Source organism: Barbus barbus, assembly GCF_936440315.1.
Source record: "Barbus barbus genome assembly, chromosome: 5".
Lineage (NCBI taxonomy): Eukaryota > Metazoa > Chordata > Actinopteri > Cypriniformes > Cyprinidae > Barbus > Barbus barbus.
In genome coordinates, this window is record NC_136733.1 from 14,973,234 (window position 1) to 15,095,129 (window position 121,896).

The 121,896-nt window shown below is 37.0% G+C and overlaps 8 protein-coding genes across 12 annotated transcripts; all 8 read left to right on the forward strand.

The window, feature by feature from the left end:
* The first annotated feature begins 11,766 nt into the window (after positions 1–11,766).
* nrgna (neurogranin (protein kinase C substrate, RC3) a) lies at positions 11,767–16,800 on the forward strand. The gene is made up of 3 exons (XM_079416773.1): positions 11,767–11,933; positions 14,913–15,059; positions 15,763–16,800. The coding sequence occupies exons 1-3, from the start codon at positions 11,919–11,921 to the stop codon at positions 15,781–15,783; spliced, it is 183 nt and encodes a 60-aa protein (XP_079272899.1). The 5' UTR covers positions 11,767–11,918; the 3' UTR covers positions 15,784–16,800.
* A 7,021-nt stretch (positions 16,801–23,821) lies between these two features.
* LOC306869445 (hepatic and glial cell adhesion molecule-like) lies at positions 23,822–30,439 on the forward strand (the record flags this gene model as incomplete). The annotated part of the gene is made up of 7 exons (XM_079416224.1): positions 23,822–23,909; positions 27,622–27,963; positions 28,058–28,339; positions 28,462–28,552; positions 28,645–28,730; positions 29,696–29,766; positions 30,110–30,439. 7 exons carry the CDS (start codon positions 23,822–23,824, stop codon positions 30,437–30,439), a joined length of 1,290 nt encoding a protein of 429 aa, XP_079272350.1.
* A 3,056-nt stretch (positions 30,440–33,495) lies between these two features.
* Positions 33,496–44,094, forward strand: LOC306869842 (uncharacterized protein). The gene is made up of 10 exons (XM_079416769.1): positions 33,496–33,975; positions 35,666–35,815; positions 35,977–36,159; positions 36,261–36,377; positions 36,467–36,643; positions 38,862–38,957; positions 39,403–39,506; positions 41,708–41,902; positions 42,570–42,718; positions 43,792–44,094. The coding sequence occupies exons 1-10, from the start codon at positions 33,778–33,780 to the stop codon at positions 43,908–43,910; spliced, it is 1,488 nt and encodes a 495-aa protein (XP_079272895.1). The 5' UTR covers positions 33,496–33,777; the 3' UTR covers positions 43,911–44,094.
* Positions 44,095–46,323: 2,229 nt separating this feature from the next.
* Positions 46,324–61,528, forward strand: LOC306869228 (glucose-6-phosphate exchanger SLC37A2). Of its 2 annotated transcripts, none has more exons than XM_079415902.1 (18): positions 46,324–47,366; positions 50,496–50,577; positions 50,742–50,832; positions 51,274–51,352; positions 51,441–51,576; positions 51,999–52,075; positions 53,109–53,275; positions 53,565–53,602; positions 54,617–54,754; positions 55,370–55,460; positions 55,551–55,613; positions 55,709–55,794; positions 56,278–56,326; positions 56,893–56,966; positions 57,155–57,233; positions 57,488–57,585; positions 58,195–58,259; positions 60,757–61,291. In XM_079415902.1, the coding sequence occupies exons 1-18, from the start codon at positions 47,311–47,313 to the stop codon at positions 60,770–60,772; spliced, it is 1,485 nt and encodes a 494-aa protein (XP_079272028.1). In that variant the 5' UTR covers positions 46,324–47,310; the 3' UTR covers positions 60,773–61,291. The 2 variants fall into 2 exon arrangements, 1 of the variants encoding a protein (XP_079272028.1); XR_013784153.1 differs by having other exon boundaries at positions 46,753–47,366; positions 58,195–58,315; positions 60,757–61,528.
* A 5,907-nt stretch (positions 61,529–67,435) lies between these two features.
* On the forward strand, positions 67,436–72,638 carry LOC306869555 (high affinity cGMP-specific 3',5'-cyclic phosphodiesterase 9A-like; the record flags this gene model as incomplete). The annotated part of the gene is made up of 16 exons (XM_079416311.1): positions 67,436–67,512; positions 67,627–67,670; positions 67,811–67,865; positions 67,955–68,025; positions 68,105–68,192; positions 68,299–68,380; positions 68,511–68,585; positions 69,210–69,296; positions 69,377–69,481; positions 69,557–69,639; positions 69,780–69,936; positions 71,369–71,482; positions 71,566–71,670; positions 71,969–72,097; positions 72,187–72,282; positions 72,588–72,638. The coding sequence occupies exons 1-16, from the start codon at positions 67,472–67,474 to the stop codon at positions 72,636–72,638; spliced, it is 1,383 nt and encodes a 460-aa protein (XP_079272437.1). The 5' UTR covers positions 67,436–67,471.
* Positions 72,639–76,348: 3,710 nt separating this feature from the next.
* LOC306869846 (out at first protein homolog) lies at positions 76,349–82,575 on the forward strand (the record flags this gene model as incomplete). 2 transcript variants are annotated; one of them, XR_013784207.1, is made up of 5 exons in its annotated part: positions 76,349–76,957; positions 79,536–79,670; positions 80,103–80,283; positions 80,510–81,277; positions 81,647–82,566. XR_013784207.1 is itself a non-coding variant. In XM_079416772.1 (4 exons), the coding sequence occupies 4 exons, from the start codon at positions 76,742–76,744 to the stop codon at positions 80,770–80,772; spliced, it is 795 nt and encodes a 264-aa protein (XP_079272898.1). In that variant the 3' UTR covers positions 80,773–82,575. The 2 variants fall into 2 exon arrangements, 1 of the variants encoding a protein (XP_079272898.1); XM_079416772.1 differs by having other exon boundaries at positions 76,742–76,957; positions 80,510–82,575.
* An 11,832-nt stretch (positions 82,576–94,407) lies between these two features.
* Positions 94,408–111,297, forward strand: LOC306869798 (POU domain, class 2, transcription factor 3L-like). Of its 3 annotated transcripts, XM_079416712.1 has the most exons (13): positions 94,408–94,737; positions 95,129–95,185; positions 97,106–97,140; positions 97,632–97,733; positions 102,898–103,003; positions 103,132–103,220; positions 106,039–106,212; positions 107,993–108,134; positions 108,255–108,388; positions 109,237–109,401; positions 109,710–109,752; positions 109,946–110,060; positions 110,145–111,297. In XM_079416712.1, exons 2-13 carry the CDS (start codon positions 95,137–95,139, stop codon positions 110,182–110,184), a joined length of 1,194 nt encoding a protein of 397 aa, XP_079272838.1. In that variant the 5' UTR covers positions 94,408–94,737; positions 95,129–95,136; the 3' UTR covers positions 110,185–111,297. The 3 variants fall into 3 exon arrangements, with proteins under 3 accessions (XP_079272838.1, XP_079272839.1, XP_079272840.1); XM_079416713.1 differs by lacking the exon at positions 94,408–94,737 and having other exon boundaries at positions 95,018–95,185; XM_079416714.1 differs by lacking the exons at positions 94,408–94,737; positions 95,129–95,185; positions 97,106–97,140; positions 97,632–97,733 and adding an exon at positions 99,296–99,396.
* Positions 111,298–118,438: 7,141 nt separating this feature from the next.
* foxr1 (forkhead box R1) lies at positions 118,439–121,361 on the forward strand (the record flags this gene model as incomplete). The annotated part of the gene is made up of 6 exons (XM_079416225.1): positions 118,439–118,559; positions 118,649–118,777; positions 119,960–120,183; positions 120,335–120,603; positions 121,014–121,246; positions 121,333–121,361. 6 exons carry the CDS (start codon positions 118,439–118,441, stop codon positions 121,359–121,361), a joined length of 1,005 nt encoding a protein of 334 aa, XP_079272351.1.
* Between the last annotated feature and the right edge of the window lie 535 nt (positions 121,362–121,896).

The following is a 121,896-nucleotide window of genomic DNA, read 5'->3' on the forward strand; positions in this document are numbered from 1 at the left end:
AACTCGTCACATATTGAAGCTTGGTCAGGACCACTTGGCATCTCTTTTTGACGCTCAAGGTACCCCTTTAGCGTCATTTTTCGACTTGCAGGGTCCTCCGTTGCTTTAAATAAGAAACCCCCTTAGCGTCAATATGCCGACGCGAAAGGTACTGAGAATTTTCTTGTTATAATTAAATTATATATTGGGTAATAATATTGCCATTATTGCATATATGTTGGGGTGTGATTTTTCCATGTAAACAGTCACAACTGTTTTATTTATATTATATTATTTACACATTTATGAGCACGTAACCCAACCCCTGCCCCTAAACCTACCATTTGACAATAGAACACAAGATATAACAGGCAGATACTACTACTGTCATAATTTATTCAAAAAGTATTTATATTCCAAGTCTTCCGAGGCAAAACGATTGATTTGTGAAAGGATATTGTTCAGAAAAGGGTAGGTTTAGGGTAGGGGTGTGGTTAGGTGCTCCAGTGAAAGTATACATTTATATAAAATTATTTCTATTTTTTACAATTGCATGCAAACCATTAAATTAAGACAAACAATTTAAAACAACTCAAGTGGAAAAATGATGCTAAAAGGGTACCTTGAGGGTCAAAAAGCTATGCCAAGTGGTCCTGACCAAGCTTATATGTGACGAGTTGGGAGTGAGAACGTGTTGCCGACTAAATCTAATTTGTTTTCTCTTCTTCTCCTTTGGGATACCCATCCCACATTATCTGTGTTGCTGAGCAATGCTTACTGCCAACTGCAGTCTATGCGAGACAGACAGCAAAGGATCCTTCAGTAACCACTGCCTGCATCTCTACCAGTCATTTTAGGATTGGATTCAAAGACTACAATGTGCCAACACTTCTGACACTAGCCAGACACAAACGGATGTTTCACAGACCACTGTTTGTATCTTTACCAGTCATTCTAGGATGGGCAAAGACAATAATGTGTCAGCCAGCCAATGCTGGTAGCCAAACAGCAAGGGGCACTTCACTGATTGCATCTCTACCAGTTGTTTTAAGCTGGACCACAAAGTCATTAAAGAAATTAATCAATATATGATTTTTACAGATTGTATTGTGTATTGTGTTATTCAATAAATAGAAGATGTTATGTTTATGCTTTGCATTATATATAGCATGATAAATGACTGGAGCATGTTATTTTTGAGAAAAAAAAGCATTGACAATTTTCTTGTCTGTAGACTCTCCAACTGTAATACAGCATTACTCTCTCATTTGTGACTAAAACTAATCTATGAAGTGTATTTAGATAATGTGAAAAAAAAAATACAATAAAAACAAAGGTTTTAGAATGTCTAAATTCAGCTGTATTTAAGGTCATAAAAAGTCATAAACACCCTAAATGGCAGACTATAACAAAAGGCGCAATAACCATTTTAGAAGGCCTTAAATTAGGGAATGGAAAAAGGGAATAGTGATATGGGGTACAGTGATTATTGAACTTTAAAAGGCTATGATTAAATGTGAGCTCTAAATATTTCAAAGTAAAAACGCAGCACTGTGCACTTTTTTGTGGTTCCAGAGCAGTTTACAAACAATGAATTGTACATTTATGCCAGGCAATTGTTTATGATCCGCTGATGAATTTTGACTGTTTACTATATTTACTTAATGTATTTCAGACTTGCTTATAATTACCAGTATAGCATTATGCATAAAATCAGTTCCCCTTTAGGAACTCGAGCTCCAGCAACCTCTCTCAGGGATCGAAAGCCCGTACCGCAGTTTCCTCCCCCAGGGTAGAGGGCTCGACACTCCGCCTCTCTTCCTACGAGGAGGTTGCTGTGGAGACTGTCAATGAGGCGGGGGACTTGCCTTTGTCTCCCCAGTATTAGGAGTTGTTGGAGGTAGCTACTCGCGCTGTGGCTAAGTTAAACATCGATTGGCCCACCAATAAACAGGCTGCAGAAAATCAAGCTGGATGAATGCTTTCAGCATACTAAGCCAATACCTCCACGCCCGTTTTCTCCCGATCTCCACACTGAGGTGTCGAAATCGTGGTCTAAGCCATTCTCGGCCCGCATCTTCAGCCCCGCTTCTAGCCACTATGCTAATGTGTTGGGGCTGAATGAGAGCGGTTACAGAGCGATGACTCGGGTCGGACAGACGCTCGCGAGCTATCTGTCGCCCAGTTCGGCATCGTCCCTGAAGACCCCGGCACTGCCCTCAAAGCCGCTGCGTACTACATCTAGATTGGTAAGCAAAGGGTACATGGCAGCGAATGAGGCTGGTGCATGTTTGCACACCATGGCGGTGTTACAAGCCTACCAAGCCGACCTGCAGAAGGAGCTAGATGAGGGCGAGGAGATTAAGTCGGAGGATATCACTGAGCTCCGCAAAACTGCTGACTTGTATCTCCGTGCCGCCAAAGAGACTGCCCGCACCATCGGCAAGTCTATGGCAGCACTGGTGGCCACAGAGAGGCATTTGTGGTTGACCCTGTCTGACATAAAAGAGAAGAACAGGATCTTCCTCATGGACGCCCCACTTGCACCCTCTGGCCTGTCCTTCAGGCTAAAAAGTCCTGACGCTTCTGGCTCAGGACTTCTGAGGGCAAGTCCCTCTGGGGAAGAAGGGTGTACACCTCATCATATGGTGCCCGTCTCTCCTCAGTGCCCTCAGGAGATCGGTCTGTCAACCCTGCCACCTCCAAAGCTTCAGGGCACAGCAGTCTCCAGCGAGTGCTTCCCTCAGCCTCCGCCTGGAAACGTAGAGGACCTGCGTGGCTCGCCACCTCCACGGAGGTCTCTGGAGCAGCTAGATCGGCCATCCCCTGCCGGTCCTCCGCTTCAGGGCACCGAGCTAGCAGCTCTAAGTACACCAGAGGTCAGTCTCGAGAGACTGCTTCCCTTAGTAGACTATTTGGCAGCATGGAAACTTCTAAATGTGAAGAACATTTGTTCCAAATGTGTCTCAATGGGTCCTGCACACTGTAGAAAGAGACTACCGAATACAGTTCGGCTCTGCCTCCACCTCGTTTCAACGGGGTCATTCACACCCTGGTGGGCCCCGAGCAGGCTCTGGTAATGGAACAAGAGGTAAACACTCCATCGAGGTGGTCCCTCCTCTCGACAGAGAGTTCGGGTTCTACAGCCGTTACTTCATTGTTCGAAAGAAGGATGGGGAGTTGCGACCCATTTTAGATCTGCTCCAATTGAACCGTTCAGTCATGCGATGCTCACTATCAAATAGATTGTGTCTCAGATCAGGTCCAAGGACGATAGATCTAAAAGACACATACTTCCATGTCTCTATCCTTCCCCAACACAGGAAATTCCAGAGGTTTGCTTTCGAGGGCGAAGCTTACCAATATCAGGTTCTTCCGTTCGGCCTTGCACTCTCACCCCGCACTTTCACGAAGTGTGTGGATGCTGCTCTGGCTCCGCTGCGAATCCAGGGCATCCGCATAATCAATTATATCGACGATTGGTTGATATTAGCTCAAGACTAAAGGCCAAGAAAAGTGTGCCTTCTCCACTACAGAGAACCACTTATCTGGGCGTGGTGTGGGATTCGATCCTCACTGCAGTCGTGAGAGTGATAGAAGGTCGGTCACTCTCTGTCAAGCAGTTTCAAAATCTGCTGGGGCTGATGGCAGCTGCATCCAACGTGATACCTTTTGGCCTGCTGTACATGAGACCCCTACAGTGGTGGCTCAAGACCAAGGGGTTTTCCCCAAGGGGCAACCCACTTCGCATGCTCAAGGTCACGCCGCAATGCCTACGTGTCTTAGACATGTGGAGCAAACCCTGGTTCTTGTCTCAGGGCCCAGTACTATGAGCTCCTTGCCATTGCATAATGCTAACGACGGATGCGTCCCTCACTGGTTGAGGAGCGGTCATGAGTGGCCGCTTGGCCCGTGGTCTGTGGATTGGTTGCCATCTCTTGTGGCACATCACCTGAAGATGCTGGCGATGTTTCTAGCTTTGAAACACTTCCTCCCAGACCTAAGAGGCCACCATGTGTTGGTGCGCACTGACAACACAGCGGTGGTCTCTTACATCAATCACCAGGGAGGTCTGCGTTCGCTCCCCCTTTACAGGCTGGCACAACAGATCCTTGTGTGGGCCCAAGGGAAACTCCTCTTGCTGAGAGCAGTTCACATCTCAATCAGGGATCAGACATCCTGTCGAGGCAGGGGCCGAGGCCCGGGGAATGGAGACTCCACCTAGATGTTGTGGGTCAGATTTGGAGAGTGTTTGGCCAGACTGAGGTGGATCTGTTTGCGACTCAGGAGACATCGCACTGTCCCCTCTGGTTCTCTCTGACTCATCTCAGCTCGGACTGGACGCCATATGGTACAGACTTGGCCGAGGCTTCGTCTGTACGCCTTTCCCCCGAGGGGTCCCTCTGCTGCTAGTAGCCCCATTCTGACTGGGCCGAGCATGGTTCTCGGACCTGACTTCCCTTCTCGACAACTCTCCATGGGAGATTCCCATCAGGAGGGATCTCCTCTCACAGGGCACCATCTTCCACCCCCACCTGGAGTTGTGGAAGCTGTGGGTGTGGCCCATGAGGGGGCACAGCTCATAGCCTCCGGTCTCTCAACTGAGGTTGTTGAGACCATTCTCCAGTCCAGAGCTCCCTCCATGAGGAAACTGTACGGAAGCTTTTCACTTCTTGGTGGGGAGACCGCCAGCTCGACCCAGTTAACTGCCTGGCTGATTCAGTGCTGGAGTTCCTGCTGGCCAGATTCTCCGCAGGGTTGAAAGGAAGTCGAACCAGCTATTAGTGTGCTATGGTCCTCCTAAGAAGGGTCTTCCTGCCTCTAAATAGACCCTCAATCAGTGGATTGTGGATGCCATTTCCCTCGTTTACGAGTCCTTTTAGAATAACACTACTTTATCTTATGCAGGAATTTTGGACACATTTGAGAGACTATAATTCATTATTGAGTCATCTGTGATTAATGCTGACATCAGACGTGAGCTATTTTAAAACTGTTTAATCTGATTTGGTGTACTGATTCAACTGGTTAAATAAAAAGAATGGGTTCAAAAGAATGATCAGCTAAGAACCAGAAAACAGCATGCTTGCTTTATGCTGCCTCAATGTGCTATCTGATTTATTGTAAATACAAGTTTCTTAGTCCTAGAAATTGGACATGAATGGCGTCTCAAGGTAGATCATTTTTATACCAGAGTTTCCGAGTCGGCCATAAGCTAAAACATGGCGGAGGGGACAGACATAGCCCTGGCTGTAGAGCTGTAAAGTTTTATTCATTTTTTTCCCACAATGTATACTTTGCTTTCTCTTGCTATTACAGTCATGTATATTTACATATATGAATGACCATTATGTGCATATTACAAGCAGAATATAGTGCAGTGAAAGGATGCTACATTTTATTCAAAACCTGTAGGACATTGGCTAAATATCCTCTATACAATTTGGCTTTATTCTGCAAGAAATAGTCAAGCATGAACTGATAAATGGGCCGTTCATTATGACTCCTGTTCTTTCTGACAACAAACCACTTGAACTTGAAAAACTCATAATTACAACTTCAAAAGTAGGGAAATATGGAAGTAGGAAATGTCGGATTTATACAGGAAAACTCTTTATATTTGAGCAGATGTTTGCACATCTGTGCATCTTTCTATATCATTTATTGCCTCATTGGGTTTGTTAAATACTTTGTAACTGTCCCTGCTCTATTGTGTTTGTGGAGAGTGAAATCAGAGTCTCCAGAAGAACAAATGCTAGAGTACAAACTGAAAATAGTTAGTCAGCAGCACAATCTTTAGATGCACAGAAGTGACTCTTTCTGTATTTTTGCATGTATGTGTGTCTACAAATGGAAAAGAGGTCTGTGTGTGTGCCTCAAAGTGAGATTGTTTATGTCAAGTGTTTTCACATGACAAAATATATTTGCATACCATGTATTTAATGGCAAAACCCCCTCAAATTAATGAGGTCATTTAATATCTTGCATCATTATGCACAGACACATTGATATCCATTTGGAAGAACCCTGGATCAAATTATACAACATAGAAATAGCCGTGTAAGGGCAGGCTTTAGAAAACAAAAGTGACTCCAGTTTCAATCAGTTTAGAGCTGGAGAGTGAAAATTTGAAAGAAATTCAAACTGAAAAATATTTTATTTTAAACATTTGAACGTGCTGATATCCTTTATGAGTCTTTGAAGGAACAAGTAAAAATGGCTTACCAAACGCTGAGATTTTTGTTGCTCTACTTCATACTAAAAGGTGAGTTTAAAATCTTATATTAAAGATCTTTGTTTTATACACACTATTATTGCTTTGTTTTAACAAAATGTTACTTTATTTGCACTGTTTTGTCTTACATGTTTGCCTTCTCTCATTCAGTTTTGTCTTTTTAACCCATTAATTTTTGACTAAATTATGAATTTCATTGAATATGTGGGCTTATCTATTCCCCATGACCCACAGTAACTGCCATAAAGCTCTGGTCTCCTCCCGGATGGATGATTAACATGCCGTGTCAATATGAATATGAGGCTCGAGGAAGTATCCAGCAGTTGTCCCTACAGTGGAGAAGCCCCAGGAACCAGCTGCTCTGTCACCTGATCAAGCACAAAACGTACAGCAACTGCACAGCTGGATATTCAGTGCACTACAACCCAGGGAATATTACTCTCATCATCGCTGAGGTGAGGCAGGAGGATTTTGGGAGGCACGTGTGTTCTGTGAGCAAGCTTCATGAATTCTCAGACTTCAGCATTGAATTATACCAGAAGGAAGGTGAGGATGGTGCATTAAATTAAGTCGCATTAATATTTTTTTTTTTAACAGTGATACAACAGTTATGAATGCATGAACTGTATCAAGTTCTGTAGCCTATAGCTCACAGTGTGAAATCTTGTAATATGTTTAGATCTCTCTGCTGTATTACCAAAAGGCAAGGTAGATCAGCCAGGTACAGTATGTAATTGTGTTCAATTAATTGAGAATTAAAATTTAAAGACCACTCATAAAATTTCATGGGTACAGTTGTTGAGGTGATATTTGTTTATTCATTGAGTGCCTAACTCTTACCCACAGGTTCTGCAAAGGATCATTTCTTCCTTCTAGGCTGCAGTCTTTTTGTGTCCATTTTTGGGTAATAAAACAACAATAATGTTCATCATCAGAATAATGTTCATCACAAGACGAATGTTTTACACTTTTTCTGAGATAGGGGGATGCTTGGGATTTATCCAGAATAAGAAGTCAGTGTTTTATTATTGTTTTTTTGTTTTTATATATATATATATATATATATATATATAAATACCACTGGATGGCAGTATACTCATAAATATCACAAAACACCGTTTTTAAGCTATGAGGTCTACAGTAATTGAGGATTGATGTTTAAATAACATTAATTAAATTTCTTTGTTTTGTTAAAAAATACAATAAAAGTGCAATATTTAGAAAAAAAATCTGCATATTAATTTGTGCAATTTTGTGTAAGTTAAAATATATAACACATAATGCATTAAAATAAAATCGATAGGATGGATGGATGGATGGATGGATGGATGGATAGATTAGATAGACAACACAAATCACATAATTCATAATTCAAATATGGGCAAAACAACTGTGGAAAATCAATACTATCACATTAACATAGCACGTTTGTCCCTATTTTATGGTCTTTTCTTAGAGTGTAATTTATTTATTTCATTATTAGTGCTGGTGTAAGCTAGATATTTATTTCTTTCAGGCCTATAAAACAAGCTGCTTTGCACATCATTTTTGTCACTAATTCAGAATGCAGTGTATTTATGCATGTGCATGTAAATGTGTTAATAGTGGGGGAGTGTTACGCCAAATCAGCATGTCAAATAAATGACAAAATAAATACAACAACACAAAGGTTTTAAAATACAGTGACATGTTGTTTACCAAGTTATTTGTCTTTCTGATGCTTGATTGATGCTTCTTTAATCAGAATTAATCTAGGATGTGATGAAATGACACTGCCAGAATGAACAGCGCTCATCTTTACAGACACATTGGCTTGTATCCATTATATGGGTCTGTGACATGAGCGCGCATGAAACAGTTTCAGCACATAAACACGTATGTGTGCCTGAAGGATTCTGGCCTGACATGCTTGCATCCTTTTCAAAGACAATTCAGCCTTAGAGCATTTAATGTTCGACTTGCTATTTTAGTCAAAGTTATACAACATATCACAAGGACACTAATAGCTGGAAACAATGGCACATGTTAGTACATAAAGATGCTGTGATAACAAATAATATTTTCATTGTTATAAATTCATTGTGGCTAATGCAAACACATTAAGTTCTTGGTTAATACGTGTCTTGAATTATATATTATATTTATAAATGCATAAAGTTGTAAATATGCTTGTATAACAAGAATGAAGAAGAAAAAGATAAGGCTTCCATTTAAACAAGATGCTCCAATAGTTGTACATGTGTAACTGGAATTAAGCATGTCATTTGAGATACTAGCGCTCTAAAGTACTGCACCATGCATAAGACATTAGCTTTGTTCATTTTAACCTGTCAGCACAGAATAATACATTGGGCCTTGACCTACAAATTAAGGGTAGTACATTTTTTTAAACTGTAGTGGTGCCATGGCACACTGATGGAATAAAATTACTACTGTGTGGTATATTTTACCATAGTATTTACACTATATTGATCAAAAGTTTGGAGTGAGTAAGATTTTTACTACTTCTTTTCTTCTTACTGTTCAGCGAAGACACACTGAATTGATCAACAGTGGCAGTAAATACATTTATAATGTTAAAATATTTATATTTCAAATAAATGCTGTTCTTTTGAACTTTCTAATTGCCAAAGAATACAACATGTATTATGGTTTCTACACAATAGTAGCAAAATCAGTATATTATTTCTGAAGTACCATGTGAAACTGGAGTAGCAGCCTAATAGCTGCTAAAAAATTCAGCATTGCCATCACATAAATAAATTACATTTTAAAATATAGTAAAAATATATAAAATATATTTCACAGTATTACTGTTTTTGTTGTATGTTGATCAAAAAATGCAGTCTTGGTGAGCACAAGAGACGTCTTTCGAACTTTCGAACAGTAGTGGATAGTGTTCATGGTACTTCAAGGTACTTCCAAGAATACCATGGTATTATCATGACAACTTGTCTAATTACCATAATGTTTTTATGTTTTACAGTTTTTTCATTTTTGCACTAATAATGGAACCTTGATGTCATTTTTCAAAACTCTAGACACAAAACTCAAAACAGTCATTATTTGTATCACAGGCTATCCAATATTCAAAACTTTGCATATTGCGTTCATATCTTTAAAGAAGCCTTGCATTTGCAGAAGCATTGGTTCAAAATACTAATTTATTATGAATTATCATAGGAACATTACTTTAGATCACCCACACACAAGATACCCATAGTTTCACTGTTTAGTTTTTAGTACAATCATTAAATATAGTTGTTCAAAACACATTAGGCAGCTTTCATTATGGTTCTACACATTCATGCATCATTGTAATAGACTAGAGAGAAAAGTACAGACACTGGAATCATTAAACTAATTTTTTAAATTATTTATGACAATCAACACAACAGGTTTTTCAAAAACTACATTTGGCCTACAGTAAAATGTCAACTGCAGTGTCCCTCACTGCATGTTTTTATCAACCCTGTCTTGTGGATTTGGCCACAGGTTCTCATCCACATCATAATGGATGTTTTCATTAGTTACGTAAACATCTTGAAAAAAATGATTGCATACATCATTGCATACATCATCTATTGCCTGGGGAAGAGGGACTTGTTTGTGAGGAGCCTATTGAAAACTTCCCAACTCCATGTGGAGAAAAACTCTATAGTCGGGTTACAGTAAGAAAAGGGGAGTATGGGGGTAAATACAAACTGTGGATGGGCCTGAAACCATGATTGCACTCAGTGCTGTCGCTAGGAATTCTGGGCCCATTGCACTGATTTTGCTATGGAGCCCCCCAAAATAACATTCAGTGGGGGGGTGGTCAGACCCCACAGAGAACATCGTTCTGGGCCCCGGTGCTCTCAAACTCTCCTCCATGTCATGGCCAGGTTACAGTAAAGCCTGCCTTATCCAAAAATATGAATGGTTTTCATAAGCTTCCAGCTCTATCACCCTCTAAAAAGACATTTACAGTAGGAAAAACAATTACTGATAACTATGATATAGATTTTTATTTTCTCCCAACAACAGGCATCTTGAAACTGATCATACCTGAACATACTCGGTCCTCTGTTGCTTCACTTTCATAATCTAAACATTTAATATTGTTCATCATTTTCCATAAAAAAAAACTATGCTTCAAGAGTAATGCAACTGTTACATAGCATTTTGAGCAGTTGTATCAATTGATAGTTAGATCATTGTAATGAAATGAATAGACACTCAATTCAGATGTAATATGGGAGGTGCATTTTGAAATAGTAATACTTTGTTGTTAAGTTGTGTCATTTTGAACCAGTGATTTTAGCTCAATGAACAAAAGATCTTTGGTTTATGTGTATTGAATCCAAGCATTTGAAAAAAGTGTTAAATAATTTGAAAAATTTGCATTTTGATCATCAGTTGTGAATTATGTGTGTAGAGTTTTAAAAAATGACATTAAGGTTCTGTTAACAGTGCAAAAATGATTGTAAAAAAACTGTAATAACCAACACACACGCACATGTGTGTGTGTGTGTGTGTGTGTTAGTGGAATATAGGAAAACAATCCACTGTAGTGCATGATATTCAGAGACTTACCATGGTAGCCATAGGAGACACCTTGTTGAGGGTGCTGTTGGGCCCTAGTAATTATCTGAAGAATCTAGGGTTTATGAGATTCTGGGGTAAGGAAGTATAATTTCATTTCAGAATTATGATTTGCACTCATTGTATTGGATGTTAAATGATAGAGCTGATAACATATGAATCATCAGATTCTCTCATTCAATTTGTTATATAACATCCACACAAGCTGTTCATTTACATCCCAACACAACTAGAAATATCTTACTTGACCAGACAGGGAGGGTGGTAACACTTTTCAGTGTATCTGCTGGATCCACAAAGGGTTCACAGATTAGGACAGTGTATTCGATTTCACACAACTGTTAGACTGACTAACACACACCCACGCTGTCTGTTGTGTTTTTAGAGTTGTTAGTCTATGTTTTATGTATTTCTTTCCCAATTTAATTTGCTCTTTTTATTTTAAATGTTTCATATGTGTTAACCTTTTTAGAATAAAATGAAATAGCATGGAGGGTGGTGAGTAAGGATAGCATAATAATGATTTTTAAGCAAATTTGATTACCTCAATACATGCACATCTTATAAAATATTCTAAATAGTTGTTTGTTTTGCTTTTTCAACCCATCTGATAGTGGTTAAGGTTGTAACATCAGACGATTTTTATTTACAAGGTTTGGAAGTTGTAGATTTCGAAATCTATGTGTTATGGACATTACGAAAACAAAAGATGTATTATAATATCTGCCTGGCGAGAAAAATAAATTGGCACTAAATAGCACAAATCTGGTCAAATAAGCTTCTTACAGCGATTGCCTGTTGGTTTTGTCAGACGGTTAAAACTTTTTTAAGTGTTGTTGAAAAATAAAAAAATCATCGAAACATAGAGTGTTTGCACCTTCCTACTTAATATTTAATCGTTAATAATCCGTAGGAAAGCCCATATGTGTGATGTGGAGAGTGTCGCGCACTCTGATTGGTCCATTCATCTGAAGCGCACATCATCTACAGACAGGCAGAGCGCATTCAGAGAGCTCAACACCCTGAAAGAGAGAGAGAGGGGCAACATCTTTACCGATATATTCATAGTTTTACTGGACAACAAATCTTAAACTTCACAAACCTGTCAGCTCAAATCGCTATGGATTGTCGAAACGTAAGTGAAGTCCGTGTTTATGTTTGAACAGCTTCAAAAAGAAACTTATGAATTGTGCAGATTTGTGGCAACAGACCAAATGTATGTTATATTACAGTGTTTGCGATATTCTATACATTTTCAAAAAGTCTGTTGTTTAAAAATATCATCAATTTCTGATTTCTAAACAGTTAAGGTAAAACTGAATTGTAAATGCCGTTGTTAGCCTAAATAATCCAGCAAGAACAACAATTTAGTTGAGTTAATATTTTAGGATTTACGGAACTGCTGGACACCAGTTATATTAAAATATTAAACTTACAAAATTAATTAAAAATTGAGAGAGAATCTGCATTATGATTATAGAGCCAGATTAATCAGCTAAAACCAACCATTATCTAAGTGACTGTTTACAACAAGAGGATTTAAGAGAACCTGCTGTACTCAATTGTATCAATGTCCTGGCAGAGGAATCACAGCTTGCACATAATATTTGAGGAATATTAAAAGTTTGACTGTTTATGGAAACATGATTATGGTCTTTTTTTCTTTTTTTTATCTGTTTATATTGATAGTGCAAAGAATGACACTTGGTAGTCTTAATTCTCAGAGAAATATTTCTCCACAGCTTACTGTATGAAATGATTGATATGCCTTAAAGGTGATGTGCTGTGTTGTGTGTGGTGAGAAGGGTCACTGGTTTGACGTCTGGTCTTGTACATTGTACATTGATAAGTGTTGATGTTCAGAATTGACATGTCTGTGTCTAGAAATACAATTTTTGAATGACTGATCATTTTATCACAGCTCAAACACAAGATTTGTGCTACTATTTCCACATTACATACTGATTAAAATGATTTGAAATAAACTAGAGATGTGAACTAAAGCTGTGAATAAACTAAAGCTGTGACTGGTTAATGTCAAGTTGGCAAAATTGTTCATTCCCATTTGTTTTACCCTCTCTGTACAGCAGGACGACAAGCAGTCGGTTGATTACACAAGTCATCCATTGCGTGGGCTTGGAATTGTGTGTTTGTGGGAGGGTTCAGAACTTTCTAGAAACAGCAATTATCTGTGTATAATTTGAAGATGTGGCTGTGACTGATGAGACAGATGGTCATTTGCATGTTCCAAACTGACGGGAGATCTTTCGGATGAGACATACAAGTAAAGTTCACACAAGATGTTCCTTGATTGATGATTGGATCAGCTCCCGTCATGCTTGAGAAAGCTCTGTTGCTGGGAAAATCAACAGATCTTTGATGTTGGATGCATATTTAAGAGCATGTAGGTAAAATATCAAAGGGGGTTTTTGAGACGAGGGGCTTTATGGTGAATGATCACAGAATAGGAGCCCTCATGTCCTTGTTTGTTGTGTAATAGATCATTGTTTATCCCTGCATAATAGTGCAGAAACCTCAGAGGAGCGTCAGGCTTCCACCTCACTCAGCTGGATCTTCACACTGTTAGTCTGCGAAGCTCCGAATGCTTCCAGCTTCAGTCCCTTGACTGTGATGCACCCCCAGCAGGCAGGGAAAATTATTCGAGCTGTCGGAAACTCGAGGCTCGCTAGGGACCGCTGACAGCTTGGATCCCACTGGATGAGGAGAATAAAAGAATCAAAGAAATCAAAAAAAAGAAATGTGCATTCCCCAAAACATAATTATTTACCTTTGAGATGCCGTGTATTTTAATGATTTTGATTCTGAGAGAAAGGGAAACTCTTTTAGTGAGAGAAACATAAAAGTTAATGGAATAGTATTAAAGGAATAGTTCACCAAAATAAGAAAATTCTGTTGCAAACATAAAGAAGATATGTTGACAATTGTTGGAAAAAAACCCCGATATGGTGACCATGACATTTAATAAAATATCTTCTTTTACGTTCCACAGAAGAATAAAAGGTTTGGAATGAAATGAGGGTGATGACAAAATTTTATCCCTTGAATGTTAGAATTTTATTTGTAGCAATTTACACCTGCTGGATGTTTTCATAAAAATGAAGCAGTAATATGAACAGTAATAGCAAAAGATTAAGTCTAAAAGGAATCATATGATGGATATATCATGCATTATAATAATACTATAAATGCTGAAAAGCTCACACATCCAAAAGCAACTCATACCTGTGCATGAAAACACATTTACTAAACCTAAACCCAGTGCACGGTTGCTCCCAAAGGCATTTTCTAATGGGACTGTCACCAAAAACTGGGCTGGTGAGAGTACCATTAAACAATTCCTTTGGGAGCAACGGAGTGTCGACTTTAGGTTTTGATATGACTGTAACAATACTTTAATACAATACCATTACCCACTCCAACAAACCACGCTGTAAAAGTGAAAAGATTCCACTACAATCTTTAGAAGAACCAACATATACTCTAATCGCAATTTCATAACTATTTTACATTTTAGTAAGCTGGTGGCTAATTCATTCATACAATTTAATACATTTTTGTCTGATCTGCTTACACCCCACTGGCAGTTAGGTTTAGAGGTGGGATTATGTTTAATTCTTTTTTCTTTTTTTTAACATATGTTTCAGTACAAATCACATCAAACAAATCCACCTCATAAAATAGTTAAGTTTTTTCATCAGATCAGAGATCAGTTTGAAAGAACCTCTATAGACACCTTCTGAAGGTACTTCAAATATCCTATTGTGTATTCAAGATCAATTTAGAATTTCAGTTTTATTATTTATAACCTTCCTCAAAGCCTTTCCATTGTGACAGGGTTAAAGAGGAACAAAGAGGATCTTTGGAGTTCTTGCAGGAACTTACTGGGTTCCTTTTTGTAAGTTCCTCAGAGACTTGCTCTGCAGTCTGCAATCATTTTACACTTGGTGTTCTTGATAAAGATTGGTCTCATGTGGTATTACATAGTGTGAAAGTTCGTTGACACTTCAGTGCAGATCTTGACAAGGAGCTGTAAGTGTTCTTCTGCCATGTAGTCATAGCTAAAATGGCTGACTGTGTTTTATCTGAACTGCAGGAAGGATGCACTCAGCCGCAAGATGAGGACATCATGGACATTCCCCTTGATGACCCAGCTGCAAACAAGGCTGCTGCTAAGATTCAAGCTGGTTTTCGAGGTCACATGACCAGGAAGAAAATGAAGGATGACAAGCCTAGAGATGAGGTTAGCAGCATGGGCACTATGTCAAAATACATTTGCAAAATACATTTGCAAAGGGACACACACACACACACACACAAAGAAAAACACAAAACCACACACACACAAAAAAACCAATTACACAATTCAATTAGTGTGATTTTTAAATCCATCAGCCAGTCTTGTAAGTCATTATCCAGTTAGTTGAATATGTGTGTGATTTTCTTTTCTTTTTTTTTCACTCCTGGAAAATCAAGGCCGATTGAAATACTAATCAATCTTAGATTATCTTTTAATCCATCTTGTACTGAAAGAATAATAACTATTAAAGCCATAAAGGTTCTTTGGAACTATTGTTATCACAAACTCTACACAATCATTTCTGTCGGGAATCAGAATTTCTCCAGCAGACGTCAGTATGGTTAAAATGGTATCCTAGCAATTCTGCCTTAATTGCTTGTTGCTAAGCAATAATACAGATGGTACCCAGTTAATGTCATGTGTGCACCCTTCTCAGTTGTATTGGCTATGTATGGTAATGCTTTAGACGAAAAGAAAGCTATTTTATAGAATTTCGATGAAATGCCTTTTGACAAATTTCTTGTTTTGAATGCAGCTGGTCTATTTCATGCATAGGAACACGACACAATCATTTGTAAATGCCAGCCTTTCATAAACATCTTTCAGGAGTTTTGTGCAAAACAAAAACATGTGTCATCTGTTTCAGAAACAACGAGAGCAGAAGTAGCTAAGAGGACCACCATCACCACCGCCCGATAGCACATCACTGCAATAACCAGAGCTCTTTTGTTTAAAAAGAACCCTTCAGCGTATGATATGAAAGCATCGACATCCAAACAACATGCAGAGTTTGCCACCTGACTAGCAGACTCTCTCAAACTTTCCTCTTCTTCCTTTAGCATTTGAGTGGCTGTTTCTGACTTGAAACAGGTTCACAGCATGACATTTTAAATTCGATTCATTTTAAGTTTGTTTGTGATCTGTCAGCTTTCAAATCTGAAGCGTTTTTCTTGTTGCTTCAAGCAAGGCAAGCCAAATACTCTGTCTGGAGATTTGTTGATTTGTTTGAAGTTGTGCTTTACTTCTTTGGCTGTACTGAATCTTACAATATACAAGTATGCATTGAGTCAGTGTTTTTTCTAGCATAAATTTTGTTTATGCCTGTTTAATAAAGCAAATTAAGTTCCTCATATAAGCTTTCTGTGTTCATTGGACCTGTTACTATTGGAATTTTTGTGTTGATGATAATAAATATGTTAATTAATGATCAGATATCTTTTTAATTAGTCAAAAAATGTGGTTTACATGACAAATATATGCAAGCTGTGTGATACACTGAGAATATTGTTCGTATTTCCAGACAGTGTGTGTCAGATCCATGTGATTCAGTGAAGTATTCCCACAGCTTAATCAATCTTTCAAACAGTGAGACTGTATCCTTCAAATAGCACAGATGTTCATTAAAAATGGATTTGCTCAAATGCACTCCTTGCGTGCTCCCCTGCCTGTGTGAATGTTTTTTTGGTGTGTGTGCATTTGTGTTTCTGTACCTGTCTATTTGTATCAGATCATCTCCTGGTAAAATACAGCATTTTTATCTTGTGTTCTTGTAGCTCAACTAGTTGAGCATGACATAGCGGTGCCAAGGTCACATACTGATAAAATGTATAGTGCATATGTGCTGTAAGTCACTTAAAATAAAAGCATCTGCGAAATGCATACAGATAAATGTAATGTAAATGTCACTGGACTGTATTCTTGAACTTATCGCTGAGGGTTTTAAAAGAGGTCTGTAATACCTGTAGAAAGCTCTGTTAGCATCCCCATTAATTTCAATGGCAGTTGCTTGGCTGGTGCATGAAGCACACAATTTGAAATGTGCTATCTTTAAAAAATATATTTTTTTAAAGAATATAAAACTGCGAACTGAATGTAATGCTTTTTGGACACTTAACTGCATTTTAATTAAATGAAAATGTGTTATAGTTTAAATGTATTTTAAATGCAATAAGCTAAATTTTAGAGTGTTTTTGACTTGCTCAAATAGAGGATATGTAATTTCATAATTGATTTTATTGTCTTTGAAATATGGTTAAAGTGTGCTGCAGACTGCTATACTGACAAACATGTATTTAAATATATTTGTATTTACTTGTAATGTTAAGAAATATTTGTAATGAAGTTGTAATTTAGTACATCTAAAATATGAACTTAAATGTACAGTACTATTGAATAAGTTATAATTATTATCAAGCACTTTACATATTACTTAGTCCATTAGTTGACACATCAAAATAAGTGTACTTTAAAGCAAAACAAAAGATTATTAAAACAATTATTTAAAATGTACTTTAAACTTTTAATTATTTAATTATTATTGTTACAAAGGTAACTTAAAAAGGCTTTTTAATAGTGTGCTGAAGTGTGTTAAAAACACAGTCATGAAAGTGTTCTTTCTTTAAGTTTCTTTAATGATTTTGAAGGTTAAATTAGGGGTCTCCTGGAAAAAAGGTTGGGAACCTCTGAACTGGACCATCAGCCAAAACCCTGACTCTTGTTGGTTTTAACATGCCTTGGTTAAACAAACATTTTACCAGTAGGTTATTTAGCTGACATCCCATTCTTCCCACAGAGTGCTCTTAGTTGGCAGTGAAAGAGTGCCTCTAGAACTCACGTTTTAATTACAGTACACAAGTCACAATGGGCAGGAGAAAGTAGAGCGTGTTGTAATTATCTCTTCCTGCCCTGTCCCCTTACAGAGGTTTTATTACATCTACTTGGCCTCCTCAGTGATATCAAGCAGTTAAAATAGAGCAGTGGCACAAGACTGCTGCAAGCTATGTGAGTGTAAAAGCTATATTATATGTGGTTAAAAATCATGGCGCACATGTGGATAGATTCTGGGCCCATTGCACAGAATTTGCTATGGGGCCCCCTCAAATTCACATTCAGTGTAGGAGTTGGCCCCAGTCAGTCAGGCCCCTCAAAAGGCCACTCTGGGCCACTCTCAGCATCTGATTGTGATGCCCCTGCCCATGAGTTTAAAAAGGAACCTGCAATACACATCATCAACTCTTTTGTATGAGATGTGCAGGCAAGCCCTAGGCATGGCAACGAGATGTGTAGTGTCTCATTCTCCTTCTCAGAGAACCAGGATGCATACATAATCCGAGATGTTCACTTTCAAACTGGAACTTGGATGCTGCGTCATAGAGTTGAGGCTATGGGAACCAATACCCACTACCCCAGGGGTTCTCAACTCTGGCCCTCGAGGTGCACTTTCCTGCAGGGTTTACCTACAACCTTTATCAAACTCACCTGCCAGTAACTTTCCAGTAATCCTGAAGAACTTGAATAGCTTTTTGAGGTGTGTTTGATTAGGATTGACGCTAAACTCTGCAGGAAGGTAGACATTGAGGGCCAGAGTTGTGAACCCCTGCTCTACGCCATGCTGAGAGAATGCATGCCTCACTAAGCTGTGAATATGCACAAACATTGTGGGCATAGCATAAATTGACTCAACGCCAATTCAATGGGTGCATCCTATGTGAGACATAGTGGTGATACTCCCTATGTTAATATTTCTGCAAGAAAAATTCCCAATCTTTGCAAAATTAGCACTTCATTCTTAAACCTTTAATGTTGCCATTCCTCCAAGGGGTAGCATATATCCTAAACCTTACTCAGGAAAAGGAGGCAAACGAGAGCAAGAGCATAATGCAGTTTGCCCAGTAACTCTTATCACCCAGGCTCTAAACCCCAAGGGAGCAAGGAAGTAAAGGCATACTACCTAAGACCCACTATAACTAATGCTTTGTATTTTCCTTTAAGCACTAAAACAAAACCTACTCAATCCCTGTGATTGAGAGAGTCTGTGTTTATTACTGCTGGACCTGTGTACCATCTAACTGCCCACTCTCATAACCTCTCAGCTATATGCTGGACAAGAACTGATGGAATACTTGACATCAGTCCCAGAGGCTCTGAAGGAGCTCAAGAGAAAATATTATTTTTTCTTCCTTCAATCTCAAGACTCTGCTCCAGTTGAAGAAGGTACCTGGAAACAGAAGGGATATGCAACCAACCTTCTTATCCATTACCACAGCAGTGCTTTAACATGAAGCATTGTACTGAATTTACCAGATGACTGTCAGGAGTAGTGCAATATCCATTATTGCGACACGCATTTCTTACATCATTAATCCAGTCTCAAAGCCTGATGTAAGCACTTAACCACTTGTGCCCCCAGCACCCTCCTCTGAGAGCATGTCCTCACCTCTCTGAACTCTCCCATGACTGTCTCAACGGGAGTGCCAAAAAGTCCAGAGGGAGAGACCGGGGTATCAAGAAGGACGGACAAGTCTGTGGTGTGGCACAGTTTAACAACTGTTCAGGGGACAATCCCTGCCCCTGATCCATGTCAGCAGATCTGGGGCTGGTTGCACCAGCTAAACGTAAAAATGTTGGGTGTAAATCCTACTCTGGGCTTTGCAACGTCACGGTGTGTGTGTAAAAAACTTTAGAAACTTTGTGTAGAAACTTTATTTCTGATTAAAAGTAACAAAGCACAAAACTTACTGCGATTATTGGATGGCACGCTAAATATAATGGACTTAAAGACGTTAAATATTTCCAAGCATTTATAAGAAGCAAGATGATGAATGGTACAGTTTGTTTTTGTTTTTTATAATCCCAGTTCATAATATTTCTCTGCATAATTACATACAGAACATTTTGTGTTAGGTCATTTAGGCAGTACACCGAGCTTCGTGATTGATATTGCATATCCTGCCTGAAAAGACCATAAACATTACTACAGTTCATGTCTGCAGTAATAATTAACAGACATGAATACTAAAAATTAATAATGTATGAGCAAATCATGACTTTTCACCTTACACCTACCTTTGACCAGGCATAAGATTTAGTCCAGCCTTGTATTATAACCGGGTGTACGTCCAGCTGGTGCAACTGGCCCCAGGTATGCCTGCAACACAGCCATCTAGTGCAAGGCATCCCCAGCCTGACCTGCTGCTCCATATGGCCTGCAAATCGACCACAAGGTGGTCTGTAACCATTCGGACGGCAAGACCAGAGCCTTCAATAATAAGGATGCCTCACCCTGTGAGAGATAGCTAGCCAGTGTCTCCTCAACATCTTCACAAATCCCAACTCGCTCAATCCCTACAATCGGAATGCTGAAAGGGAAATAAAAAAGATGAATATGTTTTTGTTTTTTTTCCATGATCTCTCCACCTCAGTGTGAGCACCTGGAAGGAAGAAACAGCAGGTTTATGGAGGGGGGATCCAATCTGTGGCATGGGCCATGACATCCAACAGTTTCCCACATGTGAGGCTGAGAGAAGGAGAGGGCTTGCTGCATACAGTTTCTTTGCCCTCTTCAACCACATCGAGCACTTCAGAGATAGATGGCACCAGCAACATGCTTTCTGCTGCATCGGAAAAGAGACCAGAGACTGGGCATCCTGATCCACCAGATCATTCAAGCCAGCAATCAAGGATTCAGAAAAAGTGACCACTGTCAAGTCTTCAAGCTGCCTCGGCAGACATTTGTCCCTGATCCTTCAAGAAGAGGGACAAGTGGGATGATCGTAGCTTCCTCAATGTGAGCTTGTCTCAGTAAGTTCATCCAGCAACCTCGAGTGCTGTATGTGTGTACGCCACTCCCAAGCAAACAACATGCAGATCATAGGTTTCCTGAGGTGTCAAATAACAATGAAGGCACACACATTCTGAAACACTTGCTGATTGAATTCTCCATTGTCTTCAATAACATGTGCTACAAACAAATGTCTCTTAAAATGCTAATGTTGTGTATTGTAGGCACCCTTTTATACTCACAGGCACTCCGCTTTTAATGTTATGAACCATCATCACCAATGAATATTGGCGTGAGGTTACACCTCACATGCTACAGACACCGGTTACGAAGTGAAGTGAATGTGGCCAAGTATGGTAACCCATACTCGGAATTTGTGCTCTGCATACAACCCATCCAAATGCACACACACAGCAGTGAACACACACACACTGTGAACACACAGAAACACGCAGTGGGCAGCCAATGCTGCGGCGCCCAGGGAGCAGTTGGGGGTTCGGTGCCTTGCTCAAGGGTCTCACCTCAGTCATAGTATTGAAGGAGGAGAGAGTGCTGATTATTCACTCCCCCACACCGACAATTCCTGCCGGACCTGAGACTCAAACCCGTGACCTTTGGGTTACAAGTCCAACTCTCTATCCTTTAGGCCACGACTGCCCCCTTTTCTTTGCTTTTTTACATGAATGGTGTTCCCCGGAGCATCAACTCCATGACACACTGCCAAAGTTCTGCTTCAAAAGGGAACCAGTTAATTTAGATACTACAACATTAGGCACATATTTAGGATACATGACATTTTTTTAAAGAGCTGAGAAATTTGTCTCTGTTTGATGAGTTCATCTTTATATGAAATGAACAAAATTTACTTGTACATATCACAGTGTATGTGTGTGTGTTTATCATGAAATTGTCTTTCCTTTTCTTTCACATATTAACACACCTCTAAAAAAATACAATTTTCTGATCTAAAAATACTCTTTTAAGAGCCATTCTCAAAAATAGGTGCTTAAGGGCACATAGTTCAAATCAAAGCAAATCACAACTCAAGGAATTCATCACAGCAACAACCCAAGCATGTCTGAATCCATGAGTAGTAACTGAATATCCTGCTCTGTGTTGCGCTGTGGGAGGAGAGCCTTAAGTTGCTTTGGAGCCTCTGAGCCCACTTTACACCCACGCTGGCTCCCACTCGCTCTGACACGTCCAGGGACTCAGCCGGGGGTGGTAGAGTTATAAAATATGAATTTCACTCAGGTTTCCAATGGCAACACAGACAAAATCTGCTATAGTGTTGCCTCCTGCTTCTGTAGGCTCATATGTTCGCCTTTCATCTCTCTTTTTTATTGGTAAATATGCCTTTTGTTTAGAACAGAAAGCATGTTCATGCTGACATATGCAAGCTTGTTAATGACACGAGGTCATTACACCTACGCTGACTTACAGTATGAGTAAAATGAATTAGTCACTGGCTTAATTAATCCCTGTACTGTATGTGTATTTGTTAAAGGGAAATGTGAACATACATATTAATGTGAATTTGGATAAGGTTCACTTTGCTTTAAGGCTATTAGCTCCTAGCCTGTAGTGTATGTACAGGAAATATTTTTTGTCTTTCTTTCTTTCTTTCTTTCTTTCTTTCTTTCTTTTCTTGTTTGCCCCAGTTTAATGAATGACTGTTATTCATTAAGAGTTAGTCAACCCGGACACCTTGAAGAAACACTGTCCATTTTATAGTGGGACAGAGAAGGAAGGGTCAATTTGGTGCTTTCAAACCAGTGGAGGGCAGCATTGTATAAACGTGCCCCATGAAACCCCAGCTGCATATCTAAACTGTTTAAAAGGTTCCTGGCATTGCAAGAATCTTTAAAGTTGTGGGGTATTTTGCAGACCAAAATCTTTACTACAGTTTTGCTACAGCATGTTTTAATTGATGAAAACAAGCACAGAGATTAATGCAGCTTATAACTTAAACAAGGTTCAAAAGAGACAGATGGACAGATGTATCAGTCTCCTACAAAGGTTTCAATACTGTATGTAGAAAATGACTAATAACCAACAAAAGTTGGACAGACTGTGTAATTGTTGTGTTTGTCAAATTCCTTGGGGAAAAAAATACATATAAAATAAATCCAAATAACGTTACTGGAAATAAATGACAAATCACTGACAAAAGAGATTTTAATTGAAATTCTGTTTTTGTATTGACTGAGTTTAATTTATACATTATATGACATCATAACTCTAAAACTATTTTTAACCACTAATAAAATATATTTCACCCTAAAATCTTGAACAAATTTGTCCATGCTATTTTGTCAGTTGCCCATTTGCACAGTCTAAAATCAGCTGGTTCTTGTTCTTGTGGTCAGGTTTATGATGGCGAGTCATCTCCCAGATCAGCTTAAATAGGAATTTCTTCTCTTTTCTTATTTATGCCTGCTCTCCCCTGCTAATTGTTTAAGCTTATCAGGAGAGGAAGGTATTTGTGCAAGTAAAGAGATAGTTTATCCAAAAATATGGGCAAAAATACAATGGAAGTCAATGGGAACTGCTACAAAACTGTTTGTTGTCCTGCAGAAGAAACAAAGTCTTACAGGTTTGAGGGCACATACATGATGACAGAATTTTCATTTTTGTTTGAATTATCCCTTTAAAATACTGTCAATGCTTCTTTGTCATTGTTTTAATTTTATTTATTTTTTTACCACAATTATTTTCATTGCTGTCATTTTTATTCACTTAACATGAAATGTTCTGTTGCACGATTATCTTTTTTTTTATGAATCCTGTTATTTCATTATATTATTATTTGAATTACTCAAAGAAAAATTAATTTGTGAAATACAATAAACAGTCAGGCCATGAAGCAACAACAACCTCACAACACATATATTAGCACCCCCCCCCCCCCCCCCCCTTACACAAACAGACCCATTCAGCGATTCACAAACATGCCATAATAGTGCACTGGTTGTGAGAATGCATGCACACATGCACATCCGTGTGTGTTTATGTGTGTGTGTTTGTCAGCAGCATGGCATAGCCCAGCCTCGGAAGGAATGGCAAAACTCTGGGTTGAGGGACGTGCTCAGAGTGAACAAATCATGCTAATTGTTTTGGGAAGACTGTGAAAGTTAGACCCAAGATGAAGGCAAAGAAGGAGGCTTTCTCTTGGGCATCAGCTGCTTTTGCTGCTCCTCTCCTCCTGATCCTTGCAGTTCTGATTCACTCAGGTAAGAGAGACAAAAATTTATTTTTTTATCGAATGACAATGCTGCACTGTTGGCCTTGACCAAGAGCTTATGGCGTAGTTATGGCTGGAAGTTAACAAAAAAAATGTCCTTTTATATTGTATTTATGTCATTGCAAGTCATTGTCTAGTTCGGACTGATTTATTAATGAATAGTAGCCAGAACATAACTATATTATCTATTGATGTTGAGTAATTAATACTGTGTTTAGACCCTTTTGGGCTCTTCTATCACATGATGTATGAATTTCATAGCACAAGGTAAAAAATATCAAATCAAGTGGCAAACAAAAAACTGCTAAAGCTTTCTTCTAAACTAGTGTTACTTTTGAGCTTTTCTGGAATCTTTTAATCAGTTAACTGGTGTCAGTGTGATGTTTTTGTGGATGTTTGGCAGCCAAAAAGTGTCACAATACTTTTTATCTTAATAACAAAATATCTGTTTTTATCATTTGAAACCAAATGTCTTTTTATGAAATGCTGTGCTTGAAAATGTACTATTGCACTTTCTTTAACCCTATAAAGCCTACTGTATCATATTTGTACCCTAAATGACCATCATGATCAAAACTTTGTTGAAAAACCTGTTTTTGTCATCTAAATTATGTTTCATACATTTTTAGCATGTAAAAGGCCTTTTAGTATAATTCTAAAATTGGTACGTCTTTTGATTTGAAAATCGTTTTAAGTCTTTTTTTTTGAATAGCAAACTTAAGCCTACAAATATTAACTATTAAGAGTTTTCCCTCAATAAACTCCTAATTAGCTGCTTATTAATAGTTAGTAAGTTAGTTGTTAAATTTTGGTGCGGGGTTGGATTAAGGGATCTACGTAGAATATGCAGGATAAGGCATTGTGACCCTGGATCACAAAACCAGTCAAAAGGGTCATTTTCTATATTGAATTTAATTGATTTATACATCATGCTGAATAAATAAGTTTACATTGATGTATGGTTTGTTGTTCTATAAGTTTTGTAGTCTAGTGTTACAGTGTAATGCTGTGCCTGTCTGCAGCAGTGTTAGAGAAGATAGCAGCATTAGATTGCAGAGACAATAAGTAACTAGAAGGACAAAGACGACTTTCAGTGTACTTTATATGCTATTAACAACATCATGAAAACCCATTCCTATCCTCGCATCCTGACTATTTTAGAAGCTGTTTGTGTTGTACAACTGGCCAATGTTGTCCTCAACAGAGTCACAGGAGCCCCGTGTGCCACTTTTCATCTAATCACACTGATTGTTTGTCGCTCTGTAGGTCCTTTTTATGCCAGGAAATTGGACCAAACAATTCAAGCTTTTGTGTGCTCATCTCTTGTAGGCCTTTCGCACTGTAAGCAGTTACCAAGGAGATGGGCTGTTTCCACACAGGCTTTATTCTGCTGGTTATCAGACAGAGAGTGAGAATCTTTGATGCTTTAGAATACTTACAGCTTTAAAGGGTGACACACTAAAATACAGTACAAAAGTAAAACAAATCTTCTTTAAAATTAAGCATTGGCATTTATAAATACCACGTATGGCATTAACGAGTCAAGCCAATAAGGGAAATTTACAGTGTGAACCTATATTTAACATATAGTCTGGGTTGTTGTTGTTGTTGTTTTTAATACTGTAGCGTGTGATTAAAAATATTAAGCAGCACAACTGTTTTTAACATTTATAATAATAATAAATGTTTCTTGAGCAGAAAATAGATTTATTAGAGTGATTTCTAAAGGATCATGTGACACTGAGGACTGGAGTAATGATGCTGAAAATTCAGCTTTGCCCTCACAGGCATAAATTACATTTTAAAACAGAAAAAAAAAAAATTTTTGCAAAAATACTTGACAATATTACTGTTGTTATTGTCTTTTTAATCAAATAAATGCTACCACAGCATAAAACACTCCTTCCAAAAACAGTAAAGAAATCTCACAGACCCCAAACTTTTAAATTGTAGTGCATATTGCTATAGTTACTATGCTTGATTTATAGTTAGTTTTATTTTATTATTTGTCATTCCTGCTGTTCCTGAGAGTGTCATAACAGAGTTGTGACCCATTTTTGGCTTGAATGTGCTCAAATGTGAGTCATCGATATCTTAAGAGCTCGATTGTAAAAGGTGTCTTGGAATGTGCAAGTGTACTTTATGTAAGTTATGTTGTTGCCCTCTCTGGCAATGGGATCTGATGAGTGTTGTGCACAAGGTTTGCAGTGACAGTCAGACAGGGTGAGGCCTTACCAAACTAACAAATTAAGTGTAATCTTCCCTGTGTGGAGAAACAGTGGGGGAATGCTAACGAACCATCATCTAAAGTAAACACAATATGAAATAGAAATAGAAATAGAAGAGAAAGAGAGAAAGTTTCACTTAAATGTACAAAACAAAATAAAAAGATCTGTCTGTCACTACTTATATAACAAACTTTACTTATAACGAAAAAAAATGCAAAATTTAAAAATGCAATTATTTTACTGGACCAGTCATATTTATTGTGTTTAATAATTATGTACTTATGTAATTATTTAAGTAGTAATTTAGCAGACATTTTAATCCTTAGTGTCCTACAGTGCACTTACTACTTTCCTCATAGAGGAGCCTGGGGTCAAGTGCTTTGCTCGAGTGCATAATGGCTAATAGCACAGATCAATCCTTATGTGGATCAAACCATCAGACGTTTGATTATGAGCCCTGAGCTGTATAGAATACTTGTGGGGGTTTTTCAAGAAAAAAAAAATCACTAAAATCTAGGTAACTAACATAAAAAATGAAATAATTATGCATTTGAATTGCATAGAAAATTCCTATCTATTTGGATTACAGTTGTAACAAAAACTAAATGTTATGTGATGCATATATGTCGGTCATAGATTAACAAATGATTTCTGCACTCAAAAATCATGACATAGTTTATGAACTATAAACTATTTGCTTGTTTTAATTCAATAATATTTTCATTTAATATTTTTCATAAAATATTCACAAATATTTTTTATGTATTTATTCAAATGAATACAGAACAAAACTGCTAAGAAGTATGTATTCCGTTAAAAACTATGAACATGACTGAAATGTGGAATGAGCATTATTCAGTTCAAATGTATGAGACTGTAACAAGTTAGATTTGTTGATGATAAATATAGAAACATGATTGTGCATTTAAAATACTTTCACACTCCTATAGGAATGTTTATTACCTGTTTCATTAATGGCTCACAAATATGCATCACATTTAAAGGATAAATTCACTTCCAGAATAAAAATTTCCTGATAATTTACTCACCCCCATGTCATCCAAGATGTTAATGTCTTTCTTTCAGTCGAAAAGAAATTAAGGTTTTTGAGGAAAACATTCCTGGATTTTTCTCTTTAGTGGACTTCAATGAGTTGAAGGTCCAAATTAGCTTTTTCAGAAAAAGGAATAAGGCTCTTATATAGCGAAACAATCATATATATATATATATACATTCTGTTTAACCACAAGTGCTCATCTTTTCTCCTACTATTGTGTAACTCCAGATTTCACATGCAATTCAAAAACAGAAATCTTAAATTTAGTGTTGAGTGCAGTCAATAACAGTTCAGTTAATGACTCATTATAAACTTATTTGATAATGACTTCACTGCTGACTTGACAATTTCACAATTTGGCAAACTAACATTAATCTCATAAATCAGATGTTTAAATTAGATTGTTTATGTCACAGCATGTGTTCAAGGAGTGAACATCACCAGTCTTGAGACTCTAATCAGAGGGACAGTGGGTGGAGAAGCTCTGCTCTCCGTCCGATACTCAAGCACCAGTATGGATCATCCTGTAATCAAATGGCAGCTGAAGAGGGACAAACCTGTTACAGTGGTCCAGTCCATCGGCACGGAGATCATCGGTAACCTGCGATCAGAATACCGAGACCGTATCCTTGTTTTTGAGAACGGGACACTTCTGCTCCATAACCTCAGGCTGTCTGATGAGGGCACTTATGAAGTAGAGATCTCCATCACGGACGATACCTTCACCGGAGAAAGCAGAATCAATCTGACGGTGGATGGTAAGTAAAATCAAACATTACAGATTCATAATTGGTATCAATCTACTGATACCAGTAACTCATAACAATAAAACCATACCTAAAATTTTGCCAGAGCCAATCTCTAGGCCACACGTCCACATGGTCACCTCCACCGTGCTGGAACTAACGGAGAATTTCACACTAAACTGCACCCATGAAACTGGCACTAAGACCACCTACAGCTGGGCAAAAGGTGGTCATCCATTACTAAATGAGACCCGTCTGCTGCTGTCACCAGACCAGAAGGTCCTGACCATCACACGTGTTCAGATGATTGATGATGATGTCTACAGCTGTATGGTGGAGAACCCTATAAGTAACATGAGAAGTCCACCAGTCAGGCTCACCGTTTACAGTAAGAACGGCTTATTTGAACATTATTCATTATTTAAACATTTTTCCTGTTTTAAATATTTAATACATATTTGTGTCATGTTTGCAGATGTAAAATGGCTGAATATGTTCTTTTATTTCCAGAAAGAAGCTCTCTTTATATCATACTGTCGACAGTGGGCATCTTCCTCCTTGTCACTCTTGTAACTGTGTGTGCTTGCTGGAGGCCGTCAAAGTATGACTTTTTTTTCCTTTGCCCCTTGTCTATCCTTAAGTTGATAATATTTGTGTAAATTGATGTGTCACCACAAATACATTTTTTAACAGATCAAAAAGACAGAAGTCCAAACCTATTAAACCAAGATCTATTCAACAAAACCATCACATCAGGTATCAAGATGTCAAGCCAGAGGGTATGTATGTAATTATGTTTCTTCATATTGATTTACTATCCATATTAAATGTTGATCAAAGCAAATACACACTAAACAGCCCCATTTATTACATTTGTAATGAATTATGTTAGTAATTAAAAGAAATGCGCTTATGTGTTGTTGATTGCCATAAAACATAACCCTCATTATGTACAACTGACCAAATTATCAGTTAAAATGTCTGCTTTATTGTTTACTACCACAGAAAAATTATTGACTCATCCCTCAATTCAAAAGAAGCAAAAATATTCTGTTAAACAGACTGTTATAATGTTGCCTTCCTATGCTACTGAAAATGTCCTAATTCCCACTTCTGAAGTTGTAATTACAAGTTTGTCACGTTCAAATATTTTGGAAAGATCAGGAATCACTGAGGACAGCTCATCATTCTTATTAAAGCCAACATGAATAAGTTTTTAGTTAGTATCCCAATAAAATGCAGTATCGCATTCATTGGTAACCATTAAAACATTCACCATATCAACATAGTCAGCTTTCTGACAATGCCGAAATTTTTGTCCAATATGCTATTTTCAAGTGTACAATACATACAGTTAGCAACAAATGGTTATTTATATAGTAAATATACATGACTGTAATAACAAGAGAAAGCAATGTCAATTTTGTGAGGAAAACAAATGTTTCTCTGCTCAGCATTTTTAAAGTTTAGCTATAAAATTCTACTAAATGCTTGACTAAAAACTCTTAAAACTACATTCTGTGACACCACAACAGTAGTATTTGTAAAATTAAAGTGTGTTTGGTTGTCTGCCATGACACTTGCTGTGAGAAATGCAGCAAGTGGAGTGATAAAAGCTAAAACGTTGAAATGGTTCCTGTGGTGATACCAGTGAAATATCTCATGGCTGGAAAGACCTCTCAGCCAATCAGATTCCAGGACCAGAAGTAACTGTTGTATATATTATATTATATTATGATTCTAGATGATGCCGTCCCAATAATGACTGATCATGAGCGCAGGAATCCTGTATCACTCTACATCCTAAAAGAGAAGGTATTGTCACGTCATTATTTAATTTCCCTCTACCAGCACACGTGCTTTATGTTTAAATATAACTTTTTAAGTGGATGAGTGCTTCATTACCTCAGTAGAGCTGTCTGTGATTCAGAGAGCAAAGGTTGAACCTGCAACCACCTGACTGCAACATTTCTTTACATTAGACATTAATATTTATGTTTTCACCACACATTCTAATATACTGTACAGCAGAATAGGTTATGAGATTATCATACTTCTGTGCTACAAGAACAGCCTAGTTTTGCGTGTCTTGATAAAAATGAAAGTGCATTGATGTAGGCGTGTAAAGACTGTAAATGCCTGCACTTGACATCCTCAGGATTCTCCTCCTGGCGAACCAGCGTCAATATGTGAAACATGCACCTCCAACAGCAGCAGCCCTCCAAGATACAGCAGCTCAATACCTCCTCCATCCGACTCGCTTGAGCCACCAGCACGCTCCTCTCGCAGATACCCTCGCACCCCCACTAAATCCCCACCGCACCATCGCCGGAGGAAGGCACACAGCCAGAGCCCACCGGCCCCCTCCTCACCCCGCAGCCGAGGGTCCGGTCGGGCCTCTCAGCGCCCTGCGTCATCGTCTCCAGCCAGGATACCTAAGAATCCATCCACCCCTCCACAGGAACCCAGAGGCTCCCCAAAAACATAAATGATAGCACTGACCACTTTTGCCGAGCCCATGCACATGCTGCAAAAAGACAGATACTCTATTGACCTGCACGAATACTTTTGCATTAATGTATGTAAATTTGTAAAGACACATATATATGTTTATGCTCCAAAACTATGCATTTCAAACTTGTTTAGCTTTATCATGTTAAAGGGATTAAAAAAAATGAAAATTCTGTCATTAATTACTCACCCTCATGTCGTTCCAAACCCATAAGATCTTCGTTTATCTTCGGAACACAAATTAAGATATTTTTGATGAAATCTGAGAGCTCTCTGACCCTCACATATAGATAGCAACGCAACTGACACATTTAAGGCCCAGAAAGGTAAGGACATCGTTAAAACAGTCCATGTGACATCAGTGGTTCAACAATAATGTTATCAATCTATGAGAGTACTTTTTATGTGAAAAGAACCAAAAATAACTACTTCATTCAACAATTTATTCTCTTCTGTGTCAGTCTTCGACACAATTCAGGAGAGTACCATGAATAAATGGTGGCGGAGACTGATCAGAAGAGAAGAAATCCTTGTTTTTGTTTTCTTTGCGCACAAAAAATATTCTCGTAGCTTTATACGTCTGCTGTCTATGAAGGGTCAGAAAGCTCTCAGATTTCATCAAAAATATCTTAATTTCAAATTAAGCTTCAAAAATTTCATTTTTTGGTGAACTATCCCTTTAAGACACTTTTTCAAAAGCACATTGTGAATGTTTAGTTGAAACATTTAACACGCCAAGACAGATTCACTTTCAGAGATGTCAGGGTATTTCAATGTGATTGCGCTGGCTTGACAAACCCTTCAAGATAAATCCACCAATTCAGCACAGTCCTACAGATTAATTATAGTTTAATTATGTTTGTTTAATTACAACTATGGGCTTTCATTACCAATTTGATATTATCATATATATGCGGTGGAGGGGGAATAAAACAATATTTTATTACATGCTTTGCGCAACAACTATTATAGATATATAAAAAAACAATAACAAATAAAAATGACAAAAAACATAATTACAAAAAAATTCATTAAAATAAAAAAGTAAAATACAAAAATAAACACTAAATATTCAAAATCTAGTAGTATCTAAAAAATAACTAAAACTAAAACTTAATAAAAGCTATAGACAGTCTATGTAGATTTTTTTAAGTTTGAGTTATTTTAGTTCATCAAGTTTGCAGTAAGGTAGCCAGTGTCTCCGCTACTAGTGTCATCTAGCAGAACTACAAAATAAAGCAAGTTTTCAAACAGCTTTAGCAAACATACCTTTCGCGCATCATGACTCAGACATCGCAAACAACTCTTATGGGTCTATAAAAGTCATGGCATGGCATGGCACAAATAAAAGCAGGCTATTTTCAACAAAAGTTCCAAAATATTAGGCATATTTTAACTTTACATTTAACTTACCAGCTAGTACCAGTATACAGCATATTGTTCAACCAGTATAACCATTTTTGGGGAAAAAAAACTTCAGAATACCATAGCAACCATTTAGCAGAATACTCTACTGTAATTGCGTAACAACCATTCAGTACACCCTAACCAAAATTTTTATTTTTTTATGTTTATGCATGTAAATGTAACAAATAGAGTCAATATAAAAATTCAAATAGAGTCAATATAAAAATTCAGAGTCCATAACAGAAACTCTGTATGGTAATATATATATATATATATATATGTAGCCCAATATAATTTTTTTATGTGTACATATATAATTCTTTTTTTCTTTTTCTTTTTTGAAAACGCCTGCCCTAGACACTGTTCAAATAACTTATAACCCAGAACACCATAACATCATAGCAATGCGCAACCAGCCAAAAGCAGTGCTCTAGCAACACCCTAGAACCCACCTAACTAGGTCTATATGTGTTTGAACAACCCATGTATTCAAACTACACTCTAAAATATGGATTGACCCAATTTTTGGATTAAAAAAAATAATTGAAAAATTAACCCATCAGTTGGGTTAGTCCATATTTGAGCCAAATTTGAGATGAAACAACCCTGTTGTACACTTCAAGAGACTTTGTCAAGCCAACAGTGAATGTTTGTCTTTCCTTTTCTAGTTTTATCATTTCCTGTTTTTATTTTGGTGAATGTAGCCTAAATGACAAGTAGATATGATCTGTAATAAAGATGTTAAATAAGATTGAGAAAGACCTGAATGCAATCTTTCACATATTTGTTGTTATTTTGCCCAGTGTTTCTCCTGCTCATAATCTGAGCATTATGTAATCATGTCTTTCTCACTGAAGTTCATACTGTTCCTGAAAAGGGAGAGACAATGTGCATGCTGATTCACACAAAGGACACAGTAGGCTCCTTGTTATGCAAGGGCAGGGCCGTTGAGAACAGGCATTGTAAAGGGACCAGGCTGTTCTTGTGTTGATTCATACCCATGCATAAATGTATAAATTGGAGACAGAAACCCAAATATGCGCAGGGAATGCTAATAGATTACCCTGTGGAAAAACAATGAAGCCAAAACAGTTTCAAGCATGAACAAAAGTTTAAAAAATACTAGCATTAATAGGCGTGGAAGCTTAAAAATAAAAAAGTAATTGCGACTTTTGATATTACAACTTGGGAGTTTGTTTGTTTATCTCGCAATTCTGAATTGAAATCTCATTCGTTATAACCTCGCAAAGTTATGAGACGTTTTAGTTTTTTTTTTTATTATTCCTTGATGGAAACGGGCTTCCATAAGTAGGGGCATTACAGTTACAGTGCCCATTTAAAATGATAACACGACCGTTTCAAGTTATATTTTTTATAATAATAGTAACACAGCCCCGTTTAAAATCGATACACAATATAAATCAGATTTATAAGAATTTGAAGGATATGGAATCCTGTGAAAAAAACACTATATTTAATTGTAGTCACTGTGGAACTAAAACTAGCAGGTATTCTTTTTCCCATCGAACTTTCATTTAGGAGCACATCGAGTTTTGAATGACGTTACTTTCAACGAATAAGAGCGCGTATCTTCACAAGCTGCAGCCAATAGAATCATAAATGGGCGTGTCTGGAATGTTGTGATTCTCTTAGCGTCATTGACAACAGAGCTTTAATTCTGACAGTTACAGCAATGGAGATATTAACGCTATTTGTATGAGGACAGTAACAATATTATCCACCGCTGTACCGTCAAAAGACACCTATAAAGAAGTTTTGTTTTTGCTCGAAGGATCGGTGTCTTGCGTGGTAAAAAGGTGTGAACATCAGTGACTCCCAAAATGCTATAAATGATAGTTATACGTTAAGTTACTCATTCATATCTAAGTTACCAGGTTTTACTTGAAAATGTATCATGCAAAAACAGCTAAAGAAAGGGTTTGCTCTTCGATATCACAAAAGAAGTTCTTGCACGAAAACAAAAGGATAACCATTGGAAGCAGGAGAAAGGCCAAAGATGTGAGAGTGTTGGCAGAGAGGAACCCGGCTGTGGCGCCTGTGGGTGTTTGGGTGGAGAGCGGCGATGAGAGTCAGGAGCATCCCGCGGTAAGAACTTGCACTAATATGATATATATATGTGACCCTAGAACTCAAAACCAGTCATAAGTAGCACAGGCAGTTATAGCCAACAATACATTGTATGAGTCAAAATTATCCATTTTTCTTTTATGCCAAAAATCATTAGGATATTAAGTAAAGATCATGTTCCATGAAGATATTTTGTAAATTTCCTACCGTAAATATATTAAAACTTCATTTTTGATTAGTAATATCCATTTCTAAGAACATCACTTGGACAACTTCAAAGGCGATTTTCTCAGTATTCAGATTTTTTTTTTGCACCCTCAGATTCCAGATTTTCAAATAACGTTAGTTGTATCTCAGCCAAATATTGTCCTCTCCTAACAAACCAATGGAAATGAAAAGCTTATTTATTCAGCTTTCAGATGACGGATTATGTATGTAATTAAAACGAAAAGAAGAAACGGACCCTTATGACTGTTTTTGTGGTCCAGGGTCACATATAATAACATGAGAGCTGTAGAGATGTTGAATACCAGCTTCCTTGACTGGCACTTTCCACTGTTACGGTACATGTTGATGTCTCATAGCAGGATGATTTTGGTCTGTCTCACAATGAAAAGGAAATTTATGGGAAAAGAAATAAAATATTAATTAACAGTAATCACAATCCAACATTTGGGCCCAAACTAGCTTATTAGCTGCTACTGAGTAAAATCTCAATTTTGAAATAAAATAATAATAATTTAAAAAAAAAATTAAAACTTAAAGAAAAGCTCATTTAATTCCACCTAGTTGCCCAGGCAACATTTCTATTTTTTATTAAAGTTGAAGTATTAAAACTAAAACTGAAAAAAAAAAAAATATATATATATATAATTATAATAATTATTATTTATTTATTTTTTATTTTTTTCCAGTTTTAGTTTTAATACTTGTATATATATACATACAGCTAAAAAATGGTTTTAAATCAGTTATTTCTATCTTTTGCTGTAATGTGTCAGTGGGAAATATCAGTTTACATTTACAAACATTCATTTTGCCATTAATATTAGTCATATTTATAATTAATTAATAATAATATAATTAATAATTAATATTGTCATTAGTAATAATCCAGTGAGATTTTTGTTTGCACAAGGAGTCTGACAACAGCCAGTGCTCCACACAGAGATCTGATCTCACCGTCATCCAGTCTGTCTGGAATCACATGAAGAAACAGAACAAACTGAGACTAAATCCAGAAGAACTGTGGCAACGTCTCCAAGATGCTTCAAAAAACCTCCCTGCAAAGCTACAGCACTGTTAAAAGTTTTAGGCACTTGTGTAAAAATGCTGCAAAATAAGGATGCTGTAAAAAATAATGTCATAAATAGATTTTCTTTATCAATTAACTTCTATTAACTAAATTAAATCAACATTTGGTGTGATCATCCTTTGCATTTAAAGCAGCTTTTGCCCTAGGTACACTTGCACATAGTTTTTCAGATAGCTTTGCATTTAGGTTTCTTGAAGCATCTTTGAGACATATTTTTGGACATATCCCAAATTAGGGTAACACAAATTGTAAACCCAAATAAATAGACTTATTGACCTCTTGAAACTGAAGAATTTGTGGAAAGCTCCTACTAGCAGGTATCTGATGCTGACAGCTAAAGGATTCACAGCCACACATGTCCTGTAAATGTATCCCTGTGTGTGTGTGTGGAAGATCCGGGCTTTGCTCACAGAAGAGCTTCTGGAGGAGACCAGACGAGAAAAAGAGGAGAGTCTGCGCCGATTTCAGGATGCAGTTCGTGAACGTGTGTCGCAGCAGGCCAGTCTGCGCAAACAACAGCAGCTACTGAAATCATACGAGACCGTAAGAAATCACCTTATGACACCTTATTCTTAAAAAAAAAAAAAAAAAGCCTGACTTTGCTTTACTTGCAACTTTAAATGGTAATGAAAATTCCAAATGTGTCCTAACAAATTCTCAAATACCCAAACTCATAAAATTATTCATGTGAGCTCTATCTTCAGGTTGAATGTGAGAGCAAAGTATTGCAACAAACCAGCAAAGCAGCCTATCGTCTTACACCTCAAACCAATTTATTCCCTTCCTGGACACATGGGGAGCGAGCAATCTGCAGTCCCAGCTCTCGCTGTGTCAGCGCTCTGGGGACGGAGGCTGTTTCTTTACATCACCATACACATAATATACGGGTATTTACAGAGCATGATCCTTATACATCTGTGTGGATCATTTTGCTTGTGTGATTTGGCTGAACAGAGATGTAAGGATGAGTTTCTTTACGCTTGTCCAGGTCAGTAAAGTCAGGAAGCAGGTGAGACACAGACTAGCTGCTCGTCAGACAGTGCAAGAGGGTGATGAACTCTCACAGCTACCTGGTGGGAGATGGAAAAGATCCACAGCTAGAGAAGTGAGTCATGCATGATGCATATGGGTCATTTTTGAGACCTGAATGTTCAGTGTTGTAGTATTAATATATTCGCGTTTTGTTATATACAGAAACCTGAATCACACACTTGGAAAGATCAGAAGGATTATACTGAAAGTAGAAATGATGGAGGAGAGGAAAACGAGCAGGATGTTGAAGTGGAAGATGAGATGCTGTTGGGGCAACATGATCAACCTCTTCATTTGCATCGCCACAGAAGCAAGACTGTAACTTTTCAGAATGATATGGTAAGAAGATCTTGTGTGGTTTAAAAGGATAATTCACCCAAAAATGAAAATTCTGTCATTAATTACTAACTCTCATGTAGTTTCAAACCTGTTAGACCTTCGTTTATCTTCGGAACACAAATTAAGATGTTTTCATGAAATCCGAGAGCTTTCTGATCCTTCACAGACAGCAAGGGTCCTACCGCGGTCAGTGCACAGAAACGTAGTGAGGACATCGTTAAAGTAGTTCATGTGAAATCAGTGGTTCAACCGTAATTTTATGAAGCTATGAGAATACTTTTTATGTGCCATTTTGGAGAGTACCACGATGCACGTGCTTTTTCTTCATGTGAACAACGCATGCGTTGTGATCAGAGTTCGCGTTAACCGAAAATTCTCCGTCACTGACGGAATTTTTTTAGCAGTGACGGAAAAATCTGAAGGCCGTCCGTCGCTTTGGCAGATTACACTGAGGGTGATCTATTGTCATTTATAACTGTAATTCCTAGGCCTGTCCAGTTGGTGGCGAGTGTGCTCCAGTGAGGCAGCAGAGCACGCTATCATCCCCAGAACAAAAATAAAAATGTTTGCTATGCCTTTGATTATGCACAGGCGAGTATTAGTAAAGCGAATCGCTTGATCTGAGGTGTCTACAGCGATCACACCACATTAAAGAGCACCAAAACGGTATTTGTTGCTTGAATTTCCTAATAAAATGGACAGAATTTGAAATCTGAAACTGTATTTCATAGCAAAAGTAACAATGCACAAGCCTACTGTGCATTCATCAAATGAAAACAGCATCGATTGGGAGTTAAGAAACGATATTGGTTCATAAAAATCTATTAAAATAGAGAAATCGTTTGTTTGTTTTTTTTACCCAGCACTAGCAATATTTTATTGTTTTTATTGTTTCCGCTGTCACTGCGGTGTGTGTTGAACATGAAAAGTGATGCAATCTCTGTTCATCTGTTCTCTTCATAAATAAATAAATGCATAAGACCCCTTTAGGTTCATTATTAAAAATGAAAACATGAACAAAAATGAAAGCAATTAAATGGGTTATTATAATTAAAATATGAAAATTAAAATGACGGATAATAATAGATTATGATGGAATTTTTAAGACCCTGTCCGTCAAAATGACGGACAATATTAAAGTCTTACACAACCTCTGGTCGTGATACTCTCCAGAGGAGAAGATTTGTTAAATAAAGTCGTTATTTTTGTTTGCTTTGCATACAAAAAGTTTTCAATGTCCTTACTACGTTTCTGTGCCTTGATCATGTAGGACCCTTGCGGTCTATGGAGGGTCAAAGAGCTCTCGGATTTCATCAAAAAGATCTTAATTTGTGTTCTGAAGATGAACGGAGGTCTTACGGGTTTGGAACAACATGGCGCTGAGTAATTAATTACAGAATTAAAATTTTTGGGTGAACTATCCCTTTAAATGTAGTCTCAGATGGCACACCCACATTCGTAGACATACAAGTTTAGAGGTTTTTATCAGTACACTTTGCTTACAAGTGACCTGGCTGCTACAATTCAATAAGTTCCTCTGCAGAAGAGCCAGTATTTTCCAAAGTGTTTGAGGCTTGTGGTATAGGATATTTGAAAAACAGTGAAGAGTTAACAAGATCCATGAGAATAACATTATATTATGCTTTCTTATGTTTGTTAAAAGCATATAAAGGCAGCTGTGTATTTTTGGTTAAAGACTCAATTTATACATTGAAAAATTACTATTATAAACATATCTAAAATATTGTATTAAATATTTCGATTCTATTATGTTACATTATAAAAAAAAATTCTACTTATATTTTTATATTTATATTTTATAGTTATTATATATTTTAATTTTTTACTCTAAACCTTCCTATCACACAACCTTGCGGCCCCCTGCTGGTCCCTGAACAACCGTTTGAAAACCCCTGGTCTATTGTTTTTATTTTTGTTTGTTTTAACCTGCATGAGATACTAGGGAGTCTGCAAAAAGGAATTTTTAAATTCACCTGTCCCTAAACATCGCATACTGGTTTTACAAATAACTTAGACATTCTCTTCGTGTTTAAGTGGGCGCTTCAGAATAAGTATGTACTTTCTGAATCTGTGCTGTTCAAGCTGTCTTACACCAAGTAACCCTTATATAAAAGCAATGTAATATACTGTAATATACTATTATTATATAATACAATCCCTTGTATTATTTCATGCATACATGTTGGTGTCTCTGCAGGTGTATGAGCCAGATCCCACTGTTTCATTCACAACTGACTACAGAGCTTCCCAAGTGCTTTGGCCTCATGAGAATCAGGAGGAGGTGAAGAGGCAGGTGGGGAATCATGCTTTATTTAAAAAAAATTATTAGGGAGATAAATGTACATTTTTATAATTGTGGCAAAGAAAGTTTACATTTAAAATAACTGTTGTCTATTTTAATATATTTTAAAATCACTGCCACATTATCCATACAAATTCATTATAATATGCTGATTTGCTGCTCAAGAAATATTTCTTATTAGCGCAGTTGTGCTGCTTAATATTTTTGCGCAAACGGTGATGATTTTTTCGGTATTGAAATAAAAATATTTAGATTTCTATTGAATAAATACATTCGTTGAATAAATTATATTGCATATTGAATTAATGTTTTCAGTGTGACAGTTGATACATTTAATGGATCACTGATTAATAAAAATATAATTTCTTGTAGTGGATTTAGTCTTGATTTAGGTGAAATCTTTGTTTTCTTCAAAGTGCTAACTGTATCATTTCAGAGACAGTCTCAGTTCCTCATATATCGACGCCACTTCATGGACGTTGAGCGAGAGCAAGTTAAGGAGCACCAAAGGCACAGGAAACATCTGAAGAGAACTGCAAGGTCAAATCTCACCACATGTTTACAAGTATCTTCTCTACAACAGCATCGCATTTACATTGCTTATCTCACTTCTACTAAAAAGGTCTATTTTCATTTCTTTCCGCATAATGGTTGCTCACTTCTCTTTTGGTGTCTCTCTTGTATTCAGGCTATAGTAAGTAGTTTACATGACTGACTAGTTACTGTAAAATAATGATAATACTGGACTAATAGAACTGGTAGAATGATTGCTAGGTCTTCGACACAAAGACCTAACCCTAACTATTATGGATTTTCATATAACTCGACTAATAGAGCATGAGACTTGCAATGCTAAATTCAAGTATTTTATTCCCAGGAAAAGACACGTCAAAATGTATACTCTTTATAGATGATATAGAATTTAGTTAAAAATAAATCATTTCAAACTTAATTTATATGTATGTGCACATTTTTACGGAGCCCCGCACATGACATGCAGGAAAAACATAGTAGGCTAAATCGTGTGCACATGATTTACGAATTCGTTCTCTCGATTTGATAAAACGTGCACTCGATTTGGTAATTTGTTCCCTCAATTTGCTAAATCGTGCACATGATTTATAAATCGAGGGAACGAATTAGTAAATTGTGCGCATGATTTAGCAAATCGAGGGAACGAATTAGTAAATCGTGCGATTTAGTAGGGGTGTAAGAAAATATCGATTCACGTGAGTATCGCGATATTTTGTTTGGCGATACTGTATCGATTCTCCAAAACGGAATATCAAAAAATATCGGATATAAAAAAAATTATAAATAAATAAAATCATACAAGATTCATGGCAGTTGTTTCGTTTTGAGTTCATATCCCGACCGCTAGTCTTCATCTCTGAACTTAAACAGTGACAGGAAAAACTAGCATCAGGGCACTCCACTAATGTTAGTGCTAATATAGTTCACTGCCAGTAATGGAGGATGAAAGAATTGTTCCAGTTCTCGTTTCGGTGTACAAAGCTGAAGTGTAGCACCATTTGGGCTTTTGTGATAATGTCCGCCCCGGGACCGCGGACTCGGTAGAGTTGCTGTGCAGCTGCAGCTTTCTCATAATTCGGGGGTGTTTTGTGCAGTTGGGGCGGTGCTTGCGTCGCGGTCTCTGCGATTCCACGCAGAACATAAATACAAACTGAAAAACCTGTGAAATCCAAGTTGAAAAGTTCTGAGAATGTTTGACATCTGTATTTATTTGATTGTTTTACAATTGTTTTGTTTTCTTTGGGAATCCTACAAGCACTTTATTTTTCATTGATATTAAGCAGATGTAATTTTTTGTTCAGATCAAATGTTATTACATTGCATGTCACAATTGTAAACTTAAACTGTGAACCTTTAAAGTAGAGTCTATAAATATATCTATAATAATATATATATATAATATTCAGCACTTGAATATTTCCCCCTTTACTCGTACTGTACAAAAAGTGGTTCAATAATGTTGAATGTTACAGGGACTGATTATTGCAAATGCAGATTCTAGTGTGTTCTGCAGTGTTTTCTGGTTAAACTATTTTTATTTATTTGTTTTTTGCTAAGGTTTGCATATGGTGGTGTGTTCTTAATGACAGCTTTCCTAAAAAAATATATCTATTCCTAAAATAAGAAATATCCCAATATATCGCCTTGCTTACAGTATCGCAATATATCGTATCGCAACCCCTGTATCGTGATACGTATCGTATCGCCAGATTCTTGCCAATACACAGCCCTACGATTTAGCAAATCGAGAAACGAATTAGCAAATCGTGTGCACAATTTAGCAAATCGAGGAAACTAATAAGTAAATCATGCGCACAATTTAGCAAATCGAGGGAACGAATTAGTAAATCGTGCACAAAATTTAGCAATTGAGGGAACAAATTGGTAATCGTGTGCACGTTTTATTATTTTTTTCTTGCCTGTCATGTGCGGGACTCTGTACATTTTATCTACACTTAATTTAACGTAAACATTCTTTTTGAATTTACAAAAATATTTTATTAAAATTTACAAAAAAGTTCATTTTAAGTTCAGTTCAAAAGTTTATTTTAGTAATCTGTCCTTAAGCCTAAGTGTATTTTTTGTACTGTTGAAGCAAGTAATCACACATCATTTTTCTTTTATTAAGTTGTCCAAGAACACAAAAGACTTCATGTTGCGCTTTATAATTTCTTTTATAAACTATGAGAACTTTTTTCTGTGTGTAGAATTAAGAATGAAAAAGAACAACTCAGGAAAGCAGAGGAGAAGAAGATGGAGAGGCAGCGACAGCAGGAGGTGGAAAGAAAAGACATGGCTGAGAGGGAGTATTTGATTTTGGAGCGATTGAGGCTTGATGAGGAGGAGGCAGCAGAGAAGGTAGAGAGACGAGAGAAAACAAAGAGGAACAAAGAAAGCAAACGGTATATACTGCCCAAGTTATCTTGCTATGAGTATGTTCATTATAAGCATAAATACATCAAAAGTTTGGGGTGGGAAGTTTGAAAAAGAAAATCTATTATACTCACCGAGGCTTCATTTATTTGATCACGAATACAGTAAAATATTATTAAATTAAAAGATTTAACTGTTTTCTATTTGAATATGTTTTAAAATGCAATTTATTTCTGTGATATCAAAGCTGAATTTTTAGCAGTCATAACTCTAAACTTCAGTGTCTCCTGATTCTTCAGAAATCATTCTAATATACTAACTTGGTGCTTAAAAAACATTTATTATTATTGTTATTATTATTATCCATATTAAAACCCGTTGTACTGCTTAGTATTTTTGAAGAAACCATGGTGCATTTTTTTCAGGATTCTTTAATGAATAGAAAGTTCAAAAGAACATCATTCATTTCAAATAAAAATCTTTTGTAACATTATAAATGCCTTTACTGTCACTTTTGATCAATTTAATGCATCCTTGCTCACTAAAAGTATTAATAAAAAAAAAATAAACATCTTACTGACCCCAAAATATAACCATAAACAAAACATAACTTCTATTGTTTTCCATTCAGTAGATTAGAATTATGCTTTAATCATATGTAAAGAGCTGTTGTGGCATGTGATGATTGTGAGACAGGTACATTGAGGCCATGCAGGCTCTAATGAAAGAGAAGCTGGAGAAGGATAAAACAGAACTGCCTCCTCTGTGCTGCTGTGGAGACTCTTTCTGGGACAGTCATCCAGATACCTGCGCCAACAACTGCATCTTCTACAACAATCCGAAAGGTAAACTACTCACTCTGGGTCCCCTTAGTTTTTATTATAATTATAAAGTATTCTACTTTTCTTTGTCTTGTTACTCTGTGTATAGGGTAATTCTGAGTTTTTGTCCAAGTGACACAATATTTTGTTAGGAGCTTGGCATGGCATTGTGTGTGGCATAGCCCCGCCCACAGACAAATATCATTGGTCCTTAATCCTGTACCTCATAACTGAACTTCAGAAATGTTCTGATTGGTTGTGATTGTGTTGCTGGGAAACTTGTCACGTTGTGCCTTTTTTTATGTCATAAATGTTCTTACTCACAGTACCATGACTTGACAGACAATGCATGTGGGACCTGTCACAACTGACATCTTTTGTTTTTCCACTTTCCATGACAGAGTATAACAGTACATATTTTTACCAGACAGTCTGAAGTTTAATCATGGATTTAGTTCATCACAGCAACAGCCTTATTTTATGACAAGATAAAAAATTTTTATAAATACCCTTCTGAAAAAAGATTTCATACTTTTAAAAAGAGTACTTATTATGAAGGAATATACTTCAAAACAATATATTCAAGTGAAAGTGAATCAAATGTTTTACAATCACACAATTAAATGAAAATATATTATATTGTGTATCTTTAAAATATGGTTAAAGTTTACCGCCAAATGAACTGACAAGCTAAACTAAAATAGAATTGAATGTACTTTCTTTTGAAACTTGTATGTTACATATTGAATTTATATTTGCTATATGTAATGTATTTTAAATGCATTTTAAAAATAACTGTTAATAACTTTTGCATTATTACAAGTGTACCTATTAATGGTATACTTAAGTGAGTTAAAAAACAATAACCATGAAAGTATTCTTCAAGTACATTTAAGTGGCATTTTATGTTATTAATATTGTATCTGCAAATATAGTTTTTAAAATATACTTTTAAGATTACAAGTACACATAAAGTACAATTAAGCGCACTTCTTCTTCACAAAGGTAATCGTGACCACATTGCTCAACTTTTTTGATACTGACATTTATTCAACTTTAGAGTTTATTTATTGGTCATGTTTTATTGTTTTCTGCAGCGTATACTCAGGCTCTGCAGTCTGTCTTGCTAAGCTGTGATCTGAAGGAAGGAGGCTTTGGACAGCATTCGTCCACCTGGAAGGCGTCCTCTATAGATGTCCATTTTCAAAGGAAGTGATTGTATTCCATCTTTAGAGTCAATATTGAACATGTTTTAAGACTGGACAGCCTGAAGTGTTATGTTGTATTAACATGGTGTGATTTTTTTTATTGCTCTCATAGATGGTTTTAAAATACCTGACATACCTCTATGTAATTTTTTACAGCATTTTTACTGTTTTAATAAACCTTACTGAACTGGGAAAAATCAACTGCTGTGATTGTTTATTATGTCACAACTTGGTTTTCTTAACCTAAATGCAGGCAAATGTGTATGTGACCTTTGTACAGTTATTCAGTCATTATCCACACAAAGTGCCTCATCATATGCTTCAGGTTGAGAAGTCAGTAAATGAATGGCAGTCACATTTATTTCTGTCTTCATCTGTGGAAATAAGAAGTATTTATTTCCATTCCAGGAAGCAACATCATAATTTCTAGTCAAGGTTAAATATGTTAGGTTTGATTGGTGAAATCTTGGGCTTATTTCATGTATGATATGCTGCATAATAACTATAAAAAGTGTATTTCATCTGCTCATGAATTTAAAGGATTTGGATAATATATAGTAAGAACATAAAGGCATGAACACTGTACTAAAGGTGTGTTAAAGTTATATATATATATATATATAATAGTTCTAATTAAATATATTAGTAAATATTTTAGGTCTAACAGGTTTTGCTGCAAGAAAAAAAAAAGCTGAAGAACTGTTATACAAAGAACATACAAAAATCAATGCCAGTGGTGAGTACAACTGAAAATACAATAACAGGATGAATAATTAGAAAAACATTATAAAATGACAAAGTGAGACAGTTTTAAGTGCTTTAGAGTTGCTGGATGTAAGAAGAGTGTCCAGGATTGAAGTTTTTTACAGAAAACAAAGTAGGGCTTAGCACCCTGAAATTTACAACCCGAATTCCGGAAAAGTTGGGGTGTTTTTTTTTACATTTGAATAAAATGAAAACTAAAAGAATTTCAAATCACATGAGCCAATATTTTATTTGCACAGAATCATGCCGATGAGTGATGCAGTGTCTTCTGAGGGCACGAAGACCACGGGCATCCAACAAAGGTCTTCGGCCTTGTCCCGTACGCAAAGAGATTTCTCTGAATCTTTTGATGATGTTATGCACTGTAGATGATGAAATTTGCAAAGCCTTTGAAATTTGACGTTGAGAAACGTTGTTTTTAAAGTATTCCACAATCTTTTTACACACTCTTTCACAGATTGGAGAGCATCTGCCCATCTTTACTTCTGAGAGACTCTGCCTTTCTAAGACATCCCTATTATAGCTAATCATGTTACAGACCTGATGTCAGTTAACTTATAAGTTGCTAGATGTTCTCCCAGCTGAAACTTTTCAAAATGTCTTGCTTTTTCAGCCCTTTGTTGCCCCCGTGCCAACTTTTTTGATACATGTAGCAGGCATCAAATTTGAAATGAACTCATTTAGTGGATAAAAGTGTCAGATTTCTCAGTTTAAACATTTGTTTTGTTCTCTATGTTCTATTGTCAATAACATATTGGCTCGTGTGATTTGAAAGTCTTTTAGATTTCATTTTATTAAAAAAAAAAACTCCCGACATTTCCGGAATTCGGGTTGTACATTTTAAATAATAATAAAATAATAATAAATAAATAAAATGCTAGAAAAGAATAATGTTTATCAAAACATATGGGTCCTTAACGTCTTTATCAAAGTTGTGATGATCAAATAAAACATCTTTGTATAACAAAGAGAAAATCTGTGAAGAAAAAGCACGTCCAAAGATAAAGAAATCCTTCCAAAATAAAACTGTATATCTGCATTCCCAAAGGAGATGAGAAGTAGATTCGTCTTCAGCACCACAAAAAAAGAACTTTAAAAAAATCTATATATGGAAACATTTTTTAATAGATCTTAAATAGCTGAAGTAATTAAAAAAAAATTAATTAAATGAATTTCTTCCATGGAATGTCAAACTAGCCTTTCAAGTAGGAAGAGGAGTTATTATATATATATATATATATATATATATATATATATTACCAATCATTGAATTAAGAGGATGAGTTATTGACAAAGAAATTTGGGATCTAGCTGAGTCTAAGAAGAGTTATGGCCCCATAATGGCGAACTCTGAATAGGAATATATAACGTTAACCACCAGAATTTATTAATTGAGAAACCGGATTTATATTATTATTGACCCAATATGGGAAAACAAATATGTATTGTTATAAAGAATATCACCATTATCCCAGATAAAATAACCGTGAGGACTAAAATCATGCTAATAATAAATTAGGGAGATCTCCCACCCAAGAGAAAACTAAATTAGGAAGAATATTCCAAAATGAATCAGGGTTTGTTAAGTACTGCTTTAACCGAATGAAGGGTTAATTTGAGCCCAGGTGACGTCACGATGTATCACATGTTTACGCCGACAGATCCTGTGTGTGTTGTGTGTGTGTGTGTGCGCGCGTGCGCGTGTTTTTGAGTGTTTGTGTATGTGTGCGCGCGCGCGCGTGTGTGTGTGTGTGTGTGTGCGCATGTTTATGTGGTTTATGAGGACACAAATTTGTATAATGAGATGGGTATGACAGAGGTATTACAATATGAAGGTGGTTTATGAGGACACTGCCTATGTCCCCGTAATTCAAAAGGCTTAAAAAACATACTAAATGGTGTTTTTTTGAAAATCTAAAAATGCACAAAGTCTCCTGTGAGGGCTAAGTTTAGGTGTAGGGTTGGTGTAGGGCAATAGCACACAGTTTGTTCAGTATAAAAACCATTACGCCTATGGAGAGTCCCCATAAACCACAAAAACCAACATGCGTGTGTGTGTGTGTTTGAGTGTGTGTGTGTGTTTGAGTGTGTGTTTGAGTGTGTGTGCGCGCGCCGCAGCCCTGTATGGAAAATGGAGACGCTACACCAGCACTGCACGAGCTAAAGATCAATTAGGCCTAGCTAATACTCATGTGATTTTTAAAGACCAGACAAACCGGTATTAATAGCACCCGGGTTGAAACGCAGACGGACACAGGCCAAGGCAACCATGGAAATCTTTGGGAATTCAGAGCGCTTTACGGTTTTTCCACCTCTGGAATTGGGAAATGACAACACGTCTCCGACACTTTAAATGCAACATTTTTATCTGAAATAGGATCGCCGGCTTTCATCGAACATGATTATATGGACTCGTAGTTTTAGGTCGTAAGAAATGAGCGCAAACTGATCTGAGGCACAAAACGAGTAGTCAGCTAGTTTCGTTGTGTATTTTAGTTGTTCTTGATTTTAATCAAACAATTGTGGATTTTAGAAGTCTTAATAGATATGGGATTGTTTATACATCATTTATAACGTAGATAATTTTAGTGTAACGTTTTATTTTATTTTTTTGCAACGAGACAAAAAACGTTACCTGTAAAAATGAGATCTTTGGCCCCGGGAATCAAACTCATTACTTCTTTCTCTAGAGACAGCTGGTGAGTAACAGGCCCATATAAACACAACAGACTATACAGATAGCATGCTCTGTGATGTTAAATGCGTATCCCATCATGTGGGATTGTATTGTAATCGACATGATTATTGATTTTCGAGTTTTAGTGCTGCTTAAGAGTTCCTTAATCTATAAAATATAATGTTTTTAGTCCGTGTTAATATACATTGAATACAGGCAAATAATTATTTTTGAACAAATTTACTACTCTGGAAATTGAACCTCAGTTTGTATATGCACAACTTAATTTATTACTTTTTATTTTATTTATTAAGAAACTTAACCTGTTAACCCGCATCGGCCCGCGGGCGGGCCGGAAGGGCGTGGTCGGGCGTGGTCGGACTTTTTATTACCTTTGTTTTAGAACAATATTCAATCAATTATCATTAACTATATATCATTTGAAAGCTAAAACACTCAAGATTAACGATGTGAGCTTGTTTTTGAAATCAATACACCAGAGAGGAAAGGGTTAACAGAAATGCTGAAAGACCGGCCATTTAAAATGAACAAAGCGAACCGCAGTACTCACGTTTGATCGCCAATAGCGCTGGTCAGCTCAGACTATTCCAAGACACACCAGCATACATTTCAAGAGAAGGGTCCACTCTTCAAAATGCATCCACTTTTTAATCCAAAACAACGAAAAAATAGGGGAAAACACGATAGATCCTCCTTTGTTTACATAAGCGATTCGAGTTATAGTTATCGATAGCGTCCATTTTCCAATAAATATCGATTATAATTCGTATTCCAGCTTTGAAACGCCATCTATTTCCAGCAGAATCGTCTCTTCCGAGTAAGAATAGCCCTCCCTCGTCTCTCTCCTTCAATCGCAGGAGCTGTTATAACCCGGGACAGTAAGCGCGTCCGTGAATGGGTCAGCGAGGTGTCAATCCGGACACATCACAATAGGGGTGTTTGAACCCAGCCAATGCCTCGCCAGCACAGTTTTGATGGATGGAAGTGTTAGCCAACCACAAGGACGTTTACAGTGATTGACAGTTTGAATAGTTTACGTAAGATTGTTTAGAGAATAGCTCGGCGTATTGTCCGTGTGTTTTCGTGCGCTCTCGGGTTACGCATGAAGCGTACACATAATGGCGTCGCAGCGCTACACAGACTGGCTATCAGCGAACAGATGTTGTCCAAAGCTCACATCTGAATCTCTCCATCGTGGATCTTCGACTTGAGAAGTGTTTCTGTGGCGTTTGGTGGTGTTTTGGAGGACGTGGGGAGAAAAATGGCTAATTTAGTAGCCGAATACGCGCTGAGATCGCTGGGAAGCGTGGATAGCATTAGCACGTAAGTGTCTCCACCCTCCTCTTGAATGTTTATGTGTCTTTATCATGTATTTGCAGCTTTTGTTTCATGTTAGCTGTTTTAGATTCTAAAAATGACAACGGAGAGGGATAATATGAGGGGATTACATGAGTTTTGTTCGTGTGGGTGGGTGGGTGTGTTTGTTTGTGGGTATGTCCCGGTTATTGTGTGTGTGTGCGTGCGCGCGTGTGTGTGTGTGTGTGTACAAAATGTAAACAGTGTTGCAAGTTTGATTTGTTTTGCTTACACACTTTCTCACTCTTTTTCTCTCACTCTTCCCGGTCTTTTCAGAGGTCTGGTGAATCCAGATGGTCAGAAAAAAAACCATTTTAGTGGCTGCTAGAGCGTCTTCCTCCACTGTAAATACTGTAAATAGTTGTTTTTTTTTATTATTTAGTAATATTAGTAATAGTAATCTATTACTATATTAGTAAAATAGTAATATTCATAATATTCACCATATAAAATAAATAAAAAATACAAATGTTGTAAAAACAATGTATTTTGCATGTTTTGTGTTTTCACTAGTTCAAAAATGATCAAATCTGTTTTGGTTCACTGTTTTCATTATTGGAATTGTTCAGAATAAAGACTGTTTAGTTATGTTCAAATTCTGAAATAGTTTTGTGTTTTTTTGTGGTTTCATTGGTAGAGCAGTTCTGAATTGATATACATATGTAGTATGCAGTGTCTTATGGAGTCTCTAAATAGCATTTTTGAAAGGATTCCTAGACTTTTCTTGAAATAAAATATCCAAATGACTTTTCCAAAGCTTTTCTTGAAATGAAATACCATAAAGATGTACTTTCTGTAAGTCTTTACCTATAAAAAATTTATTATTTCATATTTTATTTCAGGAAATATTTAGGCGTTTTTTTTCAAAAATGCCATTTGTAGACTAACCAAATGACTAAATGAGTCAGCACTACAAATGCTGTTCAGAAATAGTTTTTTATTGTGTGTTTTGGTGGGCAGAGCAGTTCTGAATTGATATACATATATGTATTATGTAGTTTTGACTCATTTGGACATTTGTTTACAAAGTGTCTATTTGGGGTCTCCAAATGGCTTTTTTGAAAGGACGCCTAGATTTTTTTTAAATAAAAGCTTACAGAAACTACATTTTTGGGAGTATCATCCTCAAATTTGAATCAAAACATGGTCAGATGTTCAGCTTTATCTTTATGGTGTTTTCAGGCCTTTGGCATGAAAGTCTCATCCATTTTTCCCTTAGTGAGCTTCATTAAAACATATCGCGAGTCAATTTCATGTATATTTTACCTTGTTTTACTCTATTGCTATACTAATTTTGAGTTATTATGACTCTAGAGTAACAAAGGATCAAGTGTCTAGTTTCAAACAACACCAGATTTTTAAATATAGACCTTAGGGTTCAAGAGCTACAGACATTTTTATTTGGTTATATCGTTTTTTACAAAATGCTCAAAAATAGGGGCGCAGGGTAACAGGTTAAATCACAATTTAAACATGATTTATGAATATATGAATGGACAATCAGTACTTAAGTTAAAGTACAGTACTGTGACCTAAATGTTTTGCAGCATGCATAGCCTTCAGAACTGATTGCGTCCCCCACAGGAAAACTTATAGATAGGTCATTCAGTGTGTGTGTGTTTGCCTTGGGTGAGGCTGTTTTCCTGTAAGTCACGTAATGTGGTTTCATTTCTATCACTGCCTGGCTGTTTTACCACAGACACCTCCAGATTTCACTGTTGATGCTTTTTGACTAGTAAATCTTTTATTTCATTAACTTGTTCCTTTTGATTAGGTACCGGTTCTTCACCCTCCTCCTTACGTTTGTCTTCTACACCACCTACCACCTCTCTCGAAAGCCTATCAGTATTGTCAAGGTAATAAAAAGTCAGAGACCTGGCAACTAAACATGAACTAGTTCCATGATAAGCCTAACCTAAACGGGAGACATGCAACAAACAGGATTTTGTTACACTTGGTTGTGTTTACATGTAATACATTAAGTGTAAAATGTGTTAATAATAATTTTATGTTGTGACAGAGTCAGCTGCACAGAAACTGCTCTAATGTTATTCATCCAGCAGACCTCAACATCACTGACAATGACACCTGGTGTGATTGGTCTCCTTTTGGTAAGATGATTCATTGCTTAAAATATTTTGTGTTCTAGCTTATATCATATCTGTCCTACAATTAATAAATCCATGCACAAATGGTGACACATTAATGCAATTTAAAATATCTGTTTTCTATTGTAATATATTGAAATTTTCCGCAGCGCACATGATCGTTCAGAAATCATTCTGATATGTTGATTTGGTGCTCAAGAAACATTTCTTATTATTATCAGTGGTGAAAACAATTGTGCTGCTAATATTTTTGTGGATACTGTGATCATTTTTTTTAGGATTCTTTGATGAATAAAGAATTTATTCGAAATTGAAATCTTTTGTTGGATTAGAAATGTTTTTACTTTCACTTTTTACCAGCAAATGTGCCCTTGCTAATAGAAAAAAACGTACTGTTTACTAGTTTATATTAACCCATCAATGTATTTCTTTGTTTAAATTCAGACCAGAACAATTACCAGAACCTGTTTGGAGTCTTGGACAACTGCTTTCTTGTTGCATATGCTATCGGCATGTTCTTTAGGTATGAGATTAGGTTTTCTTGGTTAGACTTTCTTGGTTAGTGTGTCTTGCTTGAGTTATAACAGCTGGTTTTGAAATATTTTTGACAGTGGGATATTTGGAGAGCGATTGCCCTTGCGTTACTACCTGAGCTCAGGGATGATTCTCAGTGGCATTTTCACTGCTCTGTTTGGCCTGGGCTTTTACTGGCAGATCCACTCTTTGTGGTATTACTGCTTAGTTCAGGTAAGCTAGTTCTATTTTTAAATTTAAACCAATGTATCTCCAAAGGTGTATCAGTCCATCAAAAAATTCATTTAAAGTACCAGAGCGAGTACCAGAATTTCACAATGTGGAACCAAAAAAAACAGAAGTAATTATTTTCCAATGACGCATTTCTTGTTTCTAAAATGAAATTAAAAGTATGTTTGAATATTATCAAATAAAAACCTTATCAGTGCATGATTGATGTGTACATCATGTTGAGCATTTTCTCATTTTCTTAGCCCATTGTATTCCAGTCTTTCAGCCCCAGAGTTATTTCATAGTAAATCTGGAGTCACACTGATAACACATGACTGAATCGGGTGGAATGGTTTGCTTCTTGAATGTGTCAAACCCATGTGCTTTTCAGACTTGCTGATTCCTATGTATTTTTTCTTTTACAGGCCTTAAATGGGCTGGTGCAGACTACAGGCTGGCCGGCAGTGGTAGCGTGTGTTGGGAACTGGTTTGGGAAGGGAAAGTAAGTGACTGTTGTGTTTTTTACTGCTTGCTCAGTTTGTGGGCTGTTGACAGTGCAGAATTGTATCTGCACTTTTTTCACAAAAACAACTAAGTGCAGATCTAAATTATCTCTCTTGCTTGCACAATCCCAAACTGTTAAAACTTGTCCGCTGTGAACTGTACTTTTAAATCAACATGAAACCACAATTGTAACCCTTTTTACAACAGCAATATGACAAATTTCAAAGTGAAAAAGGATATTTCACAAGAAAATCGTGGCAATTCTTGATTTTATACATCAGGAATTGATTGGATGATAAAAACAGGGTATTTAATTTTGGAACTAAGCCAGATGTGAACTTTAGTAAACAAAACAATTCATAAATCACTGTTTATAAACCGTTTATTAATGTTATCCAATAGCCTGCATGGCGTAAGTGATGTCAAAGGAAGGCAGAGTTGTTTTTAATGCAGGGCAAGGTATTAAACTTCATTGATGAATTGTGCACATTAAGATCGTACACTATCGTTCAAAATTTTGGGATCAGTAATAATCAGTATTCGATCAGAAATTATAGTACAGTAATGCATGATGTTACAAAAGATGGCTATTTCAAATAATGCTATTAAACTTCATAATCATCCAAAAATATTCATATTAAAGTTTCCAAAATTATATAACGCAGCACAACTGTTTTTGAGATCAATAATTGTAAGAAGAAATGTTTCATCATGATTTCTGAAGACTATATTAACACTGAAGACTGGAATAATACTAGCAGAAAATTCAGATTTGACTTCACAGGAGTAAATTGCACTTTAAAATATGTTCAAATAAAACAGTTATTTTTAATTGTAGGAATATTTGACAATATTAGTGTTTTTACTGTATTACTGATCAAATGTATGCAACTTTGGTGAATATAAAAGACTTAGAAAAAAATATATATATATAAACAATACACAGACTTTTAGATGGTAGTGTATTAATAAACTGATTTCAATCTTCCAAAATGTAATTTTCAAATTTCTAAAATTGCTCTCTGATGCAGGCGTGGATTCATCATGGGCATCTGGAATTCTCACACCTCAGTAGGAAACATTCTGGGCTCTCTCATTGCTGGGGTCTATGTGTCGTCAGCGTGGGGCCTGTCATTCATTGTGCCTGGTATCATCATCGCTGCTGCCGGAGTCATCTGCTTTTTGTTCCTGGTTGAAAGTAAGTCACACTTTAGATTGGGGGGAAATTTGCTATTATATACATGGGGGCTGTTTACAAAGACAGGAACAGAAGGGATCAAAAACAAAGATTGTGTAACTAAATTACATGCACGTAAATATTCCATTACTTCAACCTAGATCAGATGAGTGTGTTAGAAATTGAATAAAGACTACACAAACACAATATTAACTTTATCTGCAGATATAAAAGATATTTTCAACAAACTCAAGATCATTTTGCGGAAAAAAGGTGCTACCTAAATCACAACTTTATTTGTTTTTTACAGAACCTGAAGATGTGAACTGTACTCCACCACAACACCATGTGAGTTCACTTACAATTTAAAATCTATGCAAAATATTTAGCAGTTTGACTCTATGACCTGCATGTGTTACAGTACCATTATTTCACTTAAACCTTGAATAACCAGCTGAACAGCAGTGCTCCCCTCCCATTTGTGTTTTGTTACTGTGAATCTCCGAAGTTGCATTATTTGCAAATTGATTATGTGATCAAGAGCTAACACTCTTTTACGACCATTTGGTTACAATCAATAACATGTTTTGCAGCAAGAGAATTGAGCCAATGAATGTAACATTGTCATACTGTGCGCCTGTAGTTCACAACACTGTAGTGAATTTGGTTGAGAAATGACCTGAGAATTGAAAGCAGAAGTAATTGTCAACAGAGAGAAATCACATGTAACAATCTGCACGTGAGAAGAGCTATGATTAAAGCTGTCTGTTGAAATCTTTTGATCTATGTGATTAACTGTGTTGGTCTCAATGATTAAAGGCTGATAACTTCAGATGGGAACAGATTTTAAACTGTAGGCATCATACACTTGCTGACATAGGAAAAACTAAATGAGTGAGGACCATAAACTGAGAGACTTTCAAACACAACAAAATTAAACAGAAATATGCAAAATGTTGACACTGCCACTCTATTCTACTTCTATTGTCTACTTGTTTTCTTTTTATTCATTAAAAAATGACCCTCAAAACGGCATCTCTAAAGCGTCTGCTAAACGATTAAATGTAATATAAATGTTGACAGGAGACCAGTAAAAACGGTCTTTGTTCTAAAATCAGATCAAAATATTGAATATGTTTGATATCTTCCGAAACTCTGATTGGCCAAAATCTGCAGGATGTGACTTTCAGCAAATAGCATTGACTCCTCCAGACTGAAAATTGGGGCAAAAATATGTGCAAACGTCGTGTAGTGTATTCCACCCTTAAGTATGTACTTAAAGTAGTGTCACTTAATGTTCTTCCTTTAACAAACACTGTTTATCTTCGTTGATGTAACACTAACAGGCTGTAATGTGTTTAGGAGAGTGTGGAGCAGGAGCCTCTGCTGAGGAACTCGTCCAGTAATGAGGAGATCTTCAGCGCTAACACCTCCACAGCCGTGGAGACGGTGGAGGATCACACAGAACCCATCAGCTTCTGTGGAGCGCTCAGGATTCCTGTGAGTGACCTGTTATTCTCAGTTTTACACCCACAGCTGTTAATCAGCGAATATAAGGTGTTATTTTGAAGAGACTGAGAGAGGAGCCAATCCTGTGAAGTGTCTGGAGTTCTTGGATCAAAAATCATGCTTTTGCTTTCCCAACCTAAATGTAATTTTTTCTTAAAATAATAAAATGTTTAAGATTAAACATTTAATTAAATCTGTTCTTAAAAGATTAAAAGTCTTATCTAATGGCATTTAAGCATTATACTCTGTTTTGGTCATTTGACAGACAATTATTGAATTTACATTTATTTCTTCTTTATGCGAAGTAACTCGCACAAGGAATGCTACAAAATAAACAATTCATCCTAATGTTAGAAATTAGGCAATATGATGTTGCAAATTTGGTTACAAGTGTACAAGTTGATAGACAGCAGTATCATTTGCGTTCAGTTGTTGCTGTGCATGTCCTGATATTGTTTTTGTTTTTTTGCGCTCCTGATTCGATCCGTGTATTTTTAATATTGAGTATCTGCCGATACCGAGTAATCCCTAGCTGTTGCTAAGACAGGACACAGGAGTAAATATCATAGTGTCATTTTCGCTCATCGTGTTGTTTTCTTCCTGCAGGGTGTGATGGAGTTCTCCTTGTGTTTGCTTTTTGCCAAACTGGTCAGCTACACCTTCCTCTACTGGCTTCCTTTATACATCGCTAATGTTGGTAAGAATCCTTCACCAGATTCTCTCATATTTACTCTGTTCTTGGCATAAACGAACTGTCAAAAAAGTCACTGAGTCTGCTCTCTCTTAGCTCATTTTGATCCTAAAGAAGCCGGGGACCTGTCTACGCTGTTTGATGTTGGAGGAATTGTGGGTAAGTATGTGGCATTTAAATTATTTATAGGAATAAGAAATATCTAAGGGTGTGATTCTTGAGATTGGTGGTACTATAAGGTTTTTTTCTGTTAGGTGGCATCCTGGCTGGAGTGATATCTGACTACAGTGGAGGCAGAGCCACTACTTGCTGTGCCATGTTGATCATTGCAGCTCCTATGGTTAGTCAAACTGTTGTCTTTTTTCTTTTTTTTTTTTTCTTTGCTCAAACTTTGGGTAAAATGTTACAGATTGATTTCATCAATTAAGAGTATGTACAAGCATTATTAAAACACATGCATGTTTATTTGCTAGCTTTATGGACCATAAAATGTACACTTGGGAGTTTATTTCAGTTTTAATGTGCAATGCTTATGTCCAGTGGCACTGTAAATGTTTGTTGTAACAGATTGTGCTTCCTAGAGTACTATTCGTCTGAGCAAAAAAAATAAAAATAGCAACGCTGGCTAGATTTGTGCAGCTACAGAATCTGAAGTGTTGTCAGTAAATCTTGAAGTTTGCTCAGAGTTTTTACAGACATGTGTAATCTTGTGCACACAAAACCCTCAAGCTCCAGTTTACCTGTGAACATGTGTAAACGTATGGATGGGTTTCTCTTTCCTTTGAGATCTGCTGCTTATTCATGTTTGTTTTTCTTCCTCAAGCTGTTCCTGTACAATAAGATCGGGCAGAACGGCTTGCCAACCACCATTTGTGAGTATGGAGTACATGGCTTTTGTTTTATGTTTTGTATGTTGTTTTGTTTTGTTTTGTTTGGACAGATGCAAGTTTTTTTGGTCCCACATTATATTGGGTGGCCTTAACTACCATGTACTTACATATAATTTGATACAATGCAACTTATTTTGCATTATACATACACGTTTTGCATTGGACTTATATTTAAAAAAAATACCTGCATGTAATTACATCTGTAATTAATTTCTGTAGTTACATTTATAATTATACTGTTGACCTATTACACCTTAACCCACTCTTAAACCTACCCATACCACCAAACCTGTCCCTAACCTTACCCGTATCCCACCTCAAAAGCAGCAAAAATTATTTGCAATACAATATGAACACAATAATTACATAGTACTTATTTTTTGATGGAAGTACATAGTAGTTAAGGCCACCTAATAAATTGGGACTAGTTTTTTAAGTAAAATCAATTTTTAAACCTTAAGTTTGCCTTGTGGCTGATATTGTGAATTATGAAATAAGTGCCATATTGACGACAGATATCTCCTCCTCTGCCCTTTTCGGACCTGCAGGCATGTTGCTGTGGTGTGGTGCTCTCGTGAATGGACCCTACGCCCTCATCACCACTGCTGTATCAGCTGACCTAGTAAGCGCTGGGCACCTTTCCTCCATGTGCTCTTCACATGGATATTTGTAAAGTCTTAAAAAAAGGTTAAAAATAGATACGTCGGGACCAGCCTACAAGTCCTGGCGTCAATAACTGATCATTAAACTATTTTGCAATGCAACAAGCATTTTGTATTGAACATTTCATAAGGTTTTTTGATCTTTTAGGGAACACATGAGTGCCTGAGAGGGAACTCCAGAGCACTGTCCACTGTGACCGCCATTATTGATGGCACTGGATCAATAGGTATGCAGGGAATGTGTGTGTGTGTGTGTGTGTGTTTTTCTTAAGCTTGAGACTGACCTAATAAAGTCAAACACTGAATGCACGTTGTGTTATAACCTGTCAGTGAATATTACATTTGAGAATCGAGCAACTTTTTATTAGGTTATTGACAGTCAATTTAAATGTAACTTTCAGAAACCAGTGTTTGTTTTGAAAACTTCACACTGGCCTGTTATGGCATTCACATGTTGTGTAATGTGTTTAATGGGCTCTAGGTGCCGCTATTGGACCTCTGTTGGCTGGCCTGATCTCTCCCACCGGTTGGAATAACGTTTTCTATATGCTCATTGCTGCTGATGTGCTGGCCTGTCTGGTGAGACTAAAGCTGATGTGCATTATTATTTTTGTTGTTATTAATGTTGTTGATTTTATTGTTATTTATAATATGTGACCCTGGAGCACAAAACCAATCATAAGTAGCACAGTTATATTTGTAGCAATAACCAACAATACATTGTATGGGTCAAAATTATTGATTTTTCTTTTCTGCCAAAAATCATTAGGATATTAAGTAAAGATCATGTTCCATGAAGATATTGTAAATTTTCTAGCGTAAATATATCAAAACTTAATTTCTGATTAGTAATATGCATTGCTAAGAAGTAAGAACTTCATTTGGACAACTTTAAATGCGATTTTCTCAATGTTTAGATTTTTTGCTCCCTCAGATTCCAGATTTTCAAATAGTCGTATCTCAGCCAAATATTGTCCTCTCCTAACAAACCATACATCAATGGAAAACTTATTTATTCAGCTTTCATACATGTATATATCTCAAGTTCCAAAAATTGACCCTTGTGACCAGTTTTGTGGTCCAGGGTCACACATTATCCAATAAGTAATAGCAAAATATCTGTTCTCATGATGAACATGTGTTTTCAGGCTGGTGTTTCATTGTCTCCTCTTGTTCTTGTTTGTGTAGCTGTTGTCCAGGCTCGTGTATAAGGAGGTCAGAGGATGGTGCGGATACACTACAAGGCTGAGAGGGTGAACATCCATAATTCACTCTTTTTCTATGCATTTATGGTGAATTATGTAAGAAGGTCATTAAAACCATTCATGTAAATACACTACCGGTCAAAAGTTTGGAATAATTAGTAATTTTCTTAGTCTGAATAATGACTCCTGTTGCTCGCCGAGGCTGTATTTATTTGAAAATACAGTAAAAACTGTAATATGGTGATATATTATTACAATTTAGAGTGTTTTCAGCATCATTACTCCAGTCTTCAGTGTCTTGTGATCCTTCAGAAATCATTCTAAATGCTGATTTGATGCTCAAGAAACATTTGCTATTATTATCAATGTTGAAAACCACTTTTAGATGCTTAATGTGCTTGTGAAAACAATGTTACACTACCATTCAATAGTTTGGGATAATAAAAAAAGAAAGCAAAGAAAAATAAAACATAAATTAACACTTTTTTGCAGTAAATTAATGAAGTGACAAGGACTCTTAACGGTTGCACTCTTTTATTCTAACTACTTTTATTAACACTAGCATTCTATATTCTATTTCTATTTCATCTACTTGTTTTCTTTTTATTTATTATAAAAAATAACCCTTGATACATATACTCTGTTAGACTAATCAAGACATGTCACAGCACTTACTGTTGCTCTTTTGTTGGTTTTGATTGCAAGTTGCTTTGGATAAAAGTGTCTGCTAAATGACTAAATGTAATGTTACAATAGATTTCTAATTCAAATAAATGCTGTTCTTTTGAGCACACTATCAAATAATCCTGAAAAAAATGTATCGCAGTTATCACAATATTATAAAGCAGCAAACATATTATCAACATAGATATATTTGAATGATTTCTTGAGGAACATTTGACACTGAAGACTGGAGTAATGATGCTGAAAATTCAGTTTTACCATCACAGGAATAAATAACATTTTAAAATGTATTAAAATAGATCGTTGTAATAATAATGCACATTATACTACGGGGCCGTTGAATGCTTGAATCTGATTGGCTGACGAACGTTCTGAGGTGTGCAATTATTTTCAGGGAAACGCACGGCGAACGTAGTTCCAGGCAGCTTTCTTGACCGCATTACAGTTCCATATCACTTCGCATCGTTGTCAGCGCTGCCCTGACGATTTTATCAGTTAGCCTAGTGTAGCAACTTAAAGGCTACACATGACATTTCTCACTAGCGAGGTAATAACAGCGCTGCATCTTAAAGCAGACTTACAGTTTAGAGACGGTGCTTCAGAACACTGTTGAGGGACACACAGAGGTAGCCTAATTCATACAAGCTCTCTCTCTCTCTCTCTCTCTCTCTCTCTGTTTCTCTTTCTCTGTGTCTCTGTCTCTCTCGCTCTCTTTCTAATAACTTCATTATTAACTGCATTAGTCTGCTATCAACGGCTCAAGCCTCCATTGCCAGCTTTAAAATGACGTTTTGGAACTAGCAAAAGAGTCGTTGGATGAGATGCGGAAGAAATAATCCTACTCACAATAGCGATTTAAGTAGAAAAACCGGACGAATCCCTTGAAATATATAATCTGATCGATGTCTTGAGGTGTGGCAACCGTAGTATAAGCGGAATAATTGACTCCGGACCGTTGAATTATTAGAAAAATAATGCACACCCGAGGTGTAACGGCCACTCCGCTTCGCGTCGAGTGTGCATTATTTTTCTAATAATTCAACGGCCCGTCGTCAATTATTCCTTACATATTACAGCTATTACTGTGAGCATAAGAGACTATAGAAATATAAAAATCATAATTATTACAAACTTTTGACTGGTACCGTATGTATTTTTTTCGGGGGCAAAATGTTCCATGCTGTGACTTCATTGGCAGATGACTTCATTATGGTTTATATTTTACCTTCTATTATTAGCTAGTGGCTTTTAAATATCCTGAATGGTGCTGATTGGGCTGATTGCCATTACATGTGCTTGATATTAGTGGCTTCTAAAAATGTAGAATGTCATGACCAAAGAGACGCTGTACTTGAATTAATTGGGCCTTCCTGCCTTCAATATGATTCAGTGGAGGCTATTTTTAGTGGTTGCAAGGCAATCACAATTACTCTGAGGCTGCGACCTGCCTCGGGATTTATTCATTTTCACTGTGTTCCCAAATGACTGGCAGAGATCTGTGTGCCGAGGTGGAAAATGATGTATGCACTTCAAGTGCAATATCATTACGTCTCTGACACCCTTATAATTATCAGTCAATTTTTGGCTTGAACAAAACCTGGTTATGAATTATCCATTTTAAAAAAAAACTTGGTTTGTACAAAGCCATTTTTGTGCTTTTTTAAAAATGTATTTAAATGCATTCATTAAACTAATGTTCTCCACTATCCACTGTAGACATTTTGTCAAATGAGCAGACGGTAATTATTTGGTCTTGTTTGTATTTTTTTTTTCCAACTGATAGAATCTGATGATTAAAAGGGGGAAGCGTTTAATTTTGCACCATGTGTTTGCAGTGGTTTCATCTGCTCTTTTCTTTCAGGTTCAAAGAGATCTGAGCCGCCCGTCGAACAAGAGAATATCACACCTGTGACCGAAAATTACCTGCAGCATAACGACAAAAAGGGACCATGGATTGATGCAACACACCAAGCCTTTTTATGCCCAAGGGTTATTTTATATGAAAATTGTAACATGAGACTTTCATCCTTTTATACTGACAATGGAACAAAGCTCAGCTGCTGCAGTGAAGGAGGAGGCGAGTTACACACACCCTCGTCCACACGTGGCCTGAGCGGGACAAACACAACAGGATCACTAAGCTTCATTTTAGAACAGGATGTTTTTAGTGACTGCTCAATAAAAAAAATTACCATTTTTCTAGCATTAAAATATGCCATCGGTGCTTTATCCTTTTGTCTGTGTGATCATTTGTACATTTCCTGTTTGTTATTAGCCTGTGAATCTTTGCTTTGAGTCTGAATATGTGTTTTAGTAGATATTGATGTCATATTCATGTACATACACGCTTAATCACACTCAACTTCATTAAAATACCAGGTAGCTCCAAGCATCCCAAGAGAACCTGTCAGCTTTATTCTCTGAGGCTTTGTATGTATATGGGCGCACGTTACTGGTAGCTGGTTTTCTAGCTTTAGGGTATAGATAATATCAGTTTCTGTCAAAATGAGAAATTGTGTGAAAGGCAAGCAGTCATATCTGTAGAATAATGCTCTGATTATTTCTGGAGACGTTAATGATTCTTGAAAACACAGGGTTGTTCCATTTGTTTAAAAGCTGTTATTAGTCATTTCATTTATTTATTTTTTTTACTTGGTTTATTTATTATAAAAAAGGTCATGTTGTCATATGGTATGGGGCAAGTTGTTACAATACTAAAAAATTTTAACAGTAAAACAATTAAACAGTAAAAATGTACAAGATAACAAATTACCCAAAGGCCTTCAACACTACTTTTTTTTTTCAGTCCTGAAATTTTTTTAATCTTTTTTTTTTTTTTTTTTTTCTGTACGTTTTGTTATTATTTTTGGTGATTTTTTTTATTTTATTTTTCTTAAATTCTGGAATTTTTTTATGAAAATGAGCATATTTTTCATACATTTTTTCACAAAAAAAAACCAGACAATTTCCACTTTAAACATCATGATCCATCAGGAACTGGATCACTGAGTGTCTCTAAGGCCATCTGGCTGGAAAAATTGACAAAAAATTGCATTTATATTTTCAGCCAATACATGGGCCTATTGAACCCCTATGGAGATTCTGAACTGAGCTCAAAAAGTGAAATCTTTAAAACTACACCAACATGAGGCTTCATTTAGCTTTCAGATATATACAAAAACATTTTAAAAACTATATTTTGTAAAAAAAAAACATATATATATATATACTATATTTTAATCCAAACATATTCATATCCATAAATGTAATAAATTGAAAAATATAAATATGATATTAAATGATTGGTCTTCACCTCATCACTCAAATTTAACTGTGTTTGGTAAAAAAAAAAAAAGTCAAAATGATATTAATTTCCCAGCAGAAACATTATTTATGTTATAATGTATGTCTATGGGAGTGTGTGTACCATGTGTGTGTTTGTGTGTGCCTGTGTCTGTGTGTATGGATATGTGAGTTTTTTTCCGCAATAGGGACATTCTGCAGTCTCAGCCCTTCGTTTGGTATGCATCTTTTCTGGATTGTGTCAGATTTTGTATGGTAACCCCCCACACACAAAAAAATGCTGGGTTTTTTTTTCAGAAATTCCATTGATTCCTATTGACCCACGAGGGACACTTTTGTTAGTTTTTTTAACTTTTTTTTTACACCCACATAAAATCATTGAAACGACTACATTTTGTGTGTGTGTGCTCTGTGATCAAGTGTGACAAAATTCAATTTAAAAAATCTGCAGTTTTTTCATCAAGTCTGCTTTTTTGGCTCCGGGTCAAATTGACCCGCGAGGGACACTTTTGTTACTTTTTTTTCACACCCACTGAACATCTTCGAATCCACTCCAATTTGTTTGTCTGTGTTCCTGGTGCAAGTGTGACAAAAGTCAAGAAGTCTTGTATCATAACGATCAACGCTCGATTTAAAAAAAATCTTTGCTCATGTGACGCTGAAGTCTCAAGTAATGACTACCAAAATTAAGCTTTGCCACCACAGGAATACATTAATTGTAAGATATTAAAACAGATTTTTTTTTTTTTTTCTAATGATATTTCACAATATTACTGTTTTTACTGTATTTTATAAATAATTGTTGGCTTGATAAGCAAAAGAGGTGTCTTTCAAAAACATAAAACATCTTTCAAAAAATCTTACTGACCCTGAACAGTAGTGTACCTTTATTATTTGTTTACCTTGAATTAGTGTATTATATTTATTATTTAATTGATGGAAGAATTCACAAAAGCAATTTCATTAAACAGTTGTAACTCAAGATATTGAAGCAGATGAAGCTGAACCTGAAGACTTTTACTAAGAAACAGCCCGGTTTTACATTTATCATAAATATCATAAATTTGCAGTCATCATAAATTTGTTTATACTTTTTTGTAAAAAAAAAAAAAGACACTATGGCAGACAGATTTTATGTAGTCTATGAGTTAAGGAAAGTGTGAAATTATCCTGTTCTCTCTAATAGTGTTCAGATCAAAGATTGATTTGGTGCAGTCAAACATGCATGTCATAGAACCTTTGGTAATTTTTGTGAATATTTAATATTTACAGTATATAATATAACACATAATCTTCAGTGTATTGTTTGTGTGTGTGTGTGTGTGTGTGTGTGTGTGTGTGTGTGTGTGTGTGTGTGTGTGTGTGTGTGTGTAAAAATCATCAATTATGATTATAAATGTTATTAAGAATTATACACACACACACATAATTCTAAACAAAATTTGTAATAATAATTAAGCATATTCTTTTTTGAGTATGTTTGGGTAGATATTGTATGTGTCATGTTGTAGGAACAGTGTTGTAATGGATACGTGTGTCGCCTCCAAGCAGTAGATGACATGGAGTACATTGTCAGCTCTCTGCTCTAACAGTTCCTTGGCAACGCTGGAGAGCAGGGGAGTGAGTGATAGCTACTTAAAGGGCAGAGCTGTGACTCCTGCTGAAGCCGACCGCATCCATCAGCATCTGCACCAGATTTAACGGCACATGCTGAGGTAAGGCAATTGGTTTTATTTATGCTCTGTCAATTATCACTCTGCAAATGCCTGTTTTAGTGCCTTAGCTCCACTTTATATCCTATGAAATCAGCAGTTGAAAGTAACTACATTTGTTTATTTGTTTTGAAGTGTTGTTTGCAGGTTCTGAGGAGGCAGCTATAGATTGTGTATCTGTTGCTAAAGCATCATCAGTATAAGAGGTCATCATGGGGTCGAGTTCATCATCTTATGCCCCTAAAACTATTTATCTGGATGTGGATGGAAAGGTGCAAAGGGTGAGTCTCAACATTTCAAACATAAAAGCTGTATGTTTAAGATTCCATCAAAATGAGATGTATTTTAATTGCAAGTGCAATTGTTAACATATGATTAGAAATGTCAGGATTTCATCCAAACATTCAGTGAACATTAAAAGTATTTGGAAGTACATAAAAAGTACTATAAAAATGCTTCTCTGAACGAACTTTTTTAATAGACTGGTGTGGCAATAGCTTCAAGCAATTCTCTTAAAGTTCACACAAGTGTCAGAGTAACCACAGGAGTAGTTCATCACATTATCTATGAATATGGTTTCCCAAAGTTCAACAAACAGATTGTCACTGCACAATTTGTCTTAATTTTGAACACTATTTGAACAATGCCATTGGTTTGATCATTTTGCATCTAATACTTTACGACTAACATGTCCAAATACTTTTTAGAGCAACCACAGACAATCCCCGCAGAATTAAGATTGTAAAATACAGTACTGTTCAATGGTTTAAGGTCGGTAAGATTTGTAATGTTTTGGAACATAAGTCTCCTATATGCTCACCACAGCTGCATTTATTTGATACGATAAAAATATCATGAAATGTTATTATTTATTCATTTATTTTACTATTCGAATATATTTTCAAATGTATTTAAAATTTATTTCTGTGATGAAAGCTGAACTTTCAGCAGGCATTACTCCAGGCTTCAGTGTAAAATATCCTTCAGAAATTTGATTTGCAGCTCAAGAAAGATTTCTTATTATTATGAAAACAGCTTTGCTGCATAATATTTTTCTGAGCTCGAGATAAAAAATGTCAAAAGAACAGCATTTATTTGAAACAGAAATATTTTGTCTTTTAAATGTCTTTACTGTCACTTTTGATCAGTTTAATCCATCATTGATGAATTCTTATTTTATTCATTAGTATTGTATTGTACTGTATTAGTATTATAATTAGTAAAATATTAATTTATTTTCTTTAAAAAAAAGTTGACCAGTAGTATAACTACTTGTATAATACAGACAACATTTTATTAATATTAATATTATTATGCTTAAAAGTATTTTTAAGACAGGCACCCTTTTTAGGATAATACTTGTGTTCAAAATATATTGAGGGTCATTGTGGGTGACAGGTGCCTTTGACACAAACAAGCACTTGTGACACCTGCCAAGGGCAAATCATTAAGAACATTTGAGAATGAGAGAATGAGAATGAGAATGAGAATGAGAATGAGCTTTATTGGCCAAGTATGTTTACACATACAAGGAATTTGTTGTAGTGACAGAAGCTCCACAGTGCAACAGAAGGACAGTAACAGGACAGGACACAGGTAATGAAACAAAATAACAGGAAATAGCCAATGACCAATGTACAAAGCAGCAAAAAAAAAAGTAAAAAATACACAATATATAATATATAATATAGGCGACTATGTATGTACAGGTCAAGTATGTGCAAATTAGAAATGAGAAAATAAAATAAGTGAGTGTGGTGAATGGATAATGTATTAGTTGTGTGTTCTACGTTTATTTATTGAGTGTTCATGAGATGTATTGACTGAGGGAAGAAACTGTTCCTGTGTCTGGTCGTTCTGGTGCTCAGAGCTCTGTAGCGTCGACCAGATGGTAAAAGTTCAAAGAGGTTGTGTGCTGGATGTGAGGGGTCCAGAGTGTTTTTTACCAGCCTTTTTGCTCACTCTGGATAAGTACAGCTCTTGGAGAGTGGGGAGGGTTGTACCAATGATTCGCTCAGCAGTCCGGACTACCCTCCATAGTCTTCTGAGGTCAGATTTGGTAGCTGAGCTGAACCAGACAGTTATTGAGGTGCAGAGGATGGATTCAATGATGGCAGAGTAGAACTGTTTCAGTAAGTCCTGTGGCAGGTTGAACTTCCTCAGCTGGCGAAGAAAGTACAACCTCTGCTGGGCCTTCCTGACAATGGAGTCAATGTGAATATCCCACTTCAGGTCCTGAGAGATGGTGGTGCCCAGGAATCTGAATGACTCCACTGCAGTCACAGTGCTGTTCATGATGGTGAGTGGGGGGAGAGCAGGGGGGTTTCTCCTGAAGTCCACGATCATCTCCACCGTTTTGAGCGTGTTAAGCTCCAGGTTGTTGAGACTGCACCAGACAGCCAGCTCCTTAACCTCCTGTCTGTAAGCAGACTCGTCACCGTCCTGGATGAGACCGATCAGTGTGGTGTCGTCTGCGAACTTCAGGAGCTTGACAGAGGGGTCTTTAGATGTGCAGTCGTTGGTGTAGAGGGAGAAGAGCAGTGGGGAGAGTACGCAGCCCTGAGGAGCTCCAGTGCTGATGGTTCGAGTGCTGGATGTGAATTTGCCAAGCTTTACTAACTGCTGTCTGTCTGTCAGGAAGCTGTTGATCCACTGGCAGACGGAGGTGGGGACGGAGAGCTGAGTTAGTTTATTTTGAAGGGTTTCCGGGATAATGGTGTTAAAAGCAGAGCTGAAGTCCACAAACAGGATCCTCACATAAGTCCCTGGTCTGTCCAGATGCTGCAGGATGAAGTGCAGTCCCATGTTGACTGCATCATCCACAGACCTGTTTGCTCTGTAGGCAAACTGCAGGGGGTCCAGTAAGGGTCCAGTGATGTCCTTCAGATGAGCCAGAACCAGTCTTTCGAATGATTTCATGACTACAGACGTTAGTGCCACAGGTCTGTAGTCATTAAGTCCAGTAATTTTGTGTTTCTTTGGGACGGGGATGATGGTGGAGCGTTTGAAGCATGAGGGGACTTCACACAGCTCCAGTGATCTATTGAAGATCTGTGTGAAGATGGGGGCCAGCTGCTCAGCACAGATTTTTAGGCAGGCTGGTGACACACCATCTGGACCAGGTGCTTTCCTTCTTTTGTTCTTCCTGAAGACCTGGCACACATCGTCTTCGCTGATTTGAATTGTAGGTGTGGGGGAGAGAGGGGTTGCTGGAGGTGTGAATGGTTGTGTGGAGGGGTGTTCTGGGCGGGTGTGGGGTGATCGTTCAAAACGACAAAAGAACTCGTTTAAGTCGTCTGCCAGGTGTTGATTCTCCAGAGTGCTGGGGGGTGGTGTTGTGTAGCTGGTGATTTCTGATCTTTCATGTTGCAGGTGATTTTCAGTCGACACTGTAGCCCATGTGATATTAAGGAACTTCTTTGTTCATCATCCAATATTGCCAGGTCAGTATCTTCTTATGAAGTTTTTAAAGCAGATTATCATCTCAAAAGTGTCTTGAATATATTGTTCTCATGTCTCTCCAGAAACACAGCTATACTTTTGACTGACTCAGAAGGAGCAATGATATCTATTGACCCCACCATGCCTGCAAACACACCAAAGTAAGAATTCGACATAGTAATATAATATTAATATTATAATAATTATATCATTGTAATTTAATGAATAATTCCGAAGCATTCATTGTTTTACTTTTTTTCTTACTTTGCTTCAAGCAACTTATATAAGGCTATGCCTCATTCCACAAACCAAGGAGGAGGTATGGAAAAAAATTGTACTCATTAAATTGTACATAATTAGCCAAAGGCAACGCCAACTAGATGTGTTAAGTAAAACTAGATAGAATAAGGTAACTGACAGTAACATACCCTATAAACAACTTTTTATTCCCATCAAAAGAGAAGGAAGACATGTTCCAGAACGTCCTGTCACAAGTGGCAGAGCAGTTCAGCAGGTACGTTATGTGCATTTGTTGTAAAGTAAATGGTTTGATAATGATACAAATCAGTGTGTGCATGGTAATGAATGTAATATTTGTTTCAGGGCTTTCAGGATCAATGAGCTGAAGACTGAAGTGACCAACAGACTGGCCATGCTGGAGAAGAGAGTGGAGCGTGAGTGATTCTCTGAGGGCTAATGCATGCCTCAACTCCCACCTGATGCTGTGAGCTAATAGTCTTTGTATCGTTACAGTGGAAGGACTTAAAGTGGTGGAAATTGAGAAGTGTAAAAATGATCTGAAGAAATTAAGGGATGAAATGACCTCTAGTGGAGGAGTGAGGTAAGAACAACTATTATTTTATTTTATTTTATTTTATTTTTAAATTTTTTTGCACAGTAATTCCATTAGGAAATTGGTTAATTGGCTGTTTATCTCTTACAACCAGAGTGAACTGCAATTGCAAATACAATTTTACTGATGATGGGAAGAAACTGTCTCCTAGGCGAGATGTCCCAAGCTACCCAAAGGTAAAATAAATAAGTAAACAAACAAGCAAACAAAAACTCTTTATGTTTCTTGGCTTACGTACTGCAACCAAATAAAATCCTTGCAGTGCTGTTGTAATCATAATTAATGCTGTGTTTTGTGTTTGTGCAGTACACACTTTCTCAGGAAACCATAGAGGCTCTGAAAAAGCCTACCTTTGATGTATGGCATTGGGAACATAATGAGGTTTGTCATACTTTTTGGTGTTCAAGAAATCTTGAGACATGCATGTTTTTATTTCTGTAGAAGTTCCTGGTATAGGGAATTACCGTTGTGTTTCACTTAAGTATCAGTTTTTCTTAAAAAACCTACCAACATAGTATAGATCAAAAATAAATAAACACTTAATCACACTTAAGGACAATGAATGGCATGTTAATTGCAAACAAATACAATTTTATTTTATTTTAAATTTGTGAGTATACTTTTTTGACTCACTCAAGTAGGACTTAAGTACAGCTTTATATGTAATTGCATAATTATTTCTATTGTATTTTAAATATGGTTAAAGTTTACTTCCAACAAGCATTTAGTAAACTAAAATACACTATAATGTAATTCTATCACTTCTATCATCAGTTCTATGATTTCTATCCTATTTTGTCATGTATTTAAGTATATTTGTAATTAAACATTTGAAAGTCCCAAATTTAGTACATTTAAACTATATTAACTTTAAACATTGCATAACACACTACAGCTAAAATGGTAATAAAAATTAATTTGGTGCTTATCAGCATTAGTTGTTTTATCAGGCACACTGGTCATGTGGTGAATAGTGTTTGTTAATTAAATGAATACTGTCTACAGATGCTTAGCTGTCTGGAATATATGTATCATGACCTTGGGCTGGTTAAGGAGTTCAACATTAACCCCATTACTCTCAAAAGATGGCTGGTAAGATGTGCTTTCCTGCATATTTAATTTCTGAATTAACTAGAGCACTAGACTTTAAGACTCACCTGTTGAGTCTCTAGCTTGCAATTCAAGAAAACTACCGCATCAACCCTTTCCACAACTTCCGCCACTGCTTTTGCGTGAGCCAGATGATGTATGGAATGATCCATCTGTGTAACCTTCAGGTGAGGTCATGTCCTTTAGAGAGTGTGCTTGTGTGCGTTTGTCAGATCAACATGCTACTTGCTTTTGTTCCCTAGGAGAGGCTGACTATGACAGACATGTGCATTTTGATGACTGCAGCCGCGTGTCATGACCTGGACCACCCGGGATACAACAACACGTATGTCACTGACATGCCCACCCTCTCAGAGAACAATACCTCTGACAACACTGACTGTGGTATCATATGCAGCAGTTTGCCAATGTATCTAGAATTTATACAGTATAGGAACTGCTCAAAAATTTGCCCTCTGTAACCAGGTATCAGATTAATGCTCGCACTGAGCTGGCCGTGCGCTATAATGACATCTCTCCACTGGAAAACCATCACTGTGCTGTGGCCTTCCAGATCCTCTCTATGCCCGAGTGCAATATATTCGCCAACGTGGAGCCTGACTCCTTCAAACAGATACGACAGGTACTTCCAATCCATCATACATACACTTCATGTGGCAGATGCAATTTCTACATATAGGAACACTGAAGTGCTCAGATGGTGCTCTTTCATAGCTTCATCAAACCAGTTACGCTAGTGTTCAAAGGTTTGCTGTTGGTTTTTGAAAGAAGTCTCTTAGGCAGCCTTATTTGATCCAAGATACAGTGAAAACAGTAATATTGTGAAGTAATGTTACAATTGAAAAGAACATTTTTCTATTTTAATGTATTTTAAAATGTAATTTATTCTTGTGATAGCAAATCTGAATTTTCAGCATCATTACTTCAGTCTTCAGTGTCACATGATCCTTTAGAAATCATTCTAATATGCTGATTTGCTGCTTATTATACATTTATCGTTATTATTCATTTTAAAAGCAGGTTTCTTGTCTAATATTTTTATGGAAACTGTGATGTATTTTTAAGATTCTTTGCTGAATAGAAAGTTCAAAAGAACAGCATTTATTAGAAATTTGTTTTAGTAACATAGAAAAGGTCATACTGATCACCTACAGTAAAGGGATGGTTCACCCAAAAATGGAAAATTCTGTCAGTATTTACTCACCCTCAAATAGTTCCAAACCTGTATGAATGTCTTTGTTCTGCCGAACACAAAGGAAGATATTTTGAAGAAAGTTTATAACTAGGCTGTTTTGGGGCACCATTGGCTTCCATAGTAGGAAAAAAAATACTATGGAAGTCAATGGTGCCCCAGAACTGCTCTGTTTCCCACATTCTTCAGAATATCTCCCTTTGAGTTCAGCAGAACAAAGACATTCATACAGGTTTGCATACAGGCTTGAGGGTGAGTAAATGATGACATAATTTTCATTTTTGGGTGAACTATCCCTTTAAACATTCAAACCTAAATTTATTCAGGCAACATCAACATTTCTCACATTAGTCACAGTCGCTATAGTTTAGAAAATGGTAATAAAATATAACCAAAAACTCAGAGTTAAACTGTGTCAGAACAAATTCATCTTGATAAAGACAGATAACTTTGATAGAAAGGTATGTAATGAATTAGGTTGAATAGCTGTCAGCTGTTAAATTTAAGTAGATAATACCAATTTTGGTCTACCAATTCCCAAGAAATGCTTAATTTTGGTGTAAAAAGGTCACATTAGAAATGAAAGAAAAACACATGGTCAGGTCAAAGTGTCGGAATAATTTTTGTCCCAAATTTTTATCAGTTTTAATGGTAGTGGGTATAATATGTCACAGTTTACTTTATTTTGCTATTCTTACTTACATAAACGATATAGTATATTACATAAACTATAGTGTCCTGCACCCACTAGTAAATATAAAAAATTATATCTGGTGTCTGAATAATTTTTGGTTTGACTGTAGTTAAAAATCTGCTGGCCATCCTAAACAATCCTGAATGTATTTTTTGGTGTTTGTTGTAGGCGATCATTACTCTTATCCTGGCGACGGATATGGCCAGGCATGGAGAGATACTGGCCTCCTTTAAACAGAAAGTGGACAACTTTGACTTTTCCAATGAGGAGCATGTTAAATGCGTATGTGTTTCCTGCTATGACTTCAATTGCATGCTCAAAACTTGTTGGCTTTGTCTTGTATAAGCAATTTTGTGTCTTTACAGCTGAAGATGGTGTTGATCAAGTGTTGTGACATCTCCAACGAGGTCAGACCCACTGAGGTGGCAGAGCCGTGGGTGGACTGTCTCCTGGAAGAGTACTTCATCCAGGTACCTCAATACAAGCAGTTTCTGCATACAAGTGCTTTGAAAATGAATATGGTAAAAAGCTTATTATTATGCTTCTATTATTTCACAATATGCTTACATTACCGTTCAAAAGTTTGGGGTCAGTATGATTTTTTTGCTTTTCTTTTAATCAGCATGGACACCCTAAATATTTAATTTTTTTGTTTAACATACAACTTTCTGATTATTTCCAATAGAACTTGAAGATTTTGATTTGATCAGCCCTTTGGACTCATACAACATTGTATGTTGTAGCTTGCGTTTTGGTTTGCTTTGGCAGAGTGACCGAGAAAAGTCAGAAGGTCTTCCTGTGGCTCCATTTATGGATCGTGATAAAGTCACCAAACCAACGGCACAAATTGGCTTCATTAAATTCGTCCTCATCCCAATGTTTGAGACCGTCATGAAGGTTTGTACACCCTTCATACAGACTGACCAATGAACTGAAACTTTGAACTGAAGTTACGTAACATATAGAGATACTGTGTCTGTGTTCAGCTCTTTCCACAGATTGAGGAGATCATGGTTCAGCCTTTGAGGGACTCCCGTGATCACTATGAAGAGCTCAAGCAGATAGATGATGCCATGTCAGAGGTAACAAACTGAGCATGTAGGGGAAGTAGTGGCCTTGTGTCCAGAATGCAAATGAGAAAAACAACATTCATAAAAATTTAACTTCCAAAAGGGGCAATTCCTTAGAAGAACCATTATTACAGGAACCATTTTTCTCTTAGTGTGAAGAACAATAAATCTAAAGAAACTTTTTCAACTATAAAGAATGGAATGAAATGGAAAGGTTCCATGGATGTCAAAGGTTCTTCATGAAACCGTTTACTTTATTTAAGAATGTAAGATACTTTATTGTTTTGCCTTTGCATTATGGTTTGCTCTCTTTTCAGGCACAGAAGAAGAAAACAGAGAGTATGTCTTTAGGTGGAAAGAAGAAATAGGCAACTTGCTTCTTTTATGGTATGAAGGAAGAACATTCAAAACTTTTATTGAAACAACTAGAAGATTGTCATTCATACTTCAGATTCTTCAGATTTGAGTTTAAGGGATAGTTCACCCAAAAATAAGTATTCTGTCATCATTTACCATAATGTTCTTCCAAACCTGCAGGACTTTTAATCAATGATATTCTGAAGAGTGTTTCACCTGCTTTTGTCCATGTAGAGAAACAGCATATCATTGAATGGGCAATAAAAAAAAAAAAAAACTAAGACTTTTTTGACTCACTGTTCCATTCTCTTCCTCTATAGGGATCTCAGGCTAAGCCAGCTCCCAGTTTCCTGAAAACTGAGGTTTTGAACTGTTTGGGCTCTCCAAGCACCCTATTTCTGAAGGAGAGAGTGTTGGACCCCCTTCTGTGTATTGAGACATCAAGAATGTCCAGAAAAGGCGGTCATCAGTAGTAAAGAGGGGGTCAAGATGACTGATTCTGTTGATTTTGCTGGTCTAATTATTCTTCACAGATATGTTTGCACTATTGAAATGAAGTTGGACCTGAAATATTGTTTTATTGTCACAGGCTAGACTAAAATAAAACACCTTTCAGAAATGAGCAGTCGAGATTTATATAACTTGAAGATGTTTGATCAGATAACGGCATTATATGACAACATATTTATTTTTTACTTTGTATGTATTGTTTTTAACTCTGGCACTGAGTGAGTTTTACAGGAACTGATTTCACCAAAGTAGCTATTAATACAATGTATTTAGTAATAACTCAGGAAAATGTGAAGCATTGTTCTTACAGAAAATCTTACAAATGAATAAAAATTCAAAAGCAAATCAATAAAATATACATTAATCATGAACATGTCAAAATTTGGTGTTGTGTTAATATAACATTTTTTAATGGAAATGTAAAAATTCACATCTTTCCACTAAGAAAGCTGTAAAATATTAATTTCTATTTCTTTAAAAGGAAATGAATCCCCATAAGAAAGAAAAAAACAGTGAAGCATATTTCAAGAAAGGCATTTGTTAAGGTAATGTGTCTGAGACACTTGTTTAAAGGTACAGGTGTTTTTGAGGGCTGCAGGTGCAAGAGACATGTCTGTTGCTCTCTATACTCGCTGCATCTGGATGTGACAGTTTTACACAGCCGTTGTTTACAGCATTACAGCTTTAAGGAAGCAGCGAAACACTTTTCTCACATACTGTTTTCATGATGTTTCCTATTACCTTGAACAACATACAAGAAATGCATTTCTTTAATAAATTCAAATATATAAAGCATGTCAAAGTTTGTGAGACCACACCATTCTCTCTTTTTTAGATTGGGGGGTGGAGGGGGAGCTGTATAAAATCATCAGAAATTTCTAATCCAAACATCAATTCAAGACATACAGTAAATATGGACTGCAATGACAAATAACAAACATTAGGACAGTTTCTTTTATTTATTCTTTTTTATTCTGACACAATGTGCAAAATAACAGGTAATATACACCAATATAATATTTGCATTAACTTTATGGCCCACATTTGGAGGCATGACCAAAACAAGCTTTATTAATAATTTGAATAAATTCAATATTGTCACAATGGAAAGCTGTTGTTTACGGACACTAATTTGAGAAGAATACACTTAAATTAGTAATTCATATATAATAAATAAATAGTATATTCATATAAAAATTCACATAAAATATGAAATATTTTACAAACCTAATACTGTATATGTGTTTAACATTATATTTTTCTAACAGCAAAAATGGAAAAGGTAACAGAAAATGTAGCCATTGTTAGCCAACAGAAATTAATTGTATAAAATCGCAACATATCTTTAATAAATAAGACAACATTACAAGCTCTAAAATGAGTTGTACAGCTTTCTCCGATCTAATTATAAAAATCAACCATTTCCCAAGAACACGTAAGTGTTTTTTTACACTCAAATATGGCAGTTACACTTTAGTATAGGTACCAATTCTCATTATTAAATAGTTGCTTATTAGAATGCCTATTATTAATTTATTGGCTGTTTATTAGTACTTATAAAGCACATATTCTGCATGACCATATTCTACATTCCTATACCTAAACTTAACAACTACCTTGCTAACTAATAATAAGCATCACATTAGGAGTTTATTAAGGCAAAAGTTGTAGTTAATGGTTTGTTAATAGTGAGAATTGAACCTTAAAATAAAGTGTGACCTGCAAGGGATTTTACAAAAATATGAAAATATTGGAATTTCTGTTGTTAACCTTTTAAGAACTACATTCTTTAGTCAGTGATTCATGCCATTAGTTCCGGACCACTCGTCTGAATCCCCTGGCAGCAGTTAAGGGCTCTGCTCATTTAAAATGACTCCAGAGAGTCTGGTGATAAATGAATACATGAGGTTGCTCTGGAGGAAGGTAAAGATCTCTATAAACCTCACAGTCAGTCTGCTGGGGTCACAGGTCATAAGTGTCTTAGTGAGAGCACTTAACAAGACAGGCCATGTTTTTCACAGCTTAAACTTTCATTAACTTTTCATGTAGAGAGTTATGCTTTACATGAATCTGATTTGATTATTTGGAGCTGATGGAGTTTCTGCAAAACTCTAATGACAATCATGCATTTAAGTATTGAATAATGTTAATTCATTACAACATACTACTGATTTAGGGTAAGTTGCATGTAATTATGCATAATTTACTGTTATTACTATATTAAATACAGGTAACATGTGTAACAGACACAAATAAGTGTAACCCAAAGCTCTAAATATATGGCCATTATTTCATCTGTGATATGATGACATTATACAGTCATTGCTTTTTCTCAAGTCTTCTTTTAAGCTATTTTGCAATTTTGTGTGCAATTGCAATTTATTGTAGAAAAAGAAAATTACATGAGTTTGGAACAGGGAGTAAATGATGGTAGAATTATCATTGTTTGATAATTGTTTGTTTGGCAACTAGAAAACTGCTTTTGTCACAATTTTGAATAATATAACCCCTTCTTTGTCATGCAAAACCTAGCAAAGTTCTTGAATTGTTTTGCTTGAAAAGTGTCCTGGAGAAATGGCATGTGGTGTAAAGAAATATAGAGTATCTTATTGTTAGAAAATCTGTGAATGAGATGCATTTTTGAAGATAATTCATAATTTTAAAAGTTATTAAAAATACCTATTTGACGAAAGTGATGACAGATGAAACAGATAATAATAACAACAACAACATTTTTATTAAGGGTCAAGCTCCTACTTGTTATGAAATCTGAATAATGGCTTAACTTCTCAAAATAATGTGCCTGGCCATTAAATAGATGCTTAAATGTAATGAATCATTCTCAATAATAAAAAGAATCCCCCCACTTATTATTTGTCATATAATTTACAGGGTACTAAATGTAATAATATTATTTGACAGATTTAACTCTATTTATTGTCTAATGGAAAAACAACAATAACAACACCATACATCTATAAAAAAAAAAAAAAAAGGTTTTTATGAAAATATAAACCAACGTGCATGCCCCAGATTTATATTATATAATGGGTTATAGCCTATATTATAAAAACTAGGGCTAACTCATCGAAACAAAAATAACGAAATTTCCTCCCGGTCAGTTCAGAGTAGAGGTTTTAAAAGTCTTGAAATCTGAGCCTGTGTCTTTAAGAAGTGGCCCCATGCAGTGCTAAGAGCCCGAGGCGCCTTTAACCAAATTACTGAAGTTCAGAGGAAGGGACGGGAATACAGGAGCTTTCTTCAAGAATTAGTAGTTCAACGAACAGATGAAGAAAAAATGTGTATAAAGAGAAGGAGTTTAAGAAGAAACTGTTCGTGTATAATTAAGCCAGTGTTTTCTGAATCAGGACAACACACAGATGATGAAATTCACATTTTGACGGAGGCGCAGTTTCTGTGATCATGATCGAGCAGCAAGTAGTAGTTTACTAACTATATTCTTTTATAATCGACCGTTAACCACCTCTCTAAAAAGTAGTTTACATTCGCTGTCCATCGTTTTGTTGTCTGTTTTAATCCATTTACTCTGAAGATATGCCCCATTGTTGTGTTAAATGAGTTGACATCCTTGGCGTCGTTTGTAATGAACGCGAGAGCGACTTTAGTCCAGAAAGCGTTCGTCGTGTTTACTCTGCTATTATCGGTAAGTGTTTGCTCACAGTTGACGGTGCTTGTTCGTCTCAACGATGGTCAAATAACGGAGGAGCAATTAGAGGCGGATAGTGAGAAGGACATCATAACAGTGGAGTTCAGGCAGACAGACGGGACTCTCATCACATTCCTGTCTGATTTCAAGCGCGTGAGTATTAATCCAACTATGTATTTCAACCACAGCTGCGAATGAACTTGAAAATAATGAAATACTGGCACCTTCAAATCCCAATGTAGCCCTGCAATACAACTGTACTTCTGTGGCAACAAAACATTAAGTCTTTTATGTTTGTTGGACGTGCACCATACTAAGTAGGCTGTATAAGTAGCCTAATACTAAAGTAAATACTCTCCCTCTCTGGACTATAAATTTCAATACCATGGTATCTCAGAGTACTATTACTATCTGATGCATCTTGCATTTTTCTGAAAAGTACCAAGGTATTTCAAAATGCATATATTCCAAAAACATAGACTTACCATGATACTACCATGATTACATTTTATTTTAAGGTGTCCTTGTTACAGTGTAATTCGACATTTAAATACTGAGTAATTTTAATTAACTACATGTACTTACTATATGGTTAGGATTAGGGTTTAGCTTAAGTTTACTTGCATGTAATTATGCATCATTTATTGTTATTATAATAGTATGTACATGTAAGAAGGACACCTTAAAATAAAGTGTTAGCCTATAATAATAATTATAATTATATATATATATATTTAATTATAGTAAATGAATATCATTATGATAGCATCATTTGCTATCAAATGCTGTATGTACAGCATCAATATACTGTGGTATTACCATCTGATGCTGCACCTGATACTTTTTAAAATGGTGATATAAATCTCTCTAAAAAAACACACTTTTTGTGACTTGATGGCACTACTTACATCAAATATGAGCTTTTAAAATGCTTTTCAGCATGACATCAGATCTAGTTTTATGTATCACACAGCACACATGTATTTATCAACTTGAATGTTATTTTAAAGGTTTGAGAGGACTTTAAAGGGACATTGTTAGATTTATATTGAATCATGTATCTAACAGATGGATTTGTTTGTGCTGATGTAAATTACTATCTGAAGATCACATTTCGGCCAAAAAAATTACCTGGAGTTTTACGATAATTTTGCACTCTGAAACACATTTTTCTCTCAATAGACATACCTACATGTAGAAACCTTTTTACAGAATCACATTTTATTCTGTCTGATTTATTTCATCAATTGAAAGTTGGATGAAATCAAGCTGCCAGTTGCCAGATAGTCATGCAGCCAAAGTCATGCTGTGGACTGTATGGGAAACATCATGCGAGCAGCTAAAGAACATTCATGTTTACATATTATACAAAATTATAATTAAATTATTTTTTTCCATTTGATTTGTGATTAAAATAATTTTTACGCTAATTACCGTGAAACATTAACGCACTTGATTTGGTTGCATTTAAAATAATGTTCTGGGTTCCTTACAAGTTATTGTTGGCATTGTATTGATTACCACAAAATTACTTTCACTTATACTTAAAATGTTTAGGTTAGAGTAGGGTTGCCAGGTTTGCGTAACAAAACCTGCTTAATTGATTTTTAAAACTTGCACAGTCACAGCCAAAACTAACCAATTGCATTCTTAAGGAAATTGGCTATTAAAATGACTATAAAATTGACTTTCAGGGGTCAAAATCACGTTTTGGGTGCAGGGAGGCTTGGTTCAACCCACAGACAAAAAAAAAAAAAAAACAACCCATGGCAACAGTATAAAAGTATCCCAAAATTATGCTGGAAAACCACAGACTTGGCACACTGGGTTACAGTGAGGCACTTACAGTGGAGGTTAACAGGGCCAATTTCTAACCATTGAAATACTTCATGTTTTAAGATTGTAGCAACTAGATATAAACATTATGTGTTAACATGATTTTTTTGTGAAAAATATCAAATACTAACATTTTCTGTGTAAGAGTGTACAAGTCAAATATATTTGTTGGTGTAATCAATATTGTGCCACAAATGCTGCCGACTGAGCGTAACTGTACTGAACCCAAAATATTCCTTTAAGGGCTGCAGTTATGACTAATCTAATATATCAGGACCTTGCTGTCCTGAAAACATTACGTCTATGAAGTACTTCCTCCCACTCCATATAGAGTGTCATTTTGATGGCTTCACAACATGTTTGACCATCACACACACACACACATTCCCCTCTACATTCAAGAAGCCATTAGCTTTTAGTGAAGCAATGCTAACTTTTCTGATTTAATATCACACTGTGTAACAGAATCTACCAGACCTTTCAAAAACAAAGTCTATTCTCCTAGTTTTTTTGAGGAAAAAGGGCCTGTTCTCTTGCTGATGTTCACACTGCTCCAGTCATATTTAGTGTGAATGCTGTAGTGCAGTTACCACTAGGACGGAGGCACAGAAAAGCAGTATTGTTGTCATGAAAGAGAGTCTGTATTCTTGGTTATGTGCATATGGGAGCAGTTAGCCTGCTTTGCTCTGGGTAAGTTGGTGGATCAGCTGATGCTTTTTTTGATGATTTTTTCTGGAAAATATTATGTCTGTATATTGTATGTGAGCCTGTTCTTCCAACATCCTGGTAATACAGTTCCCTAATTCATTGATAAAATGTAGGTTTGTCTTATGACAGTGTGTCTAAGCGCACATTTTCTTTCTTTCGTTCTTTCTTTTCTTTTTTTATCTAACAGCATGTGAAGATCTTTCGTGCACTGGTGCTTGGGGAGCCAGAGAAGGGCCAGTCTCAGTACCAGGCCCTCTGCTTCATCTCGCATTTGGATCATGGAGAGCTCATCCCGAGTGAGGCCATGGCTCGACTCAGACAGGTCAAAATTTAAAGAATTTTAAAGCACCATCTGTGGCACCCTGCTGAAAAGACCAGCTTAAGCTAACTTTCATGCTGGTTGTGGCTTAAAGGGATAGTTCACCCCAAAATTTAAATTCTGTTGTCATTTACTCACCCTCATGTCTTTCCAAACATGTACACATTTTTTTCTTTGTACAAAAATAACTACTACTTTTTTTCTTTCTTTTTTTTAAATGCACACTGAATAGCACAGGAATAAATGTTAGTCGCAATTAAAGTGTAGAAAGATAAAGAAAGACCTACACATATATTATGTATTGATAATCATCAGGGCAATGATTATTGAACCATTAATGGTTTATTATCAGTATTTTTGTGTTTTGTCTCTTAATAGCCAAGTATTAACCTTATGCCCTGAGACGTACTTATGTTTCTTATGTGATCCCAACAGAAAAACCCTCATGTGGTGAGAAGTGCGGACGAGAGACGCAGTGTTGAACAGTTCACTATGAATGCAGCGCTCAACATGACTCGCTCCTGGCACCTCAGTACTCATATTCATAATGTCTGCAGGGATGCACGAGACCTGGTGTACACACGACAGCAAGATGTCAAATACTGGCTGGAGAAAGGTTAGATGAGATGTGTTAAGGCTGCCAGTGACTTTGCTGCTAGATTGTAAAAATATTTCTGGTTTTAGTGTATTTTTCACAAAATAAATGCAGCCTCGTGAGCATAAGATCATTTTCTACCACTCTTGTTTACAGTTTGTTTTGTACCAAGAGCAACCTTTGTTCTGTCAAAGTTTGATTTTTAACCCATAATTTTTTCTGAAAATGAGTCTTTTTCTCTTGACAGGGGTTGAAGAGTCAATATTTGATGTCTTTCCTCAGAGTTTGAATGTGACTGACTTACAGAGCTGCAGCTCCACAACAGACCCTTGGCAGCCCTGCGCCTGCAGTTACAGGTTAAGCCTGGAGTGGTTCCCCTGTCAGCTGAAGTACTGCCGGGGCCAGGGCCCGAACCCTTACAAATGTGGCATTAAGAGCTGCAGCAAAGGCTACCGCTTCGACTTTTACACGCCTCATAAACAGCTGTGCCTTTGGGATGAGGACAATTAGCAGCACCTGACAAAGGAAATTTGGTTTGTGGGAAAAAAATTTGTAAGGTATTCTACAACAATGTAAACCTTTTTCTTAAAGGAACAGTTTTGATAATGAGATTATCTAGAAATTACTTGTACACTTCGGTGATTTGAAAGCAGCTATACATTTAGTCTCAACAGGGAACTTTCTCTGACACATGCCTTTTAGTGAAAGAATGGATATTTTGATGTGGATTATCAAGCCATTTATCTTTTTTTACTTTGGGACATCAATACAATGGTACCTCAGGGCAGGAAATTGTTTTATTATTAGAAGTTTTAATGTTTAGTTCTGCTTAGGGCATCTGTATTGTAGCTCTTGTTTTCATTCTGTTTAGTTTCTACATTACTAAATTTTTAAGTTAAAATATTTGAATATTAAAGTCTTAGCTATCGATACATTCCTAGTGTTGATGACATTAGTATAAAGGAGAGTATTTTGATAAATATTCAAATCCCATTCTAGAAAAAGTTTACAATATGTGACCCTGGACCACAAAACCAGTCTTAAGTTGCTAGGGTACATTTGTATCATGTTCCATGAAGATATTTTCTAAATTTCCTACCGTAAATATATCAAAACTTAATTTTTGATTAGTAATATGCATTGCTAAGAACATCATTTGGACAACTTTAAAGGCGATTTTTTTTGCACCCTCAGATTATATCTCGGCCAAATATTGTCCTATCCTAACAAACCATACATCAATGGAAAGCTTATTTATTCAGATTTCAGATGATGTATAAATATCAATTTCAAGAAATTTACACTTATGACTGGTTTTGTGGTCCATGGTCACATATGATGTCTGAATGTGGGTATCTCTATTTTTTCCTTTGTATTTTAAAAGGTTTCTACGCTATTTGATCTTTTACAGTTGAACCTTATTCATTCTTTTTTACTTGGTTTTACCATGTTGCCTTCACTAATGTTATATATGGAATGGAATGGAATAGTTCAGATTTAAATGAAAGTGTACTCACCCTCAGGCCATCCAAGATGCAGATAAGTTTTTTATTCTTCATCAGAACAGATTTGGATAAAGTTAATATTACATCACTTGCTTACCAATGGATCCTCTGCAGTGAATGGGTGCCGTCAGAATGAGAGCTCAAACACCTGATAAAAACCGCAATAATCCCAAGTAATCCAGTCGATCAATTAATGTGTTCTAAAGTAAAAAACTAAATGATAACCAATTGGTAAGAACCTTTTTTTTTTTTTTTTTTTTGTACTACTATTCTTTAAGTAATTTTTGTGAGTCTGCCTACTGTATTGTCAAAGTATTGTAATGCAATAATCTGCAACAGTTCGACTTTTCAATACCATCATAAAAATTAAGACAACTCACATTTTTGCTATCTGTTTATGAATCCAGGGATGTAAAGCTGCAACAAAAGGCCTAAGTAGCTGCTAAAACAATGTCTCTGATCATATTGTGATGTCAATTTATTGCAAATTTATTCAGTAGATGCCAAATTTCTTATTCTCGGCTAAATTGCTCTCTATAGCCTTGACTAATTCTAATTTACATTTCAATTGCAGCTGTCTTATGAAGAGTCTTTTGCTTTGGTTTGTGATATACAACATGGGTGTGTGAGCTTCAGTCTGGTGAGGCTCAGTATTCTTTTCTCTTATTCTCTGTCCTAAAATTTTCCTGTCCTAAAATTAGCTAGTTTCTCTAATTCATATTTTTAGACTTTTTCCAGACATTGTTTTTTTTTTCTTGTTGTATGAAAAGTATTTACAAGATAAAGCATTTGCAGTGGGTTAATGTGTAATGCAGTATGATTCTTCACATAACTGTACCAAATGTTGTGTTCTACCTCACAACAAGAGACCTCAATGTGTATTTTTACATTTATATCAAGTAAAAGTTATTTTATTACAGTTATATTACTTTGGTACTAATTTTAGATCTATGTCTTTTGTTCAACAGTCTGGACACAAAACAACAGTTTTTACATGTAACACAGGCTGTCCCGTATTCAAAACATTGCATTGTGTATTCGTATCTTTAAACCGTACACTTGCAGATTCAACTTATTTTTCATGAAATACTATAGGAGCAGTAACTTCAATCACCCACACACAATATAGTAGTTTCACTGTGTAGTTCATACAATTGTTAAATATTTCAGTGCAATATATGTGCTACATGTTTAATTATGGTACTACATCCATGTAAAACGGACTAGTAGAGAGAGAATACTACAGACACAGTGGGCCCTTTATGGGCCCACTTAGGGCTAAGGGCCCCCAGCAGGCTGCCAGCGCAGGGCCTCTGAGATTTTGCTCGTTGGCAAAACATTGGCCCCTTATTGCTGGCCCTGCACGTGCAGCCCTCACTTAGCCCACATTATTAATCTACAACAGGGGTGCCCAACCCTGGTCCTGGAGATCTACCTTCCTGCAGAGTTCAGTTCCAGCCCTGATCAAACAAACCTGAACCAACTAATTAGGATCTGAAGGAGCACTTGATAATTACAGACAGGTTTGTTTAATCAAGGTTGGAACTGAACTCTGTAGGAAGGTAGATCTCCAGGAACAGGATCCACCCCTGATCTATAACAATACAACTTTAATTTTAAATACTTGTCAGCTACTATAACTTAAGTATTTGGAGGAAACAGTTACATCTGAAATGGATGCAGTCACCACATAACTAATGTCTACATTGTCAAAAATGTTCAGTAGTCAAGGGGATTTTAAATCAATGGATTTATTAAATACAAAATAGAAAACATTAAATTCAGGTTAATACAGCTACATATAGTCAGAAATGTAAATAAGTGGCCCTAGCCCACTGTGCCTGCAAAAAGCCAGCATGGGCCCCGCATGGCCATTTTTGCAGGGGAATCATTAAAAAAAAATCTGAAATTTATAGATGAAATGCCAAAGGAGCTGACAGTATTAGAAGGCAATTACAAGGGCTTACATACTGTTACGTCAAATCTGTAAATATGGTCTTATCAATTGTGGTAGATAATGTAGTAGATAGATAATGTAGTACAATTGGTTCATATGGAAATTGGTATCAATGGATCTCATTTTCACTTTCTAACAGCTGCGTTTTATAAATAATGCAACAGTAACTTATCCTTTTGATCAAATTTATCACAAGAATACTGTGTGTGTGTGTGTGTGTGTGTGTGTGTGTGTACACTATATACAGGTGCTGGTCAAAAAATTAGAATATCATGAAAAAGTTGATTTATTTCAGTAATACCATTCAAAAAGTGAAACTTGTATATTAGATTCATTCATTACACACAGACTGATATATTTCAAATGTTTATTTCCTTTAATTTTGACGATTATAACTGACAACTAATGAAAGTCCCAAATTCAGTATCTCAGAAAATTAGAATATTGTGAAAATGTTGAATATTGAAGACCCCTGGTGCCACACTCTAATCAGCTAATTAACTCAAAACACCTGCAAAAGCCTTTAAATGGCCTCTCAGTCTAGTTCTGTAGGCTACACAATCATGGGGAAGACTGCTGACTTGACAGTTGTCCAAAAGACGACCATTGACACCTTGCACAAGGAGGGCAAGACACAAAAGGTCATTGCTAAAGAGGCTGGCTGTTCACAGAGCTCTGTGTCCAAGCATATTAATAGAGGGACGAAGGGAAGAACAAGATGTGGTAGAAAAAAGTGTACAAGCAATAGGGATAACCGCACCCTGGAGAGGATTGTGAAACAAAACCCATTCAAAAATGTGGGGGAGATTCACAAAGAGTGGACTGCAGCTGGAGTCAGTGCTTCAAGAACCACCACGCACAGACGTATGCAAGACATGGGTTTCAGCTGTCTCATTCCTTGTGTCAAGCCACTCTTGAACAAGAGACAGCGTCAGAAGCGTCTTGACTGGACTGCTGCTGAGTGTTCCAAAGTTATGTTCTCTGATGAAAGTAAATTTTGCATTTCCTTTGGAAATCAAGGTCCCAGAGTCTGGAGGAAGAGAGGAGAGGCACATAATCCACGTTGCTTGAGGTCCAGTGTAAAGTTTCCACAGTGATTGATGGTTTGGGGTGCCATGTCATCTGCTGGTGTTGGTCCATTGTGTTTTCTGAGGTCCAAGGTCAACGCAGCCGTCTACCAGGAAGTTTTAGAGCACTTCATGCTTCCTGCTGCTGACCAACTTTATGGAGATGCAGATTTCATTTTCCAACAGGACTTGGCACCTGCACACACTGCCAAAGCTACCAGTACCTGGTTTAAGGACCATGGTATCCCTGTTCTTGATTGGCCAGCAAACTCGCCTGACCTTAACCCCATAGAAAACCTATGGGGTATTGTGAAGAGGAAGATGCAATACGCCAGACCCAACAATTCAGAAGAGCTGAAGGCAACATGGGCTCTCATAACACCTGAGCAGTGCCACAGACTGATCGACTCCATGCCATGCCGCATTGCTGCAGTAATCCAGGCCAAAGGAGCCCCAACTAAATATTGAGTGCTGTACATGCTCATACTTTTCATGTTCATACTTTTCAGTTGGCCAACATTTCTAAAAATAATTTTTTTTGCATTGGTCTTAATTGATATTCTAATTTTCTGAGATACTGAATTTGGGACTTGCATTAGTTGTCAGTTATAATCATCAAAATTAAAGGAAATAAACATTTGAAATATATCAGTCTGTGTGTAATGAATGAATCTAATATACAAGTTTCACTTTTTGAATGGTATTACTGAAATAAATCAACTTTTTCATGATATTCTAATTTTACGACCAGCACCTGTATATACATATATAAATATATATATATATATATATATAGAAGTGAGTACACCCCTCACATTTTTGTAAATATTTTATTATATCTTTTTATGTGACAACACTGAAGAAATGACACTTTGCTACAATGTAAAGTGGTGAGTGTACAGCTTGTATAACAGGGTAAATTTGCTATGCCCTCAAAATAACTCAACACACAGCCATTAATGTCTAAACCGCTGGCCACAAAAGTGAGTATACCCCTAAGTGAAAATGTTCAAATTGGGCCCAAAGTGTCAATATTTTGTGTGGCCACCATTATTTTCCAGCACTGCCTTAACCCTCTTGGGCATGGAGTTCACCAGAGCTTCACAGGTTGTCACTGGAGTCCTCTTCCTCTCCTCCATGTCAACATCACAGAGCTGGTGGATGTTAGAGACCTTGCGCTCCTCCACCTTCCATTTGAGGATGCCCCACAGATGCTCAATAGGGTTTAGGTCTGGAGACATGCTTGGCCAGTCCTTCACCTTTACCCTCAGCTTCTTTAGCAAGGCAGTGTTCGTCTTGGAGGTGTGTTTGGGGTCGTTATCATGTTGGAATACTGCCCTGCAGCCCAGTCTCTACTTCAGTATGTCACAGTACATGTTGGCAATCATGGTTCCCTCAATGAACTGTAGCTCCCCAGTGCTGGCAGCACTCATGCAGCCCCAGACCATGACACTCCCACCACGTTGCTTGACTGTGGGCAAGACACACTTGTCTTTGTATTCCCCACCTGGTTGCTGCCACATACGCTTGACACCATCTGAACCAAATAAGTTTATCTTGATCTCATCAGACCACAGGACATGGTTCCAGTAATCCATGTCCTTAGTCTACTTGTCTTTAGCAAACTGTTTGCGGGCTTTCTTGTGCATCATCTTTAGAACAGGCTTCGTTCTGGGATGACAGCTATGCAGACCAATTTGATGCAGTGTGCTACATATTGTTGAATATGCGACGTGCCATGTTGAACATCCAGTGACCAGTATGAGAGAGTGAGAGCGATAACCCCAAATTTCACACCTGAGACCTTGTAACACTAACGAGCCACATGACACCGGGGAGAGAAAAGGTCTAATTGGGCCCAATTTTGACATTTTCACTTAGGGGTGTACTCACTTTTGTGGCCAGTGGTTTAGACATTAATGGCAGTTTGTGGAGTTATTTTGAGTTATTTATACAAGCTGTACACTCACTACTTTACGTTGTAGCAAAGTGTAATTTCTTCAGTTTTGTCACATGAAAAGATATAATAAAATATTTACAAAAATGTGAGGGGTGTACTCACTTCTGTGAGATACTATATATATATATATATAAATATTGGGACATCGACACAATTCTAAAAATTTTGGCTCTATACACCACCACAATGGATTTCAAATGAAACAAACAAGATGTGCTTTAACTGCAGACTGTCAGCTTTAATTTGAGGGTATTTACATCCAAATCAGGTGAACGGTGTAGGAATTACAACAGTTTGCATATGTGCCTCCCACTTGTTAAGGGACCAAAAGTAATGGGACAATTGGCTTCTCAGCTGTTCCATGGCCAGATGTGTGTTATTCCCTCATATCCCAATTACAATGAGCAGATAAAAGGTCCAGAGTTCATTTCAAGTGTGCTATTTGCATTTGGAATCTGTTGCTGTCAACTGTCAAGATGAGATCCAAAGAGCTGTCACTATCAGTGAAGCAAGCCATCATTTGGCTGAAAAAACAAAACAAACCCATCAGAGAGATAGGAAAAACCTTAGGCATGGCCAAAACAACTGTTTGGAACATTCTAAAAAAGAAGGAACGCACCGGTGAGCTCAGCAACACCAAAAGACCCGGAAGACCACAGAAAACAACTGTGGTGGATGACCGAAGAATTCTTTCCCTGGTGAAGAAAACACCCTTCACAACAGTTGGCCAGATTAAGAACACTCTCCAGGAGGTAGGTGTATGTGTGTCAAAGTCAACAATCAAGAGAAGACTTCACCAGAGTGAATACAGAGGCAGGGATGGTAGGTGGGGGGAGTGAATGTACAGCGCTCTCTCCACCCTCAATACCACGACTGAGGTGCCCTTGAGCAAGGCACCGAACCCCCAACTGCTCCCCGGGCGCTGCAGCATAAAATGGCTGCCCACTGCTCCGGGTGTGTGTTCACGGTGTGTGTGTGTTCACTGCTGTGTGTGTGCACGTTGGATGGGTTAAATGCAGAGCACGAATTCCGAGTATGGGTCACCATACTTGGCTGAATGTCACTTCACTTCACTGAACTAATCAATTCTCTTTCCGGCTCAGACTGCATTGGTTAAGCATATAGGGCTATCACGTGATGAACGAACGACTCAAACCCGAAGCCTTGTCAGATAAGAGGTGGTGCGCAAATCATAGACTAAAGACCCAGGTAAACAATGAATTAATATTTTCTGTTTCTTATAGCATTATAGTTTTGTATTGTTTGTAGTGTGATAAGCGTTTGCATAAGTAGTAGATGTGTTTGGAAAGTAACACGTAACATTTTAATTATATTTTGCTAAAATGAACGAAATGACTTGAAAAAAGATTCGTTCATTTTGCTGAATGAGATTCAAAGGTCCGAATCGGTAAAATGATCCGAACTTCCCATCACCATATATATACAGTGTTGGGTTAGTTACTCAAAGAATGTAATATATTACTCATTACTAGTTACTCCTTTCAAAAGTAATATTGTTACTTTATTACTTTCCGGCAATAGTAAGTAGTTACACTACTAGTTACATTACTTTTTTTTCACACCCCACAAAAGTTGTAACTATGTATCTTCCACATAAAAGTCTTATTGAATGTTACTAACAACATATTTCTGCCTCATCTTTTGACCAAAATCCATATTGGATTACAGTCAGAAGTTATTACAAACACTCAATAGTGATTGATAGTGATATTCGAGTAGAAGTGTTGTAATAATCTCATTAATTGTCATGTGTAGCTTTAAGTGCCCTCTGGTGGTGAGTCAACGGAAGTTCATAGACCAGATTCATGACATAGCCCCCCCCCCAAGGAGCGGCTTCCAGACGCTCCTATACAATCCAGGAGGGCGGTGGAGCGGAGGCGGAACAGGGGGAGGGACGGAGGGCCAGGTCCACGTGGAAGTGTAGTAGCCGGGGACCGAGGCAGAGTCGGTACAGCAGGAAGCCAGGGCGGAGTCGACGGAACTGGAGCCCACCAGGGCGGAGCAGACGGGACTGGAGCCCACCAGGGCAGAGCAGAATATCTCCACGGCAGAGCAGGTGGAGCAGAAGACCACCAGACCGGAGCAGAAGACCACTACGGCAGAGCAGATGACCATCAGACCTGAGCAGACGAAGCAGAAGACCACCACGGTGGAGCAGACAGAGCAGAAGCCCACCAGTGCGGAGCAGACAGGGTAGAAGACCTCCACACCGGAGCAGAAGACCACCAAAGCCAAACTGAAAACCACCACGGCGGAGCAGAGACCCCTGGCAAAGACTGGGACCTAGGGGAAACAGAGACACAAGGCACAAGCAGAACATATGTGGCCTCAAGGACCGAGGCAGGGAACACAAGTCCATTTAAGGATTCCATGGCAGTGATAAGGTTAACGGGACAGATATGGGGTGCATTTATAGTTTCTGAGTTCATGACAGGCAGGGTTAAGTGTTCACAAATGGCCCCTAGAGGTGCAACGCAACAGTCAGGAAGTTCACCCATAACCCCCTCAGTTGTGACTGATGGGACTGGTAATTCACAACCAGACTCCTCGGCTGACTCAGGGCAGGACAACAGTTTATAGGCTGTGACATGGGCAAAAGAAGGTTCATTAATGGCCTCCGTGGCCTGTTAAAGTCGTGACGTATTGTCAAGTATGGTGACCCATACTCGAAATTGGTGCTCTGCGTTTAACCCATCCAAGTGCACACACACAGCAGTGAGTAGTGAACAAATCCACACACACACACACACACCGTGAACACCCGGAGCAGTGGGCAGCCATGCTGCAGCGCCCGGGGAGCAATTGGGGGTTCGGTGCCTTGCTCAAGGGCACCTCAGTCGTGGTATTGAGGGTGGAGAGAGCGCTGGACATTCCCTCCCCCCACCTACAATTCCTGCCGGCCGGGGGCTCGAACTCGCAACCTTTCGATTACGAGTCCGACTCTCTAACCATTAGGCCACGACTTCCCCGTTCAAAGGAAGGCAAGAGTTCACAGATGGTCTCTATAGCCGCTACAGGGCAGGACAAGGATTCACAGACGGCCTCCATAGCCGTGACAGGACAGGACGAGGGTTCATAGACGGCCTCCATTGCCGTGACAGGGCAAGACGAGGATTCATAGACGGCCTCCATAGCCGTGACAGGACAGGACGAGGGTTCATAAACGGCCTCCATAGCCGTGACAGGGCAAGACGAGGATTCATAGACAGCCTCCATAGCCGTGACAGGACAGGACGAGGGTTCATAAACGGCCTCCATGGCAGTGAAAGGACAGGACGAGGATTCATAGATGGTCTACATAACCGTGACAGGGCAGGACGAGGGTTCATAGGAGGGTACCACTGACACCTCTGGAGGTTCTGCAGCAGACGCCGCCACCTCTGGAGGTTCTACAGTGGTAACATCAGGAAACAGGTAGAGTTCAGTAACCGGACAGGTACAGTGCTCATCAACGGCTCCTTTGACCGTGACATGACAGGCTGAGAGTACATTGCTGGGCGCCACCACCATACAATGAGCTGAAGCGAGCACCGCCGGTCCGGGAGGTTCTGCAGCATGTGCCGCCACCTCTGGAGAAGCTGCAGCGGGTGCCATCGCCTGGGGCAGTTCCGAGGTGGTGTACACAGCCCAAACGCAACATAAAGCGATCCCCATCATGGGAAGCGCTTCGGACAAGGAAATTAGTGCAGGAACAGGAGGGTTAAAGTGAGCTGGTTTGGGGATACCAGCTGCATGTGCAGACACCAGTGGTGCATCCCTCACACTGCATACCAGAATAGGATACTGAAGGACTGACCTTGAATATCTGGGTGTGACAGACAGAACATGACAAGACTCTGGCTGCTCAGCTGTGACGTGACGTGGTTCTGGATGGTTAGTGGTGGCATGGTGAGACTCTGGCAGATCAGCGGAGACGTGGTGAGACAATGGCAGATCAGCGGAGACGTGGTGAGACAATGGCAGGTCAGCGGTGCCGTGAGGAGACTCTGTAAGGTCAGCGGTGCCGTGAGGAGACTCTGGAGGGTCAGCGGTGACTTGACTTGGCTCATGACTGGCAGCAATGGCATGACGGGGTGTTGTTGTGTCCGCCATTTTGCGATCGGGTTCCGCTGTCGCCGCCATTTTGTGAGCGCACTCTGGTGCAGCCACCATCTCAGTCAAAGACGCGGTGTCGCGTTCCTCCTCCGCAACACCCACAGTGAATGGAGAGCCAACACACAACAAAGCATAATCCATAAACTGACAGAGTGATGAACGCGGGTTGATTTATGCCATCACAGAAAATCTCTATCAAAATAATGTCTGGTAAATCTGAATAGTGAGATATGGCTAAAAATTCTCGCATATGGCTTTCCAACGATCGTGTGTCTTGCTTAATAGCAAATAATATACGTGTTGTGTCCATACCTGGCCAAAGTTCCTCTGAAAAGCTGCTGGATCCTTGTGTGGCCGAGTATTCTGTAACGGGGCCAACGAGACATGAGACGTGCGGATCCATTTGCAAGCTTTTATTAATGAACAGTCAAATAACAGACAGGGTCAAAACACCAGCAAACGGGTATGGCACGGGCAAGACACAAGAGTAATCCTAGGGCTAGCGAGAGTCGACGATCGGCAAACAATATCCAACAGGGCAAGGCAGAGAGATAATCCAGGTATACGAGCAGTAGTCCAAGAGAGGTGCAAACATAGTCCAAACGGCAAGGCAAAGGGGTAAATCCAGAAAACGCGGGCAAGAATCAAAACACTAGAAAAACACACAAGGCAAGACTATGACAACAAAGTGGGTTCCGTATCGCATCTAAAACTAGGAGAGTTATAAATGCAGAACAATACTGGAACTAAACAGAAAAACACAGAATGGCTCGGTAAGGCAGCTAACACTAGGGGAGTGATAAACGCAATACAATACTCGGCAGAGAGGAAGAGGAAGTCCATGGTTTATGTAGGGTGTGTGATCAGTGCAATCAGCTGTGTGTCGTCAGTGCAGTGGATGATGGGAATTGTAGTCTGAGGTGGCGTGCAACAGTTAGTGTGGTGCAAGAGTCCATGTGGTGAGCGAGTGACCTCTGGTGGTGAGTTAACGGAAGTTCATAGACCAGATTCATGACAGGTACACTGTAGTCATAAAGGGATGGACATGGTCAGCAACAATACTCAGGTTGGCTGTGATGTTTAAACGATGCTCAATTGGTACTAAGGGGCCCAAAGTGTGCCAAGAAAATATCCCCCACACCATTACACCACCACCACCAGCCTGAACCGTTGAGACAATGCAGGATGGATCCATGCTTTCATGTTCTTTACGCCAAAATCTGACCCTACCTTCTTAATGTCGTTGCAGAAATCAAGACTCATCAGACCAGGCAACGTTTTTTCCAATCTTCTATTGTCCAATTTTGGTGAGCCTGTGCGAATTGTAGCCTCCGTTTTCTGTTCTTAGCTGACGGGAGCGGCACCCGGTGTGGTCTTTTGCTGCTGTAGCCCATATGGTTCAGGGTTCGACGTGTTGTGCGTTCAGAGATGCTATTCTGCCTACCTTGGTTGTAATGAGTGGTTATTTAATAATAATAATAATAATGCATTCTATTTTATTTATTTATTTTAAATGGCGCCTTTCAAAACACCCAAGTTATTTGAGTTACTGTTGCCTTTCTATCATCTCTAACCAGTCGGTTAGAGATGATAGAAAGGCAATTCTCCTCTGACCTCTGACATCAACAAGGCATTTTCATCCACACAACTGCCGCTCACTGGATATTTTCTTTTTTTCTGACCATTTGCGTGAAAATTCCAGTAGATCAGCAGTTTTTTAAATACTCAGACCAGCCCGTCTGGCAGCAACAACCATTCCACGTTCAAAGTCACTTAAATCCCCTTTCTTCCCCATTATGATGCTCGGTTTGAACTTCAGCATGTCTTCTTCACCACATCTAGATGCCTAAATGCATTGAGTTGCTGCCATGTGATTGGCTGATTAGCAATTTGTGTTACCAAGCAATTGAACAGGTATACCTAATAAAGTGGCCGGTGAGTATATATATATATATATATATATATACAGTTGAAGTCAAAACTTTACATGCACTTTCAGAATCTGCAAAATTGTAATTATTTAACCAAAATACGAGGGATCATACAAAATGCATGTTATTTTTTATTTAGTACTGACCAGATATTTCACATAAAAGATGTTTACATATAGTCCACAAGATAAAATAATAGCTGAATTTATAAAAATGGCTCCGTTCAAAAGTTTACATACACTTTATACTTAATACTGCGTTGTTACCTGAACGATACAAAGCTGTGTTGTTGTTTTTTTTTTGTTTAGTGATAGTTGTTCAAGAGTCCCTTGTTTGTCCTGAACAGTTAAACTGCCTGCTGTTCTTCAGAAAAATCCTTCAGGTCCCACAAATTCTTTGGTTTTCCAGCATTTTTGTGTATTTGAACCCTTTCCAACAATGACCGTTTGGTTTTGAGATTCATCTTTCCACAATGAGGACAACTGAGGGACTCACATGCAACTATTACAGAAAGTTCAAACACTGATGCTCCAGAAGGAAAAACCATGCATTAAGAGCCGGGACGTGGAAACTTTTTGAATTTGAAGATTTAACTTAATTTGTCTTCTGGAAAACATGTAAGTATCTTCTGTAGCTTCTGAAGGCTCTTAATGCATGGCCTTTCAGCATCAGCGAGTGTTTGAACTTTCTGTAATAGTTGCATGTGAGTCCCTCAGTTGAATACTGCCCTCTAGTGTAAGTCTTCTGTTAGGCTGTGTTCACTCTGGATGGCGTGACAGTAAAATTAAGCTTTAGAAGGTAAAGTTACAACTTATTAACGTAACGTGGTTAATTCGTGAATGTAGAGGTGGAGTTTACACACGTTTGCACAAACACACGCTCTGTCATCCGCGACAAACCAAGCGCAGCTGTGCACACTTACTGCATTAGCTCACCGATGTTACTCTGGCAGTGTTAACGTTTTTACTTTAGGATAAACGTTTAGTTGTCATGAAATCTCCGAAATGCAGTAAAATGACACATGGAACGCATTTGACATGGATATTATTATAACGTATTGTCATCAACTTCATTGGAATAAATTTCATATAGCCTACTATACAAAAATGTATCTAAACAAATGTAAATAATATATGCTTTTTACATTTGAATCGGTTCATTCAAACGAACTGTTCGACAGGGCTGTTTATCGGAAATCAGTCAAGACTTCCAAACTGTAACAGTAATACACCCCTTCACATCGTGCTGTCATGGGAAACCTAGTGGGCTAATTCACTGGAATAGTGTGGCGGATACAAAATCTCCACGGATCTCTGGCTAGAGAAACAGTCTCTTGATCTCTGTTGTGAAATGAACTGTTACCATTTTAATGCCAGAATAATGAGGCACACTTCTGAGATATAGGCTATGCTTGGAAAAAAAAAATTAAGAAAAAATATTACATTCGACAAAAGTTTAAAAACATCACATCACTTTGGCAATGTAGCTATGTAACTTCAGTCAAAACTGTTCTCTTATATAGATTAGTGAAAAGAACAATCATAATTCCAGCCTTTATGCACAGTGATGTATTTGAATAAATAGAGCTATGTTCAATCAAAGACCAAGCACACTTTAAGTTTGCCAGTGTACATAGACACAGGCAGAGTTGCACGCATGCTCTTATTCTCAAGCTTTTCGAAGTTTGCTGTCTACCTATTGTTGTTTTATGCAAAAAGTCAGAGTCTGGATAGGACACACCGAGGGCCTTATGCAAATCGGCTGGTGTGGGATACTGAAGAGGTGAATGCTCTTCTACTAACTCACTTTGCTAAATGTGTTTCTCTGAACCTTTTTGAGAAAGGTTCACTCAGTTCATCATCGAAGACCTGAGAAAAGCACCACAGACGCAGGGATATAATCTACAGAGCCTGGATCCGTGGGGCTTTCCTGCTGTAAGGTAAGTGTAGATGTAAGTTACTCCTCAAAGTTTTTATCTAAAATACCAAACTTTGTCTCCCAGATGCCTGCTCTCTTCTCAAGCAGTGACCGTTTTGTGGAATCATATTGTTTTGCATTGTACCTGTTCACAGCTCTCTATATTGGCAGATTTAAATGTTTTTGACTAGAAGAGATTAGGGTGGAGAGACAGAGTGATTGTGGTGAATGGGGATACCCTTGCTCTTATGAATATTACAACAAGCCCTTTACATAAAGGAGACCATTTGAAAGCTGGACACATTAGAATAAACCTCAAGATCATTTTACTGGCTGGGCCATGGCATGAATTGCCCCAGTGTCTGCATAAAGTTGTGATCCTGTAGGAAAATCAGCTGTATTTATCATTACAGATATTAAGATGAGCAGAGAGGCTGTTGGACAGACAGAATCTCAGCATGAACAAGCTGGTAAGGAGACTTTTCACTCTCTGGAATATTGTCAATTGCCATGAAATTGTAAAATGACCTCTTGACTAATGTATGGTGACATTTGAATGTAAATAACATCACAAATATGTAATCAATTATATGCTAATTATAGTTTTCTGATGATGCTTTTTAATGTTGTAAAATAGCATCAAGTGTGTGTCTTGAAGCAGACTGCAATAAGTAAAATATTTTAAAATGTTTAAATACATGTAAATGTTAAATATTATTTTCTACATTACAAATATGATGTGATTATATTCTTAAATATTTTAAATCTTTTCACTGCTTTCAGTGAAATCCAAAGGTGAATTTTTTTTTAAGGTAATTTTTTCACAAATGGTTCACTTTTACTGAGTCTTTTTTGATACTGTACAGTACAGTGTTTGTGATTCAGTTTTACATTCCTTCGAAATGAGGATCATCATTTCACGAACTGCCACTGGGCTTCTTCACAATAACCGTTTGTGGTTATGACCAAAAGTTTAACTCTTTGTGTTGATGGGACACTGGTCACGCTCTCAGGCATGAAAGTCTGTGCAAGTGGCTTTGTGCCAACCATTTTTAGGTGGTGAACTCTAAATTTTAGTATTTCAATTTTATTTGCCTCCCCATGTTTTTGTACTTATAAAAAAAAAGGTTTTTCTTGCAACGTATGTTGAGTTGAGCTCATCAGGTGCGTGATGAGCGCAGGCTGATGGATGAGAAGTCTACCAGGATGTATGTGGCAGTTTGTTTGCAATGAAGCGCTCATAGCCTCAGGCGGTACTGAATCATGGTCTGCTTACAATGGCTTCTGTACGGAACCGTCTTCTTCAAATGAGGAACGTGAGAGAAATGACAATTCAGAGAGAGCAGAGTATTGTCACCGAATGTTAAATATATATTTCATTTATGTTCCATCACCTCTATGGTGTGAATTGTTTGAGTATGGATTAAGGTTAAGGTTAGACCTATCAGATGTCCCATCAGGTCGTGTGATAACTACAAATATTTGGATTGAATGAAAAATGCTGTTCATGTTTACAAATAGTCTTGTTACATAAACCCTACCTGAACACTACTGAAGTATATTTATATCTAAATCTTTTTTTTTATGTTTAAGTTTGAGGACATTTTATTATATTATTTTGGAAATGCAAAGACACTATTTTCATTTAGAAATTGCTTATAAATTAATTACAAAAAAGGCTTACTTTTTGACTATAGATTAAAACAGACTGAAAAAGTATTTTCTTGTAAAATATACTCCAGTAATCTTTTTTTTTTAATTTAATCATTTTAAAAAACAGTATCATAATTTTTGTGCAAACACATGACTGGATGACTCTAAACCAGTATTTTAAAATTATATGATGTCATTAAAATACAAAGAACAGGTTACAGCAGGTTTTATAATCATATTATTATTATTTTATTTAAAATTGTGTCCGAGAGAGAGAGAGAAATAGTGAGTGTAAGAGATGCACCTGGAGGTCTGTAAGTATTCAAATTTGAAGGCCTCTAAAGGTTGCCATGGAAACTCATTTGCATGATCTGATTATTTCCATACTGGAAGTTTGGCTCAGGAGAAGGGTAGATTTCCATATTGTGGAGTGAGTGAGTGCCGTTCTAACCACGGCCTCATAGAGACGGATTTGAATTTCAAATGAAGAGAGATTACCTGGTATTGACGACCTTTGAACCCCTGACTAAACCTCCTCGCTCAGTTTAATGGAACATTTGGGAGTTTGTTTTTATGGTATGTTCCATTATAGGTCTTATGATGAACACCCTTTAAAAGAAATCATAATAAAAGTTTAAATAAAAATTAAAATGTTTTGTGAAATTAGCTGGATCCAGTAGGAGGCGGTTTGAATGTTAATGCATATCTCTCAGTGTCATTATCTTTTCATTTTCCAGGCATTGAACAAAACGGCATTGACTTCAACAGACAAGTGAGTGCAAACAATGTTTTACTTAATAGTCATCATCTGTAAACAACTGTTTTGCTATTTAGAGCAGCTCATTGCTCCTCTTATGAAGAGAAACTCCAGAGTTCAAGGGCAAACAGCTTGAAAATTTACGAAAGTTTTCTAGTGTTACAGTATGTGAGATATTTGAGCAATAATACTTCATTAGTTCATCAGATCAGCCTGTCATACAATCTAGTGTTGAGGACAGTAAAAAGTTTTGTGCACAGGAACTAGCTTCAGGCTTGTGAGGGCATTTGCATACTGTGCCTGCGGGAAGGGAAGGAATGTTTGTTAAAGGCCCTCTCCGGCAGAACGAGTCCAGCAGCCTTACTGGTCTCCGAGTGCACACAAAGAGCGTGTATACACACACAAACACACATGCCTGAGGACCAAAACACTGCAGTGAACAGCTCCACATTGTGAAATGTTCACCGGGTTTGTGTTGACTAACAAAGTCTTTGTTTCATGTGCAGATTAAGACTGAGAACCTGAATGATTCACCTCATTCTGGATCGTCACACAAGACATGCCACCTAACTCAGGGATCCCCGGTGACTGGAGGCCAGCTTACTGGGGTACATTCTTATAAACACAGTCATAGGGAGTCATGAAATCCATCAAGAGCACGTTCGGGTTATATATTTTGCACAAAAATAATCAAATGAAACAAAAATATGTTTTGCAATTGAATAGACTTAGTAACAGTAAGCACCTGTAACAGTACTACTTTAATAACAGTTAAGCAACACTTAAATTAATTTTAAAATGCTTCATTTATGAGAATAATTTATTTTAATAAATTTTATGAGAAACATTTATTTATTGTATTTATTTATTTATTTATTTTATTATTCAAGTATTTATAAATCTTGGTAGTATTTGTTAATTGCCTTTCATTTATAATTATTTGAATAAATTCCTAAAATCCAGTAAAATATAATCTAATGCAATTCAATTTCAATATATAAATATTAAATATGTATTGTGTTATTCAAGTATTTATGAGAAAAAGCTATATATTAAATATTTATCAAAATTATTATTCAAGTATTTATAAAACTTTATAGTCTTTGTTAGTCTTTAAAAGAAAAATGTTGTCATCATTTACTCACACTCATGTCGTTCCAAACTTGTGTGAGTTTCTTTCTTATGTATTAGGAAAGGAAAAAGGAAACTGGTGTGTGGCCAAGTATGGTGACCCATATTCGGAATTTGTGCTCTGCATTTAACCCATCGAAGTGTACACACAGTAGTGAACATACACCTGGAGCAGTGGGCAGCCAATGCTGTGGCGCCCGGGGAGCAGTTGGGGGTTCAGTGCCTTGCTCAAGGGTCTCACCTCAGTCGTGGTATTGAGGGTGGAGAGAGTGTTGGTTATTCACTTGGTATTTCCTTCCCTACTATGGAAATCAATGGGGACCAACAACTGTTTGGTTACTCAAAATTCTTCAGAATATGATCTTTTGTGTTCAACATAAGAAAGAAACTCATACAGTTTTGGAACGCCATGAGGGAGAGTAAATGATGACAAAATTTTAATTTTTGGGTGATATATTTCTTTAATTTATAATGATTTAAATACATTAAATTATCTAATGCAATTAATTTATATACATGCATATATATATATATATATATATATATATATATATATATATATATATATATATATATATATATATACACACATATATATATATATATATATATATATATATATACATACAGTCATGGCCAAAAATATCGGCACCCCTGGTAAATATGATCAAAGAAGGCTGTGAAAATTAATCTGCATTGTTAATCTATTTGATCTTTTGTTTAAAAAATTGACAAAAATCTAACCTTTCATTGGATAATAAGAATTTAAAATGGGGGTAAATTTCATTATGAAATAAATGTTTTTCTCGATACCAAACGCCGATACCACACAGCATGTGATAAGTGCCATATTCAGACAAAGAAATACAGACAACAGAACAACAGACAGCAGAATGGAGTTATTAGAGATTAAGGATGTCTACGAAGTATATGCATGCAATGGAATTAATGTTAAACATTCAGTATTAAACATTCAGCATTCGCCTGTATAGCTGATGTGCGCGAGCTGATGGGCTAAGCAAAGCACGCTGAGTGGATTGAGCGCGCGGCGGCGCAGATGCGCGAGCTCGTCGAGTGAATATCCCTTTCTCACAGACATCACTGGATAGTTTGTAGTTCGGTCGGATATGTCAAAAACAAGTAAGTAAAACAATACACGAGTTACTTAACGGTAGGGAGGGAGGGAGAGAGAGAGAGCGTGCGCGCACTTCTGTTGTGTGATCTTTATTGGTGTTCGCTCACTTGGCACACGCATCATTTGGCTTAAAACTAAATGTAACGTAAATATAAGACAATTTATAGGGGTATTCACTATAAACCATCATTTATTTTCAACCTTAAGCATACACGACATTCTGGCGAAAGTGAAACTAGCCTATGCGCTATTCTGTACTTGTCCTCGTTCTGCACCAGTACAAATACGTGCGCACGTTGCGTGTTTTGCTTGCTTCATGAGTGATTAAGCATTATATGAGTGGCTTTCGAATATAAATTGCAGCACGTTTCAGATGAAAAAAAGCAACTTTTATTTCTGAAAATATCACAGTTAGGAGATTTATAACGAGTGGTTCCCTGCATTATTACAGCAAAACGCGTAATTACAGTACTGAGCCGCTGCAATGGAGCAGCTCTAATGCTATTAAATTAAAGATGATGTACCATACAGCAAAAAAATTAACACTGAAAGTAACAAAAACTTGTAAAATACATTTTAATGGGCATAAGTGTGAAAATAAATAGAAGATATTATACAGTCAAATCAAAATAAAGTAAACTGTGACATATTATAAACAAAAATTCTTCATACAGTGGACTACCAGTAAAATTGATACAAATTTGGGACAAAAAAATTATTCAGACCGAGTCTGGGAAAAAAACTGAAGTTCAGGTTTGCATGAACCCGGTTTACAGCATGCCTAGGAGACTATACAGGCTGTCATTAAGGCTAAGGGAGGCCCAACAGAGTATTGATAGCTGTGTAAATATTGTCATACTAACAGCTGTCTGAATAATTTTTGGTTGATTGTAATCCATTATGTACCTTTCTATCAAAGTTATCTTACATTATCAAGCTGAATTTGTTCAGACACAGTTTTACTCTTGAGTTCTTGTCATATTTTATTACCATTTTCTAAACTATAACCCTTTTCCTATAATAAACCGTGATAATGTGAGAAATTTTAAAGGTGTTTCAATAAATTTTGGTTTGACTGTATTTATTTGATAAATGAAGTTAACCAATTAACATTATACATACTCTTTTGGTTTCTGTACCCAATATTTAAAAAATGTACAAATGCAATGAAAATATCAGCATCGGTACTCTGTATCGGCAAGTACCAAAAAATAAAAGTATCGGTATCGGGCGAGTACTGGAAAAAGTGGTATCGGTGCATCCCTAATCCCTAATATATATATATATATATATATATATATATATATATATATATATATATATATATATATATATATATACATACACACACACAGGTACATCTAAAAAAAATTTAATATCATGAAAAAATATTATGTCACTCATTTCAGAAAGTGAAACCCATATATTATATAGATTCATTACACATAGAGTGAAATATTTCAAGCCTTTATTTCTTGAAATTTTGATGATTATGGCTTACAGAGAATGAAAACCCAAAATTCAGTGTCTCAGAAAATTAGAATATTACATAAGATCAATAAAAAAAGGATATTTTAAACAGAAATGTCAGGCTTCTGAAAAGTATGTTCATTTCTATGCACTCAATACTTGGTTGGGCCTCCTTTTGCATGAGTTACTGCATCAATGCGGTGTGGCATGGAGCCAATCAGCCTGTGGCACTGCTCAGGTGTAATGGAAGCCCAGGTTGCTTTGATAGAGGCCTTCAGGTCATCTGCATTGTTGGGTCTGGTGTCTCTCATCTTCCTCTTGACAATACCCCATAGATTCTGTATGGGGTTCAGGTCAGGCGAGTTTGCTGGCCAATCAAGCACAGTAACACCATGGTCATTGAACCAGCTTTTGGTAGCTTTGGCAGTGTGGGCAGGTGCCAAGTCCTGCTGGAAAATGAAATCAGCATCTCCATAAAGCTTGTCAGCAGAAAGAAGCATGAAGTGCTCTAAAATTTCCTGGTTCTGCGTTGACTGTGGACTTCAGAAAACACAGTGGACCAACACCAGCAGATGACATGGCACCCCAAATCATCACTGACAGTGGAAACTTCACACTGGACTTCAAGCAACATGGATTCTGTGCCTCTCCACTCTTCCTCCAGACTCTGGGACCTTGATTTCCAAATGAAATGAAAAGAGGACTTTGGACCACTGAACAACAGTCCAGATCTTTTTCTCCACAGCCCAGGTAAGACGCTTCTGGTGTTGTCTCTGGTTCAGAAGTGGCTTGGTAGCCCTTTTCCTGAAGACGTCTGAGCGTGGTGACTCTTGATGCACTGACTCCAGCTTCAGTCCACTCCTTGTGAAGCTCTCCCAAGAGTTTGAATCAGCTTTGCTTGACAGTATTCTCAAGCTTGCGTCATCCCTGTTGCTTGTGCACCTTTTCCTACCCAAATTCTTCCTTCCAGTCAACTTTGCATTTAATATGCTTTGATACAGCACTCTGTAAACAGCCACCCCTTTCAGTAATGACCCTCTGTGACTTACCCTCAAATCAAATCAAATGTAAATATTCTAATATTTTGAGATACTGATTTTTCACTTTTTCACTTACTGATTTTCACTTTCATGAGCTGTAAGCTCTAATCATCAAAATTAAAACAAAAAAACTGTTTAAATGTTTTACTTTACATGTAATGAATCTAAAATATATGTGTTTCACTTTTTGAAATAAATTACATGAAAAAATGAACTTTTTCATGATATACAATTTTTTTGAGATGTGCTGTCAAACGGTTAATCGCAATATATATATTGCAATTAACCGTTTGACAGCACTAATGTACAGTGGTGTGAAAAAGTGTTGGCCCCCTTCCTGATTTTTTATTTTTTGGCATATTTGTCACACTTTAATGTTTCAGATCATCAAACAAATTTAAATATTAATCAAAGATAACACAAGTAAACACAACTTCATTCAAAAACTGCATGTTGTGTTTACTTGTGTTATCTTTGATTAATATTTAAATTTGTTTGATGATCTGAAACATTAAAGTGTGACAAATATGCCAAAAAATTAAAAATCAGGAAGGGGGCCAACACTTTTTCACACCACTGTATATATTAGTATATATTAGTTATTATTTAAGTATATTTAGTATATTATTATTTCACTGTCTTGTATTTATAATGCTTTAAATTAATTATTAAAATTAAATGAATTGTGTTAATACAGCAAAATAGAATCTAATAAATATAACCATTAAGAATAATGTAAATTAAAAACAAAAGCAAAAATCATTAGGGTAATGAGATTTTTGGGGAAATGTGCTTAACTGTCTTGAAAATGATGTCATAATGAAAAACATCTTAATGCAAAAACTATGATGACTTTATGCAAAATATGTTTTCTTTCTTTTCTGTTTTTGTTCTGGACAAAATGTGTCCTGAGAATGTTTTTGTGGGATTCAATCCTGCAAAGTTTACACAAAGAAGAATTGTGGTGAAATATGGCTGATCATTGGTGTTTTTTAGGAGCTGCCCTCCCTGCACCCTCTGCCCCAACTAGTCCTGATGCCTGGATCTCACCTGTCCTCTCCTTCATCATTTCTCCTCTCACAGGCCCAATCAGGACACCAAGGTCAGTGAATGTACTGGGTCACTGGGTCATATTAGGGATAATGCTGCTCATCAGTTTGCATTCCAAGAGAATATTCTGTTTGTCTGTTGTAACTACAGTTTAAACATATTTAATTACTGTTTTTACAGCACTGCTGCAGCCCAATCTGCTTTCCTTGCCATCCCAGTCCCAGACAGGACTCCTACCGCACCAGCCTGGTCTCACACTCACTCCTCAGGTACATCACAGCCCTAATGCTTGATTACTTTCAATTGCAAATAAATAAATTAAACAACCAAAAACTTTTCATTCTTCACCATTACTATTATATATACAGTATATATACTGTATATATATATATATATATATATATATATATATATATATATATATATATACATATATACAGTGCCCTCCAAAAGTATTGGAACAGTAAGGCCAATTCCTTTATTTTTGCTGTAGACTGAAAACATTTGGGTTTGACATTAAAATATGAATATGAGATGAGAGATTAACATTTCAGCTTTTATTTACAGGTATTTTCATCTGGATCTGATACACAACTTAGAAGATGGCACCTTTTGTTTGAACTCACCCATTTTTCATGTGAGCAAAAGTATTGGAACAGATAGAATTAACATAGATTAAAGTGAAAAAGACTTAATATTTAGTTGCAGATCCTTTGCTTTCAATAACTGCATCAAGTCTGTGACCCATTGACATCACCAAACTCTTTCAGTTTTTGGGGGTTACTCCCTTCAGTCTCATCTTTAGAAGGTAAAATGCATACTCTACAGGGTTTAAGTGTGGAGATTGACTTGGCCAGTCTAAAACTTCCACTTCTTGCCCCTGATGAACTCCTTTGTTGTTTTGGCACTATGTTTTGGGTCATTATCTTGCTGCATGATGAAGGATCTCCCAATCAGTTTGGTTGCATCTTTTTGTAAATTATCAGACAAAATATTTCTGTAGACTTCGGAGTTAATTTTGTTGCTGCCATCAAGTGTTACATTATTAATGAAGATTAATGAGCCTGTCCCAGAAGAAGTGATGAAAGCCCAAGCCATTACATTACTTGTGTAATGTGTACTATAATGTACACCTGTGTACACCGTGTTTCAGGTGAGCTTGTATGTTTGGGATCATGAGCAGATCCTTTCTTTCTCCAAACTTTAGCCTTTCCATCACTTTGGTCCATAAAATCAGTCCATTAAACCTTGTCCCAGAATTTTTGAGGCTCGTCTCCTATTCTTCTTGCTAATGAGTGGTTTGCATCTTCTGGTGTAGCCTCTGTACTTTTGTTTATGAAGTCTTCTGCGAACAGTAGATTGTGATACCTTCACTCCTGCTCTCTGGAGGTTGTTGCTGATGTCACTAACAGTTGTTTTAGGGTCTTTCTTTACAGCTGTCACAATGTTCACAATGTAATCTTTAATGAGCCGAAAAGAACGCACGTCACTCCTCTGTTCATCAATTTGCACTGGCTACCAATAGCTGCTCGCATTAAATTCAAGGCATTAATGTTTGCCTACAGAACCACCACTGGCTCTGCTCCCCTTTACCTAAATTCTTTACTTCAGACTTATGTGCCCTCTAGAAGCTTGCGTTCTTCAAGTGAACAACGAATTATTGTACCATCCCAAAGACACAGAAAAACACTTTCAAGGACTTTTTCATTAACTGTTCCCATCTGGTGGAATGACCTGCCCAACTCGATCTGAGCAGCCGAATCCTTACCCATCTTCAAGAAACGGCTAAAAACTCATCTGTTCCATCTTTACTTGACCCTCTAACTCTAGCACTCTCTATTCTAATTGTATTTTATCTATGTCTTTTTATTAAAAAATAACAATAATAAAAATAATTATCTGTACTGCGTTAGGCTAACCAAGACTTGTAATGGCACTTGCACGTCGCTCTTTTGTTGGTTTTGATTGCTTCTTATGTAAGTCGCTTTGGATAAAAGCGTCTGCTAAATGACTAAATAAATAAATAAATAAATGTTTCTGTCATCAACTGCAGATGTTTTCCTTGATCTACCCGTTTGAGGTGTGTTACTTAGTACACCAGTGGTTTGTACTTGCTATTGCCAGTGTTTGTGCAATGGTTTGATTGATTTTTCATCTTCTCTCAGCTTCACAATTGCTCGTTTTTCACCCATAGCCACCTCTCTGGGTTTCATGTTGGTTACACGTCTAACTAACTACAAATGTAGTCTGCACAGATCTGAAACTGAGTGCAGACATTCAGTGCTATTTATTGTTTGAATAATCAATTAATAGGACACACCAGGCCAACAAAACACACCTGTCAGTCACATGATCCAATACTTTTGCTCACATGAAAAATGGGTGGGTTCAAGCAAAAGGTGCTATCTTCTAAGTTGCTTTTCTGATCCAGATGAAAATACCTGTAAATAAAAGCCGAAATGTTAATCTCTCATCTCATATTCATCTTTTGATGTCAAACCCAAATGTTTTCAGTCTACAGCAAAAATAAAGGAATTGGCCTTACTGTTCCAATACTTTTGGAGGGCACTGTATATATTTTAAAAAGTCCTCAACACTATGAAATATAACAAATGGGGATTATATAATGACCAAATAATATGAAACAAATCAAGAGTAACTTTCATTTGTAACCCCAGTTTTATTTAATTATTTTTAAACAGTGTATTGTAGTACTATTACCTTTTTATTAATTTTTAAAAATATTTTCTATTTGCATTTTAATGTGAACGCTTTAGTAATTTTGTTGTGTTTTGCCATTTCATTAGTTTCATTAAAACAACATATATTTAAAAAAACATTTAAAAAAGAGAACTATAAATTTGGGCAAACATTTGATTGGTAGTGCAAAAATATGGTATTACCATTGGCATAATGTATAACACCAGGTTACTTTTTATGGGCATGAGAAAAGGAAAACACAAAAGAGAGGGCATTAATAAAATAAACAAAAATAAAGAACTAGACAATAAGACAAATACCATGTAAGCAAACAAAAATGATAACAACTGATTACCTAGACTCTAACAGTTTTCATTTTCTCAAAAGGCAATGGGCAGGTCAGGTCTGGCCGGGTCCTCTATGGACGGACACCTGGACATGTCTCACTTACAGGTGCCTAAACATGTGGGATCACCTCAAGATGAACCCAATGACCTGGAGGAACTCGAGCAGTTTGCTAAAGCCTTCAAACAGAGACGCATCAAACTCGGCTTCACTCAGGTAAGAATGTGCCTGATTTTAGAACTCTAACTAGCTGTATATTTTATAGTTTTTTTATTTATTTAATCAAGGATCTTTATCTCTTTAATAATTGATTTCCCATTTATATGAACATATTTTCATTTATTATTCTCTTTTTTCAACACATCTCTATTTGAAAATAGATTATAAGGTATAAATATCAGCAGCAGAACTAAATTGAGAATGCATTTTAAATTCTGTAAAAAGTGATAAGTTGACTTAACTTAAAACAATTGAGGAGACCCCTTGCCTTAAAATTATCAAGTAAATAATAATTAAAAAATTAAGTTAAGTGAATTGTCATGATGCAGAATTGTAATTCAAATTTGAATTTTAGGAAGTAGAATTAAAATAGAATACTATTTAAATAAATTCATGATAACCACTGTAAGTATTTTTTATTAATACATTTAATTTTGCACAACAACACATCACATGGGAAATATGTATTTTTCAGTCTACAGAGTCACCATTTAATTTAAATACATTTCATTTTGTTTACTTCTATTTTTCTGGATTACGACATGCTTTGTGTTTATTCAGTAAATATAAAAACATATGTAGCCAAAGTTTATGATGTCTTTATGTTTGTCAGGCCAACAAAATTCAAGTATATTGTGACCGTTTTTTATTATTGATATTTTATTACCTTTTCTGTAATATTTATTTATATATAATATATTTAAGCTTGGGATCAGTAAGATTTTTAATGTTTTTAAGGAAGTCTCTTCTGCTCATCAAGGCTGTAAAAAAGATATTGGTTTCCTATTTGAATATACTTTAAAACAGAATTTATTTCTGTGACGCAGCGCTGAATTTTCAGCATCATTACTCCAGTAATTACTTCAGTGTCACATGATCCTTCAGAAATCATTCTAATATGCTGATTTATTATGAGTCTTGAAACAGTTGTGCTGCTTCATATTGTTATGAATATAACATGTGATACTTTTTTCTTTGATTCTTTGATGAATACAAAGTTAAAAAAGAGCAGCATTTGTTCAGCATTGTTATGATATGTTCTCAAACTCATAACAATCTTTTCTAAGAAGTCTTTACTATGACTTTTTATTCATTTAACACATCCCTCCTGAATAAAAGTATTAATTTCTTTAAAATAAAAAAAGAAAGAAAAAAAATGTACTGACCCCAAACTTTTGAATAGCATTGTATATTATAACACAAATTGTTATAATATTGCTGTTCCTTTTAACATTTTATTAATCAGAGAATCCTAAAACAGTATCACAGGTCCCAAAAAAAGTATGAAGCAGCACAACGGTTTCCAACATTGATTATAAATCAGCATATTAGAATGATTTCTGAAGGATCATGTGACACTGAAGACTGGAGTAATGATGCTGAAAATTCAGCGCTGCATCACAGAAATAAATTATATTTTGAAGTAAATTAAAAGAGAAAACTGTTATTTTAAATTGCAATAATATTTCACAAAATAACAGTTTTTTGCCTGTATTTTTGATCAAATAGATACAGCCTTGATGAGCAGAAGAAACTTCTTTAAAAAACATAAACAATTTTACTGATCCCAAACTTTTGAGCAGCAGTGTGTGTGTGTATATATATATATAATAAATGTTGTTTCTGTTATATAACTTTTCCTGTAATTTCAAATGTCTGTGGATCTTAGAAACTCATATTTAAACTGAAAAGAAGCCAACAATTGTGATACTCAATGTTGGCCATCCCTGTTGTGAACCTAACCCAGTTCTCAAACTCATGTCTGTTGTGGCCGCAGGGTGATGTGGGGCTGGCCATGGGAAAGCTGTATGGAAATGACTTCAGTCAGACTACCATCTCACGCTTTGAGGCTCTCAATCTTAGCTTCAAAAACATGTGCAAGCTCAAGCCCCTGCTGGAGAAGTGGCTGAGTGATGCAGGTATGTGCTGCTGCCCTCTCGTGGACAGAACTGACTAATGGTTTCTCTCTTAGCATCAGAAGGCTTTTGTGGGCTGCAAATACCTGCCATCTTAATCTTAAACCTTCTCTGCCCTCTCAGAGAACTCACCATCCGACACCATGACCAACCCCACCACCCTACCTCCTCTTATGGAGGGTTATGGAAGGAAGAGGAAAAAGAGAACAAGCATAGAAACTAACATCAAACTCACACTAGAGAAACGCTTTTTAGACGTGAGTCTGTGTTATTTTAGTTTTATTGAGATACTATTATATTTTTATTACTATTTTAAATTAGGTTTTATAATTATATTTTCTGCTTTCATTTTAATTTAGTTTTGTCATTTTTATTATTTTTGCAGGTGTGTGTGTGTTATATATTATTATTATACATGTGTCTATATGTATATTATATATATTACTTTTTTTTAGTTACTCATTTTTACTTATAGTTACTTGTTACTTATTTTAGTACATGTAGTTATACTAAACAAAAGTGAGAAATGTTGCCTTGCCAAAAATGTTTAAGGTTATTTTATTTTATTTATGTTTTGTTTAGTTTATTTTATTCCATGTAGCATTTTAAGGTTTTAGCTATATGATAACCCTGATGTGGAATTTGCAGTTTTTACTTATTTTCAGATGCTTCAGGCCCTCATTTACAGCATATGACCATGATTTATTATTTACTTGTTTTTATTGCTAGTCATGTCAGACGGAATTCATTAGGGAGAGGGACAATCACATTCCAGAGAGCATTTGATTAATACAGAATGAGCAAGAAGAATGATTTTTGATTTGGAAAGGGATACATTTTTTTATTAATTTGATAATTTATTGTAAGGAAGTGTAATTTTGTATCAGTTATAATCTATCACTTAAAGAAAAAAATCATCAAATTTGTGGAGGTTTAATCCTAAACTGTTTTAAGATTTAGAAAGCTTTGCTCAAGACAGGTAACGCTAACCTGCACCACATGGTGTAACAAAATCTTTTTCATTCAGCGATGACAAAAGGCAGCAGTTTGCTTGCAATGCCCCCTGCAGCCTGTGATACATAAACACACTTTCTACCCCAAACAGAACCCAAAACCCAACTCTGAAGAGATCACACTCATCTCAGAGCAGCTATCCATGGAGAAGGAAGTAGTGCGGGTTTGGTTCTGCAACCGGCGGCAGAAAGAGAAGAGGATATACTGCCCCATCTCCGCTTCACCTATGAAGTCTCACAACTACAACCCTCGTCTGGTGAGTCTGAGCAATCATTTTTAAAATTTTCCAAAACAGTAGAACATGATCCATAAGGCAAATGTGACACACTGTCATAACAGTACAGCCTAAATGGTGACTATCAAGTCTTCTTACTAATAATCTCTGGTTCAACATGGATAAAGAAAGATCTTGTTTCAAACATGAAGTTTTTAAGGAAAGTTGAAATTTAATAAAACATTTGAGATTTGGCAATATTTTCCATTTGAAATCAATTCTAAACATTATATTATATTATACTTATATATTATATGTATTATACTAATTTGGTTCATTTCCTGTTTCAGCCTTCAACTTCACGTTCATTCAGTCCACTCGCCACTGGTGGTGGTAAGTATTGAGCTGCCGCCTCAACAAACATCTTTTTTTTCAGATTTTTCACCTGCAATATCCAATCATATTTTCAAGAATACTTGAACACGAAGGCATTACAAATATAACAGTATGACTTCCTGTAAAGCTGCTTCTATGTATTGTGTGTAGCTCTATACAAATAAATTTGACTTGATTGTTGTTCCTGCAGTGTCATCAAGCTCCTCCCCCAGCAGCCCCAGTCGAGGCTCCTCCCCCGGCACTCTGTGCACTACATCCAGTCCACTGATCGCACAGGGGGTCAACCAGACGTTCAACACCCCAGGGTAAAACCACAGCAAGTTACTTCACACATACAGCCATCTTAACCAGTAAAAGGTACAAATGATGAATTTGATCCTCTTTCTTAGATCCTGGTATCGCTGGAACACCACATCATACCACCACTGAGCCCCTCTGAAGGCAACCACTTAACTTCATAACTTACCAAACGAGAGAGAAATATTCATTCTGTAATGTTTACAACCAGCACTAAGTAAGGACGCAGAACACAGGGAACCACTATTCTGCTTGTCATGGTCTTATGTTCAAAGGGCTTGTGAATAGAGCTTCACTGCTAATTACCGAAGGGAAAAAGCACTAATATGCAACGGCACATTGTTTAGATATGCAATCTTGCTACAAAGAACATGACAGACATGTTCGGCATTTTCAGCAGAGCTTTTAATGTGCATGAAACCTTATTTCACTTTCTGTGTAAAACCAATTTTGGTGCCAATTTTGTTGGAGATGAAGGTTCAAATCTGGCTTTTTGTGTATTGATAACGTTGATGTGAAAAACTGCACATAACCAAAAACAAAACCACTGATCTTGTTTACATATTGCTTTATTTTTTACACAGAAAATAAAGACTTGTTTTAAATGATGTAAAAGGATATTTTTATGATGAAGTTTCATACGCTAGTGTTCTTGAGCGTTATTGGCCCTGCTCAAGGTCAAGACTGGAACTGCTGGCTCTGATATGTATAGTAATGTTGAGACAACATTTAGTGGATTGGTCAACATTTTACAGTTCTCAATATATTTTCGCCATACACCTAGTTTTGTGTTTCTGGACATTTCTGAGGATTTCTGGCAGGGAAAAAGTTGTATATGCCTGGCGTGGAATATGTGCAGTTCACAATATTTTTATGCAGCATTGTCCAAAGCATTTGAAGTTCCTTGAGTTTCACATTTTAGCTTTTATGATTAATAATGTTATCTAGATATTGTTTGTTTGTTTGTTTGGTTGTTCTTTGCTTTTTTTTTAAATTTGAATAACACTGTTGTATATTTCTATTTCACTGTTTGACTGTTATTAAAATTTGCACTTAAATTTGTTTCTTTTTTTTTACCACAATATAGCTAGTTTATAGTTTATAGTAAATAACTTTTTAGGGTTGTGCTCACAATACTTTTGAGCACAGTTATGGTCATAAAAACATAATTATGAAAAAAATTATAGTAACACAATTTTTTGTGTGTCCTGAAGAACTGAATGCTAATAAACAATGATTTACTGCAACCTTAAAGAGCCAAATCATCATTATGTAAAAACATTAGTAAACAAAACATCAGATCCTTAGACAAACGAACCTAAGCATAAACATTCACAGTTTATCAGAGGTGAAGGGACACTTGACTTCATGGATAGCGATAAACGCAAAAATGACAGAACGGCAAATGGCAAAGTTGAACTTATGGCAACATCGTGATTAGCCTATATGTTCTTAATGATCCATTTTGATTTCACAAGAAGACATGTACTCTGCAAAATATTTTGTCTGTTTGTAAAGCTACTGTTTGTCTTCAGAAGATGTAGAATTAGTGCATTAGTTTTATGAACCACTTCTATGGTCTCTTATTTTATGTTCCACATGGTTTGGAAAGACAAGTGTCATTTTTCTCCAAGAAACGAGCGACTATCCTGCTGTTCTGGAAACAGGCGTTACGTAATAATAATCTAACATACAACGTTACTTCCCTCTCGTAGGTCACTTCAATGCTGCGGTGACGTCACCGCATCTGTTTGTCAAGGACGTCCAGCCCACGGAACATGGACAGAGGCACAGCGAGGGTGGCACATAAACAGATTGGAGCTGCTAGCGGTCTTTCTAGCTCTCCAAACATTTTTCAAGACTGCTGAACGGCTGTCATGTATTAGTCAGGACGGACAACACAACGGTTGTGTCTTATTTGAATCACCAAGGAGGATTACGCTCTCGCCCCCGATGCAGGCTGGCGAGGAAGGTCCTTCTGTGGACTCAGGACAGGTTTCTGTCGATCCGAGCGGTTCACGTTCCGGGGCGCCTGAACTTCGGAGCAGACATGCTCTCGAGAAAGAGCCTGGAGGAAGGGGAATGGAGGCTGCACCCTCAAACGGTGAGCTGCATTTGGCAAGTATTTGGGGTAGTGGAAGAACTTATTCGCGTCGAGCACGACTACACATTGCCCGCTATGGTTCTCTCTAACCACCCCATCACCCCTCTGACTGGATGCTCTAGCCCACGAATGGCCCAGAACCAGTTTGTATGCCTTTCCTCTGATCCGGCTAATTTCAGCGGTGCTATCCAGAATATGGTCGGACAGTGTGGAGCAACTGCTGCTGGTAGCTCCATGGTGGCCCACTCAACTGTGGTTTGCAGAACTGCTCGGTCTGTTAGAGGGCTCTCCGTGGGAGATTACCCTCAGGCAGGACATGCTGTCGCAAGCACGGGGAATGATCTGGCACCCACAGCCAGATTTATGGAAACTGTGGGTGTGGCCTCTGAGTGGAATGAGTTAATATATCCTGGTCTTTCAGCGGAGGCTGCCGAGACTATAATTAATTCCAGAGCGGTTTCTACGAGATGTTTATATGCCTTCAAATGGAAACTGTTTACTACTTGGTGTAGGAGTCATGATATGGATCCAGCTTACTGCCCCATCGCTTCAGTACTGGAGTTTCTTCAAAGTCGTTTTTCAGAGGGAGTAACGCCAGCCACACTTAATGTATACGTGGCAGCTATATCAGCTAACCACGTGTACGTAGACGGCGTTTCAGTGGGTCCTCATCCCCTGCTCTTGCGATTTATGCAGGGTTCACGACGGCTGCGGCCCTGCGCGAGTTCCATCATGGGATCTGTCCGTTGTATTGCAAGGGCTATCAGGACATCCGTTTGAGCCCTTGGAAACTGTGACTGAAAAAATCCTGACTCTATAGACAGTCCTATTGTTAGCTTTATCCTCCCTTAAGAGAGCTGGGGATTTAAAAGCTCTTTCTATTTCACCTTCGTGCATAGACTTCGCACCAGGATTGGTGAAGGTTTTGCTGCGACCAAGGCCTGGTTAAATTCCTAAAGTTGCTTTGAATCCTTCTTGTTTCCAGCAGGTGGTCTTAGAAGCTTTCTCCCCCACCGAGTTGGCGTCAGAAAATCTAAGCATTTGTCCTGTGAGGGCCCTGAAGATTTATGTTGATCGTACAGCCCAATTGCGTGAGTCCGACCAGCTGTTAATTTGTTTTCGGAATAAGAATAAAGGTTGTGCTGTTACAAAGCAACGCATGTCCTATTGGCTGGTTGATGCTATATCCTTAGCCTATGTGGCGCGCGGGCTCGTGTCGCCTTTGGGAATCCGAGCTCATTCCATAAGGGCAGAAAGATGGCTTCGTCGCAAGCCTTCCTTAGTGGATCTTCTATGGAGGATATATGTGCTGCAGCAGGATGATCCTCACCGAGCACTTATGTCAAATTCTACAGCCTGCATGTGAGGACGGCTCCTGGCTCTCGGGTTCTTTCCGCTTGAGCAGATGTTTTCCTCGGATCCCAGTTATCTCAGGTACATCAGGCGTGATGGTATAGCGTTCCCATACGGTGATGTCACCACAGCATTGAAGTGACCTATCAGAGGGAATGTTACGTATGTAACCGAGATGTTCACTAAAAAAGAAAAAGAAAAATAAAAAAAAGGGGGGGGAATTGGGGGGTCGTGGCCTAATGGTTAGAGAGTCGGACTTGTAATCCAAAGGTTGCGGGTTCGAGTCCTGGGCCGGCAGGGATTGTAGGTGGGGGGAGTGAATGTACAGCGCCCTCTCTACCCTCAATACCACGACTGAGGTGCCCTTGAGCAAGGCACCGAACCCCCAACTGCTCCCCGGGCGCCGCAGCATAAATGGCTGCCCACTGCTCCGGGTGTGTGTTCACGGTGTGTGTGTGTTCACTGCTGTGTGTGTGTGCACGAGTATGGGTCACCATACTTGGCCGTATGTCCTTTCACTTTCACTAACCACGGTTCCCTGAATAGGGAACGAGATGCTGCGGTTCAGGCCGTCCGTACCTTTGATAGCGTTTCCTGAAATTTGATTGAAATACTATGCTTATGCATGCGTAAGGCAGTGCCAAGCACTATTTGGCCAATAGGATTGGCGGGATGGTACAGGGCTTCAGACATTCATCACACCAAAGGGTGTTCCCATACGGTGACGTCACCGCAGCATCTCGTTCCCTATTCAGGGAACCGTGGTTACATACGTAAGCGAGATGTTAGCCATTGTCCCTAAACTATTATTCTTGATATAATAAAGGATTTAGGGTGTCAGTTAAAACATACATAAAGACTGAATGCCTCCCTAAGGTGTATCGCAGGGAAGGGCTGCTATTTTATACGCACCTGGACAAACCAGTTCTCTGTGCCCAATGATTGGCTCAATCATGCCACTCTGTCCTTCTCATCTGGTTTTAGCTATACTGTTATTCTGTTATTTCCCATCCCACAGTTTTATCCATCCGGAGTTGTTCACACAGTTGGACTGTACAGGACAATATGCTGGGTTTTCTCTTCATTCTTGGGATGTTGTATCCCCTAAACTATGCAGGTAAAAACATTTTTTTGGCTTCAAATGACTAAAACTACTTCTTGCATAATATTTGTTGTCAGTAAACTATATTTAAAAACATTTAATAAGAGTTTATTCTAAGGTTTTAATTATTACTATTATTATTATTTTTTAGAAATACCAATTAGACTGCTGGATACTAAGGATGGTGTGTTGTCGGGTGTATTCCCAAACATGTTTCTGCTGAGTCCACCTAACTGCCCTGTTTACGCAAACATGAACATTACACTGCTGTACACGGAAGTGCCCTCCAATGAAAACAGTATGCATCACTTTCATCCTCAATGTGAGTAACATGACATTGTTTAAATATTAAGCATTATGAACTATGTGTCCTGCAGAAACAGAGACTTTCCTCGTTCCACCTTGTAATGTCAGTCAGATGTTCCTTCTGCAAAACCTCAAAAAAGGAACACAATACATGTAAGTGTGTGCTTGTGTGGGTGTGGGTGTGGGTGTGCGGGTTTGTGTCATATATCAGCTTTTCATTTAAATAAAAAAATGTTAGCAGGTTTCTGTGAGGTTTTTAGGGATATGGTATAGTAATAACCATTATATTGTCATGAAAACCCTTTGATCCATGGGAGTTCCTCACTATAATGTCTAAGGTCTCTCAGTGTGTGTAACCATCTCTCTGCAAATCAAATGTCATTAACAGCCATATTAATTGTCTTTCTCTTTCAGCATGCAGTACCAAACTGCAGATAAAACAAGCTTAACCTTGACTAGTAACACTACCAATGGTAACTACTATATATACAGAAAAAATATATATATACAGTCATTTGAAATGAGCATCTTGTAATATATGATGTAGGCCTCTTTGATATATTATTGTAAAATATAGTTTTTCTTTCTAGTCTTTGATTACCAGCAGATAGACAGTGGTCTTGAAGCGCGCAGTGGGGCTATGGTGGTCATCACCGTCATTCTGTCTTTGGCTATGGTGATCCTCCTTGTGGGCCTCATTATTATGATCTTCTTTTCTGGCTAGGCTGAACATGATGCACTTCAACACTATACATGATGTCGGTTTAATTTAAAAAATAATTCAGACACATTTTCAAATACTTTCAGACATTACTTTCTTTTAACTTGAAGTGTATACAATAACAGTGTATAATGTAACAGGGAATTACACAAATGTATATACAGTTGTGGTCAGAATTATTGGAACCCTTGGTAAATATGATCAAAGAAGACTGTGAAAATTAACCTGCTTTGTTAATCCTTTTGACCTTTTATTTAAAAAAATTCACAAAAAGCTAACCTTTCATTGGATAATAAGAATTTAAAATGGGGGGAAATATCATTATGAAATAAATGTTTTTCTCAAACACACGTTGGACACAATTATTGGCACCTTTTTATTCAATACTTTTTGAAGCCTCCATTTGTCAGTTTAACAGCTCTAAATCTTCTCTTATAATGCCTGATGAGGTTAGAGAACACCTGACAAGAGATCAGAGACCATTCCTTCATCCAGAATCACTCCAGATCCTTTAGATTCTCAGCTCCACATTGGTGCTTCTTCTCTTCAGTTCACCTCACTCATTTTCTACAGGGTTCAGGTCAGAGGACTGGAATGGCCAGCAGAAGCTTGGTTTTGTGCTCAGTGACCCATTTTTGTGTTGTTTTTGAGGTTTGTGTTTGGATTATTGTACGGTTGGAAGATCCAAACATGGCCCATTATAAGATTTCTAATAGAATCAGTCACTTATTGATTTTTTATCTGTTGGTATTTGATAGAATCCATGATGCCATGTGTCTGAACAAGATATCCAGGACCTCCAGCAGAAATATAGGCCCACAACATCACAAATACAGCAGTATATTTCATTGTACACATGGGGTACTTTTTATCCCTGTGTTCACCAAACCCATCTTGAGTGTTTGCTGCTAAAAAGCTCATTTTTTAGTTTCATCTGACCATAGAAGCCAGTCCCATTTGAAGTGCCAGTCCTGTCTGATAACTGAATATGCTGGAGTTTGTTTTAGGATGAGCTAGGATAATTTTTCTTGAAATCCTCCCAAACAACATGTGGTGATGTAGGGGCTGTTTGACCATTTTTTTTAAGGTTTTCTGACCCCGAGACTCAACTATTTTCTGCAATTCTCCAGCTGTGATCCTTGAAGAGTCTTTAGCCACTCAAACGCTCCTTCTCACCGTGCATTAGGACGATATAGACACACGTCCTCTTCCAGGCAGTTTCATTACATTTTCTGTTGATTGGAAATTCTTAATTATTGCCCTGATGGTGGAAATGGGGATTTTCACTGCTCTAGCTCTTTTCTTAAAGCCACTTCACTAATTTGTGAAGCTCAATTATCTTTTGCTGCACATCAGAAATATATTCTTTGTTTTTTCTCATTGTGATGGATGATTAAGGGAATTTGGGCTTTGTTTTCCCTCCTATTGATATTTCTGTGAAACAGGAAGCCATGGCTGGATAATTTCATGTTCATAATCACCCTAGAGTGCTCAAAATTGTGAATATGAATGGGAGTATACTTCAGAGATATTTTACTCTTAAGAATTTCTAGGGGTGTCAATAATTGTGTCCAACATGTGTTTGAGAAAAACATTTATTTCATAATGATATTTCCCCCCATTTTAAATTCCTATTATCCAATGAAAGGTTAGCTTTTTGTGAATTTTTTAAATAAAAGATCAAAAGGAGTAACAAAGCAGGTTAATTTTCACAGTCTTATTTGATCATATTTACCAAGGGTTCCAATAATTCTGACCACAACTGTATTTATCAATTATTTCAAACTGAATTTCACAAAATTGTAATGGTGTACTGCATTTCAAATAAATCCTGTAACATAAATAAATTATTTTATGATTATTCATTTTTAATAAGTGTCTTTACCCTAACTGGCCAGTATAGATTTGAACCAAAAGGCTGAAATGTGTGTTGTTGTTTTTTTAAACAAATGTCAGGTTTGGACAAGTTGTCACATGTTTAATAGTTTTGTGTTTCAATACAGATAATTAACCACAACTTCTTTTGTAGTCAAACAAAAGTTTATTTTTGTTATCATTTGTTTATTACATATATATATATATATTTTATTTTTTTCATTATTATAACTATTTGGCATTTTAGATCATATTTGCTATCTCAAATAAAGGCAGGCTATTTTCTCAAATTAGTGTCATTAAACAGAAGATATATGGTGCATTTTGTCACAAAAACTGAACATGCATTTTCATTTTAACACATAAATGAGCTTCTTTACCATAACTACAAGTATAGATTTTAACCACAAGGCTGAAATGTGTTTGTTTTGTTGTTGTTGTTGTTGTTGTTTTTACACAAATAAAACAAGGTTTGGACAAGTTGTCACAGGTTTTTGTTTCAATGCAGAAAATTAATTTCTGTTGGAGCCAAACAAAAGTTTATATTTTTTATTTTTATTTTATAGATTTATTTATTTTTTGCCATTTTAGACAGCATTTGATATCTAAAATAAAGGTTGGCTATTTTACTACTTTTTTCTCTCTCTTTTTGTAGTCAAAATTATCTGCATATGGACAAACTGACTAAAATCAATCAATCAATTCGCACAATAATATACTCACAATTAGAGTGACAATGAACCCTAGTGGTCAATGAAAACCTGTTAAAACTTGATTGCTAATAATGGAGCCTAATGATTTCCAGCTGTTTTAATGAACGATATCGCCACAGTTTGTCTTCACTGACACATCGATATTTCTTCGAATAAAAGAGATACTGGGTTTTGTTTACAAACGTTTTCTAGCTGTTCTTACAGTCGACGACATGTATTTACAGTTTCAATCCAAAAGCAGATTTCTCGACCTTCATTTAACCAGCGGTTTACATGACTGGGACATGAATGAGGAAATACAATTAACGACGACGACTGATCAGTTTTACCACGGTAACAGAATTGTGTCTCAGTGAGTAATTGGCTCAAGTATGTGAAAGAGAGGCGTTTTTCAGAGTGGAAAATGTGTGGTGGTTTGGCAGATGATAAGCGGACTGACCAGTATCTGGGGCAGTGGCACTACGCGAGGATCTCCAGAAGATCATTCCCAGCAGCTCCAGCTCCAGCTCCAGCAGCTCACAGGAGCTACCAGCTGCCCCTCAGCAGCAGAGGTGTGTTCACCATGACAGCAAACTAATCAACAAAAACACATCAAACACAAAACTCCTTCGAAAAGGTTTTCACTATTTTCAATGCCAGAGACCCCATGAAAATGTTGTCTAGCCTATGTGTAACACACACACACACACACACACACACACACACACACACTCATATATATCTCAATATAGGCATATAAATGACTGTATTTATTTGAAACCATAAACAACAAATTATTTTACAAAATAAAAAAAAAAATGCAAGCTAATATTTTGTATTTGGAACAGTTATAAAACATTATATATTTCCAAATACAAAATTTATGAAACTAGCCTATTATCTGGAACAATATTTGCCTTGTTGTATTATATTTGCTTTGTATAGAAGTTGGCATTTATTGTTTTCTGCCCAGTAGTAGTTTAGTTTCTCTATTGATGCTCCCTGTCTTAAAACAAAGTTCCCAGTAATGTTCATATTACCAAAAAAAGAATCTGTGTGTATGTGTATATATATATATATATATATATATATATATATTTTATTTATTTTTTAATTTACATGATTTAATTAATAGTAAAATTCATCAAATTTAATTGAGTAATCTTAACATTTTGAGTAACTGGTTAAGGATTGTTCAATTATTCGGTTAATATATGTATTGAATATTATTCAATTCAACTTGGATTTTACGAATTGTCAAATTGTGCGAGTCTTTTAAAAAGCCTTTTTTGAGTGAATCCTTTTTATTTTTAACATTAGATTGGTTTTGACCATTTGTAAAGTCTGTCAGTTATCATGCTTGATATGTATTGTCATAATTACAAACAGAATGGTTTGCATGACACATTTGAACTGCATTTTGTCTCGCAAATTGGCTTAGGTTAGGGCTGTGCAATTAATTGGACCGCCCTATTCCACATTTCAAAATAAGAAATAGTTCCTTGTGTGATTATTCCATTGATTACTACTAATTAGTAGCCTACACAATAGATCCTGTAGAACTGTACTTGATTATTTGAAAATTCTTATTTAAGGGTCCTTTCTGATCGGTTCCAAATTATATAAGAAATTCCAATAGGAGTCTTGTGTATGTTCCTTTTTAAGAAGTTTTTTTTTTTTTTCTTCCCCCAAGTCCTTTCGTTTAAAGTCTTGTCACTGTGCACGTAAAATTTAATTGTTTCTGTCTTTTAAAGAGCCTGAAATACAACCTAATCTGTGGCTGATGGTGAATCCCAGTTTAGCCTGCCCCATAAAGTACCCTAGTAATTACCCGAAATCCCCAACACCACCAAAACCTTCTGCACTGCCAAGAACCACCACACCTGTTCTGGAACACAGTCTGCGCCCAATGATATTGCCTGATGAAACTTGCCTGAATGAGTCGACGCTCGAAACCTCCCTCTCCAGCGAGTATCAGGTATGAGTAAAGCAGCATTGTGTACTTTGCCACCTTGATATTACGTCATGCAAACTTTAGAATTATGTCTAGGAGAAAGGCACATATGAAATAAATAAACTGGGTGAAAGGTTATATCTGATGTAGTTGACCCATCTCCACCTTATCCCAGTTCACAGATGAAGATGACGCTTCCTCTGTAGATGTGCCTGTTTGTCGTAAGGTAAAGGGTGCGCGGAAGGTGAGGACACCCAAAGCGTCTACTCGCAAACTGGGTCTGACACAGAACCGAAGGCTTCAGAGAGCACTGCAGGATAGTATGAACCTGAAGAACGGTGGATGGCCTCGGCCTCCTGTTAACTACTGCATCCTCATCGCAATGGCGCTCAGCAGCAGCCGTAACGGCAGTCTTAACGTACAGCAGATCTATAACTTCACCAGGTCTCTTTTATATACTTAATGTGAACAAACACTGACAGTACATGCTTAAATTCATTCTGAAAATAAAGCTTCTAGAAAGTTGATTTTGCAATGATGCCATGGAATAACAAAAATAACCTTTTAGTGAAGAGTTCTTTTTAAAAAGGTTCTTTTTAAGGTTAATTTAACATTTTTCCACAACAAAGAAGCTTTTGTGGAATGGAAAGATTCCATGGGTGTTAAAGGTTCCTCATGGACCAAAGATGTCAATTTATATATAAAAAAAAAAAAAAAAACCTGTATTGAGTGTGTATAGGCTGTATTTTAATTTTTTAATCATCGTGGCTGCACTCATTGTTTCTCTAACTCGCTCACAAATTCCAAATTCTGAAAGATTTGTTTCTCATTCCGTTATCTTTCTGTCTTTCTAGAGAGCACTTCCCCTTTTTCCTTACAGCTCCAGATGGGTGGAAAAACACAATCCGCCATAATCTGTGTTTCAGCAACAGTTTTAAAAAGACCCCGCAGCAGGTGTCTGGAGACGGCAAGAGGAAGTCGTGTCTGTGGCATCTCACGCTGGATGGCCGTCAGAGACTGAGAGATGAAATTAACATGCTTACGGGAGATTCCTTCAGAATGCTGAAGAGGAGCATGAACTATCCAGGTCAGGACTTGGAACTGAGTGAGTGGTGAGGTCAACAGCAAACTGAATTTGAGCTGATTTCATTCACAATTGTGTTCATGTTACAGATGTGATTCAAGCGCTGTTAGAGCTGTGATCCAACTTTGACCCCTATGGCGTCATCAGGTTGGACAACTGGAGCTGTGATTTAGATTTTTCTTTATGAACTTGTGAATGTTGGTACTTTTGTTATTGCTATTATTGTGTAAATTTTCTTTCTTTTTTTTTTTTTTCTTTGACACATTGTGCCTTTACAAAATAAATAAATGCATTAACGGGCTTTTGTAGATTCTTTAAAGCAGCTGGGAAAAAAAGGAATACCTAAAAGTCTTAAACATCTAAATGAACTATATATAGTTCAATCATTATGTATAAATGTATCGTAAAGGTTTAGAATCTGTTTGTTTTTGAAAGAAGTCTCTGCTCGCCAAGGCTTCATTTAATGGATCAAAAAAGTAAATCAAATTATTTATAATATAACACTTCCAAAACAAACCGATAAAGTTCAAAGTGCATTACAGGCAATATTATTTGGTAATATTGTGAAAATGTTACAATGCAAAATAACAGCTTTCTATTTGAATATAATTTAAAATGTCTTGTGTTGACAAAGCTGAATCTTTAGCATAATT

Coding starts and splice junctions, on each gene's coding strand:
- nrgna (XM_079416773.1), top strand. Junction 15,060..15,762: donor ATGACAAGCCTAGAGATGAG/GTTAGCAGCATG, acceptor CATCTGTTTCAG/AAACAACGAGAGCAGAAGTA.
- LOC306869842 (XM_079416769.1), top strand. CDS start 33,778: ATGTATCATGCAAAAACAGCTAAAGAAAGGGTTTGCTCTTCGATATCA. Junction 36,644..38,861: donor TAACTTTTCAGAATGATATG/GTAAGAAGATCT, acceptor GTGTCTCTGCAG/GTGTATGAGCCAGATCCCAC. Junction 38,958..39,402: donor AGGAGGAGGTGAAGAGGCAG/GTGGGGAATCAT, acceptor GTATCATTTCAG/AGACAGTCTCAGTTCCTCAT.
- LOC306869228 (XM_079415902.1), top strand. CDS start 47,311: ATGAGATCTTTGGCCCCGGGAATCAAACTCATTACTTCTTTCTCTAGA. Junction 56,967..57,154: donor CTGCTGTATCAGCTGACCTA/GTAAGCGCTGGG, acceptor TTGATCTTTTAG/GGAACACATGAGTGCCTGAG. Junction 57,234..57,487: donor TGATGGCACTGGATCAATAG/GTATGCAGGGAA, acceptor AATGGGCTCTAG/GTGCCGCTATTGGACCTCTG.
- LOC306869798 (XM_079416712.1), top strand. CDS start 95,137: ATGAGCAGAGAGGCTGTTGGACAGACAGAATCTCAGCATGAACAAGCT. Junction 97,141..97,631: donor GCATTGACTTCAACAGACAA/GTGAGTGCAAAC, acceptor TTTCATGTGCAG/ATTAAGACTGAGAACCTGAA. Junction 108,135..108,254: donor GAAGTGGCTGAGTGATGCAG/GTATGTGCTGCT, acceptor CTGCCCTCTCAG/AGAACTCACCATCCGACACC.